At 46.9% G+C, this 144,179-nt stretch overlaps 2 protein-coding genes and 1 pseudogene across 2 annotated transcripts; 1 reads left to right on the forward strand and 2 right to left on the reverse strand.

Annotated features, from left to right (window-relative positions):
* The first annotated feature begins 2,226 nt into the window (after positions 1 to 2,226).
* Positions 2,227 to 14,175, forward strand: LOC121048248 (annotated as a pseudogene).
* A 310-nt stretch (positions 14,176 to 14,485) lies between these two features.
* Positions 14,486 to 21,363, reverse strand: LOC115324544. Its single transcript, XM_040219948.1, has 5 exons — positions 21,339 to 21,363; positions 16,180 to 16,272; positions 15,511 to 15,656; positions 15,054 to 15,180; positions 14,486 to 14,820 (listed from the first exon to the last, which is right to left on the reverse strand). The coding sequence occupies exons 1-5, from the start codon at positions 21,361 to 21,363 to the stop codon at positions 14,486 to 14,488; spliced, it is 726 nt and encodes a 241-aa protein (XP_040075882.1).
* A 449-nt stretch (positions 21,364 to 21,812) lies between these two features.
* On the reverse strand, positions 21,813 to 97,155 carry LOC115309787 (4-coumarate--CoA ligase 1). Its single transcript, XM_040219949.2, has 9 exons — positions 97,027 to 97,155; positions 86,923 to 87,124; positions 65,823 to 65,926; positions 61,613 to 61,815; positions 61,026 to 61,194; positions 26,960 to 27,229; positions 22,776 to 22,920; positions 22,141 to 22,392; positions 21,813 to 21,931 (listed from the first exon to the last, which is right to left on the reverse strand). Exons 1-9 carry the CDS (start codon positions 97,153 to 97,155, stop codon positions 21,813 to 21,815), a joined length of 1,593 nt encoding a protein of 530 aa, XP_040075883.2.
* Positions 97,156 to 144,179: the final 47,024 nt, after the last annotated feature.

Here is a 144,179-nt window from a genome sequence, read left to right on the forward strand (position 1 = left end):
TTGCTCGACCAACGCTGGAAAGCGTGCCGCCAGCGTTTGCCCGCTACAATTAAGTCACCTATTCGGAAAAACTGAATCTAAGGGGAAAAAAAAAAGAAAAAACGAATCGAACAACACAAAACTCAAAAATATGTTACCTTTAGCCGATTACTGATTAGGAATGCAGATATTATTGCAACTTCTGCTGCTATTACACGCGCGAAACGAGCATGGGGCAACATGGCTTGAGTAAGCTTATAACTGCGTGAATCTGAAACTTTAGCCGATTACGTTCATATCATGTTACCTTTCGAAACGCTAGATTAAGAGAAATGTCTAGCCTACCAATTTAAAGGCTGGACTCCATGGAGCAAACTTTCGCGACGAAATTCAAGCGGCAGAAATCTACAACGACGCGCCGCCGCGTTAACGCTCACCACTGAACTCCATGCGACGAACAAGCGACGAACGCCGTCGGCGGCGACCAGCGCGACTGTCAGTGCTGCCAAGAGGGGACGTGATATCAACTAAAACCAAGCAATTATAAACCTTTGTTTAAACACGCCATATTTGTAAAAGGCGCGAAACAAATTCGAAGAAACGAGCAAGTAACTTATATTAATGTACTCTAGAGTTTTAGTATGCCTTTAAGTGTTTGTTTGGAAAAGGATTTTCCAGATGAGGCGGGGAGCATGATTGGTCTGTAACACTGTGCATCGAGTTTCTATGGTTTCTTTTTCAGCATTGTGAAGACTTTTAAGCTTGTTTAGAGGTTCAGAGCAGAGTTCTTTCCTGACAGCTTTCCGAGTATGAACCCTTTTAACCGCCGGCGACGGCTTCTTCTGTTGAAGAAGAAACTGTTACTCTTGAAACAACTCCAACAAGAAAAGAAGAGGAGACTGTTCTGGGTACACCCCATTTGGCAGAAGAGAAAGAAGGCGAGTTCCACACAGCGGTAAGTAACCCAATGCAAGTGCCAACAGACTCATGCATACGGGGCCGGCTTGCGTGCCTATACCCGGCGTCAGCGTTGTTAATAAAGAATATGGAGGACTGGATTTCCTTGGAAAATTGAGCGAGTGAGCGGCACGGTAGTGCTAAGTAAAGACGCGCAAAACTGCGCGAGCTAGTCGCTCGAGACCTCGTCCAGCAGGATCCTGCTGGACGAGGTCTCGAGGAAGGAAATTATCTTTCAATTTTATAAGCTCGTGCGCAAGCCTTTGATGTAGTACTCGGGGCTGCTTCACTCCTTCTCACTTTAATTGAGAACGCAAAACAAAAGGAGTAATGCTATGTGCACTACGTAGTGCAGCCCTATCGAAAGTTGCTGTATACACTACGCTAAACTCGATTTGTCAAAACGAATTTTTCGAAGCTAGAGCTTAGTGCAGTCGAAAGGTGTCTGCTTCATACGCAGCAGGTTACGGGTTCGAGCCACGGAGCAAAGCTACTTTTTTTCACAGTGCATTTGGCAGAATTTACGACATTTCTTTTTTTTTTTTTTTTACACATATCACTGAAAAAAAAAAAATTCTACGAAACTTTGCTGAACTAAATGATACCATTTAGTTCAGCAAAATTTCGTCGACATTCCCTTTCCGGAGATGCAGTGGTGGATAGCGGGATGCCGGCTGCACGCCGCGAAGCGTCGTGTACGTAGCAGCCGCAGACCGACGGCGCGAAGCGGCGTGAACACAGGTGCGGGTAGGGTTAACGAGCTGCCCAGTGACTCACGTGCCGTCCAAAAAGGGTAACCCAAATGGCATGAGCTCTCCGCCCTGTCGTGCATATAGCAACTTCCGTGGGAGCTGCACTACGTAGTGCATATAGCATCGCTCAAACAAAAGTTATAAGAGCGAGAATGTCGCCCTCAACGACGCATGCATTGCACAAGCGCGAGCGTTCTTAGCAATTTAAAAGCTTTCTCGTATTCTATATAATCGCCGAATCGTGTACGGGCAGAGGCCAAGTTGCATACAAGATCACAAATGCTCGCGCTGCAGAACCGAGGCATCCTGGGTAGTCCTACCCGTACCGTATCAGCTTACGGTTGTGTGTCAGCACTGGGTAATGCGCGTTAAATGTAACATAATCGTTGCACATTGCTTTTAAACGAAATACATTTTCAGGGAAGAATAATCTAGCTATTACCTATAGAATGCCACTAATTACGTTCTTTATATGAATAATCTTGTGATTGGTTCATCTGATTGCTTTGTTTATCATGGTTTTGTGCTACTCTTCCAGATGCAAGTCATGAGAAATGATCCTTCTCTATTCTTCAAATTTTACCGTATGATGCCAGAAAATTCGATCAACTTCATGCTCTTGTTCGTGATGACTTGACGAAAGAGTTTCCCTGCCGTGAGCCACTATCTTCTGAACGTAGGCTTGCCATCACTCTTAGGTACAACCACAAATTAAAAGAAATCTTCAAATGTCTGTTAAGGTAAACAAAAACCTAAAATTTCAGATTATTTCCATGTCCAGGCACCTTTCCTCTGGCAGCGCCATCAAGGATGTGGCCCTGGCATTCAGGGTTGGTCCCCAGACTTGCCGGAAGGTCATTCACGAGACCTGCAGAGCTCTTTGGAGTAGGTTGAGGGCAACATACCTTGCGGTAAGTATGATTGTTGTTGTTTTTTCATTGATTTAAAGAACTAAGTTTACACAAACTCAAGGAGGGAAAGTACGCAGACGAGCTGGTTAGGAAACATCATTGAAAGAAAACATGAGACTGGGACAAATAAATAACTGACAGCACGACACAGAATGTCTCAACAGATTCTGTGTCGTGCTGTTCGTTATTTTATTTGTCCCAGTCTCAGGTTTTTTTTTCAATGATGTTACCAACTCAACTCTGTTTCCTCACGCCGCGGTGGTGGTGCTTCGGGCACACTTCTGGTCTGGTCTTGTGGGTGGAAGTCGCCTTGCCGGATGGGCATTCCTGTTTTGTTTTGAAAGAAACCAGACTAAAAATTTCCTTCTTGTCAAAATGCCGTGACTGGGGCTGTACTAAAAGAGCCAGGAAAGGTGTGAATATCCGATTTCATGCGTTTTCTGCCTGCTCAGTTCGTCCGAAAACGTGAATAGGTGCCGTGAAAAGGGAAAACCAGACACTGTCGGACCACAATTGATTGTGCGGGCTGCTCCTTTGGTTGAATTCATGGATAGTTGTGGTCGTCAAATTTGTTTGTTTTGTTCCAACATGAATGCGGGGAAAACCATAAAGTTTTCTAGTCCACCCACAGACCACGATCAGTATGTCTTCAAGTTCAAATGGCCGTCTGATCGTTCAAACTGTCGTCTGCTCCCTCAAACTCGCTCCCTCAACTTGTTTAAACTGTTGTCTGCTCCAAACGACAACGGCCAGTGTACCAAACATGTCAATGCAAAAGGCGGGCCTCAAAATAGCTACGTTTAAAGGTTTTTTTTCGATAAGTAGGCTAGGTGTAAACAGCAGATACAAGGAGGTGTTGAGCATTGTTACTAGTGGTGATCACCGACGTGTTGTGCCCAATTCACTTGTTCAAATTCTGTTTGCGATTTTCACTAAAGACGTCGAGCATCGCAACTGCAGTCCGCGCTTTGGCAGCTCGAGCAACATCACGATTAAAAATAGCAAGCAGAGTCTTATGTGAATCAGGCTTTAGCGTCCATTCTGCAACATTCACATGGAATGAATTGCAGAACGTCACATAATGTACCCACAGTTTTACATTGTGACCAGCCTTGTTAATTTTGCTAAGGCCATTAAAGTGATATGATATTTCTAGTAAGACGCAGAATAAGAAAATTCAACGCGAAAAAGGGCACAGGGACTCACACCGACGCCGACAGCATCACATTCCAATGGTTTGTTGATACGGGTTGCGACGCCGGTGGCGTGCGGCTAAAGGCGCTCCACTTTGTTCGTAAACATGAGTTTGTGTATACGGCATGTAAGCATCCATATGTATTTGTAGCGTATGACTTGGCCAGTTTCCTTATTTTGCAGGGCTTTCCTGTTACCAGTCATCTATACACGAACTGCATAGTTGACCACAATTTGCTGTTGTGGCTTAAATTAATTTTTTTGGGGTCCCACTTCACAAATATGTCACTGTTCTTAGGTGCCAACAAATGAACAGTGGCTGAACATCGCGGTTGGCTTCAGAAGGAGGTGGAACTTCCCAAACTGCCTTGGGGCAGTAGATGGGAAACACGTCCACATAAAGGCACCGCCAAACTCGGGGAGCACCTATTTCAACTACAAGATACCAAATGTGTTGTAATAAGGTTGATAGCTGGGCTAGTTGGTAATCGTTGTACATAATAGAGTAAAACAGCGCAAAAGATACAAAGGAAGAGACAAACTGGACAGCACGGAGTGCTGAAAAGGAGAAAGAAAAACACACGTTGATCCACGCAATCACACGCGCACCTTTCACCCGTGTTAGCTGACTACGGCACGCGCTGGACCCTCTTTGTCAACTTCAGGAATTCCAGTTCATTGCCAGATAAGGCCACTGATGCTGCGCTGGTACAATTTTCTTCTCTACTCTGGATATGGAAGGCCTCCAGCATCTCGCGTGTCACTGTGTCCCTGTGTCGTCCCAAGATGGTGGTGGCACAAAAAAACGGCTCGCACAGGCACTCTTTGTAGTGAACTGGTAGGTTTCCTCCCACTGTCGCTCCGAGGGAGTACCTGTGCACGCGGAGCCTATCATTCTAGCAATGTCCCATTTATCCCACATAGGTGCAACCACATAAAAGGTGGATACTGTAGACTACTGCCGTAACTCATGAGACGAACGTCCTCACGTGCTTCTTACTACACTTGTTCCTTGCTATTCCCTCCACCTTCGCATTAACTCTGGGGTAGTAGGGAGAGGGAATAGCAAGGAACAAGTGTAGTAAGAAGCACGTCAGGCCGTTCGTCTCATGAGTTACGGCAGTAGTCTACAGAATCCCCCTCTCGTGCGGCTGCACCTATGAGGTATAAATGGGACATTGCTTGAATGATAGGCTCCGCGTGCACAGGCACTCCATCGGAGCGACAGTGGGAGGAAACATATCAGTTCACTGCAAAGAGTGCCTATGCTCGCCGTTTTTTTTTGTGCCACCACCATCTTGGGACGACACAGGGACACAGTGACACGCGAGATTCTGGAGGCCTTCCACATCCAGAGAAGAGAAGAAAATTGTATCAGCGCAGCATCAGTTGCGTTATGTGGCAATGAACTGGAATTCCTGACATTGACAATGATGGTCCAGCGCATGTCGTAGTAAACTACCATGGGTGAAAGGTGCGCGTGTGATCGCGTGGATCAACGTGTGTTTTTATTTCTCCTTTTCAGCACCCTGTGCCGTCCAGTTTGTCTCTTCCTTTGTATCTTTTGCACTGTTTTATTCCAGATGTGCTGTGTCTATTTGGGAATAGGTCATTAATTGTATGACTTGTGAGTTGGCTTTTTGCAATGAATACTGCATTTCGAAAAGAAAAAAAATGTAGCAACTATTTGTTATTGTTTCATTACACAATAATTATGTGTCTCATAATGTAGAAAAATCATTGTCGCCAGCATTGCACGACATTCTACTTATGACACCGGAGCACCACATTGTGCCACCTGAAGGTACAGAGGGCAGGTTTTGGGCCCAGAGGTTCCACAACTTGTACTCCATGCTGTCTGTAAAACACGATTTTATATCACTTTTGACAGCACTACTTAGTCTTCATGGACTCATCATATAGGCCCCTTTAATGGTTTGTTAATTTGTAATAGCGTAAAATATTGATAATGCATCTATGCCATAATAAGCACCCACTTGCCAGGTTTCAAACGTTTGAAAAACTCGCTGAGGGCATATTGAATGCCCACGTCAGAAACATAAGCTTATTCAGCTAACTTAGGTGCTCCTGTGTGTTGGTTGCTTCTTCGAGTGCACTGGGGCAGTGCGAGAAGCCTCGTGTGTGCAATGGTGCGAATCGGTATGTCACGATCTTTCTCGAACGTGGACGAAGGGGCCGAAGCACCCGCCGAGGAGAGACGACACGCAGCCTGGTTGTGAGGGTGGACGATGTCTGGCCGGAGCGCGTGCGCTCAACGGCGTTTATTGATGTGGTGATCAATGTTGCCCGCCGAGCCAGGCGACTGCAGACGGGCGGACGGGAGGGGGGCGCTACATACTTGTTACATCCCTCCCCCCCAGTTTGTTTTCCTACAAACAAAATAAATCAAATAACAATGCACACGGCCGACACCAACTCGGCGTCTGGTCGTGCCAAGTCCTGGCCGGTCAACGATGAAGGCTACCCCGGCGAGTAACGGTCAGGGGGCCTTCGCTGCCGTGCACCTCGCCTGGGTACTGGTGTCGACGGGCCAGGTGTGGCAACGCCGGGCGCTGCCTGAATCGGTCGGGCTCCACCCGGTGGAGCTGCAGGGACCGGATTTGTGTGTGGCACCGGTCCAACTGGTGCCACAGGACTGGTGACGCTTGTCTCTTCTGTGATGGGTGGCGCTCCACTGGCCACGACTGGTGGTGTTGGGCCCCCTGCAGGCTGGTCCTCTGAAGCGACGGCCGAGGGTGGAAGCCAGGTCCCGAAGCGAGGCCTGACATGGTCGGCGTGCCGGTGCCAGGTGGTCCCGTCGGGCATGCGGACGAGCAGCGACGAGGCACTCGCTGGTGAAACCACACGCCCGGCAGACCAGGGTGGGCCAGGACGGAAGTTCCTGGCGTACACCGACGCTCCCGGCTCCGGCAAAGGCCCGGGACGGCATCCTCGGTCAGCAGCCAGCTTCTGCTTCAGCTGCTTCAGGAGCGCCGTGGACCGGAGGTCTGGATGCAAGACGTCCAGGGGGGTCTTGACCATCCGGCCCAGCAGAAGCTCGCAGGGGGCACGGCCAGTGACCTCATGGGGTGTGGTCCGGTACTGAAAGAGTATCCGGGCCACCTGCGTCCGGAAATCCTTGGGCTGGCTCCTCTTCAGCTTGTTCTTGAGGGTCTGGACCACCCGCTCAGCTGCACCATTGGACGCAGGGTGGTACGGCGGAACCAGCATCCGGCGGATCCCATTCCTCTGCAGCCAGTCCAGGTACTCGGCGCTAGCGAAAGCGGGACCATTGTCGGACACAATAATGTCCGGCAATCCCTGCGCCGCGAAGACTTGCCGCAGCGCCGCAATGGTCGCGCTTGCCGATGGACTGGTGACTGGCAGTGCCTCCACCCACTTGGAGAGGGCGTCCACTACCACCAGGAAGTAGTCGCCCTTGAAGGGTCCCGCATAGTCCACGTGCAAGCGGGACCACGGCTTCTGTGGGAATGGCCAAGGGGTGATCTCCACGTGGCGCGAGGCTCGCTGGTTCTTCTGGCAGACCTGGCAGCCTTGCACCTGGTGCACGATGGCCTGGTCCAAGCCAGGCCACCAAACGTGCGACCGTGCCACCATTTTGGTCTTTTCAATGCCAGGATGCCCCGCGTGCAGCAGCTGCAGCACCTTGGCCCGCAGACTTTGTGGAATCACCACCCTGGAACCCCACAGCAGGCAGCCTTGCTCCAAGCTCATCTCGGCGGTCTTGTGGCTGTATGCCTGGTGACGCAGCTCCTCCCCTCGGGCAACCGCCTTGACCACCTGAGACAGGACCGGGTCCCGGCTGGTCGCCTGCGCCACCGCAGTCCTGGTGAGCACCCCCGGGTAGGCCCGCTCCAGCAGGAACACGTCAGCTGGCTCTGGAACGGCAGCAGGCACCTCCGGCAGGGGCAGGCGGCTCAGGGCGTCAGCAGGTCCCAAGTCCTTCCCAGGGCGGTAGACCAGCTTGTACCTGTAGGCTGCCAGCGTCAAGGTCCAGCGTACCACACGAGGCGATGCTTGCACTGGGACTGCCTTGTCAGGTCCCAGCAGCCCCAGCAGCCCCAGCAGCGGCTTGTGGTCCGTGACTGCCTCGAACTGCCGGCCCCACAGGTACTGATGGAAGCGCTGGACCCCGAAGATGAGGGCCAAGCCTTCCTTGTCGAGCTGGCTGTAGCGTTGCTCAGCCGTATGTAGTCGACGAGAGGCAAACGCCACAGGGCGTTCCTGACCATCCTGACCCCGGTGCGACAGGACGGCTCCTACCCCGTACGGCGACGCATCCACAGTGAGGACTACAGGCTTGGCCGGATCGAAGTGCACCAGCACTGGAGCCTTAACGACGAGCTCCTTGCTGCGCTGGAAGGCCAAGTCCTGCTCCTTCTTCCAGGCCCACTGCTGCCCGTCACGAAGCAGGCGATGCAGCGGCTCCAGATGCGTCGACAGGTTGGGCAGGAACCTCCTGTAGAAGTTGATGAGGCCGAGGTAGCTCTGAAGCTCCTTCTTGCTCTTGGGCTTCGGCGCCTTGAGCACGGCCTCAATCTTGCGGGGTGCCGGGGCCAGGCCAGCCTGGGAGATGATGTGTCCCAGGTACTCCACGCTGGGGGTCAGGAACACGCACTTGTCCAGCCTCAGCTTGAGACCGGCGTCCTGTAGTAGTGTCAGGACTTTGCGCAGGTTCTGCAGGTGGTCCCCGTCGTCGGTGCCGGTAACCGGGATGTCGTCCAAGTACACCGCCACGTGCTTCATGCCCCTGAAGAGGTTATCCATCTCTCTCTGGAAGATGGCTGGGGCTGAGGTCACGCCGAACGGTAGGCGCGTGTACGGGAAGAGTCCCATGGTAGTCGAAATGGTGACATACTTCCGGGCGGCATCCTGGAGCACCAGCTGCTGGTAAGCATCTCGAAGGTCGAGCTTGGTGAACTTCTGTCCCCCGGACAGAGCCGACCAGAGATCTTCTACCCGAGGCAGCGGGTACTTTTCGACGGTAGCGACGGGGTTGATGGTGACCTTAAAGTCCCCGCAGATCCTGACGCGGCCGTCTCGCTTGAGGACTGGAACTATCGGTGCGCCCCACTCGGAAGACTTGACGGGCACCAGGATTCCCTCTCGCTGCAGCCGTTGCAGCTCCTGGGTGACCCCGTCCTTCAGGGCAAACGGCAGCGGACGCGGCTTGAAGAAGCGAGGCCGGGCTCCCTCGGGTACGTGGATGCCAACCGTCGTGCCGGCGAAGGTGCCCACCCCTGGCTGGAACAGGGACTGGAAGTCGGTCAGGAGGATCGGGACGTCCTTCACCACGTGCAGCGCAGCTTCTTGGTACTCCGGCAGCCGAACACCCAGCGAGTGAATCCAGTTCCGGCCCAGCAGCGTCGGCGACGACCCCTTGGTTAAGTAAAGGGGAAGGATTGCCTCCCTGTCGCCAAGGCGAACACTGACTTGGGCCCGACCCTGGACCTGGGAAAGCTGCCCGGAGTAGCTGCGCAGCATGACGTCTGACGCCTCGATGGACACGCCGGGGAAGGTCCGCTTGAACAGCTTCCCGGGCATGACCGACACGCTGGCCCCTGTGTCCAGCTCCATGGTGATGGGGTGGCCGCAGATTTTGACGGACACCAAGTATGGTGGCACGGACGATGGAGGCTTACTCGTCTGCCACACGTCGAAAATCTGCGGGTCCTCGGCCACGATGTGGACCCTGGCTGAAGACGGACCCAGGCCTGGTGCCGCTCGTCCACGCCGCGTTCTCTTGCGACGACCACCCTGGCCGCGGGCTTGGCTGGAACCCGGGCTTGAACCAGGCTGCTGCTGCTGCTGGCCGCCGCTCGTCCTCCCCCCTCGGCAGACATGTGCGAGGTGCCCAGTTCTCCCGCACGTGAAGCATTGTGCTTGGACGAACTGGCACTGTGAGGGGGAGTGGGCAGCACCGCAGCGGCTGCAGGCACCGCTCCTTGCCGCCATCTTGTTCACCGCCGCTTCCGACGACGGCGAGCCGGCAGCACGCGCTATCTCGCTGGCGTTTTTCGCTGCTGCTTCCATCGCCAGCGCTGCCTTCACCGCGTCGTCCAGCGAGGGGTCGGGGAGCTCCAGGAGTCGCGTCTGCATGGCAGGGTTGTTGATGCCGCAGACGAACCGGTCCCGGAGTAGCGAGTCCAACTGGTCGCCGAACGCGCAGGTGCTCGCTAACCCTCGTAGCGCAGCGACGAACTGCCCGAGGGTCTCCCCGTCCTGGCGGCTCCAGTTGTTGAAGAGGAACTGCTCCATAAGCGTGGACGGCGCCGGGCTGAAGTGCGATCGCAGCGTGGCGAGCAGCTCACCCAGCGATTTGACGTGCGGCGTGGCCGGCTTGAGGAGGTCGAGCAGGAGGCTGAAGACGCGGGTCCCGCAGCTAGCCAGGAAGATGTCCCGTTGTTTCGCCTCAGGCGTGTCGTTCGCCCGGAAGAACACGTGGACCTGTTCCTCGTAGACCGGCCAGGCGGACCCATCTCCCTCGAACGGCTCGAGCCTCCCGTACAGCGGCATGGCGACAGGAGCGGGGTGCGGTGTTCCGACTCTCTCGGCGGCGTGGGCCGAACCGTGCACGTTGGTGGGCTCCAGTGCCACCCCTATTGAAAAAACCAGCTTAAGCTGGTCCCAGCTTCAAGCTGGGTTATTGCCCCAGCATGCCCAGCTTGGCATGCTGGTCATGCTGGTTGATCTGGTCATACTGGTCATGATGGTTGATCTGGTCCCAGCTTCAAGCTGGGTTATTGCCCCAGCATGCCCAGTTTGGCATGCTGGTCATGCTGTTAAACTGGTCATGCTGGTGAACTTCCCAACCAGTTTAACCTGTTTAAATTAATACACAGAATAAAAAAGCCAAGCTCGTCAGAAAAGCCAACTCGGCATCCAATTTATTATTTTCGTACTTGCGGCAGCCTCACATGAACTCAAATGCTACACATCCTCGGCGCTGACACAGTACTAACCGACGCACAGATTCTCGGTGCAAATTGTCTACAATGTTAATAAAACCAGATTGCTTATCTCTCAACACGAAAAAAATACTAGACACAGGCCAAAAACAGGCAATAGCAGACGAAAATACTACACGGACGAGAGAAGCGAACCTGGGTCCCGCCAGCGATGGGGGCGAAGCGGCAACTTGCGTGGTCGGCAGAGGCGAGGAAATCCGTGTGGCTTGGATGGCATTGGCGATACTCCTCGGCACCGCCGTCATTCTTGGGCACACACACGTTCGAAGACACGAAGCGACGCCGCAGTCGGGACGTCTGACATCTTCCCGCACTGAACGGACTGCCGCTCGCTGTCTTCTCAAAACCCGCTTCGCTTGCACCGTCGTTCAACTAGTCTCCAAACAACGCGCACACAGCCGTCCCTTCGATCTGCCCTCTGCCCAAGCTATCCAAACGCGTCTTCGATTCTCCGTTTCTACCACTCTCTCTCTCTCTCTCTCTTTTCTCGCACACAAAGGTAGCTTGTACTGTTCCTCGTCGCCAGTGTCACGATCTTTCTCGAACGTGGACGAAGGGGCCGAAGCACCCGCCGAGGAGAGACGACACGCAGCCTGGTTGTGAGGGTGGACGATGTCTGGCCGGAGCGCGTGCGCTCAACGGCCTTTATTGATGTGGTGATCAATGTTGCCCGCCGAGCCAGGCGGCTGCAGACGGGCGGACGGGAGGGGGGCGCTACATACTTGTTACACGGTAAAGCCTACTCTACCTTGTACATACCTGTATCACTACAGTTAAAATGTTTTCTGATGGTGTTATGACTTTCTTGTCCCAGATTTTATCGAACAGAAATGTGCCAGATTACTTTGTTATAATTGATTGTGAAATAGAGCTTGGAATGGCCAATATTAAGCTGAAGTCCCCACTATGGACATCTCGTAAGCCGTAGTTTCTTTGGAACATATGCTGACACTATAATTGATGCAATGCCATTTTTTTTTCAGAAATCCTTTTCCATTGTACTCATGGCAGTGGTGGACACAAATTACAACTTTGTAATGGTTGACGTTGGTGCCACAGGGAGACACAGCCATGGGGGTGTCTTTAAGGCCTCAGAGTTTGGGAGACGGCTGGAGAACGAAACATTGGAACTTCCGGGCCCAGCGAAGCTTCCGAAGAGCACAAAAGTGACACCGCACGTGTTTGTGGGCGATGAAGCTTTTCAGCTTCGCCTTGACTTCATGCGCCCGTTTCCTGGAGCCGACCTGGAGCCAGACCATAGGGTCTTCAACTATAGGCTGAGCCGAGCAAGGTACGAAAAGACAAGATGTGTCAGATTTAGAAACAAATATACTATGCTAGGAGAAACTGATAATCAAAAGTTAACTTCTGTTTACTGAAAGGGTAACTCCACTTAATTTTTGTTTTTGAAAAAAAAAACAGTGCAGTCCTCTTCAGTATCACCTAGGAAGACCACACAGAAAAAATTATGTCCTAGTTTTGTCTAAATGTTTCTTAAGCGCTCCGGCAAACTTTGCAACTCGCAAACTTGTCGAAATTGGCTGACTCGAAAGGGCGAATTGAGGGGCAACCAACATTGCAGTCAAGGCTATGCCATGGGCATAGGCAGCATTGAGCTAAAAGTCGTCACCATTGCCCCCTTTTGCCTGTTTTTACTTCTCCGAGCAAGCGTAACGGGTGACGTCAGCAACGTTTCCTTTCGGCGCTCAGCAGTGTCCACATTATTGGCATAACATGCCTGCGCAGCGCGCTTCTTGGGAGCCGTCCGGCCGCCCCGCCGTGGTCCTGCCATTACCATTGTTTCCGCGTCACAACCGCCGTCGTCGTCTCATATCTTGTGATTATTGCCTCTCAAAGTTTTGTCCGCACTACGTACACTACTTGTGCGGACTTCAGTCGCAGATGTGCAGACGTCGTCGAACGTCGTAGATAACAAAATATGTTAATGGGTGCGGCGCAGACGACACTTACGCTTGGCACAAGCCTGCCCCGATCCCGTCCGTCGTTGCCTAGAGGATCACGTGACATCTAGTACCACGTGATAGCCATGTTCTTGGTGGCCCTAGGCCAATGTTGGTGGACGGAGCCGAAGTTTCGATTTCGAATTTTGTGCTTGCGTTTAAAATTATATTTAAAAATATAATCCCATTTTTCGCGAAGCAAATAACGTAGACAAGTATTTATTACTTTTATAGTTAATTTTGGGGGACAGCTTTTCTAGCTCATGTATGTACGCACTACTGTTATGTTGTCACGAAGACAAAAATATTATGCTGCAGACGCATCGTGGAGAACGCCTTTGGAATCCTGGCAGCCAGGTGGAGGGTCCTTCTCGGTCGACTGAACCTCCTTCCGCAAAATGCCGAGTTTGTCGTCCTGGCATGTTGCGTTCTTCATAACTTTTTGTGTGCAGGACGAGAACAAGCATACATGCCAGCAGAGTATGTAGACACTGAGGATAAACAGGGAAATGTCACTCTGGGTAAGTGGAGATCTGAAGTAGATAAAAGCCACTTAAGTGACTTGCAGCGTACTTCTGCAAAAAACTTTAAGAAAACTGCTGGTGGGACACGGAGCACTTTCGTAGAGTATTTTATGAAGGAAGGTGCAGTTCGCTGGCAGTGGGCACACACGTGTCTTCAGCCACCACTAATGCAATAAGGTCCAAGACCAGTCTGGCTCCTTACAAGGTGGTACAGGGTCTCTTAGCATAAAATAAACAAGCTTGAATTTTTTTATTAAAATTGAATTTGTGTTATTACCGTATTTTCCCGACCATACGTGTTTAAGAGTTGAAATTTCACCCGATTTGGACTAGCTATGGGCACAAACTATATACAAAGATTTTTTTTTTTTTTCTAGATCGTTCACTGTCTCAAGGTGTGAAGGGTTTTATTAATAAAGGGGTACATTAATGTTGATTTATATATGATACAAGCTTCTTTGTGAAGCTAATAGGGCTCTTGCACGAGACCATGATGCAACGCTACCACCCGGTTTATAAATCTCACCCAGACCCCCCAGAATCTTGCCGCTGTTATACGTTTCATTTGTCAAGGTGTGCTGCGTATGATAATTTTTAAATTCAGACGAGGCACAGACTAAGCACGGCGTGCGGACTGTCTAAGCAAAAACTTATTTTTGACCTTAATTTAGCCTTTGCGGACTATAGTTAGGAAAATACGGTATATATTTTCATTGCACGAAGACCTGAATGCCAACACAAACCGGTAGTGGTTGTATTGATCTGCACATAAGCAGAAAATGTACCTATCAAAGACATTAAAACATGCATTCTCTCTCACTTGTTTTAATTGCTATTGCTGGCGTGATGGGACATGATCATACTATTTTGCAGTTTTAGCCTACTTACCGTATCTGGCTCTACAATGAACTAAAAGCCAGAACTACTGGCCTCCAGGTATAATAACTGGCCAGCTAGAAAGCAAGCGGTATATTTCTCACATGGCACGCACAACGGAACAATAATACAACACAGTTTTTAGCTGGCTCATGGTTGGACCAGGCGGCTTGTAGCTTTGGCTCTTTGTCCACCATAGGACGAGACGGAACATAGTTGTGAATGGCACCGTTTAGTATTAGGATTTCACTGCAGTGTCAAGCTGCACATCAGACATAGTCTTAATCGAATGACACTTTTAGGCAGACTGCATCAGGCAAATGATTTGTGTGCACAAGTAGTTTATTGTTCCCCCTCAAACTTCTTGGCTGCCCCAAGCACACCTATCTGAAAATCAGTTCTCAGGCGCTGTGGGCACAGCCTCATCTTGTGGGCCATGATTTGACAGAAGAGGGCGCACTCGTCAACCTCTTCAACTTGATCGAGCTGCTCGTCGACCTCGTCTAGTTCGACATCAACTCTGCTTTTCTTCCTGTTTGACTTTACGCCACATCGCTTTTTGGGAGCATTTGAAGTGCTGGCCTTTGGTGGTGCTTTTGGTGATGCAGCCTCACTTGACAGGCTGCAAGAGCTGTCTGAGCTCAGGATGTCTGGTGCATCACCGTGCCCCAGCGGGTATAGAAGGAAAATGTGTACCAGAAAAGTCATAACAATAAATTAACACTGCCTGTATTCATAATTCATCAGGTATAGAGATGTTTAACAACTTTATTGTCAAGCAGGCCAGGCTTTACAATAGAGCATTGCTATAAGAGCTCTAAAAGTGTACAGTAGGTACAGTTGTCCTCAAGGTGGCTGGTGCATTGGTGTATCAATAATGTTCCTTCTCTGTCAATACATTGTTTGTGACCTTTTCTTTCACTGTAAATCTCCATGAGGACGGCCTCTGCGCTCTCCTGAGTCTTTGTGCACCCCTGCGCCATGCTGCTTGTGGTGCTAAAAAAAGTAATGTAGAAAGGTAAGCAATAATTATTGTACTGCTTAATAAAGCATTTGCCACTGCCCTGTTTCACCATGTAATCGAAGCAAAAATTGTTTATTCCTTTTGATATCAAGAAGAGACATGAACTTTCATGTAGGCAAGCAGATTTGTGTTACTTTTTACGCCGTGCTTTTTGTGTTGTGGATGCTTAAAATTCCATATATATTGGGCATCTCGCCTAAAAAAAGATAGAAGGTAGCCTGATAGGGGGGGGGGGGGGGGACAAAATTTGGACTCAAAGAGAAAGAGAGTGCACACAGTGAAAAATTGGGCCCTGCAGTAATCAATCTGCAGATGTGCTTGGTGCGGATCAACTAAATCTGACGTAATTTCCGATCATTTTGAAGTAGCACCAGCGGACTTCCTTGGCACCATCTGCGCCCGAACCACTTGGTCCGCCTACCTTCCATTTCTTGAATTTCTTAGTGAATGTATCACGAAGACTCTTCCATCGGAATTGCGGAGTGTTACCTAGAAATCAATACAATTCATGTAAGCAAATTTTCTTGCAACATCCCCCTACAGTAAAGTACCAGCCGGCTAATCGTACAAATGCACAGTAGTAAGTCCATTAGGTAGAACAGCATCTTGAATTAGCACCAGAAGACTTTCTTGGCACCTGCGCCGGAGCCACCTGGTGCGCCTGCCTCCCATTTCTTAACGTGTCAGGCGGCCAACCCCCACAAAATGTTTTTGTTTTAGTAGAGGAAGACAAATATTGAATGCCATGAAAGGTACTGTACATCGCCTACTACACGCAAAGATGAGAAAAAGCCCTCTCCACCCTCCCGAATATAATTCCAGGCTACGCCACTGACTTTTTGTCACGAAGAATCTTCCATCTGAATTGTGGAGTGTGACTATCGCCACAAATCGGTACATGTAACCAGCTTTCCTTGCAACAACCCTCTAGAGTACAGTACCGGTCGATTAATCTAACAACTGTGCAGTAGTAAGCTGCGTCATGATGCCACCAAAACAAAAGTACTCTTGCCTTCGGGCTCTTCGCCGACCTCCTCCAACACGTCATCCCAGAAAGATGTCGTGAAGTCCACGATGGGCCGGAGAGGAATGCCGGAGAGGAATACTAGGTTTTAGCATTCCTTTCCGGCCCATCGTGGACTTCACGACATCACCACTTCGAGGTCTGTCAAACTACCTTCACCAGACTCTTTCACCTCTTGTGGGCAAAACGACGACCTATATACAAAATTCCAGCGACTTCGTGGAACAGATTTCGACGTTGAAGGTGACCACCGAAGAAAGTCTCGTTTCCATCGACGTCATTGCGCTATTCACAAGCATCCCGGTTCCCCTGGCTGTCGCCAAGGCCAAGAACGCCCTCGAAGAAGACCAATCCCTTAGCGAAAGGACAAAACTTAGCGTGGAGGAACTCTGCCGCCTGCTTGAGTTCTGCCTTAGCAGCACCTATTTTACTTTCAAGGGAGAATTCTTCAAACAGTCCAGTGGAACCGCAATGGGTGCCTCCATTTTCGCAACAACAGCGAACCTATGTATGGAAGCCATCAAGGAAAAGGCGCTACAGTCATTTCACACGGCCCCCAAAGTGTTCTTGAGGTACGTAGACGATTGTTTTGCATCCTAAAAACGTCGGAAGTGGACACGTTCCTTACACACCTAAACTCCATCGAGACGTCTATACAATTCACCGTGAAGCATGAAAAGGACTATACCTTACCTTTCCTCGATGTGCTCGTCTGAAGACAAAATGAAGAGCTCCAGCTTTCTGTCTACAGAAAACCGACACCTACTGGACGCTATCTCCATTTCCATTCCAATCACCCAGCCTGTCACAAGGCATCAGTGGTCAGAACACTTTTATCTAGGTCAAAAAACATCTGCTCATCCGAAGCTGACCGTAAAAAAGAGGAACACACCATCTTCGCCGACCTACAACATAACGGTTATACAAGCAGCTTCATCCGCCGCATTTCGCGTGATCAAGCCCGAGATCGCCGACACCTGCTACTCCCAGCAAGTACACAGACCCGTCGTACCTCACGCATCAGCGTCCCTTACATAACAGGTACAAGCGAGGCGCTGGTACGTGTACTGGCCAAAGAAGGGATCCAGGATGCCCACAAGCCGATGTCTACGCTTGGAAGACTCATGCCCCGTCCAAAGGATCGCCCGCCTAAGGAAAAAGCACAAGGCGTCGTTTATGAAATTCCATGCGCGGACTGTCCGGTCACATACATCGGGGAAACGAAGAACTTTCGGGAGAGAATCCGCCAGCATATGAACGATGTTCGAAAGTTTGACCACGAACGAAGCGCCGTAGCCGAGCACTGCGACGTCAAGGACCACAAAATGGACTTTGCCAACACCAGCATCCTGGCTGTTGAGACCAATCCCAGACATAGACTTTTTATTGAATCTTGGCACATACAAACAACGCCAGAAAACATAAATAGATCCCTCGGCACTCTGCCGACCGGCTACCTGAACGGACTTCGACACCTCACCGATGCAAAACGATAGACACTGCCGTAGAAGAAGAACACAGATTGCTGCTCCTCAACGGCCATAGCCGCAGTCAACCCCTTAAGAAGAGACCGAGCTGGTCTCAAAACGTAGGGTTTTTCCTTTATACGAGGATTTGGTTGGTGTATATTTTATTTAATATTATTGTTGTTCTCCAACCAGAGAGACTTCTCTCAAATGTTCACCTTCACGTTTTTCCTTGCAATATCTGAGCAGTGTGTCTCGGAAGCAATTGTACAGAGACGTTGTTGACGTTGTCCTCCCGGTTCCGTTGTATAGGTCTTTGTATGTCTTTGGGATGGGACAGGATGTCCTTCAGCGAGTTAAGGAAATGGCAGTTCCGCCGAGTGTTAAAACCTTTTTTTTTAAATTACATGCTCGTGTCCTGCCGGTGGAGACATCGATCGATGATAAGGGTCTGTTTGTACCGTGGGAGTAAATTGTTTACGGTGTCAAAAACCGGAGACCGTAGAACACGTCTCTCTAGATATTTGTGATGAGATTTTCTTTTGGGGCGTGCTGCAACGCACACTGAAAAAGGAGTTCCCGTTGGATCCATGGGGCATCCGGTACCCAAGCATAGAAAATGATAATTGTGTCCCTTACGACTTGGTTATGCTTTTGGGCCTACACAGCATCTGGAAATCGCGCTTGGCGGTTCGTCATGCAGAAGTTGATGCTAGGCCGGTTTCTGATTACTTTTGTTTTTCTTTGCGCAACCTCATTGAGGTGTGGAAAGCGCAGGAGTGGTGCCCAGATTGGGTGCCTGTTCTAGAAGAAGCGCTGCCGTGGAAACCTTTTTAACTTTGTGTATGTAGTTTTTGTTTAACCATCGCGTCTGCTTGAATCCTTCTGTACCTGGTTTTGTTGATACTTATGCCTGTCAATAAAAGTGAAAGCCGTTTACAACTCCCTGTAACGCCGAATTGGGGTGCAGCTCTTGAGGAGGAGGAGGGAAGGGTACTGAGGGGAGGGTAGACCCCTCCTCCTCCTTCTCCTCCTCCCCTCATTCTATAATATGCTCCGGGGGGGTCACCTGACCTCGGGGGGAGGAGGTCACGTGACCTCGGGGGGTGTCAAGTGACTTAGGGGGGGGGGACGGGGGTCACGTGACCTCGGGGGAGGGGGCCACGTGACCTAGGGAGGTCACGTGACCTTGGGGGTCACGTGGGGTCACAAGACCTTGAGGTACCTTGGGAGGGGTCACGTGACCTGGGGGATCACGTGACCTTGGGAGGGCTCAAGTGAGCTCGGGGGTCACGTGACCTTGGGGTGACCTTGGTTACGCCGACGGCGACGCCACTCAAGCCGGAAACGGGCGCCTAAGAGCTGCGCTCTAAAAGAGAACAAAGGGTAAAGGCCCGTTCACACTCTTGCGACTCAGTTAGACCGAGAGAGACCAAACCGGTTTTTATGCCTCTTGCAACTTCTTAGGACCAGCTCCGCTCCATCGCATCCGGTCCTAAGAAGTCGCAAAAGGCTCAAAAACCGGTCTGGTCTCTCTCGGGCTAAGTCGGTCGCAAGAGTGTGAACGGGCCTTAATGCACTTGGCTCAAAATCTCGAGGTGGTGAGCTCAAATTCTGCCGGGTACTGATGTCCTTTTATATGGTGTCCTATGGGCGAAAAGCGCCGTTCACACACTTGCAACCGAGCAGGACGGAGAGATACAAGACCGGTTTTTTAGCCTCCTGCGGCGTCTTAGGACAAGCTTCGCAGCAGCGTATCCGGTCCCGAGACGTCGAAAAAGGCTTAAAAACCGGTCTAGTCTCTCTCGGTCGTACTCGGTTGCAAGTGTGTACGGTCCTTAAAGGCTCGTTCACTCTTGCAACCGAGTACGACCGAGAGAGACCAGACCGGTTTTCTTAGGACCGGATGCGCTGCAGCGGGGCTGGTCCTAAGAGATCGCAAGAGGCTTAAAAACCGGTCTGGTCTCTCTCGATCGTACTCGTTTGCAAGAGTGTGAACGGGCCTTAACGCTTATCGGTGTCAGTTTTTCGTTACGACCGGCTGTTACAGCGAAACCTTACGTGCCTCTAAGAAAATCGGTTGATAAGAACCAAGAGGCGACGTTTTAAAAGTTTGCTGCTGCCCGTGTTGCCAGGAAGACTGATATTAAAATTCAGCGTCGGCCGCATTTCTCATAAAGTGTAGATCTGCGCAGGACGGTTTAATCAACATAACGAAGTAGAACAACAAAATTTTATTCGTTCGGGACTTTTTTTTTTCTCAATGTTACACCAAGACTCGGTTTTATAAAAAAGTGTTTATTGGACCTGATACTTTTTTGTATGATGTACTCAACTGTTAAACATAACGCGGGAGCGGTGGCCGGAGAGACTGCATCCGTCATCTACCGGCTCACTCTGGCAGCTTGTGCCGCTTTTGCTTTCTAGAGTTACACTCCCAGCTCCGAAACAATCTCGATGCGTGACTCGGCGATAAAAAGAAAACAAACAAATGTCCCTTCGAGTTTGTTTCCTGTTGTTTGAAGAAGGTAGCCTTTATCAGGGAAACTGCGAGATCACCACGATATGACAGCCCCGCGTGGTAAAGGCGTAGGTGTGACTGAACAGAATGGCAAAAACAACAAAACAAACAAATACAAATTGAAAGCGTGGGTGATAAAAAAACGAGGACGTCATACGATGATTGTATCGGGAGTGGCGACATTTGCAAAAAGAACCACCTTATTATCTGCCGCATCATTGATTTAATTGCTATACTTCGTTTCAGCATCTGTCCGAGCGCAGCCAAAGCTACGTGTGGCCGGAGCCAACCACACGCCGGCAATAGGTCAGGTAATCTCGCCTGCACTTTTGCATCACTCCGCTACGCCCCTGGTCCGCGCCGCCCGCGCTCGCCGCGAGTATTTCGTCTGCTACGGGTGTTTCAACGGTATCGTCTGCTACAGGTTTAAAAAGTGGCCTTTCACGTTCTAAATTTTGGTCACAGGGGATGTCAGTACGTAGGTTGGCCGCTGGCGTCTGCGCCCGAGCTTTCCATCTGTTCGTCATTTCGGCATAGTTTCGAGATGTATGTACACATTGCAAGGTGCCCGACGACCCGGCCGTTGATGTTTCCTTGTATTGTCTGGATATACCAAAGCTCGAGGCGCAGTCCTTTACACCTGCTTCTCGGCATTCAATGTGATCGGCCGGTAAAGGGGTGCCCCGATTTCGCCGTGTATCAGGGAATTGAAGTGGCCCAGACGCTTTTCTTGTTTAACGCATTCGCGGTACGACGCGACCGGAGTCTCCTGCCGAGTTTGAAAGTAGGCATTCATCACGACCTCTCGCGCCTGACGCCCAATTGTGCCTTTGCGAAAGGGCGTTTTGAAAGGACTCGGTGAGGAAAGCAGCTAAACAAAATCATACAGAAAAACCGAGCGCTGCAGCCGTGTTGCCAGCGGATGTACGCGTTTTCACCAAACCACATGCATTTACATATATTAATAAAACATACACTTCAGATATTTAATTCCTTTCGTTGCAAATCCTTCTCAGCAATACACATCTGGAATGTTGTGCACTGTTTACGCACAAAACAGTTATTTAAAAAAAATATACTTTTGCGGGCTGTTTTGTGGTGCGTAAGAATGCTCTTCTCGAAGTTGCGAACCGTCCCTGAGCCTTTGGCTCCGCTCGGACGGAAGCTGAAATGAAATATAGACATCTCTGATATGAGAAGTGGCGTACCAACTTGTTTTTGAGTGAGGGGGCAAACCAGACCCCTCCCCCTCCCCCCCCCCCCCCCCCCCCCGGTGGGTCGTGCGCTTGGTATCCCTTGGGCGCCGCCGACCAGTCTTTGCCCTGCCCAGTGGCGGCTGTTTCAGAGGCGGGGGGGGGGGGGGGGGTGGCAAAACACACGCCTTGCCCCCCCCCCCCCCCCAAAAAAAAAAAAAAAGTCTGAGGACGGGGGGGGGGGGCGGTAAGCGCCCCCCTTTCCCCCCCGGTTGGTGCGCCCATGGGTATAAGTTTCAGCCACCGCTTCCGCGTTATATTTGACAGTTCAGCACACTGTACACTTTGACTTGACTACATTGAATTGCCAACCAAAACCACCACCTCCACAAAAGTAAAAAAATATTTTTTTTTTCTTTTTGTAGAACCTGACGAGTGAGCCTAGTCGCCTCCATGAAGAATCCGCAGTTTCTTTCTGATGACTTTGCCGTTGACGTCTTTTGGAATCTTGTCAACAAACTTTACGCCCGCATGCAGGTGCATGTAGTTTCCAAGTTTGTCTGGGAAAGGATGACAAAGATTAGATTACTACTGGGTGTCGAACGTCGACGAAAAGAAGACGCTTTTAATTGCTAATAAAAAGTATTTTCTTGAGTAATACCCGAACCATATTTCCCTCAATTCTACTTTAAAACGAGCTGCGTCTAATGTTCAATGCTTAAGCTTATAGGATGCATGCAATGTATCTAATATGCAGACAGATAATCACCTGCAACAAATTCTTGGAGCGCTGCCTCGGTGATTTTTTCGCAAGATGTTTTCAACACAACAAACGCCATGGCCGCCTCCTCGTACCGTGGATGAGGAACGCCAATGACCGCCGCTGCTTCAACTTCCTCGTGGCTGAGCAATACACTCTCAATGGAGGAAGGTGCGACGTTGATTCCCATGCATCGGAAGAACTGGCTCATTCGCTCCACGTAGAAGAACCGGCCCTCTTCGTCGTAGTAGCAGATATCACCTGTAATACTTACTATTTACTGATCCTATCTAAAATGGCAGTTCATGTGTTCATATAAAGCGAAAGCACGTAGGAAAAAAAATGAGCCGAGAGTCTGAAATAAGTAAGATCTACGTCCGGACAAAATTACTACACAGTTCTCGGGGTTCAAGTGTCCGAGTATGAAAGAACGAGAATGTGACTTCTAGGCTAACATTATTCGTGCGCACGGTGGCGCATCCACCCACACGTGCTGTCACGTGAACCCCTGTGCCATCCAAGTTTGCCGCTGTGTCTGCCAGTGGCCTAGGCCAATACCCCCTAGAAAACGAGGTCTGCTCAAGACGTCATCGGCAAGCGGCAAATACTTCGACATGAATTTTGACATAGCCGGCATTCGCTACCTGTTCGTACCCAACCGTCGAGTGTAATCGCCTGAGACGTAGCTTCCGGATTTCCGTAATAGCCCCTCATGGAAGTTGGCGACTTCACGAGCAGTTCTCCGCTTTCGTTCGGGCCAAGCACTTTCCCACTCTCGATGTCCACAACCTGACCAGAGATAGCAAATAATGGTCAGTATTTTGTTAACTGCCATCCTTCTATCACAGTAATTGACCATCAGTTATACAAAAGGGTCGAACTCCTACTAAATTGTGGATGCAAAATCATCGGTTAACGATAAGCGATTATTGCTCACGTTTTGTTTTTTAAATGACAAGTTTTATATAACTGCTTGCAGGCATCTGCGTTTCTGGGCTTCATTCTACTCAGATATTTATAAGAATAGCAACTGAGGGAGAGGGGAGGCGAGAGTGCGCGGGGAGGTCAGGGCACTGAGCTCTGCTTGGAATGGTTTATCGGGTATACGCCATACTGACTGTCTAAACAGGTTCGAACGCGTTTAGACTGCGGGTAGAGACGAACGCAACTGGCTTGTCGTCTGCCCACTAACTATAGCAAGCAGAGCTTGGCGCACTGACGTCGCCGCGAGAGTTTGTCTCCTCGTGTCCCTCAGTTTCTATTCGTATTTGCAACATTTAATTTATAGGAACATTTAACCGTACCCTTCAGGCTCTCATTTAGACCATTCAGACCTCTGGTGCTAAACGTCTAGACTCTCAGAAAAAAACTGGTATATTCTTGCACCCTTTGTCCCATATAAGACGCCCCAAAACTTCAGTTCGTCGTACAGCGCCCTGACGTTGAACCGACGGTACCACCCTTCACGAGGGGCTTGATAGCCAAGTGGTGCAGCTTGTTAAAATAGCTAATGCACGTCTTCCTGACTACAGAACAAGTAATCGTGCTTTTCTTGGCCCTACTGCAAAACGTGCTTTTTTTTCATGTAGTCTTTGACACGTACTTTAGCTGTTGAATTAAGTATATCTCACCGTTCTCAAGCCCCTCGTAGAAGTTTGGGCCGTCTGTTTGAAGTCAGTACGCTGTACGTCGAACCAAAGCTTTGGGGTGCATTATATGGGACAAAAGGGTGTAAAACAGACACCGAGGTGTAATATGACACCCCCTTTTTTTAGGGGGTATCCAGTATATATCTAAACGTAAGCTGCGTACTTTTCTTTATTTTTCCGTGAACAAAACAGTAGCCCAAAACCTCGGTTATCCATCGAGTGTGCACGTCATATTATCATCCGGGCTTTCAATCTTGATATGTTTTATACTTAAAGTGACACCGAAACGAGAAAAAAAAAGTTTTGTTAAAGGGCTTAGGTGGGAGAATTATTTTTGTAAAGCTTTCCACAAAACGTCCTTCCTCGGCAATATTTACGCCGTTAGATGCAATTTAGGTGGGGGAAACCCTGCTCCAGGCCCCGGCCGGTACGTACAAAGCTAAGCAGCTTTTCTCGGCTCTCAGACTCAGAGGTCAGGGCGTGCAAACCGATCATTTGACGCGAGAGAAGGGTCGGCAGCAGAGTGGCGAACCAAACACGAACCGAAAACCGAAGGAAAAGCGTTATTTTTGACTGAACCGGAACAAAACCGGAACCTAAATCAAACGTTTAATATTGAACCGGAACCGCAACGAAATCCGACTATTCTGTGGTGGTTATTGGCTCATTGAAAAACTTTTCGGCGTAATAAAGTGTGAGCCGCCCGCCTTGGTGTGTGGCGTCGCGAAGTCACGTAAATATTTGCGACAGGGATGTCATCCGCGCAGTGTCGACTGCACGAACGGCAGTGACGTGGAGATAATTAATAATGACTAAACAAGAAAATATATTTTACGTTTATGTCCGTATACTTCGATACTCCATTTCATTTATGATGAACCGCAATCAAACACACTAAGAGTCACCAAATGTCACGCCTCCTTCTAGATGGGCGGAGCGACGCGGGGAGTGGGAAGTCACGTGACCAACTTTGCGCTAAGCATTGACTTGGGTAGCTCGTAGCATTCGTTGCAATAGATCATTAGATTAAACAGACTGTATATGACTATGCCAAGAGGCTAAATAGCTATTCCTCTTTTTGTGTCTGTGTCAATATCAGTATCAAATATATCAATATAAAAAATGAAAGACGTTTACAACTTCCTGTAACGCCGAATTAGAGCGCAGCTCTGGAGGAGGAGGGGAGGGTACTGAGGGGAGGGTATGCCCCTCCTCATTCGTACCCTCTCCACCTCCTGTCCTTCTCCCTCATTTCTTCCTCCCCTCCTTCTCATCCCTCCTCTTTCCCTCTTTCCTTCTTCCCCTCCTCCTCCTCCCTCCTCCCCGGGCGTTGCATCATGGGACGTTTCCCTTAATGTAACGTGTCACGTTAATGTCACGTGACGTCTCGTGGCCCTCGTGACGTCACTCGTGACCCTCGTAACGTTACGTGACCATTGTGACGTCACGTCACCGTCGTGACGTCACGTGACCCTTATGACGTCACGCGGCCCTAGTGACGTCACGTGACCCTCGTGACGTCACGAGCCCCGCGAGTTGCGTTATGGGACATTTCCCATAATGCACCGCGCAGTTACGGCGACAACTAAGGCGACGGCGACGCCGACGCTGACACCGCTGAAACCGGAAACGGGCGCCTAAGAGCTAAAGCTCTGAAACAATCGACGCCTGGAAACGCTTGTTTGTTTTGCAGTGGCAGAACCTGGAGTCATCAAGAGGCGAACCCACGAGGATCGCGACACTGCTCCGCCGGTTGCCGCGACACCCCTCCCTAGAGCTTCGGTAGCTGCATGATTTTTCTTTTTTTTTTTTTTGTACGCGCATAAGCACTTTTTTTTTTTAATCGCGCCCGTTTCGTGTTAATAATGTTTCAACTGCCCTACGTTGTTTTTATACATTTAACTCTCGTTCGAGGCGTTCGGGCGCGCGGGGTAGGTAGTTATGAGTATGGCGCGTGCTAGTGTAATGGTGTCACTGTGCGTGCTGGCTGATTCATTTTACTTGTGAGTATACTGTACGTTGGATTACCATGATGATTTTTACCAACACTAAACAGAAGGAGAAATTTTTTTCACAACTGAAAAGAAGGCAACAGGGACAGACGTCGTCTCCATATGCTATCTATCCCTATTTCCTTAACTTCAGCTACAAAAAAATGTCCCCCTTCTGCCTCAGTTGCGGGTTAAAATCATCGTGGTAAACTTCCACCAACTCGCCTGCGCACTGACCGTAATTTCATTAATGTACACTGGTGCTATTTCCGAGTGCCTACATGACAACGGTACTGGTGCAGAATGGTGCAGAACGGTTTTGGTGCAGCGTGAGTTTACAAAACAAAATGGTAACCATATAATTGCTCAGCTTCCGCAAAACGGCTTGGTGGCCAGTTTGTTTTTGTGTTTCTAATGCGGGTGACGTTGTGTTAAACACGCTTTTTTAATCACAAAGAGCTCTGCATTTGTACTTGTGTTTAGTGCAGGAAACAAACGGGCGACCGCGGTATCAGAAGTGGTTTGAACCGGTTCGCACTTGGTTGAACCGGTAATCAAACCGATATTTAAAATGCATCACTAAACCGGATGCAAAGCGGAACAAAATGCAAAGCTACTGAATATGAACCCAAAATGAACCAGCGTAAAAACCGGTTCGACAAGCCTGGAACTTTTACAGTCTTAAGCAGAAACAATACGGTAAAGCGTTGAAGCACAGCAATGTTACTCCGACATCTCCATGAAGTCCAGTTTGGGACAAGATACTCGACGAAGGTATTGAAGTTAAGTACTAAATTCCTGCGACATAAAAAAAGTACTGGGAGCAGAACTCGGGTTACGCTCCCTGCAAAACACCTTGGGTGGAGTAAAAATAATGTATTCCACTTTTTTTTCCCGAATATATGGGTTCGGGAGTAAACGGGCTGGGTACTCCCTCTCTGTCTCTCTCTTCCTTGTGGGCGAGCAGAGAGGAAAGATGGCTTCTAAGTCAAAGGTAATCCACGACGCGGAAAAAAAAAGAAAACAAGAAAAAACAAAGTTTTTACACCGTCATGATAAACAGATGTCGAATCTAAGTCGACTTTACCTAAAGCACCACAATAATGCTTTCAAGCCGTAATAAACTCCCAAAGATACCATAATAATCTAATAAAAACCATACTTATCAAGAAATGTGACGAAGCTCACCTTCATTTGTACCATCGGAGATGGGAATCCAATGCCGTTCCACTTGGATAAATTCATGGGAGGTTTACACACCCCGCCGATTTCCGCCGTTCCGTAAGTATTTTTGACGATATTCAGGTCAAACGACGGCTCAAGCTGACTCAGAGTGTGGTCTGTGAGCTTTACACTACAACTGCTGACAGTCTTCAGGCTATCCAGCCGAATGCCTTCTTTCTCCATCGTCTTGGCAAGCAGGACAATCCAGGGCACACTCCCAAACAACGTGGTCACCTGCACCAACGTGAGGAGAGAGCTTCGAATAAGAGTAAATAAATAAGCTTCAGAGTAACGAGATCGTCGCGAAGAATATTTGGTATCAGAATTTGCCGACGCGCCTGACGCATGTTGCAGAAAGTGCTTTTCGCCGTCCTGCTTGCAAGATCTTCACAACAGAGCAAAACGTTACAGCGATGATCCTGCAATGCCATATGCATTGCAAAGAAAAAGTCAAATTCCAAAACGATAACTGACGCAAGCGGCGCCCGTGCGAATCTTAGCGCCAAAATGGCGGTGTCCACGAAACGCTGGCACGTAAAGAAATGTGACGTGATGCGGACGCACAAATTATCGTTGGGTCAAAGGAGTGACGATAATCTAAGCGCAGCTTTCAAGTAAATCTAGAAAAAGGCAGATTTAGACTTCTACTCTGAGTTTCTTGTATTTCATAGCAGAGAACTAATGCAGTTACAGGGCTAAGCAGGCACTGCATTTTTGACAACTTAGGATTCCAATTGAAGAGAAATGAAGACAACACATACAATTAATGTTTTTCTGCTGTTTCAGAGAGTGAGGGAAGTCAACTGTAGATCACAATATGTTTCCGTGAGATATGCACAAGATATTTAGATGGAATGTACAGAACAGTAAAATGTCCGAAGAGTTCAGAGGCAAAATGGGTAATTCGGTAGTTTAACCCCATTATGAAGTACAAGAATTTTCGTCCAAATTGCGAGCTAAAAGCATACGTTTCGTGTAAGGCTCATCAAAATAATTTGCCCTGGAGAAAATCAGCCATCTGCGTTTAGTTCTTATATCACACCCTTTTTGTTTACGTTTTTTTTTAAATATCACATCAAAAGTGCCCAAAGGCACGCCTGATAACGCCACCGCACCGTCTCCTTTCGAAAGATAAAGTACGTCAACTATCGTGAGCGTTACCATGGCGACGAAGTGTCTTCTTTATGGAGGAACACGCGAACAAGGTGTCTGATAGCATCCTCGATCATCCGCACCGGTGCGCACCGGTGCACTGAGGTGCGCCCCGTCGTCTTCGAACAAGTGCACCGGTGCGCACCGGACGTCCTCGATCAACGAAGCGCACCTTCCCGGTGCAGCTTTTCGTTTTCCCCAACGCGCACCGAGAAAATCGACGGTGCGCCGGGGTGCAGTCTTATCAGGCACTGCGGCCAGGAGCGGGGATCGAGGAGATGGCGGGAATAGCAGACGAGCAGTCTATCGAGGTGGCGACTTTGCGAAAATGAACACGCCTCGCATCTGCATTTGATGAATTCATCAATTTTTTTTAGAGCAAGACGACGAGCTTCTTATCATCGCCGCGGTTACCGGCGATTGCTGCGGTGGCAAGGAGCGCCCGAAAGGTATGAACTTCGTGTTAAGCGTTGCGAGGTGTTTCGATGACACCGAGGTACGGCCATTATGTGGTGATTCTCTTTCTCGAACCAACAATGGATGGGCAGCATATACCTGTGGAATTGTCACCCGCTTCGTGACCCTATCGACAATCACGTCCACGATGTTCAATCGTGTGGGACCGCCAAATCCGCGAGTAAAAAAAACAAGAAATTGACAGCAGATGAGCACCGCGCGCGGACCTACGCAAGAAAAAACGAACAAAATGCGAGGTGACGCATGGTGGAGCTCGCCGCGGTGCACCGCCACAGCGCAGTTTGTCTTCGATGTTGCACCGACTTCGTGCTGCACGACCGAGGAGCGCTGAGCACTGTCCAGGTTTCAGGGCGATTCCGGTGCAAGTTGATCGAAGATGCTATGAAGCCAGCAACGACATACCCTTTCATTTGAATGTCGTCTGTTAAAGTGAACGCGATAACGCAAACCCAAGCCGGAAGCGCCGTTGTGTACCCCTCTAAATATGGCTACCACCATTTGAAGTACGTATTTTTGCCAAATGGCAATTGGTGTTGATCAACTGGCTATAAATGGTAATCCACGTTTAGACGTGATCCGATTGACCTTCGTAGCTTTTTTGCCACCGTCAACTTTTCGCCATTTTATAGATCATCGCCACTGTATCGATATCCTGGTGCCGTTCTACCATCAGTCGGCTATTGGAGGAGATAAAAAAAAAACTATATATTTCATAGTCTTTTGATCGCTTCCAATTGCCAATTGATATTAGTATGGCACCAGGATAGCAATACACTGGCAACGGCCTATAAAATGGCGAGAAGTTGACGGTGGCGAAAAAGCTACGAAGGTCGATCGGATGACGTCTAAACGACGATTGCCATCCATAACTGGCGGCCGTGGATGGTAATCGTCGTTTGGACGTCGTCCGATGGACCTTCGTAGCCATTTTGACACTGTCAACGTTTTGTCGACTTTCAGCTGGCCACCCAAAAAACTGTGATAAGAATGGCATCCATGACCTTACCATCGGCTTCGGCAGTTCCCTTTACGTGCTGGTAAGATTTTAGGGCGTGATACACATACATTTATTCATTTATTTTACCCTTATATCGCCCTCAGGAGCTTTACATAAGGGGGGACAAGGTGTTCCCTTACAATATGGGAAGAAAACAGATTGAAGAACAATTTAAAGAATTAAAATTTATTGATCACAATGTCATTAAAATGACAAGTGTTCTTTTTTTCTTAAAGACTGAGCTCATCGCCCGAACGTAAACGATGAATGAAAAAATGGCCTTCCTTTGCTTCTTTACATGTCTGTAAGGTGTGAGCTGAAAGAAGAAATATATTCTAATTTAATAGGGCATATAACCAGCACACATATTCTCAGGGTGTCTAGCAAATCATTATTTTGAAATCCCGACTTTTCCAGGTTTTCCCTGACTATTTCTGGTGACATTTCCTGACCACTGTAGAGGCGGTTAGAATTACAACACAAAGCATTGAGAACTGTGAGGACGATTTCGCTCGGGCTTAATCCAACTTACATATTCCGAAATACTGGGGTTCGTCGAGTCCGAATTATGCAAGCAGTTTCTTGCCGCCGACATCGTCGACGAAGAGGCCACATCCGGAAACACGATGAAAACACGACGCTCAACCATACACGTCACTAACCGAATGGCAGCATGGCCGCATGACCACTAGATGCACACGTTCGGCTTAAGGTTTAGATTAAATTACGGTCTGCGACTTTTCCATTTGTTACTAAATGTAGTAGCTCTAACTGAATCTAGCCTAGTTTCGCGCCCCCAATCCAATTCAATCCAATCCAAAGCTTGGACTGAATTGGTCAACTCTTCCCTTCGCATCGAGTAGCATAGTTTACATCGGGTGAGCAGAGCCCGCGCTCCGCTCTAAGCAGAATTTATTGCCTCTTTTTCTGCCCCCAAGTCGTCGAGCCTTTGCTCAGGGAACTCGATGGCGTTTCCGGCTCATTTTCCCTGACAGGGCTCACTTTTTGACAATGTCCCTGATAATTCCCTGATTTTTCCGGTAATTAAAATTTTCCTGACAATTCCCGGTTTCCCCGGTCGCTAGACATCCTGATTCTTGTAGCAGATTCAAAAATATGCACAGAAGAACCTTGCTCATATGTTTTCTCGGCTGTTATGTTTCCTAACACCGGTACTGTGGAACGTCCATGAGTATTTATGTGTCTGAACTAGAGTCTTCCTTCACTGCATTCCAGGTTCTTATGCCCTAAAACTGCCACTCAAGGTGGCTGGTATGACTACTAGGGACACACGGCTACTCTGTTCTTTTGGCTTTACCCCCTTCATTTTACCTCCTTGCCTTTCTGCATTGTGTTTTTTGCTTGGTCTTGTAAGACACTATAAGGGTGTAATGGGGCTCTCACGACATCCCATTTCTTTTTGTGTCCTCCATGGCTCCATGTTCAAACAGAGGTGATTGCATCAAGCTCCACTGCTTTGATCGGGCATGCAGGGTAAAGTGATTTGTATGAGGAAGCTATGGTTTCGCTCGATGGGCTCAGAATGTTTCAATATTTCTTAACTGCAACTATAGACAGACATGTGGCTCTGACCTCGTACCACTGCGGTGGCGCGGCTGTCGGCACAGCGCATGCAGAGACATGTCTGCTCACACGAATCTGGTTCCTGCGCACGCAGTGCCCATAGCTGCTGTGGGCAAATCTAAGCTTGTTTGAAAACAGTTCAGCCACAATTTTAAAAAGTGTTGACAAAATTGTTAACCTATAAAATGAAGCAGTTATTTTACGGCCATGAAAGCTTGAAAGCTAAGGTGAAATAAACGTAAAATACAGCTTCCTGAAACATCTATAGCTATCCCAAAGGCATTAACAGTTGTTACATTTTTTTCTCATGTCATGATCCTTTATTGTGACCGCCTTAAACGCACCAGCAGGGTTCTATCGTATTTCACAAAATCTTTGAATGTGCAATAGGTTTAACTTTCACAACACAACACGATAAAAGGTACCTTTTCTATAAATCTTGTCGTTCCAACATATGTATAAATTCGTCGAAAACTTTGTATCATCGACAAAACTTTTATTATACGGAGTTTTTGTGGGCTTTATCAATCCTAGGTCCACAAAACTGTCCGCTCCTTCTGCTACCTCGAACAGCCGCCAGAAGCCGGAGGGGGAGGGGGACAGGGCCGGACGGGTATGGCCAGACCCGGATGAGACTTTCCTCCTTTCACCATATCGTTCGCGCGGCGCCTGCCAGCACGTGGTCACGCGGTCGCGAGCGGATGAGTTCTCGCTGCTCACTGATGGCTCCAAAGAGAGAACTTTTCCGAAACCCCGCGCCCACCCCATCAACGTCACTGCGTACGTGACCCGGAAGACGAAGTTCGAGTTGAGAGGCGGCAAAAACTTGGATCTTTTTCATTTTTTAAAATTAAAACTAAGGTATCCAGGTGAAATATTTTTCTGTAGTTCACTTCAGAAGTGTCAGGCATCAACTTCCACAATAATTTAAGCGAAGCCCCAAAATTGTTGCACAGCTCCTTTAACAAATACGAATCTAAAAACAAACATTCTCGCAGACCAAGAGTATTACCACATGCAGTGCGAGTTTTGAACGTAAACATTTCGGCAAAGGTCTGCCTGGTCAAAGAAAAGCTTAGAAATCTGAAAAAAAAAATTCTGTCCACACACCCGCATCTGTGTTCCCTACATAAAGGGGACTAGCGAAGCGCTGTCACGTACGCTGGCAAACGAAAGCATTCAGGTCTCCCACAAACCGGTATCAACACTTGGACGTATGATGCCACGATTAAAAGATCGTCTCTAAACAAAGAGCGCAGGGCATTTTATATTCAATTCTATGCACAGAGTGCCCCACATTGGCGACAGAAAAAAATTCTCAGAGAGAATTTGACAACACAAAAACAATGTCTGCAAATTCGACCACGAGCGCTGCGCTGTTGCAGAGCACTGTGAGGAAAATGACCATCGAATAGACTTCGCAAACACCCACATCATAAATGTTGAGACAAACTTCTGCCAGCGGCTTTTAATAGTCATGGTGTATCTAAACAACACCAGGAAACATCAATAGGTCCACTGGCACATTGCCATCACCTTACATAAACGGACTAGGCCACCTAACAAAGTGAAAAAGAGAGCGCATCACTGTAGAAGAGAACTAAGCTGCTGTCGCATATCTAGAAACAGTCGCCCCTGAAGAAAGATCCAAGCTGTTTTTGAAGCGTCGGGACCTTTTGGTAGCTGAATTTTTCAAATTCGTAAGTGCGAGTTTTGGATTTGTTTGAGTCACCATTCACTTTTTATGGCAATTACTTGCATAATGAACACGCTTTTTTATTCCGAAATTGACCCATATTTGGTGGGGGGGTCATTATGTGGGGCAAATTTCTGAATTTACGCACTTTGCAAAAGTGTAATTTTAGGTGCCAATGTGACACGGCAAGGTACTGTGGCACGTCTCCAACAGAGGCGTACCCACGGCTGGTCGTGGGCGCGCTACAAAAACCATGTTCTATAAATTGAAAACCTTTTTAGGGTGCTTTTGGTGTGCCTTTTGCCCAAGGAAAAGCGCCCTCCTGGTAAAAAAATGTTATATGTATTAGAAATTTATTTGTCTAATAAACGCATATGATCAAATAAGATCATATAAAATATACAAAAAGCTTATACGAACATAAGAACAATATAAGAAATATATAAGATTTTATAGGAAGTTATAACAAAATTGAAAAGTTTTTTTCATAACTTCTCTACTGAAAAATGAAAGCCGTTTACAACTCCCAGTAACGCCGAATTTGAGCGCAGCTCTTGAGGAGGAGGAGGGAAGGGTACTGGGGGGATCAGTTGACCTCGAAAGGGGGGGGGGGTCACATGACCTCGGGGGTCACGTGACCTGGGAGATCACGTGACCTCGGAGGAGGGGTCACGTGACCTGGGTGGTCACGTGACGATGACGTCATCAGTGATGATGACGATGACGATGCGGATGACGATTACGTCATCGGCAACCGCATCGCCATCGTCATCATGACTGATGACGTCATCAGTGACGTCACTGATGACGTCATCGTCATCATCACTGATGACGTCATCGTCCCGTGACTTCCCAGGTCACGTGACCCCCCCCCCCCCCTAGGTCCTCCCGAAAGAACCCGAGGTCCTCCCGAGGTCCTCCCGAAGGAACCCGAGGTCCTTCCGAGGTCCTTCCGAGGTCCCCCCGAAGAAACCCGAGGTGCGTCCGAGGTCCTCCCGAAGGAACCCGAGGTCCTGGGGAGGTCACGTGACGATGACGTCATCAGTCATGATGACGATGACGGTGCGGATGCCGATGAAGTCATTGGCATCCGCATCGTCATCGTCATCATCACTGATGACGTCATCGTCACGTGACCCCCCCTAGGTCCTCCCGAAGGAACCCGAGGTCCTCCCGAGGTCCTCCCGAAGGAGCCCGAGGTCCTCCCGAGGCCCTCCCGAAGGAACACGAGGTCCTTCCAAGGTCCTCCCGAAGGAACCCGAGGTCCTTCCGAGGTCCTCCCGAAGGAACCTGAGGTCCTCCCGAAGGATCTCGGGTTCCTTCGGGAGGGCCTCGGGAGGACTTCGGGTTCCTCCGGGAAAATTTACCCATCATGCACCGCGCGGTTACGCCGACAGCGACGGCGACGGCGACGCCGACGCCGCTCAAGCCGGAAACGGGCGCCTAAGAGCTGCGCTCTAAAACACTATATGAATCTATATAAGAACTTATATGAAATATCCAAAAACTGATATGCAATATATGAAGCTGATATGAAATATCCCAACATTGATATACGAAATATAAAAACTGATATACAACATATGCCAACTGGTATGAATGTGTCCAATAAAGATATCAGAAATAAATTCATATAATTTTTTTTCCAGCATACGACGTGCCGCATGGGCAAACAAACGCGTGGCTTCGAACCGCAGTGGAGCAGCTTGATTTATTGGCTTTCAAATAATTACGGCATGAGCATTTACTTTTTATTAATAAATTAATCTCCTGAGCCGTTCAAAACACTATCAGAGGTCTGACATTACTGAAAAAAAAAATCAACATGCTGAGAACATTATTTACTGCTTAGGTGGTCACCGAAAAACTCCGTACTTACAAAACGACCTGCAGGTCGTTTTGTAAGTACGGAGTTTCCGCCTTTTATACAGGTACAAAAGGCGGAAACGCAGAACTCAGAAGTAGTTATTGGGTGTGCTGTTGTATTCATGTTTGTTGTGCCGTGTATGTATATGCGCTCAATGTATATGTTCAGCTGATGATATGCGGAATGTGTCTACATGGTGGCGTGAGTAAATAAAATTATTTTTGTAGCACATGAATTGGGCGGTACCTAGCGCCACCTAGTCCAGAGTAACTGATATGCGGCATATAATATTTCTAGGAAATAATAAGTTCTGATATAAAAAAGGTGTCCAATAAACATCAGAATTATAAATGCATATTTTTCAGTAGGGTTATATAATTTTGTATTGTTCTTACATGTTCTTATAAGGTTCTTGTATGTTATTATATGATCTTGTTAGATCGAATGTGTTTATTGGACATAAAAGTTTCTTATACATATAAGATTTTTAATAGAAAAGCTCACTCAGCATGGAGAGCGACGCGACCGTTCTTAGGCCTAACCACCTTCACGATTTCTCTGTTTGAAAGCGGACCACAGACGACCACGCTTGTTGACACCAACGCATCCGGTGGGCGAAACATGTCCGGGGCTGGGTTAGTTCCTCAACCCCAGCTTTGTTGGGTGTGTGCGCCACTCGGTTTCACTATTGATAACTTTCGCAACTACTAACTTGCAGCCATGAGAGCGCGTACTGCAATGCTTGGCTTGGCTTGAGGTGGCCTGGCCGCTTGGTGGCGATAGAAAATTGGCTTGGTGGGTAGCTGAGTCGGACGCAGTTCGAGACTCAGGGAGTCGAAAATCGGAGGTACGTTCATTACGCGAGGGGGGGAGTCTGAATATTTATGCACGTTGTGGGGGGTCTGTTCCTTTATCAAGTGTGTTCATTATGTGGGTAAATACGGTAAATCAAAGCATTCTAAAAATCTTCTCAGGTGTTCCTCAAGCTTCGAGTAATATGACCTATTTAAAGTTTGATTGATTCACCTACACTTCTAAGCTGACTGCAGTGGGAACTATGCGCCCACCGGACCTATCAACCACCTCCCTTTCATTGCCTGACCCCGCCGTCCGCACATGGTTATGTGCGAGAGCGTGAACATATGGCGAAACATAGACATGACTGGTCCCATGGGGATGTAGCTTGTACCACGTTATCAGCTAGTCATTAAACAGAGTATAGTGATGCAGCACAAAAAAAATTTGTGTCATTTAAGAACGTTTGAACGAGAACATACCCTCAAACATCCTGAAACTGCAGAGAGTTTTCTGCCGAGCCACTCGATTTGATTGGCCAGGCAGTAAATAAAAGACACACTCACCAAAGCACTGTGTCACATGCTAAGCCTGCAACCCTTTTCAGGCATTTAAAAACAAGCAAAAAGCCACAAGAATGTACCATTGGATCCTGGAACAAAAAACAGAACAGCAATATGCAGGTTTTAACACAATACACCAACTGCCTCAGCGAGTGAATCTTAAAACAAGCTACAGTTCTTTGGGCACCGTCCTTTTATTACAAAAAATTGTGTGTGATGACGTGCTGTCATTTTTCTAACCCTCTAAACCTCTCCCAAGTAGAACGTCTCTGACGCCGGTTCTGCAAACTTAATAAATGTGCCATACTGCATTGTCAAATTCTAGAGTAAGTCACAACTTAAAATTTCAATGGTGGAGGCTCACAAATATTAAGCACCTGCTTCAAACCCCTCGGCTGTCGAGGAAACACAACGTCATCCGTTCCGACACATAGGCTTCATGCAAAAGAGAGGTTGAAGTGTGCTGCTAATTCAGTAGAACTACATCGAATTTATCAACCATTGTTAGCCGATTCACTATGCGACTCATCGTGACCACGAGACTTGCACTTGGCCAGGGCAATGTTTTACAGAGAAATGTTTATTGATTTGACGGACGGTGTCATTTTATTAAGCAGCCTTATTTATTTGCTCTGTAAAAAGCAGATGAAGAGCAGTGAAGAGGAGCAAAACGGAAGTAGTGCTATGGACAATGACAAATCGATGAAATGACAGGACAAGCGCTACTTGTGGTTCTTCAACTTGTCCTTGTACTGCCATTTTTGTATCACTATTGTCTGAGTAACTTGTCAAGTATAGTTCAATTTAGTACCAGTGAAGCGGCTTGTCAGAGGCAATGTCACTCAAGCAGAGAATATGCAGGCAACAAACCACCTTGATGGTGATGACCACAACATTTTCATGTCACCTCTCCAAGATCGCCTCAAAGAAAAGCAGATTCTGCACTTATGCTGCACGATGTATGAATCATCTGACAGCGCAGTCTGGAAGGTCACAGCACAGTTCTTTTCTTGCGTTTCACTCTCAGTTTCAACGCGGTGACCAACAAATGTTTCGGTGATAAAAAAAAAGAGATTGCTTTGAATATTTCGTTTTTGTTTTTGTTTTACCTATCGGAATAAATTGCACATTAATTGGACCTCGAGATAAACATGTCACACCAACCTATTAAGGATAACATCAATCCAGTCTTAGTCAAATTAATAAACCGAGTAACAAAAAATAGCATACAAATTGAAAGTGAGGGCAACAAAGAAAGAAACAAGGAGGTCATGCAATAACTGTATCGGGGTGTGGCGACAGTGCAAGAAATATCTGCTTCACTTTGTGCAGTATCATCGATTTACTCATTAGGTAGCTGTTATCACTTTTGGCCTCTGCTCATGCATCATATTTTAGAGTGAAGCACACTGTACACTAGCCTGTTTACTCGGTGACATGCCAACCTTTTGCTAAGTTTCGAATTATCCCGAATACTGCAAAAAATTACAAATAATTACAAATAAAAGAAGCCGAGTTCGATCAATAAGGTCTAACAAATCTGTGAAACGAGCAGCCTACATCAGTGCATGCAAGGTGACTCAACGTGGGGTTGTATAGGAGCTTTACAACCACCCTAATAGCTTGTTAAATCAAACCCAATCAACCTCTGCTAGATACGTGAGCAGCATGGTCTTGGCAGACACTTCAAGCTCCTCATTAACCCCGCTTAAATGTCCTGGAGTTGTACACACACTGCTTGCGTTTGCCTTTGGCATGCCAACGCCCACGTTTTTGGCCCACACTAAGGGGCAGAAACAGTGTTCTTATTCTGCATGAGGCCGAATATTGAAAGCCTTTTGGCTTTTCAATTTAAGTAAATGCACATACTGAAAAGGAACTTCCTACCTAATCAGATCTACGAAAAACTTTTGAGGTGCGGGATATATGAAGTTTGCTAAATCTATGGCGGACAATATTTACCCTCTAGATTAAAGCAGCACCAAATGTGTCGGCCACGAACCCAGGACAACTTCAGAACAGACTAATACCAAACGCATAAAGTATATGAGAATTACAGAACTACCAAATACTATAAACCAAAAAGTTGAACACGCTTACGTGAACAACAAGCTTACAAAAAAGATCTAGAATGCCAAAGAATCACTAGAAATAAAAATAGGGAGATTTGACTGATCATTTCTGAAGCCCCAATCTTGGTATCGATAGCATGCATCGATGCTTCCAATTATGCTTTGAAGTGTGTGCCACAAAACCAGCATATTATTCTTTTGAAATTCCCTGTCTTTTCCAGACTTTCCCTTACAATTTCAAGTGAAATTCCCTGACTAGTCTAGAGGCGGTTAAATATATAAGACCATTACAGCACAAGGTATTGAGCATTGAGCACAATGAGGATTATTTTGCACGGGCCTAATCTAACTTGCATATTCCGAAATATTTGGGCTCGTCCAGTTCGGATTAAACTTGCGCTTTCTTGCCGCTGACATCGTCAGTGAAGAGGCCACTTTCAAAATAAAAGGTATAAACCTGCCACACCTCTCAGGGCTAAGGAAACAGCCAAGGAAGCACAAGAATAAAGCACCTAATCCCAAAACGGTGAATGGAATGCCACGGCGCAAGACTGAATGCGAAACACACCGCTCTTCCAAGCAATTAACACCGGCTACAATTTCTTGGACATTTCCCTCGTAAGTTAAGAACTAAAATAGTGTAATTACATGTGGTGCATCGCCTTCAGGATTGCTTGGTGATGTGCAACACCGGGAGCTCTTCAAGATTAAAGTGAGCAGAAATTTTTTGTATGGCCTGAGAATGTCTCATACTCTGAATCTTGTTCCGAATTAGCCAATAACATTGTAGCTATCTACTAAATCATTGTGCCTAGAAAGTATCACCTATGTAAGAAAAGAATGATTTAGACATTACCTATTGTTAGCGCCATTCTGAAAAAAGACAGACTTGCACAGTCCGCCCAGTATCCATGTGGCACACCCACGAGTTCTTTTGCACGATATATGTGCCAGACGGACATTAAATCTATCTGGTGTTTTAAAAATAAATATTGACAACGAATTCGCATGAAGAGCACTTCATTATATTTATATATTGCACTGCTCACGCTCATGGAATTGCAGCCGTCTGCTGTGATGGCAAAAACTTATTCTTTAAGTGCGAAAAGGAGGGGGACGGAAATTTCTCTTTTCCGGGAGATTTTTCTGTCAGTCGTACAATCATACAAACTGACCAAAATTTAAGCCTTCTGGGTAATACGGGGAATTTGGCAGGTATGCAATACTAAACAGACCCAATTTGCTACCGGCAATAGCAAACAGAATGCAGGTTGGAGCAGCTATGCATAAGATACTTTGAACAACATGTACCATATAGGGTGTACTCACGCAAGGCTAGCGAGCGGTGCAGTCTGGGTAAATCACCGTATTTGTGTTCGTGATAGCAGACAGCGGCGCGCGCACAGCCTCACGGGCCACACTATACAGCGAGTCTTTCTGCGGTTCAGGTGACACCATGCACTAAAAAGGTGTCGTTCTTGTGCGACAGTCTGCTGTTGCTGAAGGAAGCAATATGAACTGGAGAAAAAAAGCGAAAGCTGTTTACAACGCCGAATTAGAGCGCAGCTCTTGAGCAGGAGGGGGGAAGGGTACTGAGGGTCACGTGTCCTCGGTGGGGGGGGGGGGGGGGGGGTCACACGACCTGGGGGAGGGGTCACGTGATCTTTGGGGGTCACGTGACCCCCGAGGTCACGCGACCTTAGTGGGGTCACGTGACTTCGGGGGAGGGGGTCCATGTGAAGGGTCACGTGACCTCAAAGGGGGAGGGTCGCGTGATCCCCAGAGAAATTTTTACGCTAGATTTAGCAGGGAAATTTTTACGCTAGATTTAGCGGGGAAAGTTTTCCGCTAAATTTAGGGACAATTTTTCCGCTAGGTTTAGCGGGGAAATTTTTCCGCTAGATTTAGCGGGGAAATTTTTCCGCTAGATTAGGTGGAGAATTTTTTCCGCTACATTTAGCGGGAAATTTTTCCGCTAAATTTAGCGGGGACATTTACCAATAATGCACCGCGCGGTTACACCGACGGCGACGGCGCTCAAGCCGGAAGCGGGCGTCTATAAGAGCTGCGCTCTAAAAAAAGACGAGGACAGCAGGCGTTGCAGACTCCCAGTTTCTGCAAATCCCGAGAGCCCGAACATGCGTGCAAAATGGCTCAGTCACTTTCCTTGAAACGAGAATGACTCACTTGCATCAACGGGCAAAGCCCACACAAAAATCATGACAAGTGGAGGGTATGTGAGCATGTTAGTGAAGTTGGTCAGAGCACGTGTCTGTGGGGCTTGTTACCTTCCCCATGGCAGCACCTCGAGCCACGGGAAGGTGGCGTCGTGGAGTTAAGGCGACGTCCTCTCATAGAGGCGGCTTTGGATGGGGAGACGAAGCGCAGGGTTCCTGAGGAAGCAGGAATCGTGTAATCTGTGTGGGGGACTGCGAACACTTGCGATGTCGCTGTTTTTTTGATGCGATAGCATTCTTTAGCTACTTCACCCGGATTTCGCGATACGGTATCTAGCCTCGTAACAAGAGGAGGAGGTAAATCTGAGCCGAGAGTATGCGAAGCAGCAGTACGCATACCTTCAGATCTGCACCCTATTCTGAGGTGGCAGAGAATGGGTGCGCACTCCACCCGATTGGCTGTGGCGCTAGGAGGTAAATCCGTGCCTTACATACATGATATGGCGGTTGACTTCCCTCGTTCACCGCAGGCGATCGACCATACAACCCGTAAGGGTTTTTTTACCACCCAGAAAATGCCTCAGGCTTGGGCAGAGATACACAGCTGGGCCGCCGGTCTAGAAGAGCGCTGAGAGCCCAAAGAAGAACTGACGCGGGACGGGGCGCTCCTTATGTAGCTTGCAGACGAAAGAGAGCCACCCCCCGAAGTGTGGTGCGTCGACTTGGCGAACGGCGGATCGAATGGCCCACAATGGAGCGGCAGTGTACGATTGCACCCAACCTACGAAGCAATCACTGAATTTCAAAGCGGCGCATTGACGTGAATGAGTGTAGTACAGTCAAAACTCGATGTAACGAAGGTGCTAAAATTCGGAATTTACTTCGTTACATCGATATTTTGCTACATAGAAATACGAGGCTAACGGTAAGGAAAGTTTCCACAAATGTTTTTTCGGTGCAGAAAACTTACCGAGGACGCCTCTATTTCAGTTGAAAGTAGTCCGTCACCTTTTTCTGGGACATTCTTGGCATTATTATTGGCATCACACGACGTTCGCATAGCCAGACGGCCTGCATCGCGTCGTCGTCTTGCTGTGTGATCGCGAACCGCCTCAAATTATCGATCGCGTCCACCACCTCGCACTTACTGGGCACAGTAGGTGTCTCACTCATCAGGCTCGATGTCGTCCCCGTTTTGCGAGTTCCCACGAACATAGCTAGCTATCGCCTCGTCGGTCACCTCCTCCGTCGCAATGACAGCAGAGTCAACATATAAAAGGTCGTCGAGGTGGACGTGGTCAGGGGCGGCTCCATCGCCTTTAAGGCTCCATCGCCCAGGACAGTGAGAAACGCGTGCTTTTAGTTAGGCCTCGAAGCAAACTACGCAGCGAGAACGAAGCCGACAGACAAAACGGTGGCGGCTCTAGTGTCCTCAATAGTAGCCGTTCTGTACACCACACTCGCCAGGTTCGGCCCGTTTCACCCTTTGCGCTTTATCGGGAGCCAATTTCAGCGCATGAGCTTCCCAAAATCTCCTTGGGACTCGAAAGATTGTGACAAATCGTCAATGCAATTTTGTTAGATCAAAATTTCGGCAAACGGGACTTCGTTACCTGGAGGACAGAAATGCATGGCGTGCATACACTTGCGGTTAGAAAAGTTGTGTACTTGGTTACATCGGGGGTTTCGTTACATAGAAGTTTGTTACAACGAGTTTGACTCTAAACCATTAATAAAATAAGGTGTTTACTCAAACTTTTTGTCACCGTACTCACACTGAGCTGTGGCCTAAGTCTCACGATGAATGCTATTGCAATTCGACAACCAACAATAGTGGTTTCTGCAGCCAATTTCCTTTTTCTACGATGTGGCTTTTAGCCCAGTGCAGGGGACACTGCAATAAAATATGGCTAGCGCTGATGTGACACCTCCAACGGGATACCTGGCAACAACTTTGAAAGGTTCGACCACTTCTGTGGTTTACGGCAGTCGTGGATAGTCGTCGACGTCGACTGTTTCATATAGGAGCACGTGGACGATGTGGTAATTTAACCGATTGATTTGTTCATCAGTCAGAGGGAGAGAGTTAGAAATGTCGAAAAGAGGAACGGGGGAAGAAAATAGGGACTTCACATGAGGCTCTGGGGAATTCGAGATCGTCGTCTAACTTGGGATTTGTGTAACTATGTAAATAAATGCATAGTCGAAGTAAAGCAGTGCAAGTTGGCACATCACTCAGCAACGTGCCCGCCACCAACCCCCTAACGATCGGGGCTGAACCCTCCATCACCAACACCGTGAAGAACAACTATGTTTAAGACACTTCATCTTGTTGAAGTGTCGGCACGGTTGGCTTCTTTGTTTGGGTCAGGCTTGTAAAGTGTGCATGTGTGGCCAAGATGTTTCTTGGCTGCCCAGTTAGGACTGCAGTCATTAAACTAATCTTCTGCAGCATCTGCACAATGCCAAATCAATAAACAAAAAACAAAAAAAAAAATACAAAAAAAGCCGGAGAAGAGAACGCGCAAAGCGTCAGCATTTTCACAGCGGTAGTTAACAGCAACAGCAACCTTCAAGATTGCTCGGAGGCAAAGAAACGTGTGATCATGAACGGTGATTTTTTTATACCGATTTTCCAACGCCCCTGCAGTAAGGAACTTTCATTCCAGTTTCTCCACCTTCTCGTTTGTCACAATGGAACTTTGCCTTCGAATAGGCCGAGCCCGCTATAGTGACATATTAAATCAAAATAATGTCAGAAAAAAGTCAACCGTGCCGACACTAACCCGAGACGAAGTACCTTTAACATACCCGACTCGCTGAATACTTTATCGAGGATTTTTATCTATAGAGGCGATAGCGATTCATTTGCGTTGCCTCCTCACGGGGAGCAACGCAGCCTTCTCGCACCTGTTCGTTCGGACTCCAAAATTAAAAAAAAAAAACCAGGTGTCTGCAAAACCTGCTGTCCTCGGTTTTCTCTTTTCGAGTGCGACACAATTATCGTTCGTGACGTCATCTGAAATAGAGAAAGATTTGCGTAGTATGGGGGGGGGGGGGGGGCATCTCATTGAATGTGGCCGTGCAGCTGTTCATGTGCGGCCGTCTGCCATCACGGATACAAAATGGTGATGTACTTAGAGGGCACGGCTCGCTAGTGAAGCGTGATTTTCATTTAATTTATTTTTGCTCAGGAAAGACGGGGGTGCGGCAGATAGGCCGAAGGCCCATTCCAAGTAGCCTGCAAAACACAAACTAAAAAAAAAAAAAAAAAAAAGAGGTAGGCGGGGGGGAGGGGGGAGTGGTAGGTAAACAATATACTCTAATAACAACAACACTATGCACAGTCGGGAACGGAAATGAAACGCGAACAGCGGGCCGACGGCCTTAGCGCCACGCCGAAGGCCGAGACCCGCCAAGCTAGGGCCGAACACATCCTACTCGAATGCGCTCGACCCCAGCCCGGCGCGATCCAAGCCCCAGAACAGCGACGGAGGTGCCCCGAGAACCCTCGACCGGCCGCCCGCGCCCCATTCCGCCCCGACTGTACCTATACGACAAGGATTATGACAGCGAGCGGCATTCACAGGTTCAAGTGGGATGTACATTTTATTTATATTTAATGCCTCCCCCCCCCCCCCCCCCCCCCCCGCCCCCGGAATTATTATTCACACACCTCAAACAAATCGCAACAAGAAAAAAAAAAAAAAAAAAAAAAAGACTAGCGCAGTAGATTAAGCAGCTCCAACCACATGGGGCATTAACTTATTATTATTTTTTTCTTTTTTCACGCACTTCGCTCGCGTCGCTTGAGGTCACCCACAATAAGTCGCGCGGGCCGACAAAGAAACCTGGCCAGTAGAGATATCGGTACGCAGCGATGCGTGCCGACGCGAAGTGACGCTGACGCAGCAGCGCGGGAAAAACGACCCACGTAGAATAAAACGTCTGACGGGTCGAACGACGTGTCTGGGGTACCGAATCGCGGCCTCGCGGTCAACTCGCAAACCGTCTGGCGGTTTGACGAAAAGCTTGTGGAGGGGCTCACCGACGAGAAGTGACTGTCAGAACACATTTCTCGAATGCGATTAGCCAAATGCGAGAAAGGAAACTAAAGCGCGAAGCACATGTACAGTTAGGGACAAAAGTCTCCAGGACGCGCGAGCTGCGACTGAAGCGAATTGCTCTGCCATCTTCCGGCGGGTCGCCTGGTTTCGAGATCACACAAAGGCGCATGCGTATCCTACTGTGCCTGCAAACATGGGTGTTTTCCCGCTCTTCTGTGGCGCGACGCCTAACTTGGAATTGGGCTCGTAGTACCGCCTCGGAGATAGCGCTTGCGGCTGACCAGTATGCCACGCATTCCGAAACTGGAGATACCGCCTGCAGCGTTGCGCCGAATTTCGCCATGTCAGCGCACCTTGGTTTACAGCCAGTTGAGCTTATCACTCAGTTGAGATACCGCGACTTCTTGGTTTATATTTGCCATGTGAGTAAGCGCGGCCAATTCCGAGTTCGGCGCCGTGCCGCACAAGAGCGGGAAAACAGGCATGTTTGCAGGCAGAGTAGGACGCGCATGCGCTTTTGTGTGATCTCAAAACCAGACGCCTTGACGGCAGATGGCAGAGCAATGCGTTTCAGTCGCAGCTCGCGCGTCGTGGGGACTTTTTTCCCCGACTTTACGACGAAACCGTCCGATACGACGTGCGAACTGCCGGAATGACCTTCGGGGCGAGGGTTTTCGGAGCACCGGAGAGCGCCAAAAACTCTCAACTTCGACCGTCGTATTGCCTGATCGGGCGTAGGATCGAAAGGTTTCCTCGTACATGTATTTCGCGCTAAAGTAGGCGGAGACAAAAAGGCTTACCTTGGGCAGAGTCCTCCAATGCTTGCGGTAGCCAATTAAGCTGAGCGCACGACCTCCAGGGCTGTTCATGCCTGCTCGCGTGGTGCCTTGCCGCTTATTGGTCGCTAACTCCATTCTCGGACGCGGCATATCGGATCAATATCAGTTCGGTGCAAAAAAAAAAAAAAAAAAAGGCCCACAAAAAAAAAAACAAAAAAACTCTATATATTTCTAAAGGTCAGAGTGGACTAAATTCGCTTGTAAATTGCTTTTTCAATTGCGTATTAAATGCGGAAATAAAGAAAGCTAACATAGCATTATTAGTAAAACAGTGGCGAAACAAAACAATGAAGAGCTTTACCGAACTTAAGAAACCAACACAAATTTATTGAAGTAAAAGTTTTATCTGCGATAGGAAACTTCGCTTAGCTGCTTTTCCCGCTCCGCGAGTTGCGCGAGTACTGCCATCGGACGGCCATCTTGCACGCGGGGAAATCGTGTTTTCGCTAGCGTTGCAGAGGCTGGCGGCAGCGTGCTAAAGACACGTTTTCTACTCGTTCGTCGTCATTCTCCGAAGACGTTTCTTAAAACCCTGTGTAAGCGGTGAGACTTGCGGCTGAAAATACGAGTACAATTTTTAAGAAGTCTAATGCCGCAGAAAAAAAAAAAAAAGGAACAACTCGTCGAAAAGAAGTTTCGCCGGTCTCGCGGCGGGATCAAAGCTTCCTTGGCACGCAGAAGTGCTGCGTCTCTGTGCGGTTGCACGCTTGGATACCGATCGAGAATCGACACCGTTTGGAAGCGTTTTACGAGTAAAATGTGCGTGAAACCTATATGCCTCTGGATCAGCGTTTTACTCTGATGACTGTATTTGTGTCATGTGACGACAGTTTTACCGCTAAATTTAGCGGGGAAACTGCATGCGCAGTGTTGCATTATGGGGCGTCACAGACCTATACACTAATTTAGTTTCCCCCTAAATTTAGCAGCGAAATTGAATTGGTGTTGGGATCTCGTGGCGTCAATTTTCCACCTAAATTTAGTGGCGAAGCTGTGGGAGGGGTGGGGGGGGGGGGGGGGGGTACGGAGAAGGAGAAGAGGGTACACAGGAGGAGGAGGGAAGAGTAAGAGGAAGAGGAGGGGAGGGTGCAGAGAAGGAGAAAATGAGGGGACGGAGGAGGAGGAGGGAAGGGAACGGAGGAGGATGGTGCAGAAACAGTATGCGAGGGGAGTGGACATATATTTGGACGTATATATACAGGGCGTTTAACGAAAGAAGAACAAATTCGATATTGCGAAAACTATGCATCGCACAAAGGAAACAAAAAAGAAACGCTTGTGTCGTTTTGGTCCTAGGCCAGCGGCCCATTTAGGAAAATTATTAAAGTTCGGGATAATCCAGTGGGTAATTATTTTCGCGTAATTATTTTTTTGTTAATATTAAGTTTAAAGGAATGGTTTCATTTGGAAACTTGCTGAGCATCATCCAAAAACACTAAACAAAAGAATTGAAGTGTGATAGAAGGCACGCACTGCAATTTACAGCTTTCTGAAAAACCGCTCAACTTCGACGGGTCTTTAGTTTCGGTTTGCAATCGGAGCGCTTCTCGGCACCGACGGCATCGCGCCCCGTGGAGAAATAGTGCAACCTGCCTCTGCTGCGTTGCGCGAGGTAAGCGAAGCATATGTTGGTTGCACTATTTCTCCGCGGGGCGCGGTACCGTCATGCCGAGAAGTGCTCCGATTACAAACCAAAACTTAAAAAACCGTTGACGTTGTGCTGTTTTTCAGAAAGCTGTAAAATGCAGCGCATGCCTTCTGTCACACTCTAATTCTTTTGTTTAGTGTTTTTCGATGATGCTCAGCAAGTTTCCATATAACACAATGCCCTTAAACTCAATATTAAGAAAAAAAATTTTCGAAAATAATGAACAATTAATTATCCCGAACTTTATAATTTTCCTACATAAGCCCTTGGCCTTAAACCCAAACAACAAAAACATTTTTTTTTGGCGCAATGCGTAGTTTTTGTAATATCGAATTTGTGCACCGTTCGTGAAACAACCTTATATATACAGGTGTACAAATTCAATATTGCGAAAACTACGCATAGCACCAAAAAAAGGTTTGTGTCGTTTTAGTTCTAGGCCAGGGGCCCATTTAGAAAAATTATTGAAGATCGGGGTAATTAAGCAGGGAAAAAATGCACCCTCTTTTTCTCATAGAAATGCATTACCGGAAGTCAATTTCCGACTGATTGCTGTCGGCTTCATACTTGGATAGTAATTCAATTGCATTAATTTATTACTGTAAATTAATCACTTTCTTTGTAAGTTGTAACTGTAATTAATTGCTTTCGGCTAAACAGAATTGTAATTTAACTATTTTCTAACGTCAGTAACTGCAAATTTTCAGGCACAATTGCACCTACTTTTCCGATACTTTTAGGTTCCGACGGGACCTCTCTGAAAGACTCAGTGCTCGCGCAAGCCGCCTTGCGCTCGGTGACACACTCGCACGCTTATACACGCACTCACACACAGGCAGAACCAAAATAGCGTCGCTTTGTTTGTTGTTTTGACGCTTACACTGCGGGCTGCAAGAATTCTTTTCGGAGCCCACCTCAATGGGCTTTTGAGCAAAAAACAGTAGCATAAACATGCCAAAATATTAAAAGAAACAAAATTAAGGTTCAGCTTTCGGCCGAGGTTGAGGATTTTGATTGTTTATGAAGTTAGCTTTTTCTTATTTTGCCAGTGTTTTACGCCCCTCTGATAACTCTCGCACATTTTTTTGTATTATTTTTAAGTTTATTTCCTGGATGTTTTACTTCGGATATTATTTGCATAAGCACTTAGGAGCTGACTTCGCACGAATAATGTCGCGAATATTGCCATCGTTGATTCGGGAGCCGCTATTCGGGTCTTATAAATTTTGAGCCATTGTAATTTCAACTGAATGTAAATATTCTAGAAAAAAAATTAAAACGTTTGTCTCTATATATGGTCGTATTAGCGCGTGGGGATGTGGATTGTAGTCTTCTATTAACACTCTTAAAATATTCAGATATGACGAATTGTCGCATTTTTATTTGCCTGGCTAACAAAAGTCCACCAACCCAATTTTATTTTAGCTGTCTGGCGTCTTCGGGTATGTGAACTAATTTATTATTATTTAATAAAAATATAAGAATGTAGGATTTCATTACCCCAAACTGTCAAGTTCTCTAATTAATTTAACAAAATTCACAAAACGAATCTACAATACGTGACATTTATACAGCGATGCTTAAGCCTCAAACATTTTGGCAAGGAATGAAAAAATGCGTTGCATTCTTAACATCTCATTTGAAGTTATATGGCCCAAGTTGATCCTTCTCAGAATTAAGTAATTTTAAAGTAATTGCATTTTTTTAAATAATTTGTAATTATAATTAATTAGTTTTCATGTAGTAGTAATTGTAATTGTGGTTATTTTTTTATTTATTTACAGAAAAAAACCTGCTTCGCCGTGAGGCATTATTGCAGGGGGTGGGTTTCATACAAACACTTTTCTTTTAGAACACAAGTAATACACACAAAAAAAACAGAAAACAAAACACTTTCTATGGATCAATAATGAAAGTAAATAAAAACATACCGTCTATAAAAACACTACACAATTGAAAATTAAAAAAAAAATTCGCCATAAGCACATCTTTCGGCAATCTATTCCACTCTTCTATGGTTTCTTTGCTACTTTTAGAGCAAATTGTAATGGTAATTAAATTACATTTTGGAAGTAATTGACCTATGTATGGCCTATTTCAATTTGCCGCGGCACACTCCCGCCAGTTGAACCTCTAGCGTACATTAGTTGAAGCTTGCTTCACTTCCAGCAGAAATTGGCCGGTATTGTACTGCCTCCAGGGCGCTAGATTGAAAATAGGATGACTAGACAATGTCGATATACAAATATTGCATGGACACTTGTCAATAAAAAAAAACGCTAAAAAGGTTCTTTCGCCATTTGGTCGCCATTTTAGCCCCTACCGTGTCAGTGCCAAACGTCGATAAAGGGACGATAAAGTGACCATAAAATTTAAGCGAGGGCGATAGAAAGACGACAGGGCGACAGAACGTTGGTCAGATGTTTATAGAATGGCGGTAGCCATTTTCATAGGAGGAGGTTAACGCTGAGAGCATGAAGCGGTCACCTAGTAAACCCCTGGTAGTTTTGGCGAGACTTTGTGCATTCTGGGGCCTCATATTATAATGATGTTTCCCCCAGCGAAGCGAGCATAGTGTGGTTTGTTCGGAAGCTTAGCTTGGAGTTTACGCTAACTGCGTTGGTAGCAGACACAGTTCCCAAGATGGCGCGGCTGCGTCTGGCTTTAGGGGGTGCATTCGTTTGTGTGTATATTGATAATCGATGACCATAGCAGTCGGACTTTATTGCTCGGAAGGAGACGGTGGTGTGGCGAGATCAGGCGCGTAGTTGGGCTTCTTCACAGTGTTTTTTAATCGGCGGAACAAGAACAAAAAGAGTCAACCTAAAGATGTGGTGCTAGTTTTACAGAGCCTAAAATTTCTACCAGCGTTAAACTAAAAGTTATTTTTTGGCTATGCGACGCAGAATTTTTCCCCCAGAAAACGGGGCTAAAGTTTTAAACTGCCGCGAAATGAAAGGAAATTAAATAAATTACGTAAATGCTGCACCCATCTTTTGTGCCTCACACCAAGAAGCGCTAATATTACTTGAAGAGCCATGCAACAATAATCAGGTAAAATGAATATATATATATATATATATATATATATATATATTTAAAGCTCGCAACATGTGATATCGTTCCTTCAAGAACAGGGGCACTTGATAGCCTCCGGGTTCTCTATAGATGTACAAGATATGTATACATTCTATTCTACACACATACCTCCTACAAGTCATTCAAAACACCATCTAAGGTAGAAGCCTTTTCATTTTCCAAAATAATGCAGGGATGAGCGTAGGCAGTTTTTTGGAAATCCTACAATTTTACCTCTCAGCGACTGTAGTATCTCATCAAGAACACTAGTACGTGCAAAAGAGTGGAGTGTGTATTGGCTCACAAGTGGCTCTAATTTTATGTGATCTTTTTTCTTGCGATGTGTGAACGAGCCATTCAGGAGGCCTTAAAAGTTCACGCATAGCGGATATCTTTAGATATGTGGACGATTTTGTTATTATATGCACCAGATACTTTGACGAAAAAGGACAGATACCTTAACATTACCATTACACAGTTCCAACAAAGCTGCATGGGTATAATCTTCACTTATGAGACTCCTGTTGACAATTCCATTCGGTTTCTGGATTTAGCTTTGAGATTCCAAACACGGCATGTATGTTGGAAATATTGCCGCGAGCGCAGCTGACCAAGAAAGCAGCGCGCTCGTGGCCTAACAGTTACCGCGCGTGCGTTCCACGCAGAAAGTCAGGGTTTCGATTCCTAGCCGCGGAGGAGCATTTTTGTTGACTCCAACATAATGTAGTGGTAAATTCGAGAAACCTGTTGCTTGTTCGTGGCCAGAGTGTTCTACAGGCAGAACCTTGTACGCCGATTATTCCAGAAGCCCACACGTGTACATAAGGGGCTCCGCGTGGCGATTTCGCCCCAGAGTTCGACTCTGCTGTCTCGCCGACTTCGACGCTCGAGACGCTTTGTTATTATCTTCTATTCCCTTTTTGTTTTGGCCTCAAGTTCGCCACATTAAACGTTTATTTATTCCTGTTTATGTATTGCTATTTTGGTCAGCACCCATGATCATATCGAGCAAGATCGGGGAAGGCATTTCTTCTTTATGTATCGGAGCATTCAAAGAACGTGAAGCAAGCTGTGGCCATCGCATGTCTCACAGCAAGCCTAAAAGAATCATGCCCACATCAAGTCCAACAAAGTTTCGACACCCAAATATTTCGAAACCCTTGATGGCTTCCATCTGTGAAAATATATGCCGCACCATCAAGGGGAATAATGTGACGTGTCAACGAACAAAAAAACCCAGACCACCTACTGTAGTAATCCCATATATTCACGGGGTTACCCATAAGTTCAAACAAAAAGAGAGCGAACCGGCAGGTCGTGCAAATCCTCTCCACGGCGCCGAATGAGGCTTATTCACTGTGCCGCAAAAATAATTAAGCACCGATCAACATCAAAGAAAAGTGTAACACTAGGCACCGAACACAATACACTCCATTTGGAAAGGAAGTTATATATAAGATACCGCTAACAGGTGGGCGCTGTTACGTCAGACAGACCGGTCTATGTATTAACCACCAAGCACGCGAACGTGCAGCAAACCTTAGGAACCTCGCGGGACCAGAACATTTAGCTACCCATTGTCAGATATGCCTGTGTAAATCAGAGCTCGACCATTTTCACATAATGGGACACCTTAAAGACCATGTTGCAAAGGAGGTGTTGTAGGCCCTTGCTCGACGAAGAATATGACAAATTCGTGAGAATCTCTTTAATCACCATGAAAGCCAAGAAAAAAAAAACCTTTTTTATGCGGCAACCTTTCGTGGGTAGTTCATTAAAATCAGAGGCAAAAAAAAAGACGAGGGAAAAAAATTACAGCAAAAAGTAAGAAGAAAGGAAAAAAAAGGGGGAGTGGAAATAAATTAATAGAAGAGGAAGATGTAACAGAACAGTTTGTAGTTCAGCGGTTCGTTCGCCATTCTTTTCTGCTGTCATCCTCCTTCCTTTGTTCAGATGGTTTCACCCAAGGTGCGAAAAGTATGATATGGTTGTAAACCTGTCGTAATTGGACGTATTAAATCTTAGAAGAGCACGCCAATTTTAGCAGTTTTGTCGCGGCCTAGAATACGCATCTCCAGCCCCAAACACATGAATGTGGAGAGAAAGTGCTTGCCAAGAAGCAGGGTGAACAGTGCGGAAGGACAACATAAAAATTCTATTTTGTTCGTGCCCCCCCCCCCTCCTTCCGCTCTCAGACTGTCATGTCTGCCTTAAACCAGCCGCTTGGTACAATCGCTTCAGGAGCGACAGGTTTATGAATTGTCTCTGGACTAACTCTCCTCCGTAGAAGGAAGTCCTTGCAAGATCTCCCTGATCCTGACTGGTTGTGCGATTTGACAGTACTAGCTGATATTATAGATCAATTTAATGAGCGGTAAATAAGATTACAGACACAAAAAAACAACTCGTGGCTGGGTTGTCTTTGAAGAAAATCTTTTCCAGCCTAAGCTTGATTTTGTTTCTAACACCGTCGATCTCTTTCAACAAAAAACCTTTATAATTCGTCTTCGTTTGAAAATATGTGTATTTCAAAAGTCTCCAGTATCCACAAAGCTGGTACATTTGAAAATATCAATAACTTTAGACCCATATCTGTATTGCCTCTGTTTAGAAAGTCGCGTAGAAAGTTATTAACTCAAGATTGTATAACTACTGTGCAAGCAAGAAACTGATAACTGATTATCAGTTTGGTTTTCAAAAGGAACGATCAACTGAATCAGCCCTGATGCAGATTAAAGAGAAAACAATTTCAAATATAGAAAACTATGATTATAAAATTGGAATATAATTAAACTTTAAAAAGGCGTTTGATTCAATTAAGCACCAAAGTCTACTGCAAAAAAAATTAGTGTCATTTGCAATCAGAGGGAATGCGCTGGAAATGATTCGTAATTATTTATCATCTCATTTTCAATATACAAAAATACATGGTATTAAGTCAGAGTAGGCACCCATTAGATATTGTGTTTCACAAGGCTCTATTCTTGGGCCTTTATTATTCCTTTCACATGTAAACAACGTTGTGACTGTGCCTCATCACGCGATATTATTCTATATGCTGGCGACACGAACGTCTTTTTATCAAGCAGAGACTTGCTTCACCTCGAACGAGTCTCCAATAATTGTCTGCAAATTTATCTGTGTGGTTAGAATATAAAACAATTGCTCGTTAACTCTAGTAAAACAAAATATATTACTTTTAGATCAAAGAGTAAACCAGTTTCACACAAATTTTTGTTTCGAAGGATTAAAAAATTAAGGGCGTTAGAACACACACATTTGTAGGTGTGTTGTTTGAACAAACCCTCAACCGGACACCCCACATAGAGAAAATGAGATGCTCTATATCCAGAGCAATAGGGTTATTAAATAAGCTCCGGAAATACTTACCAAAATGGTTAAAGTTACAATTGCACTATACACGTATTCATTCACGTCTGAAATATAGTATAATAGTATGGGGTACAACTACAAAAAACAATATAAGCAAGTTACTTATACTGAAAAAAGAAAAAGAAAAGGCCGTTCGATTTATTGCAAACCTTCAAAATTTTCGGGAATATAAGATATTGACTGTAGAGCCACTTATGACCCTAAAATATCAATCAGTGTTTTAACAAGATCAGACAGAATAGATCATTGTTTGTTCGCATAAGAAAACCCCAGGAAACTAGCCTAGGATGTAGTCGTTACGTAAAACGCGAAGTTTTTACAAATAGGGATACCAGCAACTTGCATATCTCAATCCAGACGCACTGAACACATACCCTACCATAGCTCAAATGGTGCAAAACAACGGTTCCCTTCGGACATTCAAAGATAACATTTTAACATATATTTTAAGTCTCTCATCATATGCAGTTAGTATTTCTGCTTTTGAGTTGCGAGTTGCCTTCAATTATATTTTGAACATATGTCCGTAGGCAATAGAATTCATTTCAGTGTTTGTTTCCTGCTGTGTGCTGTAATAACTAGGGGCTGAGGTACGATCAGACGACAAGTGTTTCTTCTTTTATCGCAGCCCTCCCCCCCAGACTCTCCGTCTGAAATAAAGACCACATAATACATACATACATACATACATACGACGTACATAATACACACATACATACATACATAAACACACACACACATACATACCTACCTACCCACCTACCTTACCACCCACCCACCTACCTACCCACCCACCCACCCACCTACCTACCCACCCACCACACACATACACACAAACATACGTACAGAGCGCGACACCGTTAGCGCGAACAAGCGATCACCAGTTTTTCCGGTTTTTCTCTTTGAAACCAAGAGATGTCATCCTAGTTAATATTGCTACGGAAAGAGCTCATTTAGTTCTATAATGTAAGCGATAAAATTTTGTGCGCGCTAATATTGTTTACTAGTACAATGCGAAAATGCACCGATGTCGTGTTCGCGCTAGCAGTGCCGCGATGTGTACACACATCAACGAGGTAGAGGGGCTTAGAGCGATAAACCGGGGTTCCGGTCTGCACTCGAAAGTGACCCCCATAAGGAGGCTGCCATTGTACGCAAATTTGACCACACGTCACATGACCAAACCAAATACGTGACGTCACAGGAAAGATGGCAGCGCCCATGCAGCGGCTGGCCCCAGCTGGGCCGGAGCTTGTCGGATGCTTTGTTGGTTGTCGTTCGTCTCGGCGAGTTGATTTCAGACGCGGAAGCCGTCATATGAGGCCGGTCGAAAGCGAGTTCAAAGTTCAGCGTGGTGTTTGACGTAGGTATAACGTGAAAATACGGAGAAACGGTGTGCATTTCGCTGGTGACCGACCGGGATATTGCCACGGAAGAGACAATCTGACCTACGTTGCTCGGACCTCGGATTGATTCGGATACCGCTAGGATAAAATTTAAGGCGACGTTTCTGTGCTCTCGTTGACCATCGGAAGCTTCGAGGTTTGCAGTGAAGCGTGTGCAATATATTTGGATACACAGTTTAGCGACGGAAATTGCGTGAGTCGTGCCTGGCGGTGTGCAATCGCGGTGCAGCTTCGATCAAATGACCGAGGGCTCACTTCGGTTGTGCGGCGCACCGGAAGGCTGCCTTGAAGCTGGTAGTTCCCGTGCCGTGCTGAATGATGCTGTGCTGCTTACAAATTGTTCCGGCGTAGAAGTGCACTTTCACGGAGCACAGGTGTGCGGCGCACCGAAGAGCTGCCTTCAAGCTGGTAGTTCCTGTGCCATGCTTTAGGTGATGCTGCGCTGCTTCCGAAATTGTTCCGGCGTAGACGTGCACTTTCACGGAGCACAGGTGTTGCAGTTGGTATTGATACCGCTGGTCAGTCGCACGTTTCGTCAACACAAACGTTTCATCCACACTCGTTACGTGAATTGCAAGCTGTCCGGACATTTCACCGAGCGTGTTACGTACCCAGCTCATGCCGCTTTGTAGCAACAGTCTGCAGTGGCTCATTACCAGAAAAGTGGTCCCACATCCATTTCAGTTCAGTTCGTCCACGGCAGTCGCCAAACCCCGAAGGAGAGGATTTATTCGGACAGAATGCCACTAAAGCAATGCAGCTTCTTCAGTGGTCAGGATAGATTCTCTTCTGCTAGTTTTGTTATACTGTCACGGATCCTTGTTCCAGTCCTATCTTCTATCAATATTCACTATTCTGAAACTCTGCAGGTCATGCTCAGCTGTAATCGTATGTTCAGGTGGAGGTGCTGGGCACTTTACCCGTAGCCCTTCACTCTGTGTGAACCCGGCGGCTCTTCAGCCGAGTTACCCGATAATGGGACACGGCTGGCGGACTATTCTGCGTCTTATACCCCTGTCAAGCCGTAGGCAAAGTCCTGACCCGAGCCTGGCAGAACAACCGCAAGACGACCGAGTACCACAAGGAGGAACCTCGGAAATACACCACGAAGCACCTGAAATCCGAGCCAGTTGCTGCTACCAGGAAAAACCACCGGAATTCGGTCTCCTGTCAGAAAATCCGAACCTGACTAAGCCAACAATGACAAACCTGTAGCAGCAAACCGTGTCCCCTCCCACCATTGTTTGCATGCCCGTCGCAAATCACACTCCGACGCTTTTTCACGCAAGCTGTATGAAGACGTCAAGGACTGGATTGAACAATATGACAGTGTCGCCCGCCACATTGGGTGGACAGACAACCAGCTCCTGCAGAACCTATACTTCTCATAGAAGCAACTGCCGGCGCTGGTCTGAGAACCATGGATCCTCCTTAACGTCATGGGAAGTTTGCAAGATCAAGCTGAAGCGCGCATCCGTCAGCCAACATCAACGAAAGAGAGCCGCATTCTTGATTTTGCCCAGGACATTGCCCCAATGAGAGCGCCACCGAACTCGTGGAGGATGTTTTGCGCTTGATCGAGCGCCCACACCCACGCCCACGCCGACCTTGATGCTACAGAAGACAAGAACCTAAGAATCCCATGCGCCTCACGTGAGGGACAACACGTTCGGCGGCCTTGTCCGCAACCCCCCAACAACAGTCGAAGTGTTCATATCACTGAGGCTTCCAACATGGAATGTGCACTGCATGCCCGAGCCTGCCACTATGAACAACTTCCCGGCGTCTCGACACTCGAGTTGTCCAGCTACTACTTCGACGCCAGCCTCCCAGGCATCCATGACATCACCCACGACGTTGTCTGGGAGGAGATCAGGAAGCTACTTCCTGCCATCAGTTGCCCGGCTTTTATTTTAATTGCCGAGATTGTTTCGGAACAAGTTTGACAGGTATTTCAACCGAGACTTCTGCGAGCGAAGCGGTATCTGACAAACCAAGGGCAACTTACGCCACAATGGCACGACGACCGCTACCGGCTGCCCCTTAGTATTCAATGCCAAATCAATGAGACACTCTAACGCCGAAGCATTCCCGACATCGTGTGTAGGACTGCGCTCAACAAAGTACACCGAGGAAAACGTAGGTGATGCGAATGTGCGACCGAAAACCACTTTGCTACCACTGCATGAAGCCGACCATATCTACCAAAGCAGCCCGTACCAATGAATTGGTCGGCGAGGGTTCGTGCCAAACGACCTTCGATTACGTCTCGAGGAGCGACCACGGGAGATTAAGGATTACCTTCGGCGACCTTTGTCCCTGATGCCGAAGGTGCTGAATCGAAGATTCTGAATCCCTGATTACCCCAAAGCTCCTCATGTCCATCACATCAACAAGAGGTAAGCACGACAAAGCAGGTGAGCGGCGATGCAGTGACAGTGGATTTGGTGTCGGTTGTCGTCCAAGGACAATACCTAAAAATTTGCTGACACCAATTTTCTGTGTACACTCCACGAAGCACACAATTTCCAACTTTGAGGGAGAATGCCCCTGAGTGACTTGAAGGAATAGAATGGTTGGTTGCTCTCAAAAGTGAACTGCAAGCATCACCAGACTTGGATAGCAAACAAAAATTGTTGCCAGCTTTCAAGTCAACGGTGCAGCAAAAGGCACAGTCACGTAAGCAATACATGCCCGAGCTTGCTACATTGATGCCGAAAACTACCAGGAAAATTTTCGTATTAGAAGCAAGCCCTGCAGCTTCAGTGCACATGACGTATGATTACAAGACAGCATCAGTCGGTCAAAGTTGCCACTCGACCAAACTGAACACCGACGTGCCAGGAGCGTCATCCGACAACAAGGTCCACAGGTACTACGACTGAACGCCTGACACGAGACTGTCGCAGAAAGAACTCGTTATGGAACTATTTACTAAGAATCAATAATTATGTAATCAAGTGGAAATTAACATATTTGATACACTAACCAGATAAACATATTTCCGCTTGCCTTCATGCCTTGAGAGTCTACACACCGAGAATTGTGTCCATTGCACGCTCTGGACGTTACGAGGACACTCGCTTCTCTGACCCTTCAATATTAATTAAGGGGTCATACCAGACTGGCAGACTTCTTGCAAGGGGCTGCACTCGTTCAACCTTTCCTGAACATGTGGTGCACCCAAAAACCAACTCCAGTAATGTGGAAATGTTATTTATTAATTTATTCCTTCCAGGGGCCTTCGTAGGCATTGCAGAGAGGATACTTAAAGCTACACACATGATAATAGCATTAAAGCACACTGCTGTAACTTGCTAATTGGAAAAACAAACACACCTCTGAGCATATAGTTTAATAGTATGTGTTGATGCATTGTTATATAGCATGACACTTCCTATATGTATGACACAATAGACCCTTTCAGAACCTTATCAAGCAACACAACCGTCACCATTTTTTTCGGCGCTAAGCACACGAATGGGCCCCAGTTCACGTCGAACGCCAATGCAGCATTCGAGTCCAATAGGTGCTGAGCCGAATTCACAGGGATGGCGGACATAACATTCTTGTCGAACAAATACCCAAAGTATGAAAGCCTGGGGTAATTACAATAGTAGCTACTGTAATTTGTTTCATCAGAATTTGGCGGACGGCAAAGGCTACGGTCTCGGTGAGTCAATATACACATTGGAGAGAGGCACATGACAGCATATCACCAGAGTGCTCGTCTGCACAGATTTGTCACACACCTTCGCTCCGTCTCTCTGATTGGCTCGAGGGGGCTGTGGCGGTTGGCCTTTTCCAAGTTACGGTGATGCGAAGTATAGACAGCCCACACTTTTAAAAAGAGTCTTTCGAAGAGACCGAAAGGAATGGTAGTCAACATTTTTCAACAAGACTGCTCTCCAGGCAAGGGATGAACACAAATATGAATCATCTTATCCAGGTAATTAGAACAATTAAATAATTGACCGACTAATACAACGCACTCTTGATGGAAAAGAGTATAGCTGCAATAAATCCTACAAAACAGAAAAAATGCGCAGTTAACCTATGCATGCACCAAAACAGTTGTTTTTATAGCAAGTCGAATAGCTTTGAAGCAGGTGCCTGCAACGATTTATTCTTCCCCATACTCAATAAAACGCCAACCACGTAGCTGAAAATAAGGGTGCACTTCGCACTCACACACACACACACACAAAAAAAAAGGAAGAAAAGCGATCGAATGTAGAATCGTGGATTAGCACAAAAGGTTAAAATCGCAGGAGCTTCCTCGCTAAAAGTTGCTATGGTTGTTAGGTGACGGAGGGCTGAAACAACTTCCCTTAGGCCCTAACGCGACGTATACATTTCGCGTAGATTCTCAGATATTTCAACGTTCAAACAAAGCTAAGAGAATGCGAAAATTTCATGTTAAAAGCACTCAAAGTTCTATCGATCCTCGGACACATCCCGGAATCCAAGCACCGGTACGGCGATGCAGAGCTGATGCTGTCTCACAGGCGTTAATATCCAGATGATCCAGAGCGATCTTGCGCAAAAACGGTATAAAGTCTCATTCCTTCATATTTTCACATTATACCTGCGTTAGCGAGCACGAAGAAGCCCGAAGTCGTCGGAAAGCAGCTGCACATCACGGCTACCGCGCACCGAACAAACTCGCATCCGCCAGCTCTGGGCGTCTGGGCGCTGCCATCTTACCTGTGACGTCACGGCTCTTGCGAGGTCACGTGACGAGTGGTCACATTTGCGTAAAATATGGCGGCAACCGGGGGGGTGCCACTTCCGAACTTCCGGTTTATCACTCTAAGCCCCTCTACCTCGTTGACACACATACACACAGTGTGCTCAACTGCTAAATATGACGCAAGAGCGGCGGCTGAAACTGACATCATGGCTGTCTAGCGATTAAACCAATGATGCGGCAGAAAATAAGGCGGCTCTTCTAGCGATTGTCGGCACTCCCCGATACAATTATAGCTTTAAATTTTTACTTGTTTGTTTTGTTGTTTTTGCCATTCTGTTTAGTCACACCTATGCGGGGCTGCCACACCCATGCGGGGCTACCATATCGAAGGGATCTTGCAGTTTCTCTGATAAAAGCCACCTTCTTTAAATAACAAAAAAAAAAAAAAACGAAATCGAAGAGCGACATTTGTTTGTTTTCTTTTTATCGCCGAGTCACGCATCGGTGATTGTTTCGGAGCTGGGAGTGTAACTCTAGAAAACAAGAGCGGCATAAGCTGCCAGAGTGAGCCGGCAGATGACGGATGCAGTCTCTCCGGCCACCGCTGCCGCGTTATATTTAACAGTTGAGTACTCTGTACATGCACACACATAATACATACATACTTATGTCCCAATGGTTAAACAATCGAGTGCTTAGACATTGCGCAATTAAGGCTGGGCGTCGATTAAATGTTTTACCTGATTACTTGCCACCCTTTAATCTATTAATTGATCGGTCTCGTTCATTTCTATACATTTATTTTTAAAACAATTCAGTATAATATTTTGTTGGCTTTCGCTGAACATGCGATAAACGGCGCAATATACAATTTCGATTATAAATCAACCTCAATCTTAGTTCAGAACAGTTCAAAGACACTCACGCTCGCAGATTATTGGTTCATCTGCATAAGTCAAAGGGGCTTGTCAATATTCTTCGGCAAGAGCGATCTCCTTTGAATGATGATAACACACGCGGATTTTTTCAGTCACGCACTAGTCACCTAGCTGTGTTTGGAGATTTGAGTTTGTACTTTGTCCCCTTGTTTTCCTTCTCCTGTGATTATTTTCATCGTTCTTGTCCTGCTTGCTTGCACCTTTGCATTATTTGCTTTATCATAAACACTTCTTTGATTGTTTTCAATAGCCTCTGCTGAACTAAATGGATACTCGCACGGCATTCAAGTGGCCGGGACAGGTGTAATCTCCTGCACCTTGTCTGGAGTTACAAATCTCGCTCCTACAGTTTAATTTTAGTTACAATTTTACCTAAAGTTTACCCTTTATACAGATGTACTCGTCCACATCCGCGTGGTGGAAGTGTTTCATTTGTACTTTTTTTTTTTTTTTTTGTCAGAATGTTACAAAATATCCGGTAACAAAACTAATCGCAGATAAAACAATACTTGATTAAGCGGTCGGTTAATCGACACTACACGCAACAATATTAGCAACGGATGTAAATTATAATGTTTTGTGCCGTACCTTGTACTTTTTCATTGTGTCTAGCATTTTTTCTATCCCAGCTGATTTCGACAGAAGAACAGTCCTCGCTCCAGAACAGGCCAGTCGAAGATAATTCCGAAACCCCATAGCCGCTGTAATGGGTACCCAGGAAGCAGCGACATCGTGATCACCGGAAGCTTGATAATACCTTAGTTAAAAAGAAAAAGCTGATCAACTGTTTCTGTTAGACAACTAATAAAACTTTAACACTGTCTCGTCCCAGTGTACGGTCTAAGTACATTTAGGTGGGTTAACTATATTAAACGTCCCCCTTATGTAAAAAAATAGTGTGCGATATAAAAGTGCAACGAGTTTACAAAATACCGAAGGCAAGAATTGATAATCAAATCTTCCGTTGAAGGGTCCCGTCTAATATTATTCGACATTAGCCTCTTATATTTTTTTAATGAATCTTTTTCCTCAGTATATGAGATGTCTGAATGCTTTTTTCTCGCTAATAGGGGACGGAAGTTCCCCGAGGAACCTTATATTGCAATCGAATACAGCGAAGGCTGGCGCACACCCAATCAGCGTGGCAAAACATAAACAGAAATTGCGAAACCAACCCTGAGCGAGGTAAAGAAGCCGCAATGCTGTAGTGCGTGTGTTCCACGGCCTTCGGTCGACCCGTTGTGCCGGACGTGTACAAAAGCACGACAAGTTCGTTCTTTGGCTCCTCCACTGGGAATTCCCGGTAGGTTCTCTCACTGAGTTCTTTGAACTCGGTCGCAGAAACGAATCCAGGAGCGGTTCCTGTGGTGAAGTAGCCCTGAAAACATTTAACGTGATGTCATGACCTTTTCCCCCGGTCGGTCAGCTAATGGTTGGAAAAACTATAGAGGGTTCACGAAACGCATTTTGACTTCCGTTAAGCAGCGTTCTGCCATGTTGCCGAACAGTGAACGCCACTTTTTTCCAGTAGATTGCATACATACGCCTAGTTATTGGCCTCGTTTCTGGTGTTGGTGGAACGCACACGGTGACGAATGACTCCATCGACTACAGAGCTTAGTAAGCACGACCGGAGGTCTATTTCGGTAGTATAAACGAACGCCTATTTCACTTTTTATTCTTTCGAAATCGCGACGGCAGCATCTACCGAGGGGTTTTTTTCCGCCGTCAGGTTTACTTCCCTACACCTGCTCGACCTAAGTTCCAATGAAGCCCGGTAGTCGATTTGTCCTAATTTCGAATAACAATTGAGTATGAGCTGATTCCTGTTTATTAGGGGTGTGCGAATATTAGAAATTTCGAATACGAATCTAATATTTTCCTTATTTCAAACGTATTCGATTTAAAAATTGCATATTCGGAAGTTCCCGAATATTCAGCCAAAGAAGAATATTTGGGGAAACCGGTGAATATTGGCACAAACTACGAATATTTGAGCAAGTATCGAATAATCTGCTTGCCACACATTCTCCTATGAATATGTTTATTCACTAAGAAAGGCGTATGATGCGTGCGTTATCGGTCTGCTCTGTTTCTATCTGTCCGATGGCACCAAGACAAGATCAGTTTCTGTTTCTTTTTCACCAAGCTTTTGTTGTGTGGCGCTTTTATAGCAATATGTGATGTAATTGCGCATTTTATAGATTGATACAATAAAATCAACCTCAAGAGTGAAATATAAATATAAAATAAATCTCGAGAGTGTTATCTAATATAAATGGTTGAAAATTTAAAAAAAAAAAGAAAGCTATGTGCGAGCAGAACATTGCATCGCCATCGACAACAACGCCTGTCACTCTCGCGCAGTTAGAACTCGGGATGTCGCGCACCTGCCCAGGTTCGAGTTCGACTAAGTACGAGTTTTTCGAGCTTTCAACGTGATGTTCGAAAAAGATTCAACTGAAATTCAACTTCTGTGTGCATGCGCAAAATTAAAAAAAAAAAAAAAAAAACTGGTTGGCTTACCTGGCGGAGGAAAAGTGCAATATTTGTTGGGTTTATTGGCATCACTGGTTCACATTAATAACTAATGAAAGCGTTAAAAGCGCATATTTTCGATTTTATATGATGTAAACATTCGCAACCATTTTATAAAATATAAAATAAAGTAATTTCTAAATTCGTTGTTTCCCAAAATTCGAAATATTCGTGTAGCACTGTCCACAAGAAAAACCTCATCAAACTTTAGTGAAATTTCGCAGGTTTCCCGATTAAAGGGTCTTTCTACTGGCGGAAATGTGGTCACGGCGCGTAGGGAGCGCTTATTTCTGAACATATTGAACTGTTAATTTTCCTACACGATAGTTTGTGATGAGCGCCTTACTAGAAGCATCTTTAGCCTACTGCAGCCCAGTAAATTGCAGTTGCATTGATTTATTTTAAAAAGGCGATAACACCTGCTGTAACCTCTTGTTTTGCAATTTTTTTATTACAAGACACATATTCGATATTAGATTCGATATTCGAATCCCGTGCTTTTAGTCTTATTCGTATTTGAATCGTATTCGACAATTTCAATATTCGCACACCCCTACCTTTTAGGTTTCCGAGTACTCAGGCAGAAGCAGTCCACTACGATGCAAAAGAACTCGGTCTGGAAAACACTGCCTCCGTGCACAAAGGCATCGGGGAAATGTTTATCAACATGGCCCCCGGCGGAGATTTCGTACCGGAAGTGCGTCATGTGAAACCGCCCCATACTGCATTTCGAGAAGTAAAATGTGCCTGATATCCTCGACTACACGAACCACCCTTACGATCGTGCAGTTTGAACTGTTCCCGATATTTGTCTCGTGACGATTATCACAAAATCAATGAGTCAAAGCCACGGGTAATATCTAAAAAAAAAAAAAAAATACCGACATTGCTTTAACGCAGGCAAAAAGGCAAATCTAGATTGGTTTATTTTCGAAGGTTTCGTCTAAGTTCAAAACGCTAAAAGTATGGATGAAAGATTATATTCCTGGAGACAAGCCACCCAAAGGGAGTCCCTTGCAAGATATATGAAGGCTGTTTTTTATACTTTACAAATTGTTTTCAAAAAGGCCGTAAAAGCTACTCCATTAGTCTGCGTAGGTGAGTCGTACTGCCAGGGGGGCATAATTAGGCGGCTATTTGCCAGACGAAAATGGAACAACTAAAATTTGTAAACTTTGTAATTGGTGAAAATAAACACAGGGTTCTAATCAGAAACTTGCTGAGCGTCATCGAAAACCCATTAAATCAGAAAATTATAGAAGGTCTCAGAGCCGTGCGGGAAGCACGGCTAAAGTCGTGCATCGCGGATGACAGTGCACCAACTCAAAGGCTATTGAGAGGTCCCTTACGCGCTCTTCCGCAGGAATGCGCAAGCTTCGCTCTGCTCAGGCCATTTCAAAGCATGGTATGCCTAAAAGCTGTTGGTATATTTCCTGCGTACGATTGGTTTAACCGGTGATAACAAACGTACAAAAAGCACCTTGACGGTGCACTTTGGCGCCGCTTGATTACCTCTGTCGGATTGTAGTGTTCCATACGGTCGAACTTGACGTAAAGCTGAGTATAATGTAAAACTCCCTCTTGATCTTTTGACGCATGTGTTCGTCTAGACGCAAAGCAATTCCTGTCACTTGAGCGCAGAGGCGTTCTTTCTACTCTCTCAAACCACTCCAGACGAGGTACCGTTCCGGAATAACTTCTTGCGTGGGTGGTTTAACGTCGTGCGAATAAAGCGACGTTCACACACTTGCAAACGAGTAGAACGAAGAGAGACGAGGCCGGGTTTTACGCCTCTTGCGACGTCTTAGGACCGGATGCGCTGCGACGGAGCTAGTTCTAAGACGTCGCAAGAGGCTTAAGGGGAAACGCTACTCCGGAAGGCTAACTTTTGAACCGCTTGTCTTATTTGCATGAAATTTTCAGGGTGCACTCATAGCACTGGGCAAGGATGGTGTGGGAATTTTCAACCCTATAAATTTATTCCATGATGAGTTACATAAAAGTTCATAATAAAAAAGTGTATCTAATGAGGAAAGCTATCGTTTAAAAAGGGTAATGAAAATGGCCAGTTTTTTTGCTGGAACATACAGCAGAATACTTGCTTCAGACGGCTATAAAAAGAAGTTTCAAAAATTATAAAATTTGTTTACATAAATATGGAAAAAAACGTTTTTTGGTGTACATTTGACTTAAAAAAATATAAGCTTTTCATAACAAAATACCATAAAAATGCAGAAAGTAAGTTCGCAGCCGTGTTCTCCAGAAAATTTCAATATAGAAAAACCAACATAAATCTGCACGCATAATTTGATTATGAAATGATAGCTTCCCTGAACTGATATTTGATACTAAAAAGTGAAGCTGGGATAGATGTACTTGAAGTTTCATGATGACGTTTTAAAAATTTATTTTTGCATCTTCAATGTCAGAAACTCTTTACACCAGTGTAGGTGATGTCTTCCTCAAACTTCTTCTGATATACTGACATCGCTTTCAGCTATTTTCACTTGTGGATGACGAGTGCTACGCAGTGCAGCACACCTCGCCAACACATAAAGAATAATTATTTTTGACATTGTTTGTCAGTGCACATTGACTAGACTTTGGGAGAGTGTTCTTTGTTAATCATACATGCCAAAACTTTGCAGTTCTGAATATACATTTTTTTAAGAAAAGGTGCAATTCAAGCTAGTGTCCCCCCTTAAAAACCGGTCTGGTTTCTCTCCGTCCTACTCGGTTGCAAGTGTGTGAACGGCGCTTAACCGCGAATTCACCACAATCGAGCGAGGAAGATCACTCCGCTAAACCTAGCTTTGTGTAGAGCCTTTTCGCCTAGTGTCGGCGTACCTTCATGTCCAGCTTCTCACGCATGTCGCAGAATCGACTAGCTTCACTCGCTGTGGTGAGGATATGGGTGGCGTCGCTATCTTGAATCATATGGAGAATATTCTCTGAAAACGTGAAATGTCAGAAATACTGGTGATGATTTAATTTAGTTTCACTTTTTCATTTATGGTGCTCCCAAACAGCTGAAAGGCTTAAATAGCTTTGCATGTACATATCGTTTTTAACAATAAAAAAACAATAAACGAATATGGTCGCACCATATTGTGCAATCATTGATCGTACCCTTTTCTTAAACATTTCAAAGGACGTAAAAGGTCGATATCAGCGTTATTTGACTTATCATTAGGGATGCCGCTAATTTTTTTCTAACCGAAGGCTCGATCATCAAATCAAGCGGTTTGAAAGGTTCGAAAGATTTCGAATTTTCGACCTTTCTATATCGAGAAATTCTTCGGAAGTCGAATTTTCGACCTTGTTAAACTAAGAAGTCAACGCTTTTAGAAATTTCGAACTTTGCACGTTCAGAAATGCAATGTCTTTCGAAACCTCGAACTTATTACGCTAAAAAGTTCGATTCGTTTCGAACTTTCCAACTTTTTACAGTGCGAAATTCAATGCTTGTCGAGCTTTCGAACTTGAGAGACAAAAAAAAATTCGATGTTTTTCGAACTTTCGAATTTTTTGCACTAAAAGTTCAAAGCTTTTCGAACTTTCGAGCTTGCTATGCTAAGAAATTCGATAATTTTCGAACTTTCGAGCCTATTTATTTAAAGAAGTTCGATAATTTTCGATCTTTCGAGCCTATTTATTTAAAGAATTCGAAAATTTTCAAACTTTCGGATCTTGAGAAGTCAAAAGATCGACGAACTTCAAAGTTTTAGGGTAAAAGTTCGAAGTTTGTCGAACTTCGGAAGTGTGGCGGGTGGTTTCACTTGAATTCAAGCAGTGAGGTACATTCGTAATGTTTTTTTTTGTTGTGCATTTTTACACACGGTGCCGCATTTTTTTCGAAAGACAATGCCGTTTATTTCAATGTTGTGGCATGCTTTGTTTTAAAGAAATAAATTCCCGAAGAAGCAAGGAAGGACGACGGGTTTCTGACAATTGTCGTTTGTGCCATATTTGGAGAGCGCTATAGCCGAAGCAATTTATAGTAGATATGTTAAACTTTTTTAAGAATGATCTATGTATAGCCTAGGTAAGTGCCGTCTTAAAATATAATTGTTGTTGTTCAAGACGAGTCTCGAAGAAATGCCCAAACATGTATCTACGGGCAATTATGCCTTAAACTTGGTAATTTTTCCGTCTAAATTGTTTCAGGTATCGCATTTAAAATCACACCAGCAGAATACAAAATAATGTATTTAATGTTTTTTTCACGTCGAGGAATAAATTAACTCATGGGAAAATATTTCTGATATTGTTCAAGTTCAGCACGTCATAAAAAAAATTCATTTTAAATTTTTTTTTATTTTGTCATTTTACGTTTTTGGGGCGTTTTTCTTTTAGCCTGTACACATTTTGGTAGGAGCAACTTGTTTCGAAGTTCAGGGTCTCTGAATATGCAAGAATACAACACTTCCGTCGGGTTCTTGATATTTTTTTCTCCAGCTTTTCATCCCCGCATTTATTATGTTTATTTTTGTTATTTTTTATTTTATTTTTTACTAATGGCACAGTTTTTTAGGTCGAAAAGACATAGCTTTAAACTTCCGAACCACTGAGCATGTGACGAGTAGTGCCTTCTGACATCGAGTTTCTGACAATGACCATCTACGCGATCTTTTATGCAGTGAAGAGCGACAGTAGCTATAGATATGCATAAACAATTGCAGATTAAAATAAGCTCGACCACGCGCTTTTTTCTCGTATTGTTTTCCACAACAGTAAGAAATATCTGTCGGAAAGGGGGGAGGGGGACTGGAGCGTCCCCTCCACCCTCTACCCCGTTTTTCCTCTCCGACGCCACTGGTATGGAAGAACGCTCCTCGACCTCGAGTTGTGTCGGCTTCTGTGCTTTATGATCGGCGTTTCTTCCGTCCCAGAAAATAAACCTTTAAAGTAATTACAAACTAAAAAATTGTCAAGGGGCAGGCGAGCTGGTGTATGTTGATTATGATGCAAAATCACGAGACTGGGAATGAAATTCCAAAGCAAAACTGTAAGAAGTAAAAAAAAAGGCGACAGAACAACGTCTCAAACTCACCTGAGTTCAGTTTGGGACGTTGTCCTGAGCTGAGTTTGAAACGTTGTCCTGTCCCCTTTTTCTGTCTTGTTACACTTTTTCTTTCAAATTTCATTCCCAGTCCCAGGATTTTGCATCATGTACAAACTAAACTTACTATATGCCAGCGTCCCTCAGGCGGCGTTCGATCGGTTTGCTGCCGGGGTGCTAGGGAGTAGGGAGGCAGTTTGCCGGATCGCTTTAAGGTTTTTCTGAGCCTCAACCACCTGCCTGCCCATGACGGTTTCGAACTGGATGAGTATCGTTAAACAGTGCGTTCGTGTGATCACTACTGTGTGATGCACATTAAAGACCCCCCACGCCTTCCCCCGGGCTAGCGGTCACAATTACTGATTTAGAGTCACACGTCATATGCACTTGCAAATATTCCAGCACATACGACACTCGTCGTCTGATTCAATTGCCTGACCAACTTCGCGCAGTCTAAATATCACACCCGAACTTTTCTAAACCGGATTTCGCGAAAACCAGTGAGGCGTAAAAACGTTATTTGAAACTCAAACTGCGGAGAAACATGAAAACGGGACTTCGAACTTTGCGGACTTGGACTTGGAGTTTTTTTTTCAAATTTAGCTCTAAAAGAGAATCGAAACCTTCGAACTTTTCAAAGTTTATATAGGAAGAAATTTGTAATCTTTGAATCTATCGAACTTTATGTCTATAAAATTCAAAACGTTCAAAGTTTTTAAATTTCTGAGTAAAAAAATGCGAAATCTTAGAATTTTTCAAGCATCAAGTTCAGAGAAATTCGAAATCTTCGATTTTCTGAATTTTAGATTTTAAGAAATTCAGAACATTAGATTTTCTCGAATTTCAAGCTAGGAAAGGTCGAAATCTTCAAATTTATCGAACCTCAAGCAAAACAACATTTGAAATAATCGAACCCTAACTTTTAGAAAGCGTGAAAGCTTCGAAATTTTCGCGTTCGAAGCTCCACAGTGTTTCAAAGTTGCGAACTTTTCGAATTCAAACCTCGTACGGTCGAAAATATCGAAAATCTTTCGAATTCAAACCCCAGTTTGGTTTCAAAATATCGCAACCTTTCGAATTCGAACCAAGGGTGGTTCGCGGCATCCCTACTTATCATAGAGAAATTGCATACGAAACCAGGGACTTTCAGATTGCAAGGAGCCTAAGTAATAAAACACTTTTTACCTATGTTGTCGTCGGGGAACATTAAACGAAACCTTACTGAGAACAAAACGGAGTCAATAAGGGCCAGTAAGAGGAGTCACTAATAACGACTTATTTTTTTGTCTGAAAAAGATGGGAGACAAAGAGTTTCTAAAAAGCTCACATTATCATAATAAAGTTCACGTCCAATATGGCGATCATACACAAATAGAACAAGCCGTCGTTGCAAACTTTCCAAACAGTGGGTTTAATTTACGCCTAGGAAATGCCATACATTTGAAGAAAATTTTGACTTTGGCAAAACTAGTGACCGAAAAAGATGTAGTATACACGAATAGTTGTGAAAGGTCTCAGTAATACATGGTATTACACCTTGCAATCAGCAAACGAAACAAATCATTGAAAATTTTACTAATATAAGCACGGAATTTTAGGTGTGAATCAATCAAAACTTACAGATTACGCACAACTGAAGACCTTAATATCTGAGAGTCATCTAATGTATAAAATTGAAAAAATAATATTAGAATTGCGTGAAAAATACCCAACTTCAGTGTTTACAAGATTTAAAAATAACATATTTGCATTACACCAAAGATGAATGGCATCAATGCCAAGCTGCAATAGCTCACAGACTGGTGTAGTGCTAGTGATACGATATATTTTAACTTCGTCAGCAAATTGAATCACATCTGAATTGTCTACACTAGTCGCAAGGTCATTTACAAATACATTAAAAAGTAGCGGTCCAAGCTTATATCTTTGCAGCACTCCGGATTTAAGGACGTAATTAGAAGACCTGTGACCGAAGTAAGATACTGTGTTTGAACGATCCGTGAGGCAGTTTTCAAAGCATTTACAAAAACCAAAAGCAACACCAAGGCTGGATAACTCTAGTAACAATTGGCTGTGATCTACACGGTCGAAAGCTTTAAAACAGTAAAAATAAATTACATCTACCTGCCCCCGGCACCCAACGAGAGGCTTTGCAAATTCCAAGGTTATCAGGTTTGTCTGAACAGATCGTCTGTGACAAAAACCATGCTGGCGCATACTGAACATAGGCCTAAATGGAAACTCACACACTTAAAATTTATTTTTCAAAGACAACAGAAAAGTTAGACACCTGTGCAATTGGTTTATAATTGACTCGGGATGACCGAACAGACCCCATAAACACATGGAGCCTTGGTACACTTAATGTACAATAGTGTAATACGACAAAAAAAAACACGGAAACGAAGAGAGAACTGGACAGGATGCGGCGTATCGTGTTTACGGCATACCTTCATGCCCAACCGCGTCCTATCCCGTTGTCCCTTCCTTTTCGTCCGTGTTTTTGTTTTTCTTTTGGCGTATTACACCATGAAGCAAAACAAACTAGCCGAACTAGCCATCCTTATCTACTATATAGACCTACAGACGAAGCAAGTATCAAGAAAATCAACAGGGGACAGGTTAGCACCCTCCTCAGTGCCGTCGCTCTTGGAAAACTCAAGAAAATACGATTCAACGATTGGAAGAACATTGTGGCGGTCGATATCCTAATGGAAGATATTTTACCAGCCCCCCTAGGTGTCAACAACCTGCGCGGTACAAAGGTGAACGCCCTGAAGGCATCACTACTTGCGTGGTTCGGGACATCAAAAAAGACCTTGCGGAAGACGAAGTTTTCAAGGAAATGCGAGCTCCTCACCACGCCATCCGTGGCGTGCGACATTTTGGACTAACAACTTCGGTTAAGATCTCATTTTCAGGCAAGCCCCTTCCAATTTAGTCACGTTCCCATGGGCTATGCACGGTACTCCATCTCGCTCTTCGTGGCTCGGCCCCTGCAATGCTATCCATGTAAGAGGATGGGATACGTGGCCGCCGCCTGCGAGATGGGAAAGACGTCTGTGAAGTGCGAGGTAAAACACAAGACCAAAGAGTGCGAGAGTGAAACGGTCTGCTGCATTAACGGCAGTCGGGACCACACCGCCCCGTGAAACCTCTACCCAGCGCTGAGAAAAAAGAGGGAAGTCTGCATATAACACGCCAGGATGACTTCTTCCCAAAAAGGGGCACGCGTTGCACTTTGAAGAAGGCAGCCCGAGTGGTCTCGAGACACCCGGAACACGACAGCAATAGGCAAGGCTGAAATTCCGGAGCCATACCAAAGGCGGCAACGGCCCATTCAGCGGCGTCGGGACAAGAGTGAAGGGGGAAAGAAGAGAGAGGTGACAAACAACACTCTCTACCAACATAAGGAAAGCAGAATGACCTCATACCTTGAAAGACAGGATCAAGCAGAAAGGCGGCGATCCATCGCCAGTGCTACGAAAGGTAAGAGGGAAAGAGTCCCGAAACCGGCAGAAGACGCAGCAAGAGGAAAAGAGTCCCAAAACCGGCAGAAGACGCAGCAAATTTTGAAATTATCTCGCGTCTTTTCAAAGCAGTGAGCCAACTTGCAGAAGCCCGGGAAAATTCGCCAGAGGCAATCTTTGCACTGGAAGCCTTGAGGGAGACCAGTGAGGAAATCATTGAACGAGGACCGACGCCAACGCCCTTGAAAGGATCATAAAGCAGCACTTAGCAGATTCTAGGAGTCACTACGCCAGAACCAATGCAGATCATGAAGAGTGAGTGGTTCCCAGGAGCTACAAAGTCGAAAATGGCATCATCGACCGTGCTGCAGTGAAACTACTCAGGCCAAATGTCAAGCACAGCCAAGTGAGCCTGCATCTTCAGCACTACTCTAGCTCGGTACTAGTCTTGACAGAAACGGAGTTACCTGGGTAAAGGTGCATCACCTTGATGCATCAGGCTAACAACGCAGTTCATCCCAAGTGTTCCCCATAGGAGTGCAGCGCTGTTCACACGGAAAGACGTGCCACGTGTACAACTCGACACCAGCCACCTGTGAACGCTATCAGCAGAGTTTGTGGGAGCAAAGGTGAGCCGAACGTTTGTAATCATCTTGGGATACGTACGCCCTAATGGCTGCGCCCTACTGACCGAATAGGTCAAGGGTGGCCAAGCTGCGGCTCTCGAGCCGCATGCGGCTCTTCGCGAGTTAAAGTGCGGCTTGCGGCTTCCCTCCCCTGTCCCCCCCCCCCCTCCAACTTTCCCGCCTCCCTCCCGGTCACAAGAGCACTTCCCCAAAAAGAGAATTTGAACGCGTTTTAAATCGAAAGTCAGGTTGCGGTTTGGTAGTGTTGTGCTATCGCTACCGTACGTACACTTGGACTGCTTTTGACTCGGATAGATTGAAAGTACTGTAAAACCCTTTATTTTCGCGGCCCCTATTTTTCGCGAATTGGTCACAGATGACATAATCGCGACCACTAAATGTCGCGAATTCCAGACGCCTGCATTGAAAATCTTTAGGACCCAAATTTTTGCGCGCCCTTAAATTTCGCGAATTCTTCAATTCGTGAAATTCGCGAAAATTGAGGGCTCGCGAACATTAAGGGTTTTACAGTAGTCCAAGTTTCGTTTATTGCTCTAAACAAAATTTGCCCCCCCCCCCCCCCCGCGGCACTTGGAAGTTTTGTGGTTTTGTTTGCGGCTCTTAAGCCGGGTCAGCCTGGCCACCTCTGGAATAGGTATTAGAATGGGGTAAGGACTTACGCTGAGACCTTTGGATATGCGAGAATTTCAACGCACACAGTGAGGCCCAAAGCAGCAACTAAACAGAAAAGAAGGGGGACGACCTCATGGAAGTAATGGAGGAGGCGGAGGTGGTGGTATACAAAATGATGGAAGACCAAACTTCTTCAGACCCGCAAGCACGTACAGCGCCATCAACATTACTGCCCGCGCACCTTTCTTGGAGCTGAAGTGGGAGCTAGTCCCGACACCCGTGGAAGTGACCATTTTCCTATCAACGTCAATATCACGTCAGGCCTGGCAGTAAAGAAGGTTTGGAAGTCTTGTGTAAACTGGGATCTTTTCCGCACAGCCCTCGATCTCAATCGAGAAGTATCTTGACAGACATGATTCAGGCGCTGAAGGCAGCTGCAACAACAAGCAGCATCTTCGAATGGCTCGCGAAACCTGACCTGAGGTATCTAAACTTAGCCGCGGCAAGGACGTGGCCGCAGCGTAGGTTCCGAAGGACAGGGGCGCCAGAGGATAAGTCATGTTTCAACAAGGCGTCGGCCAAGCAGAGAGGGCATGCAAAATCTCTCATCGAAAGTCGATGGGCCTTACTTTGCAAGAACTCCGACGTCCATGTGTCTATGGCGAAACTCTAGAAAATTCTTGGGGCAATAGCTGGGAAAGGCAAGGCAAGTCACGCCCTTTAGGTTTTAGCGTTGGCAGCCAGCAAGACTCCACAGGAAGCGGCAGAAGACCTGTGCGCACTATTTTCACCCGCGGAAGCCACAGAACCACCTGAAAGGCCGAATGCGACATCTGGAGCCCTCGATGCCCTATTCACACTCCAGGAACCTTAAGAAAATGCCGAAAGAAGAGCGCATCGGGAACAGATGCAATACCGTACCAGGCCTTAACAAACACTACGCACGCAGCCCAGAGGCCCTCAACCGTCGGTTCAACAAGATTTGGGAAACAGGAGATGTACTGTGAGACTGGAAATCGGCAGATATAATACCGTTGTGAAGGCAGAGAAACAACCTGGAAAGGTTGAGTCATACCGACCGGTGTCGCTCACATCGTGCGTAGGAAAGCTGTTCGAGGGCCTCGTACAAATGCGGCTGTGCTGTTACCGGGAGGAAATATGTGCCTGCCGAAGCGCATGACTGGAATCAGAAAGGGGCTCAAGACACGCTATACTTAACGAGCGCCCTCAAAGAAAGCAAACTCGGGCGAAAAAATGCCGTCGTGGTTTTTCTGGACGTAGAACGGGCATACGACGGGGTGCCCTTCTCCTCAATCCTTAGGAGGCTCACCGAGCTCGGTCTGACCGGGAAGATGCAGGTGTTCATGTGAAGCTTCTTAAGAGGGTACTCTGGCCGTTTTTTGAGCTACCCAGACAATGTGCATTTTGTGAATACCCGGACTGTAGTCTTCACGGTATGCAATTTCTCGTCACGAAATTCAATATAGCTATCGGGAAAACCAGAAATGAAGATGATACCGAAACCAACATTCAAATTTTCTCGCTCTCTCCAGTGGTGTGACGTCACAAATGGTACAGAGGTAGCCTTAAACAAAGTCTGTCGAGCGATCTTTCGTGCTTCTCAGTGAATGAGCTTTCCTAGCATCATTTTCCCAAAATCAAACGTCTTGTTTGATTTTGGAAACGCGGTGCTGCCCACTTTATATAATTTTCTGTCGCCAAACTTCAATGTTTCCAGTAGGGGCTCTCGGTATTAAAAGGGACTACGAGAACGAAATTCAAAACGTTAGTAGCTTCGCGATTTTTTTTTTTTTTACAGAATATTTAGACGATTGGTACAGCCGTGTCTATCGGTCTGTCGAGCTAATTTTGGGACAAATCAGCGACCATGGAAGAATCGCTGGAGTACCTGTTTAACGGGCGAAGAGTGCAAGTAAGAGAAGGCGACACTGCTTCGCTCCCAGGGGTCATCCATGGTGGGTCGCCTCAGGGTAGCGTTCTAAGCCCTGTGTTGTTCAGCATAGTGATAGCCAAGGTCTCGCAGTTCATTCCCAAAACGACGCTCAACGTCCAAACGTTCATCTACGCCTACTATGTGTGCTTGTGTGTCGCCAAAACCTACAACAAGCGAATCCACAGCTGCATCCAAAAAGTCATAAATGCGACGGAGGAATTTTAGGAAAAGTATGGAATCGCCCTTTCACGGGAAAAAGCAGCATGTGTGCCGGTGCTGGAAAACAGGCGGTGGTTCCCTAGCAGTGCGATGACACTGGCGGAGACCAGGATCAAGCAGGTGCACAAGCAACGTTTTCCTAATACACCAGTTATGTTAGTGGGTGATTCTAATCACCCCAATTGAGTTTGTTGCTCGAGTATCTCTTATCCTGAGTCCTCATCCTCTTTCAGCTGAGAGCACGAGCGTTATGTGTGTTCTTGTCGAATTTTATTTTTCCCAGTTAAGGCGCTGTCACACTGAGGAAACGGTCGGACAACTATGTCCATCAACACGCTATAAACATGTATTCGGCGATCTCGTCAAAATGAGGCAACTGCAACTGTCGGGAAATATGTTTTTTGTCGCCCAGCAACCGTGTTCTCCGATTTGTTGTCCGACAGCCGGAGAACAACCTGTCACTCCGCGCTGACGGCGGGGCCAACATAGGGAGCACCCCGCCATCTTGATTGTTTACCTTCATACGTTTGTGGCGCGGCGGTGCTGGAAATGTGACTCTACAAAATGCTTGTGCGTTTGAAGGACCGGAAATCACCACTGAACGACACCAACCCTGCAGTGTCGGGAACATAAAACTTGACACGATGAGCATTTTCCTCTCTTTATATTATCAAAGTGTTCCTCATTTTCTGACAAAGCAGCTAGTCTTAACTGATGACGATATGATTGCTGCTATGTTCGTGATTTACGCCACCGTATAAAGTGGCTTTGTCCTGTTCTGTCTTTCATGCAATTCCTATTTCCAGGGTAAAATTGAGTTAGCACCGGCAGTAACCCAAAGTGTCTTTTGTGGCCTTGTGTCAAAGTGTTTTTGGAGCATGGCAACACAGATAGCTTCGATGGCACAGTTCCCTGTTAATAATGTCTTTTTTTAAAAACTTACTCCAACAAAGGCTTGTAAGACGCTATTTAACAATATTTAGGGTTGGCGCAAACCTAAAATAACTTGATTAATAGTTTTACTACGTAATTACGGAAATCGATATCGAAAGCAGGTGCACAAGCAGCGTTTGTTCTTGGTGAAAAGTCAAATTTGGGGGTTTACGTGCCAAACCTACGACGGGCATCTGGCACGCCCCAGCGGAGGACTGAGGATTCATTTCGACCACCTGGGGATCTTTTGGCGTGCAACCGAAAGCTGGGTTACACGGCGCCTTCTCCGCAATGAGCCTCCGTCATATTGCGGGCACCTCGGTCGGGATTCGAACCCGCCACTTGATTCTTGGTCACGCCAAGACCAAATTACGGCACTCAAACGCTGAGGCACAATATTTTTAGAATAAATCATCTAGGAAAGCAAGTGATTAAAAAATAGAAGCATTAAAACGATTGCTCTGATCATGATTGATGCTTGGAACTTGAAAACAGCCGCTGCCTGAACTGTTAAAACAATCCCTACGAGGCGGTTTCGGAAAATGAAGCGATCACATAGCAGGCAGTAGGCAAACATATAGGGTTAAACCTATTTGTTCAGCCGACCGTCGTGAAGGCCGATAGCGTCGGTGTCCCGGTTTTTAAGTACTGTCAGCTCAGCCCAACACCACGCTGCACAAGGCAATTCGGGGTACTGCCGCTGCTAATTTAACTGTCCTTTGAAATACGAATTGCACGGAAGAAAGAAGCAGACAGAAACACTTCATACGGTGGAGGGTAGAGTACCATCACGAACATAGCAACCATCTTATCTTCCTCGGTTAAGATTCTGTTATACTCCGACGTTGAGCGCAGCGAACGCAGGGCAGCACTGAACGTTGACCGGCGAGCACGAACTCGATATCTGCGACCAAACAGTATCTGAGTACGCTGCGCTACGCCACGTCTGCTACCCTCGACGTCGGAAAATAACAGAGTCCTTTTGGGTTATATGCTTCGTCAGCGAATGAAGAACATTTTGATAAAATAAAGGGTGAAAATATTCCCCGTATCGAGTTTTCTAATCACAATAGGAAACTCGATTTCTAATCACATTAGAAAACATGCCTGTGGCCCGATTACGACGCGTCTGCGAGGCTTCATAATCGGATTATGACGCGTCCAAGCGCGCCCGAACCGAGCGAAATGGCGGTGCCCTGAAGGCGAAAAACAATTGTGTTGTTTGTGTGTTTATGCAGCTTTGGTGCTAGTACGCCAGCTCAACGGGTGACCTGCCTCTTAGCTGTAGATGAGAAATCTAGCCAGTGCAGTACAACCGCTAACCTGGGGTCTTTAACGTGCACCACGCAGTAGTGATTACACGAACCCGTGCCGGTACGAAACCCATCCAGATTGAAACGGGCTGGAGGTGGGGATCAAACCTAGGAGGTTCTGCAGCGCAAGCTTTCGCTTCACGCTCCGAGCTGAGACCCGTTAGCCCACTCAGCCGCGGATCCCCAGCGCTGAAGCTGGACTTCCAAACTTGTACAAATTGAAAGGTAGCGCAATTCCTTATCTCCCCGAATTTTCCTCTTTTCCATCGAGGACGATCCTCTCCGCCCTCGTTTCGCGTCACGCCTCACCTGTCGCCATCTTCGTGCGAGGCCCACAAGGCGCGCATATCTGCGCCTATGGGCACTCTGTGTCCGCTAGGAGCCGCTACCGATCCCCCAGCGAACAGCGGCGCGCGCGGTCACTTTTGAGTCAGAGTAGGAAGAGAGGCAGGGGACACATAAGCGACGAAAACAGGCGCGCGCGTCAGCGGAGCGCCCGTTTTCATCACTTTGGTTTGGGTTCGGTGCTGTGTGCGTCTCAAACGCTCTCGTGAGAACGTCCTATTCGTCTGCGAAGTTATTGGAACTCCCAGGGGTGACACAGGAGGTGCTGCAAAATTACCATCTCAACCAGCAACAGGCGGGTCTTCACGAACAACAACGACGATGCCGAGAAACGTTAGTATGACTACGAGCAAGATTGGTTTGGTGGTATTGGTGGTTTGAGTTCAAGGATGGGAATTTGTTTGCCGGAATGTTACTGCCACAGCCTATGAACGAGTTTACACGAGGGGCGTATAAAAAATACCCAGAAAGTGCACTTTGTACCGAAGAAACCTTTGGCATCGTCAGGTTTGTCGAGCCAGCCATTGGATCCCGACGAAATACGAAGAAACGTGTTGTGTCCTTCGGAATTTCTCTGCTTGGTTAGTAATTTGGACTGCGTCGGTAGGTATTTAATCTCATGCATAATGTTTTTATGATGCTGGGGATTAACGCTTTGTCACTAGTCATTTCCATGTCACGGTCATAACATCTGATAATTACTGCAATCAGTGTGACTTCCTTGGCATGAAGTCAATAAAATACCTCCGTGTTTTTTTCGAACGAAAGCGCCAAGATGTCACGAAAGCTGGTCGCGTCTCATACAAGCGATTTCCACTATAGTCGGTTACAAGTCAAGAAGGTAGGAGAAGCTCCTCCCACAAGTGTGATGCGCCCGTGTCAAATCTCTCCGCAGTCGAAAGAAGAGCTCACTGGAAACGCTCCTTGTCCCGCTTCAATGGATTCCCACTTGTCTTCGATCCCACTTTTTGAGAAAGCGACCTTTGTATTCATCGGAGAGGGAACCGAGCCCCTGAAAGCAGCCTTTGTATCCATCGGGGGGGAAGCTAATCCCCGAAAGTCGTATTTGTTTCCGTCGGTGGGGGAGAACCCTAATCTCCCTCTCGTGGCTTCCACAATGCTAAGTCAAAGTCGAAAAATAAAGCAAATATGTACAGAAAGGCAAGACCCTCCTCGCGCGTTGGCCGCGACGTCAAGGAAACGGTGGGACGCCATTGGATGCGGAGGTGGCGGAGGGATATCTGATTCCCTTTGAGGGGCATTTGCCGCTACCTTCTTAACCTGTAACTGACTATAGCCTTTTCTCTTCAATCTTGGCGTCTTCGGACCTCCAAACGCGGCGTTCAGGGGTCCGCATACGTTCCGCGGTACGTTTTCTTCAGGACTGACACGCCGTGCGCCTCGAGTTGTCTCAGCGAAGTTGGACACGTTGCATTTGAATTTCTAAATGAATGTTTACACAGTGTACAAAGTTATTCATGTTAAGGATTTCGATATTTTTTTTTTTTTATATTTCACCTTGATTGGGTAGAAAAGAAAAGCAAACACGGCGTTGGTAGTGTTGTGAATATACGTTTTTGCGGTATTGCTTTTTCGAGATTATTACTGTGATAGTAATATAATGATAGTGCAGGAATGTTTGCGCGCCGGTTTTATTTGTTTTATTCTTAATCTGCATACTTTACGTGTTGGGCATAAATAGTGCATTTTAAGGAATACTTCAACAAAATTTGAAATATACCCGTCGAGTTCAAGAAGAGGTTGAATATGATTTACAGTAGCAGTAAATGACAATCGCGCGTTTGTATTTTGAGCCTGGTGGTTGTATTTGTTTGTTATAAATTGCCCACTCTGGGCAAGCGCTCGGAGAGCAGCCAGCGGAGAGCACGTGACATCCGACGCAATAGTGACGTAGTTCGTCTCGGGACGAGCAAAGCTGCGGCGAGGCTGACGTCGAGAGGATGTCCTAGCCATTCCAGCCACCGAAGCGGCTGCTTTTGCACGAATTTTGAGCGACGGGCTAATCTTCTCTAATATTGTAGGGGGACAATAGCGACTTCTGCGACACACAAAAGGCATTCTCGGGAAGAGGGGAGTTCCTCCTGCCCCTCTTCTCTCGTCGTGGCCGGAGGCGAGACAGTTATCGTCACTACCTGTCAAGGTTCCTAGACGGGCATTATAAACGAGGCGTTAGCGACATCCACCAGGTGCTCTCTGCTAATCGTTTAATTCATTTTAACACTTTTTTTTTTTTGACAAGATACTGGTATGTCCGATGTGATACTGCTCCTTTGGACACATATAGACAAAAAATGAGCGCGGAAATTTCGTTGTAGTATCCCTTGCCAGTCGCTCTGCGTTCTGTGCCAATGGTGGCACAGCAACTATGTGCGTCGAGCGACGGGCTTTTGCGTTCATGTGTTTTAGATGCACGAATATGTCCAGCTGGTGCGTCATGCGGAGCGCCGCGCGGCGCCCACTTTCACCACCCATGTGTCCCCTGCTGCAGCCCAAGCAGGCATGTGGACCTTGCAACACCCACCGGTGTACCACTGCAGCCGAGCTGCGACTGCCGAGGTCACTTTCCGATGAGTGCGCGCGGCGCCGCCGCGAAAAGTGCTAATCGGCACTGAGTTAGATCTGCAGGGTGCCTATACCTGCTGGGCCGTACTCGTTTCTTATTACATACGGCGGACTAGATAATTTTTTAAAAATATTGAGACAGTTCTGTTTTCGAACGTTCAGAAACTAGCGTTTGTGCATCTATATTACAGTTCTAAAGCACGAGAAGACGTCTCGATCAGCGAATGTAACAACACAGGGAATGTTGGAGTCACTCAGGTGCAAAGACAAGCTTTCTCCAAATCCGCTGAACGCAGACAATTAAAAAAAAACAATATAGTCCTGTGTAATTTGGGACATCCGACATATACTGCAAAACTATATTGCGGTTAGCCGTTTATTGCAGGAAGTTCTGAGAGCAGGCAAACGATAGAATGAGCCTCTTCCTGCGTGTAAATAGACAGTCTTAGGGGATCGTAGGCAAAGACTGCGTTGCTATAGCAGGAGCTTGTGCATGTGTTGTTGGCTGTTAATGACACAGAGCGCTCCCGGTAGCCTCCTGCCTAGACGCCATGTTTATTCTATATCCAAAACCCTCGTCGTTCTCCTCTTCTTCAGCAAAGCCTAACAGCACATCTCCCCCCTTTAAAACTGAAGTCTATTTACAGGTTTTACAACTCTTCCACTTCGTGTCGTGTACTCAGTCGATCCGATGTCTGGTGCCGCACTTTTATCGGTGTCTTCACTCCCAGGCACCGGTGTAAGAGCAGTCGATCCGATGCCTGGTGCTGCACTTTTATCGGTGTCTTCACTCCCAGGCATCGGTGTAAGATGAAAGCTGTTAGGGCGAAGAGTATCTGAATCGGTGTCCACCAAGTATGACCTTGGGTACTCCGTTGCAGATTGCACTGTTCCTCTTTTTCGCTGATCGGTAATCCAGACCACATCTCCTCTTCTCAATGGTTTGCGTTGTCTTACACCCCGTCGTCTGTCATAGTTGGCCTTTTGTTGATTTGTTCTTCTTCATTCCCACCGTTGGAGTTCTTTGGTATTCACAAGCCTAGGTTCCAAAGAAGAGGAAACAGATGGAAGGGACGTTCTCAGCTTGCGACCCATGAGTAATTCGGCGGGACTATATCCATTTCCCAATGGTGTTGCACGGTAGGATTGCAGTGCGATGTAGCTGTCAGATGTCTTCTTGAGGCTTCTCTTAATAATTCTAACAGCAACTTCTACAAATCCATTGCTCTGTGGATATCTTGGACTGGACGTCCTGTGTTCAAAACCCCATTCCTGGGCGAACTGCTGAAATTCACTTCCAATGATTCGCTGGAACTGTGGTCCATTGTCACTGAAGACGACTTCAGGCGTCCCATGTCTTGCAAAAATTGACTTTAGGTGTATTATTACACCGTTTGATGTCATGGTATTCAGAAGAGCAATTTCTGGATATCTGGAGTAATAGTCAGTTACTAGAAGATAGTTCTTTCCTGACAGGTAGAACAGATCCATTGCTACTTTCTGCCATGGACGCTCTGGAAAGTTGGATGGCATCAAAGGTTCATGGCGGTTGGACGCTTCTTTGATGCATTCTGGACATCTGCGTACCATGCTTTCGATGGCTGTTGAAAGTCCTGGCCACCATACAGAGTCTTTGGCTCGAGCTCTGCACTTGGTGATTCCTTGATGACCCTGGTGGATCTTCAGCAGAATATCAGGACGCATGGACAGCGGTATGATAAGTCTTGCTCCTCTCATGAGCAGTCCATCTTGAACGGCGATCTCTGATCGATGTTGCCAATACTCTTTGCAGCTGTTAGGGACTTCTTTTCGGATGGGCCACCCTTTTTCGCTGTACCATGCCAACTGTTTGCATGTAGAGTCCCTGGCCTGCTTATCTTTGATTTCTTGTAGCCTCTTTTCTGTCGCGGGAAGGTCAGCTGTCACCCCCTTGACATATGCAGCCACCTCTTGCTCCAGATCTTTGTCACCAGTTTCGTTTAGAGGCTGTCGGGACAATGTGTCCGCCGCAATTAAAGACTTTCCTGGGATGTGCTTCATCACATAGGAGAATCTCATCATCCGCATCTTCATTCTTTGAAGTCTAGGTGTGATGTCAGCTAGATTTTTAGACATGAAGATTGGCACAAGCGGCTTGTGGTCGGTTTCAATTTCAATGTGAAGGCCCGTGATGAAATCTTGAAACCTTTCACATGCCCAAACTACCGCTAGGCCTTCCTTCTCCACCTGTGCGTACCTTTTTTCCATCTCTGTGAGTGTCCGTCACGCGTACGCCACAGGTTTGTAGGACCCGTCTTTTTGAATCTGCCGAAGCACAGCCCCCAAGCCATATGATGAAGCATCGGCTGAAATCACTGCCTTCTTTTTTGGGTCGAACAGCGTTAGTACGGGACTCGTGGTGAGTGCGTGCTTGAGCTGATCGAAGCTTCTCTGCTGTTCCGTAGCCCAAACCCATTGGTTCCTTGAGCTCGAAAGAGAATTGAGTGGGTAGGCGATATGTGACATGTTTGGTATGAACCTTGTCAAATAATTGACCATGCCCAGAAAACTTCTCAGTTCATGAACACTTGAGGGAGGCTTCATGTCAACGATAGCCTCGATTTTGGCGCTGTCTGGGTGAATTCCTTCGCGGTCGATGATGTGACCCAGGAACTTCACTCTTTGTACGTTAAATTCGCACTTGTCCAAATTCAAAGTCATTCCTTTCGCCTGGAGACGCTCCAGAACTAGGCGGAGTCTGTCATCATGCTCTTGTTGGGAGCTGGCATAAATGAGAACGTCGTCCATGTTGCATACAACACCTTTGAGACCGTTCAGAAACTGCGACATCTTCTTTTGAAAAACTTCTGGAGCCGATGATATTCCAAACGGTAGTCTCTTGAATTTGAACCTTCCGAAGGGTGTGATGAAAGTCGTTAGAGCTTGGGACTCCTCAGCAAGCTCAAATTGCCCAAACCCAGAATTGGCGTCGTTCTTTGCAAAATAGCGTGCTCCGGTAAGCTGCCCGAAAACGTGTTCTCCTACAGGTAGTGGATGAACTTCCCTTTCGACGAACTTGTTGAGGTCCGTTAGATCTACGCAAATTCGGACCTCCCCGTTGGGTTTTCTCACGATCACCATTCCAGAGCACCATTCAGTTGGTTCCTCGATTGGCTCGATTATTCCCATCTTTACCATTTCTTCGAGCTTCGTCTTGGTCTTGCCGAGAAGAGGAATGGCCACTCTTCGAGGTGTCATCATTGCGAAAGGTACAGCGTCAGGTCTCAGTTTGATCTTGTACGGAATCTTGACGTGACCCAACCCAGAAAATAACTTCGGGTATTCTCTTTTTGGGTCGACTGTGCAGCTTCGCACGGCCCCAACTTGATCAAGACGCTGTACGATGCCTAATCGTTCACTTGCATGTCTTGAGAGAAGTGGCTGTTCCAGGTCTTCTACGATGTAGATGTCGGTCATGAATGTTTTGCCCCTGTAGTAAAGGGTCTCGTTCATGACACCAAGAACTGTCAAGGATTTTTTACTTGGACCCTTGAGGACTTTCTTGGGATTCTGTAGAGAGACATCATTGAAGAGTTCTTTGTACATCTTCTCAGGAATCACGGTGACTTCGGCCCCCGTGTCGACTTTAAATGTTATGGAGACTTCTCGGACGTCAACCTTGACTATCTATCGCTGTCCCTCTGACGTGAACACGGTGCCAAGAAATGCCGTCTCAGACGTTGTTACCTCCCTCAGGGTGGTAGAGCTTCTGCAAACTCGTGCGTAGTGCCCCTGTCTTCTGCATTTGTTGCATGTTGCTTTTATCGCAGGGCACTTGTTCGTTTTATGTCGTTCATTGCCACATCTTGAACAGACTTTCTCGGATGTTGGTAAACTCGATCGAGAAGTTTTCTTTTCTCCATTTCTTTCCTTTCCACCCTGTTGACTTGCTTCTTTTCTGAAGATTCTGTCAACGTTTTCTTCTGTGGACTTGTGAAGCGCAACTTGCAGTTTCTTGACAGCTTCAGACTGTCGAGCCAGATTTGTAGCCTTCTCGAGTGTCAATTCCGGATCTAGTTGCATTTTCTCCGACAGTTTTTGGTTGAGGACCCCGACGACAATGCGATCTCGAATCATCTCCTCGTGTAGGACGCTGAAGTCGCAAGTCTTGGCGAGGCTATGAAGTTCTGTTATAAATTCTTCCACGCCCTTGCCTTCCCGCTGACTTCTTTTGTGGAACTTCGCTCTCTCGTAGATGACGTTTCGTCGGACTACGAAGTGTCGCTCGAAAGCTGAAAGGACTTCTTCGTACTTCTCCATCTTTGCTGGAGGCAGGTTCAACGAGAAAAGGATATCGTCTGCTTTGTCGCCCATAAAGTAGATAAGACCGTTGACCTGCTCAGGCTCAGGTTTTTCTGATAGTCCACTGATGACGCGGAAACGTTCGAATCGCCGCTTCCAATGAGGCCATTCATCGGGGCTGGCGAAATCGAATTCCGCGGGAGGTTGGCACTGGAATGAGTTGGCATATGCCATTGCTCACCGTTCCTCTCGGGTCCTGGGTCCTTGAACTTCTGACACCATGTGTTGTTGGCTGTTAATGACACAGAGCGCTCCCGGTAGCCTCCTGCCTAGACGCCATGTTTACTCTGAATATTTTTCGTGGCAGCCGCGTTAAGCCTAGCAAAAGCCCGGCGCGCTGCGAGCCGGTTCCATCCCGGAGGCGGCCGTCCTACTCGGCCTGACGATGATAAGTCCACCCGCCGCACCGGTGGCTTCACAAGACCAACTTTCGGCGAGGCAGGAGGACCAGAGCCGCAGAAATTCGACAAGAGGGTACGACCCACATCACCCGTAACATCATCCCGCCACCCTCGCCGACAGGCTCCATTTCAACATCGTCAGCACCTCTCTGTCATCTGTACACAATCTCATCCCATCGTCCTTAGATGCGGCGCCGCAGGCCTTCCTGGTATGGGCTACTTGCCTTTCTGCGGCACCGCGGTTCTCCTGAACCAAAATAAATATTATTATTATTATTATTATTATTATTATTCTATATCCAAAACCCTCGTCGTTCTCCTCTTCTTCAGCAAAGCCTAACAGCACAGTGCAGTCGCTTTGAGCATGGGTTGAGCACGCGCGAGGAAGGCCTGCAATCCTTATTTTCCGCTCCACTAAAACTTCCTGTACTACATCTCAGGAGTTATGTGCAGCAAAAGCAAAAGCACTGGCGCGGGTACATGGCTTTCAGGTTTGCTTTTTCTTCACAAGTGCTCGAGAAAGAAAAGCAAATCTGAAAGCCACGTGCTCGCGCCCGTGCTTTTGGCTCTGCTGCGTGCAGCTCATGAGATGGAGAATAATATCTTGAACGAAGTGCATTTGCAGACTCAGCATCACTCGAGCTGGGCAAATAAAAGACAGCACAGCGCGTGCAAACCCAGGAATTTTCGGTAATTTTTAGCGGTATACCGATCGTTTAGCCAAGACAGCAGCTTGATTTACTGCGTACAGATTTGATAAACATCGACTACTGCCTTCAACTGTGCATATGCACACAGAGGATTTTGCGACGTCTGCTATTTACGCGCCTGATGTATTTAACTTCCCATCAAATAAACTAATGTCCCTCGGAGCCTGTCGAAACACTTCCGACCGATCCGGTGGAGCCATCAGGGGATTTTAATACATCATTTTCAAAGACCCGCTACAGCAACGGGCGCGCGCTTCAGAGAACGCATCGAAGTTGCAGCGTGAGCTCCCGCTACTCAGAACGTCTCCTAAAAACACGATCTACAAAAACTGTCTATTGTCTTTGTTGCTAAAAATCGTTTTCCTCCGTCGGGACGAAAAAAAAAAGAAACTTCTTTCATCTTGCAAGTCTGTTTGTACAATCCACAACGCAACAAGATGGCGTTGCGTTTCCGCCAAAGTCGTAGTACAAAAAAAAAAAACCAGAAAAAAAAAAAAAACTTGTGACATTGAAGTAAGCAGCGGAGGCACTGCTTGTTCCTCGCACGAAAACGGTGGCAGTTCAAAGCAGACGGTCGAATTGTGCGGGATCATGGGAAGGTAACGGTCTCGTGTCGCGCCTGATCCAATTGAAACGAGGGCAAAGACGTATTTATAACGAAAAAGGGCATGGGAGAGGGGGAATTTCTCCTTCCCACTTCAGACAATGTTTTGCGCTACCTTTTAGTACATAGGGACCTTACGGGAGGCAAACTGAAATGAGCGAGGGAGTAACCCACCATCGCGAGAGTTCCACAACTGAGGCAATCTAGTAACTGGCCATCTGTGACGCTATCACGTCATAACATCATATGATGTCATAAGGTCATTATGACATCACCATGATGACATCATGACGACGCGTGAGTCATTACCAAGTGACGTCATGAGGTCACGTGACTGTGACGTCTCGTGACACCATGACAGAGTGTGACGTCATAGGCATGTGATCTCATGACGTCACACACGCATATACTGCGCCCTGCTCATTCACAGCACATTGAGTGCTCTGCGGTCTTTGTCAGAATGATCAAGCCATTGTAATTTCGCTTTGAAGGCACCACTGAAGGTTCAAAGCCGTAAAGGATATTCGATGCGCGAAGAAAAGCACATGACGATCGAAACTTCTGGCACAATGACAAACACAAGGAACAAACCATCTTAAAAAAAAATAATGTCTTGTCATTGTCCCCTACACTATTTCTGCCTCCTATCAAATTCCAACATTAACTCAGAAAGTGTCTAGCCGCGCGTCAAAGTAAGATAGTTTAGTTTTCTACAAAACACTGTTTGTAAAAGCCACTATCACATATGCTCACCATTTGACAAGATAGGCTCCGACAACACAGCAACTCCTCCTGCGAACACGACGCTGTACATGGCGATCATGTTCTCCAGGGAATTGTCCAAATGCACCAGGACCTTTTCGCCTCTCTTCACTCCGTGCCTCTGGAACCCAGCGGCGTATTGCTGGAACATCTTAAGGAGCTCAGCGAAAGTGATTTGTTCGTCCTCCCAGACCTGCAACACGTTTTTCACTTTATATTTTATGACTGTCGGGTGTACCAAGTCACCAACTATAGATACTGAAATAGAAAGTGTTGCGTTGAAAAGGCACCGCAACAAACTCGGTTGCAGCTTCACAAACACTACCTGCAGCATTATTGGAGCGTGCGTTCTAATTCAACAACTAGGACAGCCTCCATTAGCTAGAATGGAAGTTATATAATATACAAATATTGCCACGGATGGCAAACGATAAACGAATATGAAAGAGAAAGGTAACGTTTATTCAGGCGAGCTTGTGCCTGGAAGCTTAAAGAAAAAGAGACCGGAAGTTGTGCGAAGGCGACAAAAAAGCAACTGCCCCGAAGGAGCGCATTTCCGCTGCTTCTATACACGCTGAATGTTCAGATATGTTCAGCACCAGAATAGACGATGACAGCCGAGAACCGTCTGGAACTTTCAGGAACAGCACGCACCACCGTACGTTGTCACGTGACTCGCTCCAACACTCTCATTGGCTCACGCGAGCTTTAGCTTTCTCCGTTTGCCAAGTTATGGAGAAACGATGTCTCATTTCCTGCACCGAGGATACAATGAAAGTAAAAATAAAAATAAAATAAATAATCAGGCCCGAGCGGGTTTTGCATTCCGTTTCTCCGCGTGGAAGCAGCCTGCGTCCCCAAATGCGCCGCGCACGCGTAAATATAAACATAAACATGTTGCAAATTGACGTTAAAATGCGACAAAATGTTTCACCGTCTGGCATTGAGTAAACGTTTTCTCATTTAACTACTTAGGAACCGCTGTGAAAATTCTGGGAATATTTTTTTGTTTATATCTATGAGAAACAGCTTGAATATATACTAAACATTTACACACAGACAGGACAGGACATACACGGGGCTGTGTGTGTCCTGTCCTGTCTGTGTGTAAATGTTTAGTGTTCAAGCTGTTTTTCTTAGACATGGTATGCCAACTCGCTCAACTCAAACCAGTTATATTTTTCGTTGATGTCCGTGAAGTCTTCTGCACATTTAAATCTAATTCGCATAATATTTGTATCGAACTGTGTACTTCCCACGCATGGTGCTCCCGCGACCAGCTAATGGCTTTTTCGTTAAATCGCACAGCACCTCTCCAGCAGCTCAGCACTCTTCAACAAAGTGCTCTCATCCAAACTCTGCCCTCATCAACACAGACTAATCTGCTGCTGGTATCCGTGCACTGCTAGACTTGCTGTAAGGTACCATCGAATCGCAAATGAAGCTCAGTTCTATGGAAGTATTTTATTATTCGGGATTCCAACTGGTAACTTCATGGCATCCTAATTGTTTTATTGGTACCTAGTAGTTCATGCATCCAAAGCTGAAATCGCGTTTAGAAAAGGAAACTCACCTCCTTTATCACAAAGGTGCATAGACCATCTTCATCACGTAAGCCGTGAAATGCGAGCATGCACAACCAGTCGTCGACAATTTCTAGGGAGCGCCGCTTTATTGAGATGTGCAAATTTTGACCAGCTGCCTCAGCTGGTAGAACTGAACATACTGACAGATGATAGGCTCTGTATAATTTTCATGCTATTTTATTGCTTGCACTATTCAAAATTCCTATATCGAGCACTATTTTCGATACTTTCGCCAAAAACTGCCAAAGGCAACAAGAAATCTACTAGAAGCGGTCATTTTACATTTACCTTTTCACACATTTTTTCTGCTTCTGAGTCGCAGTTCGAAGAGGTACAGAAAAAAGTGCACAACCTTGAAGGTGAAGTTTTACGGCGGCAGAAAGATATTGGCATCCTCGAAGCAAAGTTAGCAGAGCTACTTGAGCCTCCTGTCAACATTGAACAAGAAACGGGAACTGTACCTTTTTCGGCGGTCCAGCTGGGAGACTGTTCATTTCAGTTTTATACAAACCTGCCGAACCTCCCAGCATGTTTTCTTTTTAATTTTTATTGTAGCCTCGGTGGAGGGAGCTCGATTCTATGTTCCAAAAGGCACAACACTGAAATAATTCGTGCTCATTGTGCTGATCAAACCACGGCTAGCATTGTAGAATGTAGACCTCGGCCGAGTGTAGCATCGGCAAAATCGTGAAGCTCAACATTCCTGTGCTTAGCTCGCAACTGAAGCGGTTTATAATATTGACATCAAAAGATGATACAAGACTGCCATTGTCTAGTCTTGTTCGAAGGCAGTTTCCAGAGTGCCGTGCCATCATCGACTACACAGAGTGCCGCATCGAAAGGCCTCTAGCGTTTGGTGCAAAGTCTGAAACGTATTTCCACTACAAAGGAACGAACAGCTTTAAATGTTTTGCTTGGGATTACGCCAAATGGAGCGTAATCCCAACCAAAGCTTTGTGTCGAAGATCTGGGGAGGGCGAGCATTAAACAAGAAGCTCCTCCAGTTGCCGAGCTTCCTGGAAAAGCTTGAGGATGGGAATATGCAGAGGGTTTTTTAACAAAGATGATGTGGCCAGGCGAAGTGTTAGTTTTGTCGTACCAACATTGGCTCACGAAAAGAAGCAACTATCTGCTAGAGAGGCTGAGGAGGCACGACGAATATCTAGTGTACGAATCCATGTTGAGAGTTCCATGGGCAGAATAAAAGTGTACCGCATCTTGAAGGACAGGCTTCCCGTGAGTATGCTTAAGGTGCAACCCCACCGTGCATGACGTTTTGGTGCTTTCTTGACGGTCTATAAGTTTATTTCTATGCATCCTACGTTTATAAAGTTAATGTCAATTTAAAGAACTGTGTTTGAACAATACTTTAATGTCTCGATATTACTATTAGTTAATTATTCAGTTTTTAATAGACCATAGTTTCTTGTATTGAAAACATTATTTCTCGAGCTAGAACGTCCCATCACTCACAATATTTTACGTGAGCGTTCGGTTGGATATAATAAATGAAAAAAGTAAGCAACGAACGGTACGGTTTATGCATACTTTAAAATAAAAAATAAAGTTTAAACTGGTATTTTTTGTGGTGCTATAAAAACAAAATCACGTCAACTAGCCAAAATTACGACACATTAAAATACGAAGCATCCTTCGGTATTACAACTTTAAGAACTTCCATATTGATATACTACACGTTAAAATTTTATTAGACCTCAAATATTTGCCATTCAGTTACGGCAAATTGCGGTTCCTTAATATAAAATGCAGATGGTGACACGTGTTCAAGAATAGATTGATGTGCATTTTCGGTCGTGTGCCGCTTGGAACGCCACGTGAAAGACGAAACAAGCGGCAGATGTCAGGGTGTCAGATGCCTGGATGCCCGCCCGCAAAGAGCGAGCCAGAGATGTCAGAACAACAAGCGCGAGGCTGCAGGTGCATCACAGCTGCTTCAGCGCGCGTTCTACTGTGCGCCCGTACATATGCCTGACCCCATCCAAATGAAATAGGCGCCGTGAAAAGCATTCCGCCACGTATGCGAAAACATTTGAATGTTTTTATCACTTGAAAAGTCATTTTCGCTATCAAAATATGCTTGTCGGAATGGTTCGACTATATTTTGTTACAAAACAACCTCTGTTCCTCTTAAGTGGCAATGGTATTAAAACAAAACACAAAACATTAAAACGTCTCAGTGTCTCTGAGCCAACAAGCTGGCCCATAAATTCTTGTTAGTCGGGTTTCAGTATCGGCCGAGGTGCCCGCAATCGGACGGAGACCAACCTGAGATATCGGTTGCACGTCAAAAGATCTCCAGTTAGTCAAAATAAACCCGCAATTGATTTTTCTTTGTTTGGCTTGTAAAACCCTAAGATCTGAATATTTGCGTTGCTTTATCTTAGTTCAGAGCGCAGTCAATGCTACGGGCTGATGAAGCCACTGAAGCAGCGCCAAGAGCGCGATGTCAAGAAGTTCATTCTTGTTCTGTGGCCGTGCGGTCGGGCTAAACCAGAGCTACTAAATTAACTACGCCTCATACATATCTTGCCGCTTAAAATGATGGTTGTCAGTTATCTGAAGCTTTATCTGAAACCACAGGAAACCCTTTTCCGTCCTCCACAAATGTTTAAACAGTTCATGCCAATGAAAAACAATATTACGTGAACTTCCTAACACCGAAACTAATGCTGAGGAAGTCGCCCTTTTGAATCATGACGATCGGCAGTTGCGTTTGGTTTGTACTAACCACCAAGATGGCGGCGCCCTCAACAGTATCAAGGAAAAGAGTGCCGATACTCCAAGCGTAGCTAATTTAGTGGATCTAGGCTAAACCAAGTGTGGTGGGGGATCGTTGGCCGAATGTGTTGTGGCACCGCAGATCGGAGCACGTGGAAATGCGCGAGTGCGAGCTCCGCTCAAAGCGTAGAGATCACGCTGCAGAATCTCTAGGGAGGGGTTCGGTGGCCGCGTGGGCTAACGTACACCAGCTCGGAGCATGTGGAGCGAAAGCTCGCGCTGCAGAACCCAGGGATCCTGGGCTCAATCCCCACTCCTGCCCGTTTCGATCTGAATGAGCATCGTACCGGCGTGTGGTCGTGTATCACTACTGCGTGGTGCACGTTAAAGTCCCCAGGCTAGCGGTTGTGCTGCACTGACTAAATTTATCATCTACAGTGAGTGACTCGTCGCAACTTTGAAATGGCTGACCAACTACACGCTGTCTAAATATCCACACAACCCCCCCCCCCCCCCCCCCTACCTCCAAGAACCTGTTGGGACTAAAGCCCCTCAATGTGTTTGCGTTGGTCTTTCAAGTAACGCAACGTCAAATGTGCCAGTGCACGAAGCCCGTGTCTCGAGCGGCCCTTGGAGGCAAATGGCGACGCAGCACTAAAATAAGTGGCCCTTGAAAGCGAATGGTGGCGGAGGACCCGCTGGTGGCACGTGCCGCGTTTCCTTGCGCGTTTCCACAACAATGGTGGGTGTACTTATAGAAGCGCCTTTATCAAGGGGCTTTAGCAGAGACTTTGGGTTCTGTCGCCCGTCTGCATCCTACCGACGTGCGATCGTGCACGACATATACTGCGTGATGCACGTCAAAGACCCCAAGCTAACAGTTGTACTGCACTTTTTATAGTCTACAACTTGCAACAATGCCACCCTACGAAACTTCTGAACTCTAAAAAACTAACGAATAATTTTTAATGCCACATTATATTGCATTTTTAATGTGTGTTCGCGTTCTTTTTTTCTTTTTTTGTCTACATTTTTTATTATGCGACTCTTACTTGTGGTGAAACAGACTACAGTAGTCGGACTTTTGAAAAAAATATTATATAACTAAGAAAATAACACGTAAACAAAAAAGAGAAAACAAAAACAGGCGCACTTAATAAAAAGAAATTAAATAATATAATTGATTATAACTGTGTTCTAAAAGGTTTGAGCGCACCAAAAGCTATAAAAGCAAGGTCCATGCTTTGAACGGTGCGCTAGTTCACTGGAAGAGTAGTTCAGGGCAGCATGCTCTCGCTTGCATGTTCCGCTTCGCTCGCACGATAAAACCAAATACCTTGCTGGTAATGTATTTAGTGAAACAAAACTTACCTTCTGCATATGTGCAATGCCCTCAGTTTCCCCGTGATTACAGACTTGTTTATCGTTACTGTTTTCGTGTCCTAATGTTATTCAACTCGTGCTCTTTTGTGTGCTACGTGCACTAGAGACCAGGGTAACCCAGGAGCATTCTATTTCGCGTAGTGTAAAAAACAAAACACCTATGCTACTGGCCACGTGTTCCACAATCAATACAATATATTCTAAACTTCACAATAGGCCGCTTGTGTGAGTAAACAATGTTGTTTGCCTGGAACAATTGCGATTGTATGAATTCACGTGGGAAAAACTAGTTCTAAGCACGCGACCGTTGGCATGCAGGGAATACTTATAATCGGCGCCGAGAGGATCAGGTGGAGTTTTTCTGTCATCCGAGAGTTAGAATGGTTCCTTCTTTCGGTTGTAAGCAATCAGGAGACAACTCACACCAAATCTGAGGGTAATAGAGTACTATGAACAGTCAAACATAACGGCGTGAGCGGTATATGTGCGTAAGCTTTAGCTTTTGATGCACCTTTCACTTTCGATACGCTAAACGGTAGTGTAAAATGTAGCGCTCTTTTAGTCTTAGTCAGCGTACCATGTGCGTGCTTACACTATATCTTAGAGAACGTCAAACTCTACCCGTTTGCATACTTTTTCATTTTTGCACGCCACTACTTTCGCCCATATATCACCAAATTAAGACTGGTACATTGGCCAAACTTTGTGCAAAAGCTATCCACCTACCCAGATTCTTTGCCTAGCCAGTCATTGCATTTATCACCATTTATCACTGAACGCGTATTAAAATAAATTTGTATAATTTATTCCTGCGAGTTAATTTTTAACATTGGCATTTTTTTATTATGACTCCCGCACTAGTCCTTCTTTAAGTTTACTAAACTCAAGATCTAAACCTGAGTGTCATTTTTTTGTTTTTTTCAGTCTCGTGGATTTGGTCAAAATAAACACCCAGCTACCTAAACGAGACACCTGACCACTTAAAAATAGTTTATTTGTTTTGATTTTTGAGGTATTTAATTCCTCAAGTTAGAATTTTGGAAACCCAAGTCTATCACGTCATCACGTTTTCCTGAAAATTCACAAAGAGCCAAACAGATGCACGACAAAAGGGCCGGCCCGTCACATAAATCTGATCACATTGAAATATGTGTAATTGGCCTCTAAAATACCCGCGGCGTGCTAACGGTGCACAGGCAATATTATATATTTCTACGCGTCGGTTGTTTTGTTGTGCATGTGTTTCGCCATTTGACTGAAGAAGATTTTCGCGTTTTGTTCTGACCATATCTGCTGGAGACGTGCGCTATGAGCGTAGGGAACTGGCCTCCTTGCACAAGAACTGGCGCAGCCGTGCGCGCTCAAAAGAAATCTTGCGCAGAAAAAAAGAAGCGAAGGACCAGGGATGTCAAATTCAGGATATAGAAAAATACCCGACTGTATCGAAGCGCCACCACACGCGATTTCTCTCATTGATGTAAAGGCCTGGAAGGCGGTCCCACCGCCATCCATCGGTTCAGAATCACACTAACCAAGGGTGGGGTTGCACCTTAAATCTATGCAACAAGCGTTTTCAACATCAGCGCAACTTTAACGAACATGCGAAGACGTCTTGCCTGATGAAACGCTTCATAGGAAGCTCAATCGGATCATAAAAAATGAAAGCCGTAACGCCGAATTAGAGCGCAGCTCTTGAGGAGGAGGAGGGGAAGGTACGGAGAGGAGGTTATGCCCCTCCTCCTCTCCTGCTCGCCTCCCATTTGTGGGAAAATGTTCCACTAAATTTAGCGGGGAAATTTTTCCGCAAAATTTAGCAGGGAAATTTTTCCGCTATATTTAGCGGGGAAATTTTTTTCCGCTAGATTTAGCGGGGAAATTTTTTCGCTACATTTAGCGGAGAAAATCTTCCGCTAGATTTAACGGGGAAATTTTTCACCTGAATTTAGCGGGGAAATTTTTTCCGCTAGATTTAGCGGGGAAATTTTTCCGCTAAATTTACCGGGGAAAGTTTTTTCACTAGATTTAGCAGGGAAATGTTTTCGCCGGATTTAGCGGAGAAAGTTTTCCGCTAGACTTAGCGGGCAAATTTTTCCGCTAAGATTAGCGGGGAAATTTTTTCCGCTAGATTTAGTGGGGAAATTTTTCCACTAGATTTAGCGGGGAAATTTTTCCGCTAAATTTAGAGGGGAAATTTTTTCGTTAGATTTAGCGGGGAAATTTTTTCGTTAGATTTAGCGGGGAAAATTTTCCGCTAAATTTAGCGGGGAGATTTATCCATAATGCACCACTCGGTTACGCCGACGGCGACGCCGACGCCGACGCCGCTCAAGCCGGAAACGGGCGCCTAAGAGCTACGCTCTAAAAAGTGACCTCTCTGTATGCTTGCAGTGTTTCGGGATGATCTTGCTCGGCAGAGTTTTAATGCGAACCGACTGGATAGTCTGTAGGAGGTTATTGACCGTAAAGGGAAAACATAGCACTTTATTCATAGCTTGCTTTTAATCTCCAATGTCTCATCACTGCCGTCTGTATTGTAATTGTAAATGATTTCGCTGTAAAATCTAATGAAGTATAAAAAACTTTCGTTTTCCGAACGTTGCTCCCAAGAATGTTGTAGCACTGCCTATCGATATCTCTGGTTAGGAAACATTTTCGATGTCCTGTGAATCCTTTTCTGACAAATGCCAGGAGTCCTCAGGGACCCCCAAGCACAAACTTCCCACAACGAATAGGATTTTTGCATTCCCGTTCCAGGCATCACTACATATTAAAGTGCTTGTATTGGGATAGACACCATAAAGAAGTCCCAGCATAAAACACCTCCAGGCAGTCGATCAAGCAAGTATCGCACAGGAACGTGCAAGGATGTAGATGTTTCAGACTAGGCTTTGTGGTACGTGAAAAACAATTCAATAATTACAGGAAGTATGCAAAAAAAATATACTACGGCCTGTGCTTTGCGAGTCCCCTAATTTTTGACGTTACTAGTTCTGGAAGTTGGAGGGTGCGAACACAGACATAGCATAGCAGTACGTGGAAATGCTCGTTTATCGATTAAAGAAATGAGGCAATAGGGACTTTTAGCGAGTCGTTTTTTGAGCTCGCGGTTCCGAGATCACGAGCGGTGCAGCTGGTCCTTTCCGTGAAACCGTACTAAAATTTCACATAACATTTTACGTAAAATTCTACTTAAAATTTGAATCGTGAAGCTGGCGCAACTGTGTAAGCGATGATGATGATTGTGTTTGACCGGTGGCGCCATCTTCCAATAAACATGTGAAACATTCTGCAACGTTTAAATCCGCGGCGGCTCGTGTTTCCGGCGTTCGACTGATGTAAACAAGGCGGCCGACTTAACATTTGCCGGTCGAAATTTCAAGAACTGCGAAGCTAGAAAGAGTACAAGGTATCGGAACGACCATAAAAATAGGTGGCGTTTCTCTGTCATCTTGAACTTGAACGATCGTACACGTTGTGTGCGGTCGAACCAAATAATTTCGCCTCCTCGCTGTCGCCACGGCAGTTAGTCTGCCCGCAGGCCGCAAAAGTTTACTACTATCGTGCGCCGTTTACAGCATTCTCGATCGGTTACCGTTGTGAGCAGGCGTCAAAATGATTTGGTTCAATCTCTCCAATGAAGCAAACTAACAAGATATCAAATCGTCTTCCGCTGTCCTAAGCCTAACGCTCGGCTGGATCGGCGAGAAAAGTGGGCAAGCCGATCGCCATCTTTTTTTTACCCCAGTCGTGAACGGTGCTGGCTGCGTTGCGGTGACGACTCCAGCGGCCGCAATGGGAGAAACCAACGAGGAGAGCCTCCCGAAGCCCCGAACGACTCGCACGCGCATGCGCAGTGGCGTCGCCGATGCGTTCGAGGGCGAACCGTTCGTGTGGAAACGACTTGCTAAAACTCCCTAATGAATAATATCTGCACGAAGGATGCTAGATCTTCTTTTGTCATGATTTTTTTCTGAAAGTTTATATAATGAACCCAAGTGACTACAGTGTAGCTCTCCAGACCCACTCCATCCTTATCTTGAGCATTGATAGTGCGGGGTTCGGCAGCTGTCCGCACTCCACCGCCCGCCACAGGTGGACAACAGACGACACCGTTAATCTCACGAGTCATAACAGAAGGTTTTTTACCACTTCGTGAAGAACGCCTCAGCTCGAAGCCGGAAAAGAAGTGTCGCCATCGGCTTTACAGTCTGTTTTCATACCTGTTTCATATCATCTGTTCTTGCTCTAATCTCTGCGTCTCCTAAACTCTCCTGACTTTACACCACAGATATAAATATGATTTTTTCCTCCTAACTAATTTTCGTTTTATACCGGAGTTAGTATTTTATTTTTATAAATTGGCTCTACCACGTTACCATGGACTTACCACAGCTGTTCTGTTTCCGTGTTGCTCGAGGCACTGTCTGACCACCTGGAAAAGCGACATTTGAGGTACGGGCTCCGACGGATAGGGAGAGTAGACGACGCCATTTTCAATCCGGGCCTTAAGCGCCATCTTTCTCGATGCTTGTCGGTTGATTACCTAGGAGAAAAAGCAATTGCGTGTCATTTCCCTAAAAGACCCGAAGGTGGTTCGGACACTTGCGTTTAGTTGTGACAGAGTTGTTTGTTCTCACTAGTGATCGCTTACTACGGGAGGACACACTGACGCTACATATGCCTGGTAGACCTGAAATATTTTCGACTTGCCTATATTGTAAGGTCAGACGGCAAAACAGACTGGCAAACGGCAAGTCATTTTATACGAGACGCCGTTGTCTAGACGCTGGCGCGAGGAAGCGAGCGTGCTGGGTGACAGCGATGAGGGGACATTGAATTCCCGCAATATTCCATTATTCTTCTGCTGGTTTTGCGCCTAACTCTTTCAACCTGGGCGTAAAAAAAGCTTTTGAAAATTGCATAAACGACCATTCCTAGATATATGATACATTTGATCCCGCAAATACTGCGAAACCTTCGCTCTAGTCAAAGAACAAAGAGTGGGCTAGTGGAAATACAAGAATCAAAGAAAAAAAGAAAATCATCGATGACAAGGAGAGACTGCTTAGTTCTTTCAACTAGCAACGAACATTTACTAACATAACTTAAGACAAATCCCCGAGACTGGGGAAAAGACGACGGACAACACGACGCACAGAGTCTCAAACGCAACTGAATTTTATTCCACGGAACTTCGTGTTTATATAGGGTTTTTTACAGCCTCCACAAACCAAAAGAAAAGAGAAAGAAAGTGAGAGCACTCTTTACACAAACGCAAAGGACTTGGCACAAAGCCGGAAATGTTCGGTTGAACCTGAATCATTTCACTCGAACATCCTGTTCTCACTTTCCCTCTCTTTGCTTTTGGTTTGTGTGGGCAGTAAAAAAACCCTATATAAACAAGAACTTCCGTGGAATAAAATTCAGCTGTGTTTGAGACTCTGTGCGTTGTGTTTTCCTTCGTTTTTCCCCAGTCTCGGGGGTTTGTCTTAAAGCCCGTTCACACAGTTGCGTTCGGAGCGACCACTACGCTTACGAACGAATGCAACCGGTTGGAACGACGAGTTGCCATAGCAACGAAGCGCCAAACGGTCATTTCGTTCGTGTTCGTTCGCAACGCAAGGATTTGAGCCGGGCTGAACTTTTTTGTTACGTTCGGGAACGACGGGAGCGACAGACCAATGACGGGTCGAGGAGAGCTGAGTCGCGTGCGTTGCATGCCGGTCGTGCCGGTCTCCTCCTAGCTGCAAACATGGCGTCGGTGGTGATCGTCGACGTGGACGGCGTGGTGGAAGCTCATCGTTCCCCGTAAAAGCTCCATCCTTGACTGTGAATTTTCGTCGTGTGTCGTTATGATAACCCAGCACGTACTAGAAGAAAAGATCCACCTACTCGTGGCGGCACCCTCAAGACAGCAGAAACGCCCGTGCCGTCGTGTTTGTTTACTTCGACTGCAGTGGTGCTTTCTTAGCATTTGTGTCCTCGAACATCGCCCGGATTTCTTTTTTGGCGCATTCCATGCGTGTGTTCAAGTTCAAGGTATTACTGGTGCGTACCGTATAAAGGATGCGAATTTTCACGCGTTTTCATCACCCGAAAAAGGTGATTAGTGTTAGAAATCCTGAACGCTCGCAACGCCTATCTTATCACGAAATTATATTTCTACGTTTCTATATCGCTGCTAAGATTACATCGTCTTTTATAATCGTAGAAAAGCCGTGTGGCGAGATTAGTACTGTTGGCAAAGTCGTGTATTAAAGTCCTGATCGTGCAAGACGGCGTACTGCACCATTTTTCCTTTTTTTAACGCACTACCCTGCAAGCGTATCCTGAAAAATAAAAAATAAAGTGTGTGGTCATAGAAGACCGTCTGTCTATTTTCTGTTGCGCAAGTGAGTGGCAGAGCGTCCTCTTTTTTTTAGAGGCACCGCTGAAGCAGCTGACGGCGGCGGAGAGGCGGTCGCCGTGCTGCCGACCAGCTGCGCTTGTTGCGGTGGCTGCAGGAGTGTACGCGCGGCGCAGAGCGGTCGTTCCGGTCACAACGGACGCAGTCGTGGATAACGGGTTCGTTTCAGATGTCTGAACCAGCCTCTACACAGCTATTGTAGGCGCACAGCAGATCTTCGTGAATGTGCGCCGTAGCCGAAACATCGGGCTGCTCCGGTGAGGACCCCGCTACCGGCGTCGGGCACGAAACCGTCCGCCATGTTTGTAAGCGTAGCTGGGTTGCATCCTATTGGCTAGGAGCAAGAGCTGAAGCTCGTTTCTTATTGGCTGTTGCTTTGTATGGTTGCATGCGGTTGCATGTGTGTGTACACGTCGCGCACACTCGTCGGTGACTTTTTTTTTATCTTTTTTCTTTTTTCTCATTTACCAACTTCTTAAACTCAAGGAGGTGCATGAAAAAAACACCCGGAAAAGAAAAGAAATCAAAATAAAGGAATGAAAAAAAAAAGAAAAGAAAATACACAAGAAAAAGAAAGAAGAAAAGGGGACAAAAAAGAAAACGAAAAAAAAAACAAAAAAACACTGACAAATTCAGTTTTCGTTTGAAGTAGTTGATCTCAACCTTGGACACCGCAAGAGAAGGGGCGGCGATGTTGCCTTCGTCATCAGCTATCCTGTGGGGTTCAATAATCTCTCGGCCGAGCTTGTTCTTGTGTTTCTCAATTATGCTGGTGTCCAGGAAACAAATCACGCTTTGAAAAGTTGACACAAATCTTCCATGCTTTCCCTTATGTTGATGACATTCTCCTAATCCGCGTTCCTTCAGATTCGGTAATCAAGGCCTTCACCTCTTCGTCTTCAGGCCGGAATTTTACATGAGAAGACAGTTCAGGCCAAGGTCTCCAGTATATTGATCTTGGTCTTCATCTTACTCTGTACGACATTTGTTAAGCCTTTCTACAACAATGCCCCCAGCACCCCCCCCCCCCCCCCAAAAAAAAATTGTATTTTTTTTTTGTTGTTTTTATTCTAAACTGTTCAAACATGGAATTATCCGGTTCCTTCCTTTCATCTTCACGCACCAAATCTTGTGTTCGCTTAGTTGGTCTACATATTTGAAAACCATAAGAGCGCTTCCTCAAGGCTGGATATCTGCAAGTTCTACCGAGTACTGTTCTCCTTTAGATAATTTAAGCTCCCCAAAGGCCCCGTGCTCCCCGAAGTAAAGCTTCACATCTCATGCGCATACCATGTGTGCACAACTCTGCACACGGACTGAAGAGGGTACCAGCACGCTTCAACACTTCAGTTGTTTCCCCGTGCAAGTTGCGCCTAAAACAAGTGTGCAGAAGAGTCAACAACAACGATGCCCCCCCCCCCCCAAAACAAAAAAAAAAAACAAAAAACATGCCAATCCGAAGGTTCCATTTGAAGAGTGGGTGGTATACTCCGTCCCCTTTCCACGCGCTAACCGATACATTTGTCAAACAGGGCGTAGTCTAAACACCCGCTTAAGATATCACATCCTCGAGGCGAGGATTCCCGCTCTTCAAGCGAAACTTTTCACCCAATTGTGGTTCATAAACGCCTCTGCACGAATTGTGAAACTCGCTTCCACAACACCAGCATGATTGGGAAACACAAGAACCAGCTCGGCTGAGAGATCATTGAGGCCTACAGGATAGCTGCTGACGAAAACAACATCGCTTTTCCTTTTTTGGGGTTATCCAAGGCTAATCAGCTACCTGAAGCCAGACCAAACTGAATTAATCAATGGGCTTAACTATCTAAAGCCAGAACTGAATTTGTAAATGTTTTTTTTACTTCCCTTTAAACTCCTTTTTTATATTCTTTCGTTCTCATTTTTTTTTTTATTACGAGATTTTCTCCGTTTATTGGGTGTTTTTTCACGTATCTTCTTTTTTCAGTTTAAGAAGTTGGGAAAGAAAATGAACGCATCGAAGGAGACATCAGTAAATATTTGTTTCTAGTTGAAAGAGCTGTGTTCTCTGTCCTTGTCCCTACGTGTTTTTTATTCCTTCTTTGATTCTTGTGACTCTAGTCAAACACAGTTCAAGGACTACCTCGTAAATGGCACCAGTGTGTCAGCGTGTTCTCTTGTCTTAAGCGATTAGTTGAAATCTTGCGGCAAGGTAGCTTCAAACAGAGAAAAGACGACAAAAATTAACGTCTCCACCAACGTCACATTGGGACGTTGGTTTCTTTCGTCCTTTCGCTCTTCTTCTTAATTCGGTTGCTTCAGGTTTCTGCACCACATCTCAGGTGCTCTAAGAAAATCATGAACTTACACCAACTCGCCCTCAAGCATCGCTTAGTCATAACTGATATACCATTTTCAAAAGTCCGCGGCAACGCCTGTCCGCCATTGCTTGGCCACGTGATCTGAGTATGTATTGGACACGAGGGCTCCGTCAGCGTTCAGCAAAGGCTTGGATTCAATCCAGCGCTTCATGTCCAATGGATGAATGAATGGATGGATCGATATTAATGAAAATATTCTCTGTAACGGGTGGTAGCTCACGCCACCTAGCCTAAGCCCAAAAAGACCATCCAAGCAATGGCGACCGCCAATGTTGCATGATGAACTTTTGCAAAGGGTCTATTGCGCGTTCTTCGATTTGTTAAGCGATCTAAACAACCACTATTCATTGAATTACATTACGCACGAATCCAGTAAGGGGGTCGCAGAATTATATGCGCCAAATCATATATGCGCCAAATCAACCGAATATTGTGTGACATTTCGAGCATGCAAAAATGGTTCCTGGTCGTAAACAAAAACAAAATCACGCGTTTTTTCTAGACGTACAAAGATAACGATAGAGGTTTAAACGCAACCGTATTTACAATATCTGTGAAGCAAATACCCTCGTTTTCCGAAATAGGGTGTGAAACAATTCTCGTGGCATGTACGGGTTTTCGCGCGACTTGCGGATGGGTTTTCGCGCATGTGTTTCGGCCTTAAATATGTCAACTTATACAAGCAGAGAACTGTGAATGTTCCAACAACGTGTTGGTATGGGCACAAACGACCGTAATCAGGCAAAACCACCCACACACACGCGCATGGCCGTAACCAGAAGGCATTCGGGGCGCCGGACTCCTAGGGGGAAAGGTGGAGGGGGGGGAGGCGGGGGGGGGGGGCGCAGTGTGAAGGAAACGCGCCGGGAGGCTTTATGGGTAAGGCCTGGAGTAGGGGAGAGGGAACGGAGGGAGTGCCTGTCTGCATAAAGGTCTGACGTCACGGGCAAAGTGCTGCTGAGATCTATTTTGTTGCCCTAATGTTTGCCATCTCAACAAAAACTAAACATTTGCTCCCAGAACAAGTTGGTGTATGTCGTTTTTTTATGTATAAAAAAGGGTTGCTGTTGAGGCGCCTAGGGGAGGGAGAGGTGGCCCCCCTCCCTAATACGCGCACACAAGGTTGCCTTCGAAATCAGGTACAAAAAAGAAAAGAACAACTATTTAAAGTACCCGTAGTGCAGACTCACGACCGGGGATTGAAAAATGCAGCTCCTCGCTTCGGGCCTCCGCAGACGAAAGTACAAACACATGAACAAAGTCGTCCGTGCTCGAGAGCTACATCCGGAGTCGTTTATGAGCAGCAAAGTTCTGACGTGGCTAAGCGAGCATCCGCTCAAATTGAATACCTGTACTTCTGCACATGTAGTTGCGAAAACGCCGAACAAGAGAATTGACTGTAAAAGGAAGAATAAAACAAACTGGGGACGGGAGGGACGACGAATGTTACCAATGTTGCCAACACACTCTTCAGTTAATGTCAACAGAAATGAAGTTACGGAAACTGATAATGGTAGGCGAGCATCTGCTAAACAGATAGGTATGCTATAGGCAGCGACAGCGCAAAAACGATAAAGACAAAAGCGAATGAATAGAAGGATGGATGGAGATTAACGGTTGTACGCTTTATAACGGGCGTTAGCTTGCGCCACCTAGCTTATAAAGAAGTCATATAAAAACAGAAGTTCGTTGGGCTTACGCCCAAACATGAACAACTTGTGAAAGTTGCCTGTTACTTTGGGCTCACCCTGAGTCGAGGAATAAAGACCACATTTTTAATGCAGAATTGCATTCTTATCAAAGCTGTCTCCAATTTCGCCTTAAAAATGAGCGTAGTGTAGCGTGACACTCTGAAATAAAGATTCGGCCGGCTGCCAAACACCTGCGCCGCGAGCTCCGTTTGTCGCACGACGCGAGTGTAAAACAATGAAAAGAGAAGAGATGAGATAGAGGAGTCTGAGACCCTTTCGAGAACACTTGACCGGCTGTGAAGCTTCGAATACAACAAGTGAACACAAAAAGGAACAAAATAAAAATCGGGCGACGCTATCAAGCCCGTTCACACACGTTGATTTCCTTACGACCGACTTCTTGAGATCTATTACGACAAGATAATACAGTGACACGCTGATGCCATCTATGAGGTTTCCCTGGAACTGAATTTCGCTAAAGTGAACGTTTTGCGGTGTTTGCGATATCAAATGGGCGTATAAACGTACAATCTACGAGAAATTGTCGTTTATGACATTCTCAAAAGTTTTTTTGAAACCAAGAAAAAAAGAATGATGCGAAAAAAAGGGTAATACATGGAAAAGCAAAGTGTTTCACGTCTGCCAGATAGATGGAGCCAGTGTGCTCTCACGTCGTAAGAGATCTTAAAGGGGCCATGAAGCGATTATTCTACTTTCGCTAAATACTACTCAGGATCACACCCTGACGTTAATAACCAAATAATATTCTCTTATTTTTTTTTATTTTTATAGTATGGCAGTCAAGAAATAAAATTGAGAACTATGAGGATCGTTCAACCCCTCAACTCAGAGCAAGAACAAGCGGCCACGTGTCCTTGTGCCTGTGCTATGCCGCCAGTCACGCGCTGGGTCGGCAAAGTAGAACACGCGTGCTGATCTCCAGGCATGGATAGTATTCGGCTAGTTTCATCACGGCAGTACTTGGGCACCAGCTACTACCCGAGTGTCCGCATAGGCCTTGATTGTTACGAGCTTAAGTCGAGTGCTCACGCATTTCTCGTGTCCGATCTGTGAGCCGCGCTTGACTGTCGTTAGGTAGGTGGTTTTGATCCCACAATTAGGGGTGATTGGTGGCAAAGTGAGCTAAACTTCGTTTCAGCTGATGTTCAGATGCAGCCGATGCTAGAAGCGCGAGCTCCAGCCTTTCAGCGTCCCCGCCAAGCACGCGCGCTTGTGCAGTACAAGCACTCTTCAGGACCACATGCTCGCGCTTGTAACATTGGCTGCGTTTGCACTTAAGCTTAAGCGAAGTATAACGCACACCAGCTCGGAGCACGTGGAGCGAAAGCTCACACTGCAGAACAGAGATCCCCGTTTCAATCCCCAGCCCTGCCCGTTTCGATCTGAATGAGCATCGTACCGGCGTGCGGTCGTGTATCACTACTGCGTGGTGCACGTTAAAGTCCCCAGGCTAGCGGTTGTACTGCGCCGGCTAAATTGCTCATCTACAGCTGAGACACCAGACGCCCATTGAAGCAGGCTAAGTTCATGCTGTATAAACATACCCACAACCATAGCCTCCTCTATACGGTAGAAGAGGCTATGCCACAACCCAAAAAAATTTCACAATTACGTCATCAAGGCTTGCGAAATCAGGCCGGAAAGAAATATCCCCCTTTTACTCTCGAAATTTCACCGCGACCAACAAACATCTGAATCAGTGACGGTCTGTGCGAGTATACTCACGCCAGATTAGGGTACGTCTCTGTAAAGTCATGAGCACTCCAACGCGATATTGTTTCATGAACCTTTTAAGGGGTTTAAAGGCGCGCGGTCATAATATGCAGTCGCAAGCAACGTTGGTCGCAGGTGTATCTATAGACCATTGCAAGCTGGGCGACTGGCCGACGCCGTGTCTCTGCTCGTGCGGGCACGCCACTGCGATTACAAGCTTGTGAAAGCTACGTTCACGCGCACATTGCACGTGCTTGCACGCATGGGTCACCAGTCGGGGTGCCATGCTTGCAATTGTCTATAGGGTGTATTAAGATAAGGACAGTGGAATGGGTGTAGCGGCGTCCTCCTTTAACGAAGAAGCCGTTGCCTTGCGGCAAAGCAAATTGCGCGCGTTTTTTGACGGCGCAACGCGGACAATTACGCGAGAGCGCTCGTGGAGTATACCCAACTCTCACCTCAGCTCATAGTTGGTCGCAGTATCCTTTCCTACCTCGCGCACGAATATCAAACGCACACACAAAATGGTGACCTGGATACCTAGGTTCGACATTGTACATGTTCCTTTTAAAAGTACACGGAAGTGACGTCATCACGTCTGATTGGTTGGAAGCAAAAGTAACGTAACTTCCCTAGAAATATGTGGGCGGAGTCGGCAAAACTGGGCGCAGTCGGCTACCGGATGTGTCAACAAAGTGACGTTTCGTTTTGTACCGAGTACGTTTCAAAAGGTACTTGCTCGGAACTAGGTGTCATTGGCAGCATGTTTTCGGCGGCGAGGCGTCGCCGTTTCGTCAATTGGACGTTTTCTCTAATAGAGCTTTTTTTTTTTCGCCGGAAAGGCTGTATCGGGAACACCGCGATGCATTCGAGCTCCCGGAAGAGATCTTTCGGAAGCAATACCGCCTGCCCAAGATCGTGGTGCGGTGGTTGTGCGACGAACTTCGCGAGGAACCGGAGGTGAGGAGAGTGCGTAGCTCGTGGACGGTCATGACTGTGGAGCTTCAAGTGTTGTGTGCACTGCGCTTCTACGCCACGGGGAGCTTCCAAGGCATGGTGGCGAGCGACGAACACGTAGCGCGGGACCAAAAGACAGTCAGCGCTGCGGTCCGCGCCGTGTCCGTCGCTATCGTGCGTCGTCTCGGGGTCCAGCGTGGCTGGATCCACTTCCCCGAGACGCCGAGCGAGAGGTTCGACGCGGAGAGGGCTTCAAGCTGCTCGGCAGGATACCCGGCGTCATCGGTTGCGTGGACGGGACCATGGTCTCCATCGTCGGCCCGTCCAAGAACGACCCCACCGTCACGAAGGCGGCGTACTGGTGCCGCAAGTACTTCTACGCCCCCAACGTGATAGTGGTGGACGCCGCATGGACGCCGCGAGCGACAGGGAACCTCTCGCCACCACGACTGAGGTCCTGACCACCAAGGACCCCGTCACATCCTTACCCTCAGTGAAGCCCTCCCCGTGGAAGCCGTAAAGTGCACACTTCGCTTCCTGCTCCACAGTCAGGGCCGTCCACAAGCTACATACTCTCTTCAGCTCCTACACCTTGTGAAGTTCGTCGCACAGCCAGCGTGCTGCCTCCAGATACGTGTCGAGTGCATCGCGGTGATATCGATACAGCCTTTTTTATTTTATGAGCAGTAGGCACGAGACGCAGTCGACAGTGACAGAAAAGGTTCGCAGGTTTAGTTGCCAGACCAACCGGTCATCTAAATTGCCCCTGCAAATAACTGGGAATTAATTTAGACTACCTCTTGAAAGAAATGCTTGCTTTTGCAGAGGTTGCTTTCTTAGTTGCTGATTGAACCAGGGATATTGTTGTCGTGGACATTGTTTCATTTTACAAATGCTTCAAAGCGTCCTGCCTTCTGCTCCATTTTATTACCTCTTTTATGGCACTTCATCAAAGTTAGGTGATTGTGTTATCTTAAGACAGTGCACAGGTAGTTTGTTTTGAAAATTGGTTTATTTCTTAAAGAAAAACCTGTGACTTCATGAATCAAAGTGTGAAAACATGGAATGTAATATTTAATTCATGGAAGTAAAACTTAGCATTGGCTGGAACCTTGTAAACAATTGGCCAATCTGAAGTATATATCATAGATATCTTGTTGAACACTCTGGTCTTATTTGAGCACAATAGTTAAATCTCGAAAGGAAAAACAATATATATATTCTCTGACTAGCATACCACCATATAAACACTGGACCACTCTGAAAGAATTATCACAGATGTTGCTCCAGACATTCTTATTTGAGCACAGCAATAGCAAGTTCTCGAAAGATAAAAAAAATTATTTCTGACTAGAGATGCACCATATCAGCACTGGGTCATTCTGAAGGAATATATCACATGTTTTAAGGACACTATGAAGCACATAGTCTCTAGATTGCATATTGTCAGAAATATGACAATGCTACACATAAAAAGCCTAAAGGCCAAGTTCAGTGCTTAGGTAAGACAAAATGAATGTAGCTGCTATTGCAACCCATGACTAGACTGCAGGCCTCTTAAGTTCTCAATGAAAAATTTCTTGACACCTGAGAGGAATGGAAGAACACTTCCTATAGTTAGCGACGGGTTAAGAATTAAACGGAGGCTCCTCCCACCTCTTCCCACTTCAGAATAGCAAAGGCTGGAGAGGAGCTTGCTTCCTCTCTACTGTTCGCTCTGCTAAAGTGAAAAGAGGTGGGAGGAGCTTCCACTTCACTGTTAACCTGTTGCCGAGTATAGCTGCCGCTGTTCGTCAAACACGAGACATGGCTTGCTTGGGCATAAATCCGTCTGTTGCCCAGCCAATATTTTCTACTTGCTTTACGGGTCATAGCCAAGGAGAAAGGACTAACCCAGCTCTTGGCAATTACTGTAATCTAACTATTGCGCCAATCTCAGGCTGCAAAATTAAAACGGCCGGCTTGGCATGTGTAATAAATAAAATAAATAAATAAATTTAAGGTTCAGTTTCAGGGGGGGCGGGGGTTGTGACCGGGGCTGTGGCCAGGGCTGCGGCCAGGGCTTTGGCCAGGGATGCGGCCAGGGCTGTGGTCAGAGCTGTGGCCAGAGCTGCAGGGTGGGCCGGGGCTGCGGGGTGGGCCGGGGCTGCTGGGTGGGCCGGGGCTGCGGGGTGGGCCTGGGCTGCTGGGTGAGCCGGGGCTGCGGGCTGCTCCAGCGCCCTGCTGGCCAGCAGGAGGAGCAGTTGGACCAGGTGCTGTGGGTGTTCTCGAGTCCCGAGGCCGTCCTGTCAAGGTATCCAGAGATCCGTTTCAGGACCTCCAGGAGCTGAAATGGCAAAGGAGTTTCATTAACATTGGGCAGCATATTTCCATACACCCACAGTCTGCCAAGACCTTGCTCATGCCACAACTGTTTCATTCTGCACCATTGTGGACATGCACTGCTTTCTGTGGCCTCATCGCAGCACCTTGGTCTGAACCTTGTTAGTTGTAAGCGCGTGTAAGGTTAAGTTTGAGCCTGTACCCGGCCTCGGAACTATCTCTCCTCAGCAGCCTGGTCCTCGTTCTGCTGCAGCAGCAGGGCCTGCTGCTCCACGGCCTGGATGGCAGCCGCGTCGTGCCGCTCCTGTCTCGACTGCCGTGGAAGGTGGGGGGGGGGGGGGGGGGGGGGGGGCGCGAAGCACGGTGGGCCGCACCCACGGCCCCTGGCCTGTCGTTGCGTCTGCCAGGAAACCGAGTATGCGTGATGATGGTGCTCATACGTGCACCACTGATGTTAGGTTCCAGATGCCCTAGCAAGAGAGCTTACCTCGTGAGATGGAGGGCACCGGCTCGGCTGCCATCTGGCGCCTGCTGCTTTGCCTCTCCTGGAAGGGGAATTTATAACAACTCGTGAGAACACACAGCCTTGTCCGTGCTTCCGATGTGTTGACCAAACAATTTGACGAGCATGCATTCTACTCGGGGGAGAACATTTTGAGAATGCCACCTCAGAGGCATTCTCACTTTCTTTTTTGACAACGTTTCCATTGAGTACCGGGACATATGTCTAGTGCTAGCACATCATCTTCCCCAAAATTACAAGCAAGACACCACAGGGATTTATTGCAACAGTCAGGGGCGAGGTGGCAAAAATGACGCATGTCCCTGTTTGAGTGTCAAACATTAGATTTCGCCACTACATGGACAGATGCAATGTCTTCCGCTAGAGCTCCTAATATTTGCAAAAGGTCAACGCGTTTCTTAAATGCATCCTCATTGATATTCCGCGGTGCAGCGCATTGGTGCTTGCTGCCCTGCACTCTTTGTTAACATGATGGTAATTGTTGAAGTACGTACCTGCTGGTCGCCCGGTTCACCAGGGACCAGCACCCCAGGGGCCCCGAGCGCCGAATCTGTGCCTACCAGCGTCAGGATCCTGGCCAGGGACGACGCTAGTGGGCGCACGGTTGAGCTCCCGCCCCCGGTCCTTCTGTTGACAACGTAAACGACTGAATAAATTTCATTGCACTATCAGCAGACTACAAAGATTGCCTTGCGGCCTCGTTGAGCTGTGCAGCTCGCTTCCGCGCCTTCATCACGCGCCGGGACCAGTGCTCTTTCCACTGCTTGTAGCTCTTCGTTGGAGGCCCCAGCGCGTTCAGGCGCAGAGCGAGCTGCTCCCACAGCCGCCGCTTATCGTCCCGCGTCAGGGCGGTGGATAGGTCAGTGGCATTGCGCGCGAGCGACGGGTGCTCACACATGAAAGAGAGTTGCTCCTCCTTCTGAGCAGCCGTCACTCGCGCGCTCCTCGTTGGTCCCGCCGATCCCTCCGCTGCCCCCGGCACCCCCGGCTCCTCGTGGTCCGACCGGTCCGACACTATGGTTTGAAGAAGGCGCGTGGCGCACATCCCGCATAATATTGGAACAACTTTCTCTCCATTTAAGTCTTAAATGTATTGCAAAAGGACACAAAAATGTGGTTTGTTTTAACAACGCACAACAGGTTTTGATTGTTTTTCAATACTTTTACCTGTAATAGAACAGACGCGACGGCCAGCGACGCACAGGACTGGTTGCCGTCCTTCGCTAAACGCAGGAACTGCTCCCCGCGTCGTAGTAAATCCTACCCCGTATCCCGCGCGTAGGGACGTCTCAGGGAATGCGTAGCTCCTTCCGCTCGTCGGGGGTTGGCTCCGGACGTCGCTCAAACAGGTGACAGGTGTCAAGTTTGCGATGACGTAGCGGCGTCAAAGTGGGCAGAGCCGCCACGTGAGTGTTGCTAGGATACGTCCCTCATTTCCATTACGTCACTTCCATGTACCTTTTCTCAAATGTCCAACCTAGCGATCCTGGACGTGACCTGCTTCGAGCATCCGTCATTCAGGTGATTGCTCTCCGCTACCTGGTACACAACGACGTTGCTGCTTCGGACGAGAGTGCGGAGGTGAGCAGTACCTCATCCTCAAACTCGGCCTCCGCACCTGCGACCTCAATCACCTCATCTCCCGTCGCGTCTGCCGCCGGTACGTCGGGACGCATCGACTTCGCTCGTCTCCGTCGGCTCGGAACTCTGGCCTGCGGCTCTATCTTCGCCACTGCCATCACTGTTCTGTTAACGGTTAGGGCGCGTTGTTGACCGTCAAGGGCAGTGCGGCTGCTGAGTCGTAGAACATCAGCGTCGCTCGTCATCTCAACACCGCAACTCTAAGGGGTGTACCTGCAGCGGCAACACAGCTAATTGCGTCATTCTGCGAGTCTGAGGTCTACCTCGAGCCACCGGCGAGTGCCTGCTGTTTCCGGTCAAGGCAACTACGGGACCACAGCACGCAGTCGATCCTCTTTTCCTGCGGTCTACCAGACGCCAGCCCACTTTTACCTCAGCGGTTCTCGAACGCTGTCTTAGCCCTTAATACCATGCTCAGTTTAACTTCGCCTGCCTCTCGGTCCATCACCTGCAGCCAATTCCCGGCCACAGGCAACGTCTCTAGGGATGGAGCTCTGTAGCGGCGTCCCCTGCTTTTGGACGACGCAACGCGGGTGATGCACACGCGAGCAATTGCGGAGTAAACAGAACTCTTCCACCTCAGCTCGGGTTGATTGATTGATTAATTGGGGCTTTATGCGCAAGAGCTGCTGAAGCCAAAATGCGCCAATGGTATTGACTTTTCAGGGGCGAGGGCTTGGAAGAAGAAAGAGCTATAGTAGCTGGGTGTGTTCAGATAAGGACGGTCATGATGGTGTCATGCCTTTTTTAAGTTTTCAATTAAATTTTATATGAGACAGCGAAACCTGTCAACACCACGGGTCAGACCTTTCTTTTGCAGGATACTTCCTTGTATCCGTGAAAACAATCGCATCCGAGAGAAGGTTGAAAAACCGATTCTCCCAACTGCGCGATTACGCAAATTTGAAGGCCGGAGGAATAAAGAATGCAGCTTTCTATAGCGTCCAAGCTTTTAGGTTTAATACACGCATACTTTTTTGCCACAATCGTTGAAGTTAACATATATGAGAATACAATTCAAGCGAAATAAAAGGCCAAACTTGGCTTCTGGAGCAAATCTTACACAATGAGGCATTTTTCGTCTAACTTTTCAATCGCTTTAAATTTATATTATTTATACAGCTCCCCGTAAAGGCCTGTTCACACTCTTGCGACCGAGTAAGACCGAGAGAGACGAGACCGGTTTTTAAGTCTCTTGCGACGTCTTAGGACCGGATGCGCTGCAGCGGAGCTGGTCCTAAGAAGTCGCAAGAGGCTTAAAAACCGGTCTGGTCTCTCTCAGTCTTACTTGGTCGCAAGAGTGTGAACGGGCCTTAACGCCAAATTAGAGTGCAGCTCTCGAGGAGGAGGAGGAGGGAAGGGTACTGAGGAAAGGGCGTACTCCTCCTTCCTACTCCTCATCCTGTTTGCTACTCCTCCCTCCGAGCGGCGTCGGCGTCGCCGTCGCCCTAACCATGAGGTCACGTGACCCTCGTGACCTCACGGGCGTTACGTGGGGCCCTGAGGGGGTCACGTGACGTCACGAGGGTCACGTGGAACCCCGAGAGGGGTCACGTGATCCCCGTGACGTCACGTGACCCCGCGAGGACGTTTCGGCACGGTGCTGAAACGTCACCATGCCGAAACGCCGCCGCGGTTACGCCGACGGCGACGTCGACGGCGACGGCGACGCCGCTCAAGCTGGAAACAAGAGCCTAGGAGCTGCGCTCCAAAAAAAAAGAACATTCGCGATTTTCTTTAAATTTTACCTAATGGGCCATTGATGGCCGGTAAATACAAATCTGCGAAGACACGTTTCATTTTTTCGTTTTAAAACAGAGAAATGTGCAACCAGGTCGTGGTCGCATCAATAAGAGGTACACGAGCGACGCATGCCACAGTATCAGTACTTGGTCAAATTACGGCCAGGCACCATGAAGACCTCTAAAAATAACACGTGAACTTGTTTTCATGACTGATGTGGCTGATATTGCCAGTGAATACTGAACTTCACGGCGACTCTCAAACTTATTAGGGAGATTTACATGTCTGGTTAGATGCTCATCGTGCTACCTTTTCAGATTAATACTTTACTATCAGTACTTCACTGACAAAATGATTTCATTGGTCGTTCTAGGCACCGCTAGAATCGAGCGATGCTACAAAAGCTTTTGGCCGGATGGCGTACCGTGAACGGAAGGTTAAGCCGGTGGTATAATATGGCAGTGTAACGCATGGCGTAGCTGGAATCCAAGCCGAAGTATAATTGAAGGCGGCGCCGGAGGAAAACAAGTGTTTGTTGATGCAGACTTACAAACAAAATAAGTGGCAGCCGCCCCCCCCCCCCCCCTCCCCTCCCCGCCCCCTATAGCAAAAAGCGAGCCCGGCGGCTACATCTGCACGCGCAAAGGCGATCGTACCTCACCGACTCGCGGCGGCGATACGCGGCACCGGCGGCGCCTCCTGTGCGGTATAAACATAACCGGCCAGGAGTGTGGTGATGGTAAACAAACATAGAGTACTTCCTCGTGCGGCGGCACAAGAGCCCCTCCCCACGGAAGAACAAATACTGAGAACAAAGGGGGGGGGGGGGGGCGCAAAGACTACTGGAGAGTTTTGCAGGTGCTAGCAGACTGTACGAATGTACGAAACATATTTGATGCATGGGTCTGCAGTTGTGTCCGCCTTAAGCGGGTTTCACATGCAGCGATTTTGGCCCTAAAGCGGCGCGATTTCTGCCGTCGCGGCGCTCGTGCCGCAGAATTGCTGGTGCTGGCCAGAGCGCCGCGACGGCAGAAATCGCGCCGCTCTAGGGCCAAAACCGCTGCATGTGAACTAGGCTTTAGAGTTCATTGAGGATTTTCCGCGTATGGTTCCTGGGGAAAGCAGCACCGACGACATTTGGAATCGCTGTTCGCGGTACGTTGGACAATCAGCCCGTTCCAAGTTTCGCTCATTGGGACCACCCGTCTACAACCCATGAGCGTGATGAGCCAGGTGAACCTTCAATGACCACGCGACTCCATAGCACGGCGGCGTACACTTCAAGAAACAATCAGCATCCGAGATCTACAGAAAGGGAGCTTCCCTGGCAGGCTGCTACTCGAACGACCCACATGAAATGCAAGCCACTTTGAGGAGAGAAAGCTCCAGCTTGCCAAATTTCTTGGCGCAAGGCAGGCACCCACAATTCTACGAAAGCTGACTTCAGTGTGTCGTTTCTTTTAATCCCTTGTGAACTCTACGAATGACTTGCGTCGTCCTCAGCGCGTGGGCCTTACTCATGGCCGCCGCAGGGGGCACGTGTGAAAGCAGGTGTTTGGAGAGTTGTACCTCCAGAGACCCCGAGCTCCGCAGGGGGCACCTGCACCTTAGGTGCAAGGTGATTGGTGAGTAACGTCACCACGGACCACAGCCACCTGGGCCGCCATACACACACGCAGGGGGCACCTACTTTGGTAGTTGCTTGGTGAGTGGCGTCACTACGAACCACAAGCCTTGTGGGTTCGCCCACCCACGCCTGGCTGTACGTGGCTTAACCCGTGTCCGGAGAAAAGGGGATCCTGGTGGTTGAGCTGAGCCCGGGGTATGTTTGGACCCTTCGAGGCCCCCCGGGCGAGGCAATACACCACTTCGGCCCAGCTTCTCGTAGACGGGTGTTTTGGCGCCCGACCAGGATTATTCAATCAGTCGCCTTTCTCCGCCTCTCCTTTCTTTACCTTTCTTCTCCTTCTCCTCTTCCTTCTTATTTCACCTTGTTTGGCGGCATGGGCTAACCTTGGGTTATGACAGATACCCTCGTCCAGATCCGCACATGGTTGTAGTTTATTTATTTATTTCAAATACCCTCAAGGTAATACATTGAAGAGGCGAGTGGACATCAAAATAATAATTACACTGTGCACATGTTAGTTAGGACCCTCTTAAACAATACAATACCAGTAATGTTAGCTATTGAGACGGGAAGGTGGTTCCAATCCAATGATGTTTGGGGAATAAAAGAACATTGAAACAACGAAGTTTTAAAATTTGGATTACCGACTTTACGACTATCATCAATGGGAACAGAGATGTAGAATGGTGGGATAACTAGTTCAGGACGAAGGTCAGCATCTTGATGAAATATTTGATGGAAAAGAAACGAACGAAAGATTTTACGTTGATGCGTTAGTGATGGCAGGCCTAAAGAGGATTTCATGGTAGAAACGCTGGCAGTGCGGTGATAGTTCGGCATGATAAAACGCGCTAACGGTTTTGGACAGAATCAACAAGGGAAATCAGTGAAGTGTGTGAAGCACACACAGCGGCAGCATATTCTAAATATGGGCAGATTAGAGTTTTGCACATGATTAGTTTCAGGGAGGACAGAGCGAGAAATAAATTTCGTATAAGCTATCCTAACATTCGATTAGCCTTGTTCATCAAGTATTCGACATGAAGTTTTCAAGAAGGGTTAGACGTTATATGAACACTAAGGTATTTGTAACGTGACACTCGTGCGAGAGGCTTACTATTAAGGTGATAAGTGTGAGACAGAGATGAACCACGTGATATTTTCATATATTTATATTTGTCAGTGTTTCGTTCCATTAGCCACTGGTTACACCATAATGATATGTGGTTAAGGTCTGATTGTAGAAGTAATGTATCAGATATGTCACTTATTTTTCTATATATTACGCAATCGTCAGCAAACAGCCTGATGGAAGAAGAGATGTTGAGTACCAGGTCATTAATGTAAATAAGAGGCAGTAGCGGGCCAAGCACGGAGCCCTGTGGAACACCTGAACTGACTGGAATAGTGCGAGAATCGCTATTATTAGCACTGACGAAATCGTTGGCGGTTAGTTAAAAAGGCGTCGTTCCAATTAAGTATGCGTGAGTCAATGTTAAGTAATTGCAATTTATGAAGTAGTAGGTTGTGGGAAACTTTATCAAATACTTTTTAAAAATCTGGAAAGACACAGTCAGTTTCATAATGGTCATCAAGAGAGAGATGGCGATCATATGTGAAGGATATTAGTTGCGTCTCACATGATAAATATTTTCTAAAGCCATGTTGTGAAGCAGTAAAAATGTCATTAGATTCAAGAAAGTTAACCAACTGCCAAGTAGATGACGTGTTCAAGTATTTTGCAAGGCACACTAGTTTAAACAAAAAATTGGGCGATAGTTGAGCGGATTATTTTTTACACCAGATTTGTGTGGAGGAAACACCTTCTCAACTAACCAATCGCTCGGGAGTACGCCAAGGTTAAGGGACTGTGTATAAATGCTTGAGAGAATTATAGAACAATACACATTAATATTTTTTAAAAACTTGCTGTTGATTCTATCAATTCCGGCAAATGATGAAAGTTTCATATTGTTAATACTTGTTATTGATGTTATTGTTATAAATGTTATAGAAATTTCGCCTACAAAGCTTGTCAATTTTATATTTTTGACGTCACAAATCAAAAGAAGCGAGGAGGCGAGGAGCGGTAGTCAAAAACGCCAAAAATAAAATGGCAGGCGCGCGCGTAAGAATTTTTTTTTTTTTTTTTTTGTGATGCGTTGTTTTTTTTTTTGCTTTTATGATTACAATTTGTATCATTTTATACAATGATAAAAATACGACCGTTGGGGTGTCCGTGCCCCTTTAATGCACACAATCCCCTGTGGGGGAGCGGCAGACGAGATCCTAAAGTGGCTTTCATTGAACGCTTTCTTCTTTCCTAGGAATTGTGCCTACTTCACACTAATAAAGCTACATATTTTAGTTCTACCACTCATACTTTTACTTCTATAGACTTACTCATTTGTCACCTTTTATTATTACAATTGTTTTCATGGAAGGTCATCTCAAATACATATGGAAGTGACCACTTTCCAATAATTTTAGAGTTGAACCATTCTCACGTCACTCTTTCATCGCGTTCACCTCGGTGGAAGTTCGAAAAAACTGACTGGGCACGTTTTAAGCAATCATATTTTTAGCTGTTTCATATCTGCATCAATTCTCTATCGATGAAGCAACATACTATGTCACAAAGCATAACCTGGAAGCTGGAATGATTGCCATCGATTACGTCCACCCATCTTCCTAAAAGGCCAAAGCCGCGGTGGAACTAAGACTGCCGAAAGACTAAAAAGAAACAAAACAGAACATTTGGAAATTTAGGCGATGTCATACACAAAGCAATCTTATTAATTTAAAAAAAAAATGATGCCTCAGGCGAGGTATATTGGAAGGCGCGCTAAGCGGCAAAGCTTTAGAGGTTATGCTTTCTGAATTAATAGCGGTCCATCTCTGAAAGAAAGTTGAGACCGAGTGCATAAAATCGACGGTTTTTACCGGGCATTTTCTGTCCCACTCTTAAGTTGAAATGAAATATGCCCTTCGAGTCTAGAAGAGTAGGCAGGCATCCTAGGTGAACACTTCGAATGGATATCGAGTTCCCAACATTATACCGAAATTTCCAGCGGTACACGTTTCAGGCAGAAACAAAGACTGTGACCACGTCCGGGGCTGAAAGAGAACTATATAATGCTTCATTCACACTACATGAACTTCAATCGGCGCTTCTTTCATCCAAGCAGTCAGCCCCTAGACCAGATGGGATTCATTATAAAAATGCTTGAGCATCTTCATCCACCCACCCTAGAACTTATACCTTTTAAATAGAGTGTGGCTCGAGGGCCACTTGCCATCCTCTTGGAAGGTTTCTATTATCGTACCACTGCTGAAACCAGGCAAGGATCATCTGGCTTTGGACCCATAGCTTTAACTAGCTGTATTTCAAAGACTGCAGCAGAAAATTAATAAGAGACATGTTTTATTTGGAGAAAAACAACCTAATTGATAAGTACAAGTGTGGGTTTCGTTCAACTCGGTTCACAGTCGATCATCTAGTTCGTCTTGACTGCTGTGCGGGAGGCATCTGTCAACAGGCAACAATGACTTTTTGTTTCATTTAGAGAAGGCTCACGACACGGTCTGGCATTTTGGCCTACTGCAAGACTTGTTCAGTTTCGGCGTTCGAGGTCGCATGTTAGCCGCCATCTAAAGTTACTTCGAGCACCATACTTTTCGCGTGAAGCTGGGGACAACACTTTCAAGAGAGTTGATTCAGGAAAATGGAGTCCCCCAGGGAGGCGTGCTCAGTGTCACTCTTTTCAAGGTGAAGTTAAATTCAATTACTCGTGGAATACCGCCTTCAGTACAATATTTTATATAGGTCGAGAACTTGCATAGCACCGGCTCGTTCTGTAACTTGTCGATTTTATGAATGTTGGGTTCAACTCACAATAAATAGCTTGATCAAATGGACTGATAAAAATGATTTTAGATTTTCGTAAAAAAAAAAAGCCTGTGTTTGTTTTTCCTCATCGGCGTGGAGTTTGCCATGGTCCAGTACGCCTGCCAGGAGCCCCGGGCACCTCGGAAGAACGATATGTGGCGAACGCCCGACCGACGCCCTCTGTGCTTTCATTGCGGGGAAGCAGACCACATCTACCGCCGATGCCCATACCGACGACTCGGGCTGTGCGTGTTCCACGCGAACGACCTGCGCCCCCGTTATGGTGAACGCCCCCGGGAGATCGACGAGTACCTGCGGCGACCTCAGTTCCCCAAGCCTGCGTCCCGCCAAGAGTTCCGGTCGCTGTCACCACGACGTTCAGCTTCGCCGATGCACCGACCCCGACGTGAAAGCCTCTCGCCCCTCGCTCCTCGCCGGGAAAACTAGGCGCGGCAACCCCTGGAGGTGGATTTGCCGAAGACGACCGATGTAAGGAGCCTCCAAGAACGCCGGAGCGGTTCAACTCTCTCGACGCATCGCAATGACGCCCCTGCAACGGTGTCCAACAACCTAAACGTCATCATTGACGGCCACGAAGCATCAGCACTCGTGGACACCGGAACAGACGACTCAGTCTTGAGTGGGAGGCTCTCCCGTCGCCTCGAGAAGTCACGATGCCGTGGGATGAACCTCAAATACGAATTGCCAGAGGACACCTATATACACCAGTCGGGAGATGCACTGCTCGCGTCGAGATCCACGGTGAGACGTGCCCTCTGAAGTTCCTCGTTCTGCAAGGCTGCGCGAGGTACGTTATGCTTGGAATGGGCATTCTCTGCGAGCATGGCGCCGTCATCGACCTCGGGGCAAACCAGCTGACGCTGCGAAAGCCTGTTCTGCCGCCGATGCAGACCAACACGACGTCAACAGCGATCCGAGTTGTTGCCGACCGTGTGAACCTGCTGCAGCGGTCGAGTGCTTTCGTCATCGTCATAACCGATGCAGCCATGCACGGTGAAGCTCTTCTGGAAGGCAGCGTCCGACTGCTCCTTGAAAAAGGAATTGGCGTCGCACGACGCGTAACGGATCTCCAAAAGGACGTACATCTGTTCTCGTGACAAACTTTTGAGAGGAGCCGCAGCACCTAACGGAGGATACCACCGTGGGCCACGTCGAAGAGCTTCAGGCGCAAGCCGTGGTCACCGCAAGCCCTGAGGAAACCTTATCATCACAACAGAAGAGCATGTCGCCACCGCAGATCGACATCGACCCCGAGCTCCCAGCTCCTAAGCCCCGGCAACTGGTTAATCTCCTCGCCGAATACAGAGACTGTTTTGCCACGTCATCAAAAGTTCGCAAAACACCAATTGTGAAACATCGCATTATTATCGACGACGATGCGCCAGTCACCGTATCGAGTCTCCTTAAAAGAAAGGAAGTTGATTCAACATCAAGTCATGGAAATGCTCGACGACGACATCATTCATCCCTCAAGAAGTCCGTGGGCGTCCCCAGTCGTCCGTGTAAAGAAGAAGGACGGAACCCTGAGGTTCGGCGTGGACTATCGTCGACTGAACGCTGTGACTAAGAAGGACGTCTATCTGCTCCTCCGCATCGACAATACGTTAGACCGACTGCGACACTCCCGATATTTTTCGTCGATGGATCTGAAGAGTAGTTACTGGCAGATTGAAGTCGACGAACATGACCGCGAGAAAACTGCCTTCGTCACTCTCGACGGACTGTACGAATTAAAAGTGATGCCGTTCGGACTTTATACAGCACCAGCCACCTTCCAGCGTGTTATGGGAACCGTGCTGGCAGGTCTAAAATGGCAGAGCTGCCTCGCCTACGTGCACGATGTCGTGGTATTTTCACGGAATTTCGACGAACACCTGAGATGACTTCGAGCTGTGCTTCATGCCATCAAGACAGCCGGTCTGTCACTCAAGCCAACAAAGTGTCGGTTCTTTTACGGTGAACTAAAGTTCCTTGGCCACGTTGTGAACAACAAAGGAGTTCTCCCCTACCCCGAGAAGACCCGCGCCGTAGCTGCATTTACCCCGCCGTCTGACAAAAAGGCCATAAGAATATTCCTCGGACTCTGTGCCTACTACAGGTGGTTCGTTCAGGACTTTGCCGAGCTGTCCGCACCGCTGACGCACCTCACCAAGGACGCCATGAACTTTGTGTGAACCCCTGGCTCGCTTTCCCTGATCCGGCATTCGGACGCCGTGCGCGACGTCGGGACCCGCCTGGCTTCCGACGGGAGCGTGCCTTATCGTGGCCGGGAGAGGCAGCCATCCTGGTTGTCTACTCTCGCCACACCTCTGCTCGTGTCCCCCCCCCCCCCCCCCCCGTTTGGGGAGGACATAGGGAATTTCGCCTGCTCGCCCGCCTCCCGGGGACGAGGCTGGAGCCGCCAGCGAGGGAGAGAGAAAGCGCGTCCTCTGGCCGCTCGGAGAGGAGACTGTTCTGCGGGACTTGAAATTGATCGGATGTGCTGACACACACTGTACTGTCCCACCTCCATCCAGGCTCTCGGGAAAGTACGGCAAGGTAAAGACCCTTTCCCCCTTGCCGTTACTAGTCTTATTCTGTTTGTATATAACTGGAGCCAATAAACCTTTAAGTGTCCCTCTATTCTGCATGTCCGTGCACTCCCTTCATGAGTTCCGGCTAGCGGGTGCAGCCAGCAGTCGAACCCGTCCTAGAGGTGACTCTGATCCGCTGCGGGGCGGTGGTTTCGCAGTCGGCCTCCTATCCGGACGCCTCGTACCCCTTTGAAAACTCCACATTCTGGCGCCCAAAGTAGGGCGTCATTTTTATGGGGAAAAGGGGGAGGATTATGTACCTTTCGCGTCCGGACACCGGTGCTCAAAGAGAATCCGGTGCCCGTCCCACCGCGCGGCCGACGGCTACCAGCGAGGGCAATTGCCGCGCCGGGTTCACCAACGCCATGCCAACAACGATGATCCCGTTATCCAACAGCGTTTATTGAGTACCAGGGGTCCCCAACAAGAGACTGCGGTCAAGCGAGCTGTGGACCAGTGCCCGCGACGCCCGCCGACCTGAGAGCCAAAGAGGTAAGTCGAGCGGAGTCATCGCCGGCGGGCCGAGCTCACGCCGCTACCCCGCAGAATGTGGAGGTTTCAATGGGGTGCGAGGCGTCCGGATAGGAGGCCTACCGCCAAACCACCATCCGCAGCGAATCAGAGTCACCGCTACGACGGGTTCGACGATCAAATTTGGGGGTTTTACGTGCCAAACCTACGACGGGCATCTGGCACGCCCCAGCGGAGGACTGAGGATTAATTTCGACCACCTGGGGATCTTTTGACGTGCAACCAAAAGCTCTGTTACACGGCGCCTTCCCCTCAATAAGAAAGAAGACAAGTAACAGCAAAGGGGGAGGGGGTCTTTAGCTTGCCGTACTTTCCCAAGAGCCTGGACGGAGGTGGCGCAGCAGAGAGCGCGACCGCACGTCCGATCAGATTCAAGTCCCGCAGAACACACCCCTCTCCGAGCGGCCAGAGGACGCGCTGTCTCCCTTCCTCACTGGCGGCCCCACGCCGAGCGGGGTTGGCGCTCGGCGTGGTCACTCGGACCTGGTCCCGGTGGTAGCGGCACTTCTCATGCGCCTCGTGGAGACGCAGCGTGCCGCAAACACCGCAGTACACGGCACCGGGATCCGGGGCAAAACAGGCGCCCTGGGCCGGTTTGCTAATCTTGCGGCCGCGGCTGTGGCTGCGGCCAAGAGGGATTTTTCTGTCACGTGACCAGCTCCATGGGGACAAGGAAGTACCTAGTGTCCCCGCCTAATGGCGGAGAAATCCGTATCGCTTCAAGCACAAAAGCCTAATTTCGCTCGTAGAAACTGACTGCAGGGACTTTCAACTGGAGTCCAATTGACCGCCCTTTTATACTGTAGGAGCGGCAGATAAACGTACGGCCAGGAAGGGCAAAAATAAGCCAAAATAAAGGAAAAACCACTCGAGATGAAAGCGGTGGCAGAATATTTATATACCTCCGCGCTTTCTACTGTGAGAGTGGCTCGACTCTCGAGGCATTGATACATATGGAAGCACTAATTGTAGACTTTGCCACGTAACCGAAACGTTCACCCATGCCTTCGTTCTTTGTGTTGACGCTGTGTTCTTTTGGGATGTCTTCAAGAGAACACTCAGAAAGGATTTTGAAGTGGAAGAGGCAACCTTTTGGTATTTGCATTTCACTGACCACCTTGACACTGTTAAAGATATATTTGTAGTACTAAGCCTTTACAGCCTGTGGAAAACGCGCAAAACAGACACAGAAGCAGGTGTTGCGAAGCCATCCTGGGTTAATTTTAAAAAAAATATTGCAATTCAGGTAGGCCAAGGAATATTGGCCACCTGTAATGAAAGTGATGAATGGGAATTAATAGTAAAGAACCTTAGTCGTTCGCCTGATATTATATAGGCTATGATGTCATGCGTTGAAGAGGTCAAGCCAAATGAAAGTTTAAGTGATACCTCCTTGTAAAAAATATTGCGACGAGTGCTCGTTTTGAGAACTTTGTTAAATGTTCCTTGCATTCAACTTCGCTACATCACCCACCATAATTCATTGCTTGTATATAATCTAACGCAAATTATCATCGTGTAAAAATCAATAAATGTAAATAAATGTTTCTGAAAGAAAAAAAAAAAAAAGCGCGGCCGTAGCCTATCGGTTATCGCGCTTGCCTCCCACGCGAAGGGCCAGGGTTCGATTCCTGGCCGCAACTACGCATTTTTGTTTACACTGTAAAAAAAAAAAATAATAATAATCTTTTTACTGTGGTTAAGAGGTTAGAGCGCCGGTACTTATCGTCACGACGTGAAAGTCCCGGGTTCAAATCGCGCTAGGAACTTTTTTTTGTTGTTGTTCTTTTGTATTTTTCGCGTGTCTTACTTTTTAACTGTGATCCTTTCTAGAAATCATCCACTTGCACTACTGCGCCTTACACAGTGTTTACTGTTAGTCCCACCTATTCAATCGAAACACCGGTAAGAAGAAAAAAAGATCGAGGCAATTTAACGCGCTAATACAATCAATTCATAATGTTCATTGAAAGGAAACCAAGGTAACAACATCGGTATGGCTTTCACACAAACGGAGCCGAAACAAGCATCCTTTCCCCAGCAACTAGTTTTATGTGTTTTTGAATATACAACGCTCTTGCTACGACTCCTTTCAATAACAGGAGACGCCCGTTTAGTACCAATAAAAACTGCAGTTGTGACAATTAAAAAAAAAAAAGACTTTCACAAAATAAGCAAAAAGAAAAAAAGACTAGCAGCTGTGGATGCATTGATTGAGCGAAATCCTACAGGCAAGGCAGCAAGTCAAACGTCTGAGAAAGTAGTAAAACCGAAAAAAGAGATCATACTTTTACTTGCATGGAATGTGATAAAAGGAATGTTTTTACCCTTTACATTTTGTTGTGGCAATCGTTTTGTAATATTAGCACATTACTTGTTGAATTTTAGTTAGAATAGCAGACGATCGCAACCGAATGCAAAAATGAATCAGGCGTCGACAACGCAAACCCTCTCTCTAACGCAAATACCTAACATAACTTTGGATCAACAAATGAAAATAATTAGAGCAGTTGGAAAACGGAAACAACAAATTCTAGAGATATTCAGCAGCACAGTTACCTGGCGAACGAAGAGACGGGCATGGGAAGATATTGTCAACTTTCCGCGGAGTGTACGGCAGATGCAGGAGGTGTGGCGGAAGTTGGTAAATGAAGTTAGAGACATGTATGCGCTCTTCCGAGGTCATGAACAACGAACTGGTGAGTCAAAAGTATCCGCCCAATGAATTTATAGAGCTCATATGGCCATGTCTACATTCTTAGTAAGAGTGCAGTCAAATAGAAAAAAAAAAAAAGAATTACTGCCTCGATCTTTTTTTTTCTTTCTTACCGGTGTTTCGATTGAACAGGTGGGACTGACAGTAAACACCGTGTAAGGCGCAGTAGTGCAAGTGGATGATTTCTAAAAGGGATCACAGTTAAAAAGTAAGACACGCGAAAAATACAAAAAAAAAGTTTCTAGCGCGATTTGAACCCGGGACTTCCACGCCGTTACGATAAGTACCGGCGCTCTAACCTCTCGACCACAGTAGAAACTTTTTTTTTTTATCATTATTAGACCACAGTAGAAACCGCAAGACGCCGGCGCTAGCTGAGGTATATACATATTCTGCCACCGCTTTCATCTCGAGTGGTTTTTCCTTTATTTTGGCTCATTCTTACCCTTCCTGGGCCGTAACTTTATCTACCGCTCCTACAGCATAAGGGGGCGGTCAATTGGACTCCAGTTGAAAGTCCCTGCAGCCAGTTTCTGCGAGCGAAATTAGACTTTTGTGCTTGAAGGGATACGGATTTCTCCGCCATTAGGCAGGGACGCTAGGTACTTCCTTGTCCCCATGGAGCTGGTCACGTGACAGAAAAATCCCTCTTGGCCGCAGCCGCAGCCGCGGCCGCAAGATCAGCAAACCGGCCCTGGGCCTCCCGGTCCTTATCGTCCATGGTGCGGCAAAAGAACACCGGCCGCACCACCCTCGACGGCGCCCCCTAATACGGCGTACACGCGCTGGCCTTGGGCTTGGAACGGTGGAGCCGCTGCCTCGTGGACACGCAGCGCCATCGGGTGAGCGATCGTTCTAACTGTCGTGTGCCTTGTGGCGCGAGGAAGGAACAGACAGCAACGCAGTTTTCAGCAGAACGAACCCCTTGGTTTATTCCATGCGCCGTATACATTGCCGCGCGCCGTACAACCGATAAGAGGCGAGCGAACGGGGTGATCAGTGATAACACAACAGTGTGATAACACTGCCAGGATGACACCACACAAACTGACGCGCAGTGGCCAATGGGAGTCACCTCGATGCGCGCCAGCCAATGGGACCGAAGTGTAAGAGGTTCCGTTGGCTAGCTTTGCGCGTGGTTTCATTAACGTGCCATTTTGCATGGTTTCAAAGCTGATCACGCCGGCTCGCTCAATGAGACAGTTAATGCTTCCGCATTAGAAACCATTTGGGGCCTATATAAAAGTAAACGGGTTCATACCGGTAACAGTTTAGCCATTCCGGTCACCAGTTTGTCAAAGTGGTCACCCTTTTGAGCCATAACGGTTACCCATTTGAGCAAGCAGGTCAGTCTTTTGGCAAACAGGTCACTAGTCTGGGCAAATGAATCACTCGTTTGGGCAAAGTTATCGCACGCTTGCTCAAACCGATGACGATATTTTGCACAAACGGGTGACCGGTGACCGGCTAACTGTACCGGTTTAATCAGACGACTCTCCGGAGCCCTTTTGATACTGAACGTACAGATCACCGGCATGGGCACGCTTTTTTCAGCCGTGGCAGCCTATGTTTCCCGAAGGCCGGGAGTGCCGGTTCATCGATTTCAAATCGTCCGGGTAATGCAAGTAATTATATTTATATTTGAATTGCGCTGATGTTCGCTTATATTGCAACTGCAATAAACACTTTTTTTCTACATAAGTGCGCGACGTTTGCGAGCCGATATTTTTGACAGAACTTTAAAACTGGCATTCTTTGTTGCCTCAATTTACTTATTCAGTTCTGATCTTTCTCGCAGAAGACGCGACAGCGTTCAAAAGAATATACTTCCACACTCTGTTTCACATCCAGTCAAGATGCAGCGAAGGTAGCGCGCGAACACGTGGCCGCAAGAACACCGAGCATTGCGAGAGCACGCTCACCGTTGCAGCAGTCGAAGTCCGAGCACGCGCTTAGTGCTTTCGTCCCTCGGGCGCCAGCCGAGCTTCTGGCCGGCACCATTTCCAGTGTTCGAGCGTGCTGAAATGCGTGCTGGAATGCCTGAGGAGAGGCGGCGGGGGTGACCCGGTGTCTTACGCCCTTGACTGCGCCCCCTCCCTCCTCTCTGGCACTGATCTCTACTATAGGGGGCTGGATGGCGCTTTGCTGTTCTCCGAGCCGGGCGAGGTGAAGCCACCGGAATTTCGATGCTTGTCCCGGAAGTCGGGCGTGCGCTGGGCTTCCTAGCGCATTCAGTCGATATTTTGAACCATGCTTTTTTCTGTCTTTGATTTGGTTTTAAAACTCCCGTTCTGAATTAAATCCCGAGAATGAGACACTTGAACTTGGAACATATTCAAAACTTGATCAACTAGAATCTCAAAATGTTTACAATGAATGGCTTCCCATGATATATCTCGGGTCTGCATGCACTCTTACTGCGCAACAGGCAGCCTCTCTTGAGGTGACAAGCGAAAATCCAGCGCCCTCGACGCTTTTCGAACCAGCACTCGGAACATTTACAATGCCTGCCAAGCGATCACTTCCGGGACAAGCCGCTCACTTCCGGTGGCTTCATACCTGTCTGCTCAATGCGCAATCCAGCCCGCTCTAGTGGAGATCAGTGCTCTCTGGTAAGCTCTGTCATGTGACCCGAGGGGGAGGAGGGCGCTGATAAGCGTAGCCTCCGAGATCCGGAAGCGCGCTCGCTGGCAGCCGCATTTTTCTTTGTCTGCTGGTTGTCAATTGCATTTCGAACTTTGTTCGTCCTAAAGTCACTGGATCCTGGGAAAGTAACGCCAAGCTCCGCGTGTGGTCGCCATCTTGGTCCATGAAATGAGCAATTTATCCTTGACCCCTCCGTTCTTGGTGAGCCTATTTAGATTCGCTGGTGACGGGTAGCTTTGTTGAGTCGTTTTTTGTATGCCGAAATTTCGCTAACCACACACCGGCGAAACAGGCGTACACGTCCGTACCTCCACCAGATGCTGTGTCGGTGCTTGCAGGCACTGAAAAATAAGTTTACTGTCTTGAAATGCGCAAGAGGAACAATATAATTGTAAGAGATCCATGGAGATGGGCCTGATTAATACGTTGACCACATACGAAGTGCCATTGACTCTTATATTGAAGAGGAACGCTTCCAGTACGATGATGCTCCATGGTGATCTTGGCGCGACAGGTTTAGAACGACCCCCTGAAAGCTTCGAAGATTTAAATGAACCAAGATGGCAATTTCCATGGCAACGTAGGCCGATTAGCCAATCGCCTTGCGAGGTTTGGGTCGTGTGTATGTTAGTATCCGTTTGTGTCCGGCTAGCAGGTAGGGAAGGCAATGGCGCTACTTTCCCAGGATCCAGTGACTTTAGTTCGTCCTACCTGCTTCGGCCGGCCGCCTTACCCCGCGGTCTAATTAGGATCTCTCTCGACAACGCATTCGATGTGTACCAAAGCTATCAGTGTTCGAAAAGTCCTACGCGTATATCGGCGACAAGCGATCCTTCAAAGAAGTCACGAATTCTTGCGGTTTGGTTGGGTTCGGAAAATGATATCTTGTGCGCCGCATAGTGTGTAAACTTAGAGGAGCCTTCCTTCTTGTTTTTGTGTTTCTGTGGATGTCCTGCTTTGACCGTGCCAACATATATCTTGGATCACATCTTTCAAGTCCGCTATTGTTATGGTAAGTGCACTGCAACCTACTTGTTGGCAACGATTGACCGTTCTTCTACGTGTACTCTTCCAGATTATATATAGAATTATGCAGCGTCTATTCTCGCGGCAGCCGGGAGAAAAATGTCCCCGAAAGTCTACCATTATAGTCTACCGGGTGTCCCAAAAAGCGGCTATTCTCTTTAAATCGACCGCAACGCGCTTTGATTTCGTGCGGCGTTGCCCACAGATGGTGCATTTGTTTCGGTAAAATTTGCAGAGAGCGAACTTACCTGACGAAAAACTAAAAAAGAAAAGGCTTAACTGCTATGGAAATGCAGCGAAGCCTCCGGTCTTTAAACAATAGGGTTCCCTATTGTTTGAATACCGGTGGCTTCGCTTCATTTTCTTTTTAGGAAAAGCCTTTTTCTTCAGGTTAATTCGCTCTGCAAATTTTACAAAAAAAAAACAAAAAAAAACCCATCTGTGGGCTACGCTGCACACAAAATGGTAGCGTGATAGGTTAAGATACCGAATTTTGCGGTCGATTTAAAGAGCCTGGCCGTTATTTGGGGCACCCGGTACCCTTTTAAGCACCTTCCGTAGACCCCAGGAGAGCTGGTCACTATGATCGCCATATCCATCTGCCAAGCACGCTCCTTCGGGTACTGCGTTCGACTACAGGGGTGCTATTCTGGTCGCAAACGGGTACCTTTCGAGTTGTGACGTATCGAGAAAGAAGGGGCGGAGCCTCAAACTAGAATGATTCTTGTTTGAGGCTCCGCCCCAACGTTCGGGTTCACGCACGCGGTCAGCTAGAATCTGACGATGCCCTACGTCGCGGTGACGTGTCTACCCAGTTGGGGCGAAGAAATCCCTGCATTTCCCCCTGTTCTTTTTGATATTTTCTTCCTTTCCTCCACGACTTAGAACGAGCGAATAACGGAGAAAAGGCTATCTTCCGGAAAATGAAAGGAAACAGAGAAAAATAATATTATCCTTTTATAAAATACGAATGATTATTTCAATAATTATGACGTAAAGTAAATTTAGCGAAGATATCTCAGCTTTTGTTTCTCGAAGTCTTTCGCTACGGTCTTTGAAAACAAACATGGCGAAAACCGCGGTAACGACCTTGTGGTGTTTGTGTCTCGCTTGCCTGGTTGCTTTCCCTGTTTCTGCACGATACGGATGGCATTACGATAAGAAAATATTATGTGAAGGTACGCTGCGACACCGACCACCCTTTGTGAAGCCGTCGTGAACATAAGCTGCAAATGAAATTTCCTGTTCGCCTGTGAAGGAGACTCCAAATGGATACAGAGCTGACGACGACTCTGTGGTAGTATATGACAAGTCATGAGATCGACGCAGAGTGCAACGCTTGTGAGCATTCTGTGGATGACGCAGGAAAGTTTCTTCGGGCAGTTTTAATAATGCTTTGCTCCTTTTCTCACTGCAGTGATTATGCCGGTATAGTCTCCATAAGCCATACTCTTCTCTTTCGGCGCTGAAGAAATGCACGCGACGGCATAATCTCGGGCAGTCTTTTTTATTTATTTTTATTTGCAGAATAGCTCGTGCAAAAAAAAACAGAACGGCTTTTACGTTTTTACACGTCCCTACATAGGTACCTCGCTTTCCCATTGGCTTCATTGCGCGTGACGATTCAACGCCATTTGCCATGGAAACGTTCGTGAAACTAGAAAGCCTCTGGGGTGCTATTCTGGTCACAAACGGTCACGTTCGTGTTTCTCGAAAACTCCTCCCCCCTACGAACCGCGCGCTCCTATTGGCCACAGCCCGCGTGATAATTCCACGCGGTTCCCATGGGAACGTTCGCGAAACACGAAAGCAACTGTTTGCCGTAACTGTCGCTCTTCGAGTTCGGACCGTGACGACAAAGTGACGTATGACCACGTCCGACCTACGTGGCACATAGCGGAAGTCACGTCACTAGATTAACTGCGGTATTACTCGACACACCCTACTCTCTGTTTCACTATGAGTGCGAGCTAGTGCGGGTGTAGGAGCTACAAGAACGTGCTCCGGGCTTTCAACGTCCCTGTCGAGCAGGCGCGCTTGCGCAGTGCAAGCCAACGTTCGTGCAAGATCGTTCGGGGTGATGTGCTCGTGCTTTTAACCTCTCTTTCTATTGCACGAAGCGGAACAAGCTTTGGGCAGGATTCCAGAGCGTAGAAAATGGCGAAAATGGCGGCGATGCTTGTGGCTCAACGATGGCTACGCGTACAATGACGGGTTTTCCGCGAGCACCCGGTTGCCTTCGCGATGCACGACGACTGTTTCTGACGACAATACCGCTTGTCGAAAAGCACCGTGTGATCGCAGTGTGACAACGAGAGACGGCGACGATGAGAGATGAGCAGCAGCTACTAATTGAATCGCACTGAGATTTTTCGCAACGGGGAACTACAAGGGCGCGGTTGCCCCCGATGATCACATAGCTAATGCCCAGTGGATGGTGATCAGAGCCTTGACGGCCGTCGTGAGTGTCGCTGTCAACCGGCTGGGAAGAGATGGTTGGGTCGACAAAACCCCGGACCGAGGCAGCTGAGGCATGTGCGAAAGAAGGCTTTCGTCGCCACCATGACAAGCACACCGACGTCGTCGGGTGCGTTGACTAAACTTAGACTCTAACTAAACCTTTGTCACCGTCATCATCGGTCTGAAGGAGAACGTCACCATTCTGAAGGACTCCAACACTTTGTCGCAATCACCATTTTGCCATTAACAACATGGTGGTAAGTTGACGTTTAAACTTCAGGGTTTCTACCGCTTCGAAGTTAGTGCACGCTTAGTACCTATGTCTTTAGTTGAAAATTTGTTGCGGTCTGTAGCTACTGTCAATTACGCAATAAAATCTGGATGGGTTGCTGATGGCATTTAGTTGTATCAATTAGATGTTTTACCTTTTCACGCCAAGCTGCTGGAATTGCAAGTCAGTCATCGGAAAGTTATAAGAACACTTTTAAATGTCCTGCAATAAACTACGAACAGGTCTGTCCTAAAATTAATCGTTACTTGTCTATACAACAGCAGTTTAGTCTGACAGAGTATGGTAACATTGTTACCCACTGTAGACGAGAAATTTAGCCAGTGTCTTGTGGATGGTTGTCATCTTCGTGACCAAGAAAAACAATAAAAATAGAATTGTCCTACAGTCAACATACGTGTTATGATAGCAATTCAATAGATTGTCGTTTCAAAAGTGACAGTAACTCATTGAAATTAAAGAGTAGTGTGAGCTGGATTTTTGAAATTTGCCTGTGATGCAGAGCAAATACGCACTGTTGGCCTATCACCATCAAGCATAAACGACAAGCGGAGGCAGAGTACATGTGTGAAGGAAAAGCGAGCATATGTACAAAAAAGAAAGAACTGCTACGTAACGTGAAGAATGTCAGCAACTATCTTGCCATTGTGGTACGAGCTCAGTGGCTATGCACATGCTTCTAGCAGCCTGTGAATGTAGTATGCTCCCCTTATGTGGCAAAGGCGGGGATGGGGGGGGCGGGGGGGCGATGGGGGGGGGGGGGGGGTTTATAGGGCTTCGCTCCTTCCCTCCCCAAATCGGCGGGCCCTAGAATATACACACAAATTCCAAAACCATCCCCCTCGCACCCCAAGTCATGAACATCCCAGCCACCTCAGCCCCCCTCCATCCTCACCCCCTTAGAAGTTCCTGGCTACGCCAATACTATCAACAGCACTCAATAGATAGTCAACATTATCAAGATAAACGAAATTTCTTTTATTTTATGCACCATATAGGCAGTGTTTTTGTCTTTATATGCATGCAGCCAAAGCACACACTGTAGAAAACACTTGTGTGAAGCCTGCGTTCACAATGCGGTCCCCGTCAAACTTTCAAAGCGTTAACGAATTCCACAAATTAAATTTTCAACGAAACGAATTCGTTTTTCAAAACGCTGGCAAACTTACGTTGCGTTTTACATCATTCACTTTGTCGTCCGATGAATCAGTAGTCAGCACTACACAAACCTCAATGAGCTTGCCGTTTGTTTTCTTGCCGTTGGGGCGATCGCTGGCGGTCGTGGCGGCGGCACAATTCTTTCTCAGACCGTTGGCTGCTGCCTCCGTGCTCGCGGAAACGTCGTTCCCTTTGTGCCAAGGTGAGGTTTTGAATTTTAATGCACGGCAACGCTGAATAAAGGTCTATTACCGTCTTCATAATCTCAGCAACGGTACCGTACGAGCCACAACAACACCACCACTTTCAAGCTTCATAACACCGGCACAAATAGAAGCCAAGTCTTGCATCTCTTCAAGCGTTACATCGGAGACGTTAAACGCCAGCTCACTGTGCTCTTCGACCCGGTCCTGTCGCCGAATGGGCTCATCCAACAGCACGAAAGTATTCGTGTGCGCGTTGATCAAGTGACCGATCGCATGTCAAACCCCAGCCGCGGTCGATCCGACGAGCATCGCGGCCATGTTCTTTCGAGTTTAACTCGCCAAGGGTACGGTTGTCGAGTTAAAACAATGCAAATAGTCCCGTGCATTCTTGTTCTTACGTCATTTTGTCGTCACAACCCGAACTCGAAAAATGACTGTTAGCGGCAAACAGAGGCTTTCTAGTTTCACGAACGTTTCCATGGCAAATGACGTTGAATCGTCACGCGCAATGAAGCCAATGGGAAAGCGAAGTACCTAGGGTGCCTTCTAGAGGTACCTATGTAGGGACGTGTAAAAACGTAAAAGCCGTTTTTTTTTTTTTTTTTTTTGCACGAGCTCTTCTGCAAATAAAAATAAGTAAAAAGACTGCCCGAGATTATGCCGTCGCGTGCATTTCTTCAGCGCCGAAAGAGAAGAGCATGGCTTATGGAGACTACACCGGCATAATCACTGCAGTGAGCAAAGGAGCAAAGCATTATTAAAACTGCCCGAAGAAACTTTCCTGCATCATCCAGAGAATGCTCACAACCGTTGCACTCTGCGTCGATCTCATGACTTGTCATATACTACCACAGAGTCGTCGTCAGCTCTGTATCCATTTGGAGTCTCCTTCACAGGCGAACAGGAAATTTCATTTGCAGCTTATATTCACGACGGCTTCACAAAGGATGGTCGGTGTCGCAGCGTACCTTCACATAATATTTTCTTATCGTAATGCCATCCGTATCGTGCAGAAACAGGGAAAGCAACCACGCAAGCGAGACACAAACACCACAAGGTCGTTTCCGCGGTTTTCGCCATGTTTGTTTTCAAAGACCGTAGCGAAAGACTTCGAGAAAAAAAAGCTGAGATATCTTAGCTAAATTTACTTTACGTCATAATTATTGAAATAATCATTCGTATTTTATAAAAGGATAATATTATTTTTCTCTGTTTCCTTCCATTTTCCGGAAGGTAGCCTTTTCTCCGTTATTCGCTCGTTCTAAGTCCCGGAGGAAAGGAAGAAGATAACAAAAAGAACAGGGGGAAATGCAGGGATTTCTTCGCCCCAACTGGGTAGACACGTCACCGCGACGTAGGGCATCGTCAGATTCTAGCTGACCGCGTGCGTGAACCCGAACGTTGGGGCGGAGCCTCAAACAAGAATCATTCTAGTTTGAGGCTCCGCCCCTTCTTTCTCGATACGTCACAACTCGAAAGGTACCCGTTTGCGACCAGAATAGCACCCCTGTTTGCCGCTAACAGTCATTTTTCGAGTTCGGGTTGTGACGACAAAATGACGTAAGAACAAGAATGCACGGGACTATTTGCATTGTTTTAACTCGACAACCGTACCCTTGGCGAGTTAAACTCGAAAGAACATGGCCGCGATGCTCGTCGGATCGACCGCGGCTGGGGTTTAACATGCGATCGGTCACTTGATCAACGCGCACACGAATACTTTCGTGCTGTTGAATGAGCCCATTCGGCGGCAGGACCGGGTCGAGGAGCACAGTGAGCTGGCGTTTAACGTCTCCGATGTAACGCTTGGCGAGATGCAAGACTTGGCTTCTATTTGTGCCGGTGTTATGAAGCTTGAAAGTGGTGGTGTTGTTGTGGCTCGTACGGCAGCGTTGCTGAGATTATGAGACGGTAATTGACCTTTATTCAGCGTTGCCGTGCATTAAGATTCAAAACCTCACCTTGACACAAAGGGAACAACGTTTCCGCGAGCACGGAGGCAGCAGCCAATGGTCTGAGAAAGAATTGTGCCGCCGTCACGACCGCCAGCGACCGCCCCAACGGCAAGAGAAAACGACAAGCTCATTGAGGTTTGTGTAGTGCTGACTACCGATTCATCGGACGACAAAGGTGAATTATGTAAAACGCAACGTAAGTTTGCCAGCGTTTTGCAAAACGAATTCGTTTCATTGAAAATTTAATTTGTGGAATTCGTTAACGCCTTGAAAGTTTGACAGGGACCGCATTGTGAACGCAGGCTTCACACAAGTGTTTTCTACAGTGTATGCTTTGGCTGCATGCATATAAAGACAAAAACACTACCTATATGGTGCATAAAATAAAAGAAATTTCGTTTATCTTGATAATGTTGACTATCTATTGAGTGCTGCTGATAGTAGTGGCGTAGCCAGGAACTTTTAAGGGGGTGAGGATCAAGGGGGGTTGAGGTGGCTGGGATGTTCATGACTTGGGGTGCGGGGGGGATGGTGTCGGAATTTGTGTGTATATTCTAGGGCACGCCGGATTTGGGGAGGGAAGGAGCGAAGACCCATAAACCCCCCCCCCTCGCCCCCCCCCCTTCCCCCCCCCCCCTTGCTTTGCCACATAAGGGGACCATCCTACATTCACAGGCTGCTATAAGCATGTGCATAGCCACTGAGCTCGTACCACAATGGCAAGATAGTTGCTGACATTCTTCACGTTAGGTAGCAGTTCTTTCTTTAGTACATATGCTCGCTTTTCCTTCACACATCTACTCTGTCTCCGCTTGTCGTTTATGCTTGATGGTGATAAGCCAACAGTGCGTATTTGCTCTGCATCACAGGCAACTTTCAAAAATCCAGCTCACACTACTCTTTAATTTCAATGAGTTACTGTCACTTTTGAAACGACAATCTATTTAATTGCTATATTAACCTTTACATAAAACACACGCATGTTGAATGTGGGACAATTCTATTTTTGTTGTTTTTCTTGGTCACGAAGATGACAACCATCCACAAGACACTGGCTAAATTTCTCGTCTACAGTGGGTAACAATGTTACCATACTCTGTCAGACTAAACTGCTGCTGTCCAGACAAGTAACGATTCATTTTAGGACAGACGTGTTCGTAGTTTATTGCAGGGCATCGAAAAGTGTTCTTATGACTTTCCGATGACTGACTTGGAATTCCAGCAGTTTGGCGTGAAAAGGTAAAATATCTAATTGATATAACAAAATGCCATCAGCAACCCATCCAGATTTTATTGCGTGATTGACAGTAGCTACAGACCGCAACAAATTGTCAACTGAAGACATAAGTACTAAGCGTGCACTAACTTCGAAGCGGTAGAAACCCTGAAGTTTAAACGTCAACTTACCACCATGTTGTTAATGCCAAAATGGTGTTTGCGGCAAAGTGTTGGAGTCCTTCAGAATGGTGACGGTCTCCTTCAGACCGATGGTGACGGTGACGAAGGTTTAGTTAGAGTCTAAGTTTAGTCAACGCACCCGCCGACGTCGGTGTGCTGGTCATGGTGGCGACGAAAGCCTTCTTTCGCACATGCCTCAGCTGCCTTGGTCCGGGGTTTTGTCGACCCAACCGCCTCTTCCCAGCCTGTTAACAGCGATACTCACGACGGCCGTCAGGGCTCTGATCACCATCCACTGGGCATTAGCTATGTGATCATCGGGGGCAACCGCGCCCTTGTAGTTCCCCGTTGCGAAAAATCTCAGTGCGATTGAATTAGTAGCTGCTGCTCGACGGTCATCATCTCTCATCGTCGCCGTCACTCGTTGTCACACTGCGATCACACGGTGCTTTTCGACAAGCGGTATTGTCGTCAGAAACAGTCGTCGTGCATCCCGAAGGCAACCGGGTGCTCGCGGAAAACCCGTCATTGTACGCGTTGGTCGAGCCATCGTTGAGCAACAAGCATCGCCGCCATTTTGTACGCTCTAGAATCCTGCCCAAAGCTTGTTACCCTTCGTGCAATAGACCCTTTCAGAAATTCAGTGCCATCTGGTGGTTCGTAAAGCAGTTTAGGTTTTGCCCTATCAATGGCGGAAATGAACTTGTATCGGCACCGTCACTTTCGCAAGTCGACGGCACGCGAGGAATTGTTCAGTGTGAGTTCTTTCTCGATCACTTTCAGGTCGATGGTGACCAAGAACGTGCATTCAGAACAAAGCTCCAACCCACTGAGATGCCTCGAGAAAATTCTATAGACGCTTTACACACGCGCCAGATTGAGCCGCCATAGCCGCCCTTCTCTTGTCTTACCGAGATGCCGAGCCACTGAAGCAAGCGTTGACGGGTCTTCACAAGGGCCTATGCTGGGCACAAGTACACAGTAGCATCTAAAATGGCAATAACCTTTCCTGCTGTAGCAATGATGAAGTGAAGCGAACGGAATAAGAGGGAACAAAAACTGAAGGTCATTTATGGCGGCGCCCATGCACAGCTGCTGTAAAGCGTCTATACACCAAAGTGCTTTAAAGCCGATTGTGTGCCACGACAGATTGACTGAATCTGAGCAATTAGAGATAAACGCTTACGTAGCTCTTGTGTTCCAGCCCTACTTCGCTTCGTACTGACCCCCGAACGTACAGGCCTCGCAATATCCGCTTAGGAGCATCTTCAACGTCTTCCTTTATCAGTCACTAGAAGGCCGCCATTCGTATGGCACAGATGCCGTTCCACAGATGATGATAGTGATCAAAGTGGCCAGACTGAATTTCGGAAAGGGTCTATAGAAAGAGAGGTTAAAATCACATGCGCATAACCCCGAACGATCTTGCACGAACGTTGGCTTGCACTGCGCAAGCGCGCCTGCTCGACAGGGACGTTGAAAGCCCGGAGCACGTTCTTGTACCTCCTACACCCGCACTAGCGCGCACTCATAGTAAAACAGAGAGTAGGGTGTCGAGTAATACCGCAGTTAATCTAGTTACGCGACTTCCGCTATGTGCTACGTAGGTCGGACGTGGTCATACGTCACTTTGTCGTCACGGTCCGAGCTCGAAGAGTGACAGTTACGGCAAACAGTTGCTTTCGTGTTTCGCGAACGTTCCCATGGGAACCGCGTGGAATTATCACGCGGGCTGTGGCCAATAGGAGCGCGCGGTTCGTAGGGGGGAGGAGTTTTCGAGAAACACGAACGTGACCGTTTGTGACCAGAATAGCACCCCTGATGTTCTATTCATCTGTTTTCCTTTTCTTTTTCTTTTGCCTTCCCCCATTTGCCTTGTCTTTCTCCTTTTCTTCCTCGGCAACCTATTCCTTGGGGTCGAAGAAGAGGAAGTTTGAAATACAATTCAGTTGATAGTTCAGCGCTGTGTGAGTGTATTTTTTTGTGTGTTTGGATTTTGAATAACTGTCTACTTGCGCTGGTTCGTGATGACACCCGGTAGAATAGCTTCGGTTCTTGCTTGCTTTGCAACTTCGCAGTTCTATAAAGGCTTTAAAGGGACCATGAAGGCAATTTAATTCTTTTTAAAAAAGGTGTTTTCGGAAGCATTGGGGTCCTGGCATGCCACACAATTGTTTCTAGAACGTTGTGACTCTTATTTCTGTACCTGCAAATAAATTTGCGAAACCGAAACAAACATTCAGATTTCTTCCCTTTTTTGCCTCTGGAAAGAGAAGTGACGTCAGGGAGCACTGTCGGCATCGGTAGGATTTAGTGCACACTCAGTGTGGTTCCCGTGGTTCGCTCTAGTGCACGGCGGTCTGTGAAGAAAACCTGGAGGAAATGGACGACAACGCCGCGCTCGCAAACGAGTTTGAGCTCCCGTTCACCGACCTCACGCCGACTGAACGGGAAATGCTGCTAAGGACGCAGAACTCTGGATTGGCGACCTATGCAGCAATGCGCAGCATTGCTGCATCGGTTGGCAGTTTATGCAAACTAACGTCGCCCGATCGACCGCACGTCTTTAGCCGACCTTTCGCGCAATCTAATACTGCACATAAACGCGGCATGATTGGTGAGACACCAGTTCGCAAAGCGAACACGAGACGACGCACGAAACCAAAACCAAAAGTCCGCCGCCCTCGGCGCTCGTACCTCTTTTTCTTTTTTTTTTGTCCACGGTTGCTCGATGCTTGTTACACGCCTGAGGTAGCAGTGCGGAATGCGGTCAACCAGTGACAAACGGAGGGATCGCTTCAGATTATGCTTTTATACACGGTATGAAACCTATTAATTCCCAACTACAACTTCAAAATATTATCCAACGTTCAAATAAACGTTTTCATCACATCTCACCACCGAAATCGAAACCAAGAGCGCTTCTATCGTTTGAACCAATCGCCAGACGAGGAGCCCGTTGTCGTCACGTTTCGGCGCACTTTAGTTCACCTTTCTGCCGCCGCCTCGGTGGGGTCTCAGGAATCGTTCCCGGCGCTATTATTACCGCGCCTGTTTGGTCGATTGGTGCGGCACCCAAACTTCTGTTCGGGCTAGAACTTGGTCAACAGTATCTGATACGTGCCTGACATCCATTTCAATCGTCGAATAAAACTTCGAAACTGCCTTCATGGTCCCTTTAAGTGCCTCTTCACATTTCACAGATTGCTTGCACGTTTGTACTTGTCTACGGAATAGGTTGTAATAAACTTCTAGGAGATTTGAAAACAATCTATTGTGGCGCTGCCATCTTTGTGCTTAGTACAATTCAGATGCAACTTCCGATCGTCATAATTCAAAAGTGCGACTTTCCCCGCATTAGGTTCGGTGTTGGGAAGCTCATGTAATATATGACTTTGCTTTGTTGTAAACTGTTTAAACATTTGTGGAGGAAGGAAAAGCGTTTCCTGTGATTTCAGTTACAGCTTCAGATAACTGATAACCATGAATTTAAGCACCAATGCCCGTAAGTGTCATAACTCTGAAGCGTAGCTTATTTAGTGGCTCAAGTTTAGATCTACCCTCGGTGAAAGAAACACATTTTGTTTCATCTACTTTTCTTCCACCGTTTCTTGTTTCTTTCACCGTGGCCCTACAGCACGGACACAGAAAGAGAACGAACTGCATGACCTCGCGCTCTTGGCGCTACTAGAGCCACTAAATGAGCTGCGCTTAGAGTATCGGCACTCCGTTCCCCGGCATTGTTGTGGGCGCCGACATTTTGGCTCGTATGCAGAGCAGACGCAACTGCCGATCGTCATGATTCAAAAGTGCGACTTCTTCAGCATTAGATTTGGTTGTGGAAAGGTCACGCAATATTGTTTTGCTCTGTCACGAACTATTTAAACATTTGTGGAGGGCGGAAAAGCGTTTCCTGTGATTTCAGATAAAGCTTCAGATAACTGGCAACCATGATTTTACGACACAATATGGCCAAGTGTCGTTACTCTGAAGCGTAGCTTATTTAGTGGCACTAGGCGCTACTTCACTGGCTTCATCAGCCCGTAGCGTTCGCTGCGCTCTGATCTAAAGTAAAGCCACGGTGAAAGATAATACTCTTTTGGTGAGGATACGGCGGGGCTAAACGCGCGGCGCGAGGAATCAGATACTGTTCGTTCGACGGGCATTCGAAAGGCTGCATCATTCCGCGGCCACCGTGCCCGCGGCCGACAGTGCCGCCGGCGGCCAAACGGCGAAACTGTGTGAAAACGAAAAAAATTATCTCGTTGCCATGACACCCCGGTGCACCGTGGTCTTTCTGCACGTGCGACAACCTCGCTGGAGCTCTGCGCGTGTGGAGCATGAGGTGGCACAAGCAATCTTGTGCACTGCTGCCTGCCTCGTGCATGATTAAGAGTCGTTTGGCACGTTTTTGCTTCGTTTCGAATTGCGACTACACCGTGATTGCGACGGAGACATTTGGAACTCCAGTCGCCGTACGCTACATGTAATGAAGATTGAAGAAGCCGTGTGCGGCGTTTGACCACGCGTTTGACGCGGCTTCAAAGTGGTGACAATGGGCCGGAGATGCTTCGTCCAGAACTGCAACTCAGGTCACCCTAGTTGCAAAGAAAAGGTCAGATTGTTCAAGGTCCCATCAAACCCCACACGTCTGGAAGCGTGGTCTCAAGCAACTCCTCGCAAGCACCGTCGACTTGGCCCTAAAGATTTTGTTTGCATCAAGAATTTCACCAACGACATGATTGTGAAAGGACGATACTTCGCGGAGCTAGAAGGGAAAATCCTACTTGACGTTCCAAAAAAGTTCATCCTTTCCGACGACGCCATTCCTTGCATCTTTCCGTCTTCTGCACCCCTGTCAACAGCTCCAAGGAAAAGAAAGCCCCCCATGATGAGACACACACCACCGCCACCAAAGGCAAGAAAGAAAAGAAGAACGGCTGAGGCAACTGACATGCATGAGGAAGTACCTGAAGCGTGGTCAGCACAGGACGAAACAAACGAAGTCTCATCTGATCCTGCGTGCAGTAAACTAGCTTCAAGTCCGACATCTCCAAAAAGAAGTGTCGTGGGAGCTTATGACCAGACTGAAGCGAAAGAGGCGAGTGGTGCAGAAAGGCGAGAGAGCACCAAGACAGATTGCCCACAGGGGTGCTTAGACCCCTCGAGCGCCCATTTGCCAAGCATTGCGCCACCGGCACAAACGGCAAGAAAGAAAAAAAAGGACGTCCGAAGAAACTGGCATGCACGAGGAAGTACGTGAAGCGTGCCCCGCACAGGACGAAACAAACGAAGTCTCATCTAATCCTGCGCGCAGTAAACTAGCTTCAAGTCCAACATCTCCAAAAAGAAGGGTCGTGGGAGCTTATGACCAGACTGAAGCGAAAGAGGCGACTGATGCAGAAAGGCCAAAATGCACCGAGACCGACTGCCTACAAGTGCGCTTGGACCCCTCGAACGCGCACTTGCCGAGCGTTGCGTGGAACCACTGCACATTGAGCCAAGAGGGACTGCTCAGCATTTGTTTTATAAAAGCTGGCACATCGTCATCTGGAAAGCCTCTGTGCTTAAAAGAGTTACATGCTCAGCAAGTCAAGGAAGCGCAGTTCACTTTAAACACATTTGCAGTTGATCGCAAACTCGAGATAGCAACCGTTCCAGGTGTATGTGAATTGCGCTACCGAGATGACTGGAGCACTGTCACTGCATCTCTGAAGCATCTCGATGGTCTGAATCTCTGTCCTGGTGGATTACCACTAGAAAAATATGGGAACGTGCAGCTTGAGTGTGGCTACGTGGATCCAGCTGGTGCTTGGCGGCACAACCGGTGCCCCATTCTCCAGGTCGGAGAACTGCCATGTTGTTTTTGTGCGAGGTTAAAAGACACCCTCCGAATTCACAAGTCAAGAATGGACAAGCGTCGAGAACACCGACGAGTCAGAATCATCCTGAGCCTACCTAACAAGCAGAAGGTAGATGTATTAAGAAAGCTACGGATCGCCTGCTACCGTATTAAGAAACGGCTACTCAAAGTTAAGAAAAAGCTGACTGAAGAGTTCTTGTCCTGTCAAGGCAAACTGAAAGACCTAAGTGAGGCATCCCTTCATAAAACACTCAAGGAAGCGAACCTTTCAGAGGCGCAGCAAATGCTTTTGACCGAATGCATATCAGATGCACGGCATAAATCCAAGAAAGGAAGAAATTACACGGATAACTGGCTGCTGCTGTGTTTACTGCTACATATTCGCACGCCCACAGGATACAGGTTCCTAAGAGACAGTGACGTCCTTCCTCTGCCATCAGTGAAGACCATCCGGCGATATATAGCCACTGCCGGAATGAAGTGCGGCTTCGACCGGAACTTTTTTTCTGCCTTGAAGAAAAAATTAAACCGGAAAGTCGATGCTCTCCAAGCACGGCATGCTGATGGTGGACGAAATGCAAGTGAGGCAGTGTAAACGGCTCAATTCTAGGACTTTGAGCTATGACGGACTAGTTGAGCAAGCCATAAATAAGAAGCAAAGTTCAGAATTGGCAGATCATGCGCTCGTGTTCATGTTTTGTTCATTTGCTGAACGTTCAGTGCAGCCTGTGGCTGTGTTTGCGTCAAAACCGCCACGCGAGGCACAGTGCTATGTCAGCTTCTTCTGCAAGCTATTGTGCTGCTGAGGATTCTGGAGCTATGATCGACGGTGTCGTGTGCGATGGTGCAAGCACAAATCGCACCATGTAGAAACACCTGGGCGTCACTGGTGAAAAGCAGGAAGCCAAGCACTTTTTTGAGCACCCAGTTGATGCTGAGCGAAAGGTGTACATGTTTTCAGACGTTCCTCACCTATTTAAATGTGTTCGAAACCGGCTGCTCAAACAAAGATACCTGGAGACAAACGGAAAATGGGTCAAATGGTCACACTACGTTGCGTGTTTAAGGAAGACGAGGAACTCCCAGGAGAGCTCAAGGCGTGCCCTAAGATAACTCAGCGCCATATCTATCCATCCAACATGACACAATGTGAGTGAAGTTTGCTACGCAAGTGTTCAGCTGGTCCATGGCTGCCGGTATGAAGCACTACCAGAAACAAGGTGTGACAAACCTTTATGACTGTGAAGGCACTGTTGAGTTCACAGCGAGACTTAACGATTTGTTTGATACCTTGAATCGACGAAACCCAACGGAAGGAATAAGGCAAGGTTGCAGCGACATCAGGGTCCTACAAGAAGCCTTGAAATGGCTGAACGAGTGGGAGGAAGAACTTCCAGATGGATCAATAACCGAGGATATGTTTCTGACAAAAACGACAGCTGAAGGTCTTCGAGTCACGCTGAAGACTAGAGTTGTTCTTTGCCATTATTTACTTTATGAGTGCAGCTTTATTTATGTCCTGACCGCTAAGTTTAACCAAGGTCCATTGGAACAGTTTTTCGGAAAAGTTCGGCAAGCAGCAGGCGAGAATGACCATCCGGACATGCCGACATTCCTGCAGCTGTACAGAACGCTGAGCATATACGCACTACTAAAGCCACCCAAGTTCGGAAACTGCGAAGTGAAAGAAGAAGCTCCGATTCTCGATATTTTTGTCTTTCAAGACCATATTCAAGAATGAAAAAGACAGCTCTGAAAGGCAACTTGCAGAAATCCGTGCTAAACTAGAGGGGCTAATTAACACAGAGTCGTGTAATTGCGAAGATGTTCTGCCTGCTGATGCAACAACACAAGCGGCTGACTGCGTAACTTACTAGGTTTCTGGCTTTCTTTGTCGTAGACTACGCTCCATGTTTTCTTGCCCTGTCTGCAGAGGTTGCCTTACCGTGACTTCAAGTTGTGCACCGGAAGCTGCCCTCACTAATGCCAAGACTAGAGGGGGGCTGATCCACCCGAATTACAAGTTATTCACCCTCCTCAAAGCAGCTGATGATTATTTCTTTAAGCATGTTGACGATCTTGAGGTGTTTTGGGACACCATAGAGCATGTAGTCGACAAAAGCATCACGTTTCCTTGCCCTGAGCTCAAGACGGACGCGGTAGCCAGAATTCTGCGCTATTACATCATGATGAGAATGCGCCAATACTGCAAAGGAAAAGCAAGAAATACAAAGAAAGAAAGTGGCAAGAAGAAGAAAGAAGCAAGGCTGTGTAAGAAGTAGACTGAAGCAGTTCATTGGTAGTCCAGCTTCTGCTGTCTTTCCCACAACAAAGCCATTTGCTCGGCTCTTTGTTTCAATGTTGTTATTTTATTACAAACTTTCTTAACAAAGAATGTATTTACGGCATTTTCTTGTGAGAGCGCGTGAGCAGTCCACAATCACGACTTCCACAATAAAACAAATGACTTTACCGTGCATTTGTTGTTCAATGCGTTGCTTTGCTCTAGAGATGTTGTCCCCGCGATGTTTTGCCAAGAAAATATGAATCCCAACATTAGGTGTTTAGTGTCTGATGATCTCGTGCCTGAGACATAGAAGGAATGAAATTCCAGAGAAGCGCCGACACATACCCGCTTATTAGCCAGTTTGAATACCGCGCCAAATGCCTCTGCTTTAGTGTCTTCATAAAACTACCCTCGCTTCTGTTGAGCCACGAAACTAAGATAAACAACGAATCTATACCTAAGAGACACACATACTACAAGTGCCGGGTTATAAGGAACGCACCGCATGCACAATACGAGTTTTTAAAAAACATATTCCCCATTGAAAAGCGCAGGAGACGAGGCCCGCCGACCCACGTGCGTGCCCACGGCTCGACGAGTCATCTGCCGGCGCCGCTTGAAATCATAGTGAGAAGGAGAAAAAGAGAGAGTGAAAAGCAAACTTTATCGGCACTGCGCGAGGAACGCGCTATCCTCACCTGAAGAGTAATATCTTACACCGTGGGTAAAGCGAAGCAAATATTCAGATCTTCGGTTATTACAAGCCAACCCTACAAAAATCATCTCGCACGCAATAGCCAAAAAAAAAAAAAGAAATATATATATATATATATATATATATATATATATATATATATATATATATATATATGGGTGGTTTCATCCCAAATCGTGCAGGCAAAAAGGGTCGAATTTTTAATTTCGATGAAAAAAATATATGTTATGGCGCCGTTTCTAAAAACACAGTCGCCACAAACCGCAAGTTCGTCGCATGTTTTGTTCTCGACTTATGAATTTTTAAAGATTCCGCGGCGAAAGGCCGTGTTTTTCACACCCGTCGTGGGTCGGATGTTTCGCTTGATCTCTCGCCGTGGATTTTCACTCCACATTATATTATCTTTTTTCAAGCACTCTGTGGACATATTTAAATGGCTCCAATACCATAAAATAATTTTAAGCGTTTTGCTTTTTTTCTGTACAAATGTCAAAAACGCCCCCTCGGTCAATTGTTGACGAACTTTGACAATTAATTACTGGCGATCTACTGGGGTTACATTGATATTTTTTATGTCCACGGAGAGCCCAAAACACGCTCTTTATAGACGCTTTACACACGCGCAAAACTACAGCCGCCATGGCTGACCTTCTCTTGTCTTTTCCATATGCCGAGCCACTGAAGCGAGCGTTGACAAGCCTCCACAGAGGCCAATGCTGTGGAGAAGGACGCAGTACAACCTAAAATATCAATAACCTGCCCTGCTGTGGTTGTGATGAAGTGAAGTAAATGTAATA

Source organism: Ixodes scapularis, unplaced genomic scaffold (assembly GCF_016920785.2).
Source record: "Ixodes scapularis isolate PalLabHiFi unplaced genomic scaffold, ASM1692078v2 PGA_scaffold2__306_contigs__length_199485367, whole genome shotgun sequence".
Taxonomy (NCBI): domain Eukaryota; kingdom Metazoa; phylum Arthropoda; class Arachnida; order Ixodida; family Ixodidae; genus Ixodes; species Ixodes scapularis.

Coding starts and splice junctions, on each gene's coding strand:
- LOC115324544 (XM_040219948.1), bottom strand. CDS start 21,363: ATGTCTATATTTCATTTCAGCTTCC. Junction 16,273..21,338: donor TATATTTCATTTCAGCTTCC/GTCCGAGCGGAG, acceptor GCTAAAACCTAG/TATTCCTCTCCGGCATTCCT. Junction 14,821..15,053: donor GATTTACAGTGAAAGAAAAG/GTCACAAACAAT, acceptor TTTTCCTTCTAT/ACCCGCTGGGGCACGGTGAT.
- LOC115309787 (XM_040219949.2), bottom strand. CDS start 97,155: ATGGCGCTTAAGGCCCGGATTGAAAATGGCGTCGTCTACTCTCCCTAT. Junction 87,125..97,026: donor ACGGAAACAGAACAGCTGTG/GTAAGTCCATGG, acceptor AACGTGTTGCAG/GTCTGGGAGGACGAACAAAT. Junction 22,921..26,959: donor CTCCGATGGTACAAATGAAG/GTGAGCTTCGTC, acceptor ATCTCTGGTCAG/GTTGTGGACATCGAGAGTGG.